Raw genomic sequence first — 144179 nt, 5'->3', positions numbered from 1 at the left:
AGAAGAGAAGAAAAGAAGAGAAGAAAGAAGAAAGAAGAGAGAGAAGAGAGAGAAGGAAGAAAGAAGAAGAAGAAAAGAAAGATAAGAGAAGAAGCAAAGAATAGAATCGAAGGAAGTAAAGAAAGGAGAAAGAAGAGAGAAAGTAAAGAAAAGAAAGAAGGGAGGAAAGAAAGGAAAGAGAGAAAGAAAGATAAGGCGAAAAGAAGAAAGAGAAGAAAGAACAGAAAAGAAAAGAGAGAAGGGAAAGAAGAAAGAACAAGAGAGAAAGAAAGAAAAGAAGGAAGAAGGAAAGAAAGAAGAAAGAAAAAAGGAAAAGAAAGAATAGAAGAAGAAGAAGGAGAAGAAGAAAGAAAGAGAAGAAAGAAAGAAGGGAAAAAGAGAAGAAAGAAGAAGAGAAGAAAGAAGAGAATGAAAAGAGAGGAGAAGAAGGAAAGTGAGAGAAAAAATAAGGAGAGTGAAGATGAGAGTGAGAAAAGAAGAAAAAAGAAAGAGAAGAAAGATGAAAAAAAGATGAAAAAAGAAGAGATAGAGGGAAAGGCTAAGCACAAAAAAGGAGAGTAATGAAAGAGAAAGCAAGGGAAGAAGAACAAGAAGAAAGAGAAGGAGAGAAGAAAGAGAAAGAAAGGAAGAGAGAAATAAGAAAGGAAAAAGAGAAAAGAAAGAAGAAGGAAGAGAAGTAAGAAAAAGAAAAGTTAAAAGGAAGAGGAGAAGAAGGGAAGAGATGTAGAAGAGAGTGAGAAAGAAAGACAGAAGGGAAAGAAGGAGAAAAATGAAAAGAAAAGAAAAGAAAGGAGAAGAAGAGAGAGAAGAGAAAAATGAAAAGAAGAAGAGAGAAAAGGAAAGAAAGTCAATGAAAACGGAGAAGAGAAGAGAGAAGAAGAAGAAAAGAAAGAAAGTAGACAGAAGAATAGAAGAGAAGAGAGAAGAAGCAAGGAAAAGAAAAAATGAGAGAAAGAAGAGGAAAGATAGAAGAAAGAGAAAAGAGAAAAGAATAGGTAAAGAAAGAGAAGAAAGAGAAGAAGGAAAAAGAAGAGAAATAGAAGAGAGAAGAGAGAGAGAAAAAGAGAAGTAAGGGAGAAAGAAAGAAAAGAGAAGAGAAAGGAAGAGAAAGAAGAAGACAGAAGAAAGAAGTAATAGACTAAAGACGAATTAGGGAAACAAGAAGGTATCGAGGGATTAAGGATAGAGAAGGGGTAATAGAATCGAAAAAGAGCGAATGATGATAGTGATAGAAGAAAAGAGAATTAGATATAAAATTTAAATGAAATGAAGACACAGATTGGCATACAGAGGAATTAATGAATTGAAAATATGTTACCGAAATATATTGGTATTGAAGTGCTAAACGAAATATATAAGGCGAAAATTGGCTGAGGAAAGGAAAAGGCAGAAAAGAGTGTAGGCGATTTGAAGCTAGATGATCGGGGTGCACAAATAAGAAAAGGGAGTCATTGAAGTGAAAAGAGAAATATTACTCGAAAAAATGAAAAATGAAGAGAGAAGTTTAGTAAGAATTTAGAATATAATGTAGAAGACAGATAGAGAAGCCATCGAAGGATGAATGTGAAGAAGAAAAAGGAGAAACATTGGAGAGGAATGAGAACGTATAGAATGTAGCTGAAAGAATAATGAAAGAGAACTGGAAAGAGCAGAATAGAAATGACAAGAAGGAAGGAATGAAAATATGGAACAGAAAGAAACCGGGTAAAGCAGATGAAAGAAGAAAGAAATAGGAGTAATAGGAGGAAGGGGAGAAAAAGAATAAGGAAGAAAAGACAGAAGAGAAAGAAGAGAAAAGGAAAGATAGAAAAGAGGTAACAAGAAAGTAGAAGAAGATAGAAGAAGAAGTGAAAAGAAAAAAGAAAAAAAGAAGAAAAGGAGCAAGAGGGAAGATAAGAAAAGAAGAAGAGAATGTAGAAAGAAGGAGAGAAGAAAATGAAGAAAGACAGAAGGAAGAGAGAAACAGGTCGGGGAGAAGATCAGAAAGGTAAAAGAAGAATTGGAGGAAAAAGAAGTAGAAAGAAAGAAAGAGAACGGTAAGAGGCAGGCGGAAAAGAGAAATAAAGAAAGTAAAGAAAAGAGTTGGATAGATGTAGGAAAGAGGGAGAAAAAAGGACTGAAAATAGAAAGGGAAGAGAAAGAAGAAAAAAAGAAGAAGAAAAGAAGAAAATGAGGAACAGAAGATAAAAGAAAAAGAAGAGGAGAAGAAGAGAAGAGAGAAGGATAGAAAAGAGAAAGCGAAAAGAGAAAGAAGATGTAAGAAAGCGAAGAATAGAGAAATAAATGTGAAAGGAAGAGAAAGAGAAAAAGATTGAAAGAAAGAGAATGAAGAAATCACGCAAGGATTATAAGATAAGTGAGAAAGGGTCTAAAAGCAAGAAGAAGAGAAAAGAGAAGAAGAAAAGAGAGGAGAAAAAACGATGAAGACAGAAGAGAATTGAAAGAAAGGGCATAACAGGAAGAAAAAGAATAGAGAAGGAAAAGAGAGAGTAGAAGAGAAGGAAGAAAGAGAAGGAGATAGAACAGAGGAAAGAAGAAGAGAAGAAAGAAAGAATGAACAATAAGAGAGAAAAAAAAAAGGATAAGAGTAAATGTCAGGAAATAAAGATAAGTAAAAAGAAGAATAGAGAAAAGGGAGGTAATAAAATAGAGAAGGGAAAAATGACGGAATAGAAAACAAGAGAGGAGAGTTAAAGAGAAGTAAGATGAATGAGTCAAGAGAGATAGAGAGGATAGAAAAATAGAGGAAGGAAAAGAAGAGAAGGTATGAGAAAAAAGAGCGAGTCAAGAAGTGAGGAGAAAGATAAGGAAGAGGAGATAGAAAGAATATTAGAGAAGAGTAAGAATGATGAAAGGAGAAAGGGAATAAAGAATAAGAGGAGAATAAAGACAAAGAATAGACAGGAAAGGAGAGAATTAGAAAGAAAAATAGTGAGAGGTAGAAAGAAGAAAGAAGAATAAGGGAAAAAGAAGAATGGCTAAAAAAGATAAAGAGAAGAAGAATAAAGAATTGTAAAAAATTAGAATAGATTGAGTCTGGACCAGAAAAGGAGAGAAAGAAAGAAAGAAAGAAGAAAAAAGAAAGAAAGAAAGAGAAAGAAAGAAAGAAGAAAGAAAAGAGAAGAGAGAAGAGAAAGAAAGAAAAGAAAGAAGAAAAGAGAAGAAAGAAAAAGAAAGAGAGAAAAGAAGGAAGAAAAGAAGAGAAAAGAAAGAAAGAAGAAAGAAAGAAAAAGAAAAGAGAAAGAAAGAAGAAGAAAAGAAAGAAAGAAGAAAGAAAGAAAAGAAAGAAAGAAGAAGAAGAAAAGAAGAGAAAGAAAGGAAAGAAAAGAAAGAGAAGAAAAAGAAAAGAAAAAGAAGAAGAAAAGAAAGAAAAGAAAGAAGAGAAAGAAGAAAGAAAGAAAGAAAAGAGAAAGAAAGAAAGAAGAAAAAGAAAGAAGAAAGAAGAAAGAAAAGAAAGAAAGAAGAGAAAGAAGAAAAGAAGAAAGAGAAAGAAGAAAAGAAAGAAAGAAAGAAAAGAGAAGAAAGAAAGAAGAAAGAAGAAGAAGAAAGAAAAGAAAGAAAGAAGAAAGAAAGAAAAGAAGAAAGAAGAAAAGAAAGAAAGAAGAAGAAAGAAAGAGAAGAAGAAGAAAGAAAGAAGAAGAAAAGAAGAAGAAAGAAAGAAAAGAAAGAAAGAAGAAAAGAAAGAAAGAAGAAGAAAGAAAGAAAGAAGAAAGAAAGAAGAGAAAGAAAGAAGAAAGAGAGAAAGAAAGAAAGAAAGAAGAAAGAAAAGAAAGAAGAAAGAAAAGAAAGAAAGAAAAGAAAGAAGAAAGAAAGAAGAAAAGAAGAAGAAGAAGAAAGAAAGAGAAAGAAAGAAGAAGAAGAGAAAGAAGAAGAGAAAGAGAAGAAAGAAGAAAGAAGAGAAAGAAGAAGAGAAAGAAAGAGAAAGAAGAGAGAAAGAAGAAAGAAGAAAGAGAAAGAAAGAGAAGAAGAAGAAAGAAGAAAGAAGAAGAGAGAAAGAAAGAAGAAGAAGAAGAGAAGAAAGAAAGAGAAAGAAGAAGAAGAGAAAGAAGAGAAGAAGAAAGAAGAGAAGAAGAGAAAGAAAGAGAAAGAGAAGAAGAGAAAGAGAAGAAGAAGAGAAAGAAGAAAGAAAGAAGAAGAAGAGAGAAAGAAAGAAGAGAAGAAAGAAAGAGAAGAGAAGAAAGAGAAGAAAGAGAAGAAGAAAGAAAGAAAGAAGAGAAAGAGAAAGAAGAAGAAAGAGAAGAGAAAGAAGAAAGAAGAGAAGAGAAGAAGAGAAAGAAAGAAGAAAGAGAAGAAGAGAAGAGAAAGAAGAGAAGAAAGAAGAGAAGAAGAAAGAGAAAGAAAGAGAAGAGAAGAAGAAAGAGAAGAGAAGAAGAAAGAAGAGAAAGAAGAGAAAGAAAGAAGAGAGAAAGAAGAAAGAAGAAGAAGAAGAAAGAGAAGAAGAGAAGAAGAGAAAGAAGAGAAGAGAAAGAAAGAAGAAAGAGAAGAGAAGAAGAGAAAGAAGAGAAGAAGAAAGAGAAGAGAAGAAGAAGAGAAAGAAGAAGAAAGAGAAGAAGAAGAGAAGAGAAGAAGAAAGAGAGAAGAAAGAAGAGAAAGAAAGAGAGAAGAAGAGAAGAAGAAAGAAAGAAGAGAAGAAAGAAGAAGAGAAGAAAAGAGAAGAAGAGAAGAGAAGAAAGAAAGAGAAAGAAGAGAAGAAAGAAGAGAAAGAGAGAGAAAGAAGAAAGAAAGAGAAGAAGAGAAAGAGAAAGAGAAAGAAGAAGAAAGAGAAGAAGAGAAGAAAGAGAAGAAGAAAGAGAAAGAAGAGAAGAGAGAAAGAAGAAGAAAGAAGAGAAGAGAAAGAAAGAAAGAGAAGAGAGAAGAAAGAAGAAGAGAAGAAAGAAGAGAAAGAGAAGAAAGAAAGAGAAGAGAAGAAGAGAAGAGAAGAGAGAAGAAAGAGAAAGAAAGAAGAGAAGAGAAGAAGAAAAGAAAGAAAGAAGAAAGAAGAAGAGAGAAAGAAGAAGAAAAGAGAAGAAGAAGAAAGAGAGAAGAAAGAGAAGAAGAGAAAGAAGAAAGAAAGAAGAGAAGAAGAGAAAGAGAAGAGAAAGAAGAAAGAGAGAAGAGAAGAAGAGAAGAAAGAAAGAGAAGAAGAAAGAAAGAGAAAGAAGAGAGAAAGAAGAAGAAGAGAAAGAAGAGAAGAGAGAAAGAAGAGAAGAAGAAAGAGAAGAGAAAGAGAAAGAAAGAAGAGAAGAGAAGAAGAAGAGAAGAAAGAAGAAGAGAAAGAAAGAGAAGAAGAAGAAGAGAAGAAAGAAAGAGAGAAGAAAGAAAGAGAAGAAAGAGAAAGAAGAAGAGAAGAGAAGAAGAAGAAAGAAAGAGAAGAGAAGAGAAAGAAGAAAGAAAGAAGAAAAGAGAAAGAGAGAAGAAGAAGAGAAAGAAGAAAGAGAGAAGAAGAAGAAAGAAGAAAGAAAGAAGAGAAGAGAAGAAGAAGAAAGAGAAGAGAAAGAAGAGAAAGAAAGAGAGAAGAAGAAGAGAAAGAGAAGAAAGAGAAGAAAGAAGAGAAGAAAGAAGAGAGAAGAAAGAAGAAGAGAAGAAGAGAAAGAAAGAAGAAGAGAAAGAAGAAAGAAGAAAGAAAGAGAAGAAGAGAAAGAGAAGAAGAGAGAAAGAAGAAAGAAGAGAAGAAAGAGAAGAAAGAGAAAGAGAAGAAAGAAGAAGAAGAAAGAAAGAGAAGAAGAAGAGAAAGAAGAGAAGAGAAGAAGAAAGAAGAGAAGAGAAGAAAGAAGAGAAGAGAGGAAAGAAAGAGAGAGAGAAAGAAAGAGAGAGAGAAAGAAAGAGAGAGAGAAAGAAAGAGAGAGAGAAAGAAAGAGAGAGAGAAAGAGAGAGAGAGAGAAAGAAAGAGAGAGAGAAAGAAAGAGAGAGAGAAAGAGAGAGAGAGAGAAAGAGAGAGAGAAAGAGAGAGAGAAAGAGAGAGAGAGAGAAAGAAAGAGAGAGAGAAAGACAGAGAGAGAGAAAGAAAGAGAGAGAGAAAGAGAGAGAGAGAGAAAGAAAGAGAGAGAGAGAAAGAAAGAGAGAGAGAGAAAGAAAGAGAGAGAGAAAGAAAGAGAGAGAGAAAGAAAGAGAGAGAGAGAAAGAGAGAGAGAAAGAAAGAGAGAGAGAAAGAAAGAGAGAGAGAAAGAAAGAGAGAGAGAAAGAAAGAGAGAGAGAAAGAAAGAGAGAGAGAAAGAAAGAGAGAGAGAAAGAAAGAGAGAAAGAGAGAAAAGTAAAGCATGATAATATATATAAAACCCACAAAACCTAACTCAAGGATATTTGACACTGTAATGTATTCTACACTGAAACATGAGAAACTTCTCGGAATAAGAAATACTTTGGAGGAAGGAATGAGCACTCAAGTTCTTAAACAAAGCACTACCCATGCACTCCCAGTTAGGACACAGCCACGCTATTTTAGAAACTATATAAAAACACATGAAGATAATCATCCTGCACTGAAAGCTTACAATCTAAAAAAAGCCAGCACTCTCTGCCTTCAAAAGTTCCAAAACAACCACACTATCACCATCAAAGAGAGAAGAAAGGCACTTGAGATGGAGTATATAAACAAAGTATTTTAAGCTTTTGGCTACCTTTGATCCAAGAAACTCAGAGCTATAAAGGTAAATGAGGGGTATCTAACAATGGTTACGTTAATGTCAGAACAGTTTAACAAACACCTTTTTAACCAGCAGTCTAAGTATAAGCAACTTCCACTGGTTATTTTTAATATTGCTCCAAAGCAGTTCACCAACTGCCCAATTCAACAAACAGTTCCAACAGCCCAGTTGAAGGGATACCTATCACTGCTGCACCACGGGCACTCATCAAACTAAAAGCTAACAGAAATCTTCACAAGAGGTTTCCACATGAGAACAGAGAGTGCACACAAAATAAAGGCCATTAGGAGCAAGAAGAGTCGATTACATCCATCCACCAAAAGTGCATTTTTTAAAGATATGTGTTCAGCTCCTGAGGAAGCAGATCCATATGAAATGCTGGAGGTGACAAATCCCTGAAAGTTGCTTGAATTCTTAGATAAGAAACGGTCAAGGTAGCAGGTGAATGCCTCCCCAGACCTGAGACCAAGACAGCTACTACTATTCTTATAGAAAATCCTCTGGTCCAAACAACTTTCTAGTTACAGCCAATGAGCAAGTGGGACATGCGTTTACTTCTTCTTGTCTCTAGTGGCAAGTTAAATTGCCCCTACAGCAAAAGGCCATCTTGAAGTTAATATTCTCACCTTTCAAGAATTGCACAGTCATGACAACTTCCTACAGAATGAAACAAGTACTGGGGCAAAGGAGAAAAATTCCAAGTACATATAAAACCAGTATCAAAGTCTGTCCAATTACACCAATGCACAAAATGATGACACCAGCCATATCCTAAGCAAGTGGGGCACAAATGCCCAGTCTTGCTGTCAAACCTCCCGGGTAAGCCTACTGTATTCCCATGGACCCGGGGTCTTCCAGTACAAATCCAGTGGCAGGAATAAAGTCAGTTTATAGAATAAGACCAAGAAGCATATTTTTAAATAATTCACAAAGATTTTCCTCATATCTTTCTCATCAGAAAAAGGTCTATTCATATTCAAAGCAAGATTTGCTTGCCTTCAATTTAGAGTCATCTTTCCTTTACAACATCCAGTTACAGCCAAATACCAAGCATTAAGAACAATCCTTCAGATCTTTATGATACGTGGAAGACTGTCATAAGTATGACAAAAGTATGAATCGATGGATTAGGTGGCCATTCCAACTTGATAAAACATTGCAAAGAAATAAAAATCTGCCTTGCTGTTACAAAATATTATAACACAACAGGTAAGCCTCTCTCAGTCAAACATATACCACTTGCGTGTCTCGACTGAGGAAATTTAAGTACTGCTCCTATGCACACAACCGGGAATCTCACTCAAAGCTCTACATGAACCAGTGTCACAATACTCTGGTTAACAAATAATTAATTCTTTTCTCCTGTAACACCAGCCAAAAACTTCTCGTCCACCCCTGCGAAAACAAAGCGCATGAAGAGGCGGCCTAGCCACGCCGGTCTCTGCCGCTCGGCAGCGCTGGTTTATGAAGCGCCTCGTTACCTGAGCGGCGCCGGCAGCCGCTGCAGGGGACGGGGCTCTTATAAAGCCCCCGGGGCCGCGCACGCTATTTCGGAGAGTCAGGCGAGGGGGCAACCGGTGGAAACCTCGTGGGCTGCCGGAGAACGGGCCGTTTCCCATGGAAGATGCTCTACCCCTTCCTCTCTCCGACACAGCGGCCCCATCCATGCAGTGCCCGCCGCAGGGGGCAACGGACCGCGGCGGAACGAGCCAGCGGGGCCGCGGCGAGGCAGGGGAGCGGGAAGGAGGCCCCATGCCGCCTCCCTCGCCTCAGCTGGAAAGGGACGGGTTGGAGCGGGGCGGTGGGGGGTGTGCACGCGGGGACCCGACGGCCGCGTCGGCCGAGGCGGGGGCGAGGAGGAGGAGCGCGGCCCGTCGGCGGGCGGCAGCCGTTACCGTGCGGGCAGGCGGGCAGCTGGGCGGGTGGCGGCGGTCGGGGCAGGGCGGAGCGGGGTGCCGGTTGCTAGGCGCCCCGCCGCTGGCGCCCGGCGGCGTTCCGGGTCCTGGGCCGACTCCCCGCAACAATAAACATCCCCCAACGCCGTGGGCATAGACACGGCGCCGGCTAGAGCGGCCGCCGGAAGTCACGACGGCGGGAGGGGAGGAAGGGGGACGCGCTAGCAGCGCATTTCCGCTTTCGTCTGCCGCCCCCTGAGGCGCTGCTGGCTGAGACCGCCAGCACCGCCCGGGGCGAGGAGGGTGAGCGGGCGGCTCTGGGCTGCCCCACTGTGGCCTAATCGGGTAGTTACCGCGCGGGCCCTTTCTTCGAGGCACTGAAGCCCGCTAGCGCCCGCCGCCTGTGGCAGTGTTGATGCTAACTCAGCGCCCCAGGTCGGGCGCAGGGAGACTTTCAGCTGTGCTAGAGCATCCGTCATGAACTGTCCGCGAGCAACCGCGTTGCTTCAGAGCTCTCTCGGGAGCTGGCAAGGCCGCGCAGTAGGCGGGGAGGGTTTGGTTTGGTTTGGTTTGGTTTGGGTTGGGTTTTTTTTGTGGCTGTGTAGCAGGAGGAAGCACCTGTCTGCAGTGGGCCCGTGGTACAATGCTTTTGCCAGCTGATCCAGGCTTTATCCCTATCCCATGGCCTGCGGTAGCACCTTTGGCAGCAAAACAGCAGGAGATCTGATCCAGTTAGTGGATCGGATGGTGTGAATGCTCATGGCACATGCCTTTTTTTTTTTTTCTGTGAGGCTACTTGCCCTTAGACCACTTGAGCTTGATACATCTTGATCCCTGGCTTGGCCGCTCTATATGGACTCTGAGCTAACTGAGCAGTCAGAGCTGGTCTTGACCCAATCCAGCAGTCCTGTGTTAGGATGGCTGCTGCTGCTGCTGCACACGCGTGTTCCCCTGTAGCAGGAATCTGGTCATTGCCTCTTCTCGTACAAATGTTTTAAGAATTGTAAATTTAAAGCATCATTGTTTGGTACTGAAGGGATAGTCCACAGGAGTAAACTGTGGTACCTTGGTATGTGAGCAGATTACTAAACCAAAGTGAAATAAAAGATATGAGCAGCTGACTGAGAAGCCTCAACTAGTCTGGCTCTCAGCATTATTATTTTTTTTAATGGTTTTAGTGTTAAAATTACTAAAGTAAAACTGCTGCTTTGCACTTTTCCAATATGCAAATTGTTTAATCTTTGCAAAGTGAGCACATGGTGCATTGTTTGACAGGAGAGAGGTGGTGATGTGAGGATTCAGTGAGCGTGGCTGGGATGACACTGTTTCTGGCCAAATTCATCACTCTCTCACCTGCCTGTAAGGTGTGGAGTCTGTGATGAACTGCCTTACACCTATACTTACCTTTTCTTTTGGAAAATCCGTTTGTTCACTTGGGAACCCAGAAACAAATGAGTGTGACTGCAGTGTGACCAATTAAGGACCCACCATCCAAAGTGAAGAATTAAACAGAGTTGTCAGGTTGACTTTAGGCTTATTAAAATATTAAAAGTGTATATGTGTGTATATATATGTATCTGTGTGTGTAGTGGAGATTATTCACATCTATTGACAGTTTTTTGAAACTGAGGTTCTGTAATTAATCTAGTTTCTTTGTGTGAAGTCTGAAGAATAGAGGGAACAGTATGACATTTAAACGTTGAAGTCTGAAGAGCTGGGATGCTTTCCTCTGCAAGCTTCAATTAAATCTTCAAAATGCTTTACTGAGTTCACTTGTCAAGAGTAGTTATTTTGGATTCTCACTTCAAATCAGCTGCAAGTACGTCAGTGACAGAGTTGCTTGCTGATGCCGGGTTTGCCTCCCTGTTGTAGGAGGGCTTCACAGCAGCGAGTGGCTTCGGTGCCTCCCCGAGGCTTCATGCAGAAACAGATCTGCCGTATGTGATGTGAGGGTGGTCAAGTAAGGCAAGCTTTTGAAAAGAGGGAATCTGAATTTAGAACAACAGTTACCACAGTTCAGTAGCTGCTCTGGAGTGCCTTAAGGCTGTTTTGTTCTCGGCTTCAGCATAAAGGCTCTGAGTCATTACAATTAACACTGCTACTGGGTGGTAGGTTGTTATGATGTCTTCTTGACAGTTCTTTTAAGGTTCTGTATAGCTGTATCACAACAGATGCTAGTGGTTGGTGGGGTTTTTGGTTTTTTTCTGAATGCTGATCACATAGGCAAGTTATGAAGAAAAGCTTTACAAACCTTGATTTTGCTTGAATTCTGACTGAGCTGCTGTGGGGTTTTTTTTTATCATGCTCATAAAAGTCCATATAAATTAAACGCAAAGTGTCTTCTAACAAATATGCATCTATTGCCTATCCGCTTGCTTGCTCTTTTCAGGATATAACTTGTTTGCTTGTTTGTTTTTTTCCTCTCCCCAGAAGGTGTTCCACAGACATGTGCCGTAATCACTGAACAGTAACATTTTTGGGTTTGATTTGGAAAAGGAGATGAACCTTGTCGTTTCAAAGTTTTGGCTGCTTTGATAAACCTGAGCATTTCCATTTTACACATGTTCTGAAGTTCACATCTTTAAACATGTATTTGCAAAATGTTAAAATCTGTGCAAGTGGTTATGATCCCACTAACATGGAATGCAAATAGGGTTCTTGGTCTCCTACCTAATTTGACAAGTAAGTTTGTCACTTGTGCCTGCAATTTTATTCCACACGTATATAGTTACAAAACTGTTGTTCCTGTCCTTACATTCTCCCCCTCCTGGTCTCCACCACTCTGTAATTCTGATTTGCCTCCCTGGCTTCCTCCACTACTATGACTGAGATGTTAAGGATTTCCTAGCTACAGGAACTGTGTCCTCATCTGCCTCTTGCTATTGCTTGTTCTAACTTACCAGATGCTGTTCTGATATCAAGCAGGGAAAGCACATACAGGCCATTTCTAGCACTGATGCTTCCTTACTATGTGATTTCATTTTCCCATGCCTTTGTTTTTCAATCCATTGTTTGGGGAGCGAAAAGGAGATGGAGCTGTGGGGAGGATGCTTCCTGTGCTTGGACCTTCTGCAGTGTGGAATTGTGGGCTGCTTGGGACCATCGGTACCGGCATGGTAAAAGCAAGGATAATCAAACATTAGGACACCACATATTTTCATTCTGTGATTATAGCAGTAAGAGTGAACAAAGATGCAGTTTCATTATGTTGTTATCACTCATCAAACTCAAGCAAGTGCTTGGTTATCTGTATTTTTCTATTTTTACAGGGCTAATTTTCTATCAGATAAGATCCAGTGCAAGGTAGACTGTGGGAAAGTGTAGTGGGGAGAGTAGAAATCTGGATGCCCCCTTGAGGCATGCCACAAGGAAGGCTAGATGAAGAGTTTTATACAGCTGCATCTTAAGTACTTAAGCAGAAGACTATTGAAGTACTTGTATTTGAAGAGTTGCATCCTGTATCTCAGGCAGTTGACAGAAATGACATTGTGTGGAATGGTCATCAGCTATATGCATGTAATACTCCAGGTTAATTATGAGACATCTCCCAAGCTGGTGGCCAGGGACCAAGCTTAAACCTGTGGCAGGAGACCTACCAGGGAAGGATTACTTCATCCCAGTGCTTACTTAATCAGGTGAAACTCAGTGTGCCTCCACACACTTCTCTGATGATAGCTCATGCCAGCACTGTTAGACTGTTACCTCCCTACCATAAGTGGTACTTCAAACAGCTCCACAATATTCAAGCATTCTGTTACATTTTGCAATAGATCTTATTTTATATATTTGTATTTATATAAAAATAAATATAGATACTCCCTAGTATAGAATTATTTATGCCATAATTCCAATGTAGTGTATATATATTACATTGTGTATGTATATATTGTGTGATATCTATAGCTGGATATATGATTTCATGTAATATATATGAAGAAAATGACAGTCAAATACCCCATAATAAAAGTCAAATGAGGTTTTACTTTAGTAAACTTTACAATAATTTAATACACATCTGTATTTTCTGCCTCTACAACTCAAAGGTACTTGCAGATTATGCCTACAGATCTTTGTTGGCAGTTAACAGGGAAACATGGTGGAAGTAGAATCAGAAGGCTGAGAGCAAGGGAAATCAAGAAGTTTACAGGAAGTTTACTGTTGGCTCCTCAGCAGTCTCCTTGTTGTGCTATGTGTGGCTGTAGCCAGTCAGTCAGGGGGGCTGGCCTTGGCTCACTTTGCTAGCCAGCTCCCTACTGCAGAAGAAGTTAGCATGCAGAAACAGCAGCACCTGCTGACTTGTCTCAAGCCTTCCCATACACTTAAGTAGGGGAATATCTCAGTTCTAGATCTTGGCATAAGTTTAACATGATGCTCCTTGACAGTGGCAAAAAAGAGATACTCCGAGGGCATATGTCAAATTTGGGTACCAGGGAACTTGTGATTTAGGTAAAAAGGGAACTGAAAAGAGATACTCCGAGGGCATATGTCAAATTTGGGTACCAGGGAACTTGTGATTTAGGTAAAAAGGGAACTGCAAAGCTTAGTAGAGTTGGGCAACAACTGAACATTCCTATCCTTATACTGAATTCAAAGAGCAAAGATCTCTGGTGATTTCAACACGCCTATGAGAACAGCTCGTAAGTTTGTGCACTAGAAGGCCTGGCACCCTAAGCCTGTACCAAGCTTACATATGAACCTTCAGCCAGTCACTTGTCAGCTCCATGCCTTTTTTTCTTCCCATCTGTATAATGATAGCAACTTCCTATAGAAAGCATTTGGTCATGAGGTGATGGCAAATGCTCCAAGGTTTGCTGTCTGCTTTGACTCTGAGTTGCCAGTGATATAAAAGGCCCTATAAAAGAACAAAACAAAATGCTATTGGTAAGGAAAAACTCTTCACATTCTGGTCTGCTTGGCCATCAACAAGCATCACAAGAACAGGATGTTGAAGCATGAGGCTGTGCTGACACTTGGATTGCTTGTCACACATCCCTGTTGGGGGAGGGAACTGCTGCTGCAGCAGCCTGGGAAGCCATCCAGTGGGACAGCTCTCTGTGTGAGCACATCCCTGGGAATGCTTGCTGCCTGTGTCTGTTCCTCCTCCCCTGCTGCTGCTGCTGCGCAGGATTTTGCAGATGTTCCTCCTAGAGAAGGCAGCTGCAGCTCTCAGCCTCCTGGTTTCCATCTCCCCGGTGGTCTGGCTCCACCCGGCTATGATGGAGCTGCTGATAGTTGCTTCCTTCCCTAGCTCATCCCTTCACAAGGACTAAGCAGTAGTAGTCAGAGGACAAGGGATTGTTCTGCACTTTTTTCTCCCCTTCCTCTTGTTTCCTGGCTGTGTAGCCATACCCTTCCCTGGTTTTCCCCCTAATGTTTTTGATCCCATTTCTTAAGCAGTGTGTAAACAACCAAGAGAAAATTTGAGTGCGCAGATAATCCATATTTACAGTTGGATACGGTCTTACAGTTTACATAGCAGCCTGGGATGTAAATAAGTGGTATTTTCATCCTTGCTTAAGAAAAATGGCCTTGTAGAATTTAAAGTGAAAGAAAGGTTTACATTGGGTTTTATTCTCATGCTTTTGTTATGATTTTTTTTTTTTTTTCTTGCAAGGAGGTTTGGGTCTCTCCATTCCCCACGCTAGGACAGTGTGGCTGTGTGCTAGCATGCACTTCATCTTGAAAACGCATTTCATCTGTTTACAAGTTTCATTTTAAGGGCAAAACCCTAAGGCAAGAAAATGCGTCATCTCAGGACTGCTGTGACCCTAGGGTATGTCCACGCTGCAGTTGGGAAATGTGATGACTGCATGTCTCGGCCTACTCAAAGTTGTTTTTTTTTTTTTATACAGTTAGCTCAAATACACCAGTGTCTGAAGTGAACTGAGGAAAAAGCAGTTACTTGCAGAACTTTACCGAGTTTAGAGTCTGTTGGCAGCAGTCCTCACAAAGGTAACTCGTATTTTTTTTTCCCTAATCTCTCCCAGGGCATAATTCGAAGGTCAGACCTATGACATCTTCTCAAGGTTGCAGAAATTCACCAAGCCATAGCACATCAGCAGCTTTTGCAGCACTAGAGACAAAAAAAACCTAGTTTCTTGTTTTGGTTGTGCCACTTCCCATTGATAAAGCATGCTGGGCTGAAGAGCATGAAGCAGTCCATGAGTGAATAGTGAGCACAAAGCTGTATTTACACTGAGGGTCTGCATTTGGCAGCAGCTTTAATATGAGAATAGTCAGTGTTACACAGCTGGCAATTCAAATCACTGGTTTTGGGGAGAAATTCTGTATAAAGGTTTTTCTGGGAGTGTGAATATGTGGAAATAACAGAATGTTTTCTTGTTTGCTGCCACAAATTTCAGTTTAACTGAAATCCAATTTCATTTCAATGTCATTAAAATTTCTTTTGAAAACTTGGCTGTTTTGGAAGACTAAATGTAATAATCTACATTCAGATATCCAGACAGCAATTAGAAATACTCCAGAATTTTACCAGATTATACCCTCCCCTTGTACACTAGATATATGCAAGCTTTGTTGTCTTTTAGACAGCTTATTACTTGCAATTAGCTAACATCTTCTGCATATTATAGTCTTCTTTTTTTTTTTTTTTTTACTGCAAATAATAATCAATGGTAATGGCAACTTAATTTTGGGAAAGATTGCCTTTTGAAAAATAGATATGATTAATTTTCAAGGAAGCATGTTTTTCCAGGCAGGCACAACTGTGGGATTACCAATAAAAATACCTCAAACAAACCTGTGCTTGTGATCCTGTCATTATATTTGGGATTCAAACCAGCTTCCCTGCAGAAGGAACCACACAGATTTTCTATGTCTGTTAATTTCTGAGGTGAGCTGGGAATTTTGACCTCAGATGCCCTTTAAGTTATCTAGCATACATCCTTCTTGTACATCTTGCATCTTGGGGGTACAACCATCACTGTGGCCTTGCTATGACCAGGACTGTGAGGCATTATGCAAGTGTCTGCAAAGTGGCTTTCCTGCTGTGCTGATGTTTCAAGCTGGCAGATTTCCATCCTAGCAAAAGGATAAGATAAGCCTAAAATGTATTTTCTGTAAGGGATGGAAAAATGCTTGCCCCTGAAGACCTTATGGACTGGAAAAACTGCTGCTGAGCAGTACAATATGAGCACCAAACCCAGAAGCCAGAGCGTGGAGTAAAGCTCTGCAAGTAAAGGGTAGTTTTAGTCTCTAACTGAACTGGAAAACAGTCATGAAGTAGTTGGGAGGAACTGGGTTTCCTTCCAAAAAAAAAAAACAAAACTAAAATCAGATGAGACTAAACTATTTTTAGAGAGTTTTTATCTTAAAGCACACAGTCCATAAGCAGGTTTTCTATGAACTTGTATCCTGTGACTGTTGCAGCATATGAAGCTTTATCCACAGCTGGCACTCCGCTCTGTAAGCTCTCGTATCTGGTCAGGGCTGAGTTCATGCTGAAACCTTTCCTTTAGTTGCAGAATTGAAAGGTATCTTCTCTACTCACTCTCTCTACGTGCGGCCTCTTTTCACTCACATGCAAATTTAAAAATAATTAGAGCAATTTAGTTATCTTTGAGACCTGTCAAATTCACTTGGAATCAGGCAATGAGTTCAAACGTTATTAGGAGGGAATGTATACAGACACTCATACAGCTGCATCTACATCCATGTAGATAGAAAAGATAAATCAAGTCAGCTTTGTTTCCACATGGAGAAGGGGTATGTTTCAGTAAATATTAAAATGTGTCACTTTGTACAGAAAAGCAAAAAGCAAACAAAGTATTTTCTTTAAACTGGATGACATAAATCCTTAAACCTATTCCACTTTCCCTTACCATATTTGCAAGTTCCTCTCAAAATCATCAATTTGTATAGTCAGACTAAACACATATCTTCTGTTTGCAAATATTTTTCTGTAAAATTGCACTCAGCAGCAGGGAAGAATGATTTCACTCGTTCTCCTGAGATACATGGACTCTTAATTCATCTAAGGAACTTGTGCTGTTGAAGCGAACTGCCAATATTGTCAGGGCTGTGCCCTTACACAAGAAACAAGTAGACCAAGGGTTTCAAGCCTCATAAATGCCTCTAGAAAATATGTTCATTATCTTCAAAATGGAGATAAAGTCACTAATTGTTTTACAGTTAGAGTAAAGCTGTTATTTACCTTTCTGTGTTGTGCTGGTTGCTTCTCTGAATTGATTGTTACTTTTTGTGTTTTCGTTTGTTGATGAACTGTGGCTCAGAGGCAAGAACAGAGGAAAGTGGAGGATGCTTCAGGAATTGTTTAGTCCCCAAGAGGCTTGCAATTCTTGACTGATAGATAAAGTGAATAGCAGCATAAGAAATAACAGTTTCTACAGCCTCCTTTTACCGTTCTGCTTACGTTGCAGCTTTTCGCACCTGGTTATGGTCGTGTTCCTCACATTGCTTGTGGGACTATGGCATTTCTCCGTTCTCTTTCTCCATGCTGTGTTTGAGGTGACAAAGGAACACTGAACATGGCTAACTCAAAAGGGTAGGAAGGATGCTGAGTGCAGTTGGTAAGCACTGCAGAGCAGGGTGGCAAAGAAGCGCATGCAAGAATTTCTGCTTTCTAGAGAGCATCTTGCTATGAGTCTCTGTTTAAGCAGACATTAGTTAACTATGGATTTAAATTGAGATTTTGAGTGATTAAATCCAATGGTTAATTTCAATTCAGTGGGTAAATTCAGTGGTTAAAGTGGTATTTGTGTATTTGCACTTAGCTTAAGGTCGGACGGCTCTATTCTGTCTCCCTTTAAGAGTATAGCAATTCCCCCCGGATTTTCCAGGTCCTGTGGTGAAGAGATCAGCACTTTCTGCAGCACTTACTGAGCCTGCTCTTGCTTCAGCAAGAGCTGTGGCTGTTCAAGGTGATGCGTGAGGCAGTAAAGTCAGTCAAGCCCTTCTGTGTCACTGTGTTTCCCAGTTGACGAGGCCCCGCTCGCAACACTGAAGTTGCAAATGGTTAGGCCAGGCTCGGAGTTCTGTTTTTAATTGTGCAGGATGGAGATAAAGCTGTGAAAAAAGTGAAATTAAACAGCTCTCCCCTTCAAAACCATTAGGACGATATAGCAGGCCCTCGCCCTTTCCCTGACGAGGGCCAAGATGTTTGCACAGCCCTCGGCTCACAGCGAGCTGCTTTAATTAAACGTAGCCCACGCATGAACCCGACTGGTGAATTTGGGTCGCCTGGAGGACGTGCTACCTCACCCAGTTATCTCTGGGGGGAAGGGGAGTATGAGAACATTATCTAGCCTGCCGGGCTGCCCGGGGCGGCCCAGCACCCGCCTGCGGGGGGTGCCCGGGGTGGGGGATCATCTCCCAGGAGGGTGCGTGGCTCCCGCGCTGCCTGTGATCGCGCCACGGGTCCCACTGCCGCCCCCCGCAATCAGTCCGGGACGGAGGGCTTAACGCTGCCCCTCTCTGGCAGTGATTCTTTTCGGCCTGAAAGTGCCCAGGTATTAAACTGAACCCGGGGACGGCATTGAAAAAACAAGTGAAGCGGAAATTTAAAGCCCCTCTGCTAATAATAACAGTATAAATAACCGAAGACGTCTTGTAAACAGTGCGGTCATAACCCTGGAACATTAAACAGCGCAGTGGGATCTGGCGCATCAGCTGCCGGCGGCCGCTGCCGGTGCAGGGGGAGCGCCCCGCAGTCCTGTTTATCTCAGCCTCATCTCCCGCAGGCGCGCTGATCTATAGAGTGGAGATAATTTAAGTTAGAAATTCCCAGCACCAAGGACCAGGGCCCGAGGGAGATCCTCCATCCGACTGTACTTCGTCAATACATCACTGTTCCCGTCCCCGCGGAGCGGCGAGAGTGGCTCCCGCAGCGCCCGGGCGCCGTGCTGCGGGGCCGGACCGTGCTCCCGCGACGAGGACAGATCTCGGCCACCCCCTCCCCCAGAGATTTGCTCCGAATCTTTATCTCCGGAGAAACAGCCCTCCCCTGGCTTGAGGCGGAGGGGCGGGCTCCCCGCAGCGCGTCGGGCGAGCGCGGCCGGAGGCCGGCGGAGGAGAGGTCCTGTCCCCCGCCGAGCTCGAGAGTCGGGAACGAACAGCACACCGCTCCATGGTCGGTGGAAAGGAAGGTTTATTCACAGCAATAGAGCAAAACCTGCTTGAAGAAAATATATCTATATATCTTTAGGGTGAATTACTTCATAGAGATGACTGTCAAAGTCAGTTTTTCTAGGCATCTACATATCTCACAGGTCTCAGACAAAAGATACGCGCGTGGTAGGTTTTGTTTGATCTCTGTCTCTTCTCTAGTAGCGCTTGAACCAGCAAGGCTGTTGTTGCAGGACACTCGACTGTACACAATTTAATAAAGTTAAATAGAGTCGGGATCTCTCAGGGTGGAGTCTTTCCTAGGGCACGTTTGGTCTCCTCTGCGCCGGGAGAGCGGCTCTCCTCGTCGCTCTGCCCGGGGCCCGGGACAGCGGCGCGGCCGCGGCGTGTCCCTGCCCACCCCGCCGCCCGCTCCCCGGTCGCGCCGGGACGCTGCTGGCCCGGCCTCCGGGGCTCAGGATGCCGTCGGGCCGCACAAGCGGTTTGTGTTCACCACTTCTTTCAGGTCACTCTCTGGTTTGCCGGCTACCATAAAAGGCCAAGTCTGTAGCCAGGAAAAGACACGGGTAGGAAAGGGGTTACATAGGGGAAAATGTACATTGCAACCCTGATTTCCCCAGCGGGTCCAGCTCGGAAACACCCCAAGGCATCGAGCTGCCACCCACCGCTTGAACTCTCCTTTGCTAGCGTTCACCGGGGCTCGGGTAGTCGCCGCTGGCTTCGGCCAGGGCCTTTGCCGTTAGCCGGCGGCTCATGCCGCTTCTGTTCCCAGCCGCGGAGGGCTGCTCCCCGGCATCCCTGGGGCCACGGGGCCCGTCTGAACCGCAGCGGCTTCGGCACCTACTCGTTCCCCTAGCACAGCCGCCGCCACCCCCCTGCCTTGACCGTGACCAACGTGGGGCCTTTGCCCCGCGGAACCTGCCTCTCACCCCTCCACCACCGCATTCTCCGGGCAGAGGCATTGCCGGGCCACCCTGCCTGGGCTCCCATGGCTTGGAGAGCAATTTTTGGGGCGTCTCTGTGAGAGGCAGGGGTTGTATTTGGATTGGGTGTTGGCCTTGTTTTACTTTATTTTTTTCCCATGTTTTTGTGCTGAGGAATTTGGTTTTAGCCAAAAAAGTATTTTCCAGGCCCTTATCAGTTAGCACAGCAGGCAACGTACTTTCCCCCAGAATCTGGAGCTCAAAAGGCAGAGGCAGAACCCAGCGAAATGTACCCATGGATCCTCTGCCATTCCTTTATCCAGTGAGGTCCGAGCATGTGGGTAAAGGCTGTATGTTTGAAAGGAGCCCAGGTGGATCTTGCCCACCCCCAGTTTATATCAGTTGCATGCATTTTTAGAGCTGGAAGCTGAGTGTTTCTGGTGGCTGGGTATGGAGATCCTGGGCTGCTGGGGAAAACTTCCTGTGGATGGTGGGAACAGCTGGAGGGATGCCATGCTGCCTAGGGAGGCTTTGTGGAGTGTGGCTGGGGCAGACACCCCTTCTTGGGAGTCCACATTGGTATACATTTCTCCTTTGCCACTTTACACATATAAGAGAAATGTCCAGGACCCAGCAAACCTGAGCAATTGAGCACAGAACCCCAAGAACTGTGTCTTAAAAAAAGCGAAGACTTGAGTGTACTAGCATGGTAGGAAACGTTAAAGTAGAGAGGAGGGATAAGAATAATTTCTGGGTCCATCCTAAGATATACTTTACCAAAATTCCTATACCCATCCGCTTACAGGTAGAAAGCTGCCATCAACCTGCTGAGGTTTCCTATGCATTTCTGGGGCAGTAAAGCCTGTCCCTGCCTATCTGTGGCTTTGTGGCCCCTGCCTGTCTCCTGAAGGTAATTGCCAGAAGCAGCATATGGGGCCTGGGAGGTTCAGCTCTCAGGGCACAGGGTAAGAGGGCAACTGGAAGCCTGCCCCTTCACAGAGTACCCCTTGGAACCCCACTGGCACCATGCTCTCTGTGAGAAGCACAGTGAAGGTTTCTTCCCGCGCTGCCCCATCTTAGCTCCTCACCCGCCTCTCCCCGTGCACACACACACACACACAGAGTGCCTGGCCCTGGCAGGCTGGGACTTACCAAGTTGACTGGGTGGATGTAGCCATTTTCGTACTTGTCATTGGCCAGGATCTGCCGCAGGTGAGCGATGTAGCTAGAGGCCAGTCTCAAGGTGTCCAGTTTGGAAAGCTTGGTGTCTGGGGGCACCCAGGGTAGGGTGGTCTTAAGCCTGGAGAAGGCTTTACTAAGGACCCTCATCCTTGCCCTCTCCCTGGCGTTGGCAGCATTTCTCTGGACCTGCTTTCCCTCCTGGCTCACTCCATTTAAAGGGCTCTTCTTGGGGGGAGCTTTTTTCCTCTTGCCCGAGGCCCCTCTCCCCTTCAGAGGGGAGCCATTCTCGCCATTGGATCCCTCCTCGTTGCTCTCGGTGGACGCCCCAAACTCTTTGTTAGTATCCATTTTCAGGCCATCGCACTCCAGCATCTCCACCTCCTGCAGATCTTCCACATCACTGAGGGACCCAGTGGACATGGTCTGGAAGATGCCAAAGGACCAACGGGAAAGGGGGGAGGGGGAAGGAGGAAGGGCAGCTCCTCAAATCTACTTCAAGACGGCAGAGGAGAGAAGGGGTGCCAGTATTTTCCTCCCCTTCCCTCCCTCCCCCAGTGCTAAGGCGCAATACCAGTCCAGAGAGGATCCCCGCCCTCCCACCCCCCAACTCTGCTTTGCCAGTGTTTGAGGGAGGGAGTGAGTGTGTGTGAGAGAGGGAGAGAGAGAGAGAAAGAGACGAGGAATTTAGTGAGGACACTAGTAATTTATCTGGGGGATAAGAGAGGCGGATCCAGCCCAGGGGAGGGGCCCTGCCCGCTGAGCACACCACATCCCCAATCACAGACCTTTGCACAGGACAGGGAATGAGGTACCCCGGCAAGCCTTTGCTGAGAGCTCGGGACTGGGATTCAAATCTTCACAACTGGAGCAAAGCAACTCCCTCTGTCTCTCCCCCGGCTATCCTCCCCCTTCCTCCTCCTCCTCCTCCTCTTCTCCTTCCCCATTTCCCTTTTCCAGCCCAGGGTTGCTCTCCCCCTTCCTGCCTCCTAGATGACCCAGGCAGCTGGTGTCATGATTCTTGATGAAAGCCAAAATGGGTCATGAGCAGAGAGTGCAGCAGATCCACCAGCCAAGCCTTCCAGGGAGCTTTGTAATGCGTGCCGTCAAAACGCTGTCCTGTAACCTAATCTGGAGGAGATTTGTGGATGATTATATTTGCAAACGCATCCTGTCCAGCTACTTGTGTATTCCAGGAAGGGAGAGCTCTGCCGCCCAGCCAGCCCTGAGGACCTTGCTGTCACAGCCCAGGGGCTGGAGGCAGGAGGAGCTGACTCCCAAAAAATCCCGGTCCCTTCTTTCTCTTTGAGTCCCCTCAGTTGCTGCCCAGTTTGCAGGTGTGGGCAGTTGAGATCCCAGTGGTTTGCTGAGCCTCACTGAGCCAAGAGAGAGCACTGTGCTGCTGGGGAGGGTCAGCGGGGCTGAGGATGAGGCAGCAAGGAAATGAAGGAAATGGGAGAGGGTTATTGGCTGGTAGAGATCATACAGGAATCCCCCCCTTTTCTTGGCATGTGGTTGCAGTGCAGATGTTGTTCTGTACTTATGAAGCATTTTGTCCACTGATTCGTGCATACTCAGAAGTCAGGGAGTTCTGTCTGAATAAAGAGGCAAGATAAGGCCCCTTCTGTGGGAGTGAGGGCATTAGGTCATACTCTGGAACCACTGAAGCCAAACATCCACAATCATTTTACCACTGGTGTGAATGAGCAGGTTGCTGTGCAGTTTGAATGACCAGACATACGAGATGTTGCTGCGGTTACAATTTTTATGCACAACTGTATTCAGTCTCCTGGCTTTTAAAAGCAGTTAATCTTGGCGTAGTTCTTCCCCTCCAGGTAAAATCTTCTCCAAAACCTGCATGTGGAGCCCAAAGAGCCTGGCAAAGGATGAATTTGCCTCCCATAGTTCCTTTACTCCTCACATGCTTCCTGAAACCTCACAGATCCTCTGGCAGCCTCGGTTTTCAACACAAGAAACTGAAGAGCTAGGCACAATCTGCACACAAGACTTTTCTGGACTCAGTGACTGACCTGATTGCAGGAGCTACTGCAATTACTCAGCGGCTTACCTGAGGATTCATATAGCTCTGGGCAAAAATGTACAGACTGAGAAGTCACCATGGCATGCACTGGCTTCAAAGTTAATCCAAGGTCACTGGAGCCACAAGAGAGCCTCTTACTGATCTGCGTGGGCATCACATTGGGCTTTCTGCATACATGAAAGAGAAAACAAACAAACAAACATAAACTGTGGAGGGCCAAAGTGGTATGTTTGCCAAGCACAATGTACTGTCTGCAGATGCATGTTTCAGTAGGAGGCAGAATGTCATCCTTTGTAATGAAGTCCTCCTGCCTCTTGATCCATCTTGGTTCCTTGGGTCACATTAGCCAGAAGAAAAAAGAAATAGGGCAGGTCTAAACTCTACACCACCTTTTCACTGTTTGGCTGGAAGATAACACCTTCCCACTCACAACAGGATAAGTGCATTAAGATATCCTATCTCCAACCCTAGGCTCTTGGGAATTCACTAACTTCTAACGTGCTATGTTAACTGTGCCCTGTTTGTGTTTTCTCTGTGTATAAACTAAACAGATTGTCAGCATACCAGACCTAATTAATGAATTAACTTTGATTTTTTTTTTCCCTTTATAAAATCCTTGTTGCAGATCCAAAATATTACTAATCACCGGTGCAGAGATTTATGAGCGTTCTTATTTTCTAGGACTGATTGTTGTTTGTGCAGGTGGAGATTTAAGTGGCCATATCCATTGCAGAGATTTACAGTCCAAGTGATTGATGTTAGAAATGAACTACAAGAATCTTACTGGAGCAAGGATGACAGAAAAACCAAGTGGAAGTCACTTTTGTCTCTTAAACATGAATGACCAGAGATCAAAATATCCCATATAGACTCATATCCTTTCTATCACTTGTTTTTATCTTTACTTGAGTAATTTCTAAAAAATTTGCTCTAAGAACAAATTACCTGGCTGCTACATGTGCATTCTGAAAATCAGGGTATGCATACATGTGTGTTATGAACCTTTAGAATTGCCACACATTTGCAGCTTTTACTGACTCACGTACATTTGTGAGTCCTCAGGGTCAGTAAAACTGATCCAGTACAGACCATGCACTTTCGGGGAGATACAAGTCACATTTGTGTCCATTTTGTGGAGATGATTGTGTGTGTGTGTGTGATGTACACTCACATCTAATATAATGTACTTTAAGTCCTTTTGCATACAGACTATTACACTGTCTTTTTAACAACATTGCTATTTTTGTCCCATTCCAAAGGGGCCATCATGGACAGACTTAAAAACTGTGTCCTCTCATCTCCAGGTAACTCCTGGTTCATTACTGTGGCATAGGGAGATACCTTACTTGTTTGTTACATGAGTTGAACGTTTCCTTTTCCAACCTTTCTGCTCCTTATGTCTCTCCTAGCAAACCCAGGGCTTGTACCCTTGCTCTGGCACACTTTCAATCCCTCTGCTCTCAAGTACCTTGCCCAGTCCTCCTGACTCTCGTTCCAAGTGGCAATTACAGTTTGAGGTATAGAACGATGGGGGTGAAGACCAGCTCAGTCTCATGGGAAGGGTAAAGCTGGCATGACTGCAGCTGTCATAGTGATGGTGTGGCCACTTCTCTACTTAAGTGGAGACTGGAACCACAGATCAACCACCAGGTTAGTAACTGGCTAGGAAAGACAGATGGAGCTAAAGTCCTTTTGGCCTTTCTGGTATTTTCACATCTTCATTCACGTTTTAAAAAGGAAGTTGACATACTGGCATGGAGAACATCAGTACAAATATGTGGGTTTTCCCTGTAGGTGACTTCCTCCTCTGCTTTGCTCTGGCTACACAGGAAAGTGCATTTCTTTTTCACTTCTAATTAAGACCCACTATGCCATAAGATCATATATGACACGCCAGGGGTTCTGGGAGCAGATTTAGGATGCCTAGTCTGAAGGGTGTGAGATGGGGGACATGTCACACTAAGGCTTATTCTGGTCTGAGAAAGATTTCCCCCTGGAAAAAAACCAACATCCCAACACTTTTTATGCCTCCAACCTTTCCTCCTCTGAGCTGGGATAACACAGTAATTTGAGAATGGCTTTGGAACTTGAGGCCAAGATTTCTGCAAGTGTCTCGTGATTTTGTGTGGCATGGCTTGTTTTTTTTTGTTTGTTTTGGGGCTTTTATTTAATGTTCTGTGTCATTTATCTAGCACCATGTTTTCACTGTGCATTGAGCAGTCACCCAAGAAGAATTTCAGATCACCCACAGCTAAGGAAAACATAATCAGTAGCTGGTTTTAAAGCTCTTCACCCAAATATAATGCAGGTGTTTTCCTGTATGTGAGAATAACTAAAGAAGTCACCCACAGGCAGCCAGCTGATCATGAATCATGTTCAGTCAGGTTTGAGAACAATCAGGAAGAGAAGTTCAACTAGATTAGTGTTTTCAAGTTGCAAGTTGCTTGTGCTCACTCTTGGTCTCCCCTGGAAACTAAGTAAAATGGTAGAAGGATTTCAGGAGCATATCTTTACATATCTTGAGTGAAATAATACTAACAATAGAGTATTATATTTGAATAATAGTAATGATAACTAATACTACTAATACTAATACTACTAATAAAATACTAATACTACAATTAATATAATAATCCTGTGTTTTTGTGATAGGATTCTGTCCTGTCCATTGAGGAAAATGGTCAAAGTTGTTCATAACAGTGAGGTAGATTTTTGGAATGACCAGGGCATGGAAGCCCTCCTGTGGCTGTGTATCTGTTTGTGGTCACCGTTGTGGTTTCAAAGGTAACAGACATTGTGATACATAACATAAAGCAATATAGAAAGTGAAAAAATAAGTTGTTACTAAGACAGTGCTAAGACAAGGCTGTCCTGAAGAACTGGCTCAAGAGGCACAGATTTGTATGTGATATCAGCGTCACTACCTTTCCCCAGCAAATCCCAGTGTCTTGCTTTTGGGAAACTGTTTTCTAGGATAGTTTATTGTGGAAAAAAAACCCCAACACACCCCAATAATATTTCTTTCTGCTCTCATTTAGAAATATCCAAAAGTTTTGCTGATACCAAGAATGGAAAAATTACAACTTTACAAAATTTAAAAGGAAATAAACTGCAGTTTCAAGAAAATTTATGTAGAAATTTATGCAGTAGCTGTAATTCCATTTTGTGTGACTTTTTAAACCTTGAAATGTTACAGACCTCAAAACACTGAAACTCTGGGAAATGGAGTTCTAAAAATTTCTTTAGAGGCTATTGAAAACATATTTTATGAAACTCAAAATATTTAATTCCAGACTTTATATTTCAGTCCTTTTTGTCACACTGATGACAACATCTGTGACATGTATAAGTAGTGCTCTTGTCCACTGCAGAGAGTACCTGACATGTAATTACTGGATGATTTCTACCACCCTGATTTACGCCATCTGGTACCTTTTCCTTTGAGTAGCTTCATAAAAATCAGCAGGAGGAAAACAGTTTGTATGAACAAGAATGGCAAAAGCTGTCTCTGTAGAAAAGAAGTTGTGGTTAAATATTCTAGTGCCTAAAAGTGATACTGACAAGAAGGCCAGTGTCCTAATCATGAAGGATGCATTAAATACTGATGTGACTCACTTCCCCCTCCTATGCCAGATCTCTGGTGAAGGTTTCTGGTGCTGCTGATTTGTTAAGCAATGTCTTGCAAAGGATCTGTCAGCTAGAAGCTGAGTGTAGCAGAAACAAGAATCATGTAAGCCGTAGAAGTTAGTGAAACAGAAATGAGACAGACAACGCTTGACACGAGCACTGAGCCAAACATTTTAATTAATTTTCACAAGCACGCAAGTGAATCTCCTTTTGCTGGATGCTTGCAGGAAGCAAGCCTAAGTGGCTGAGTCATGCTTGTTTTATAATGCACATTTATTCCCATGAAAAAGGAGACTCAGAGACAGTGAAGAGAAGTATCCATTTCCATCTCTACTCCAGAGACTATTACTATGAGGGTAGTGGAACACTGGAACAGGTTGCCCAGGGAGGTGGTTGGGGCCCCATCCCTGGAGATATTCAAAGTGGGGCTCAATAGGGCTATGGGTGGCCTGATCTAGTTGAGGATGCCCCTGCTTACTGCAGAGAGGGTTGGACTAGATGACCTTCAGAGGTCCCTTCCAACCTAGACCATTCTATGATTCTATGATTCTGCCTCCAGGATGCATCTCTGAAATATTACTAGATAACTAACACTGTAAACTGCAGACTCTTTTCTGAAATGGTCAGAAGAGAAATATGCAAAGAAGCCAATATATCTTATGCAAAATTATCACTGAGGATTAAAGTGCAGACATAACTGTTTTATTTTGAATATCTCTTTCTGTGCTGTTTCTTTGTTGGCTAATCCTTTGCGTTTTTGTGGCTTTAAGACATGATGAAATCTGTCGATAAGAAATAAGTTCTCTTTTGCCTTCCAACAATTAGCACATGGGATAAAGTTTTGGAAATTAAAAAAGATTTTTGCTTCACAGGGAAATTTGGAAAAGAAGAACACTTTGTAGGGCAGTGGCAGGAAGAATATCAACAATTGTGGTAAGTTTGTATGGTTTATGGCATGATATGCACTCATGTAGACAGTTTCTGAAATTCCTATTCATTTAAAGTGCTCATAGCTTCTGAAAGTCAAGTTCTCACAGCATCCATCATTGAATGTAGTAGGTCAGCCTATATTCTCTGCTCCCATCCAAATGAAACATCATATGCTAGGACTCAGACTCTTTGTGGGCTACTTTACACTATTACATATTGAGTTGGACACAGTTTGTGGAGTTGAACTTCCTGCACTCCATTTGTCATGTTAGATTTGCATTTTACCATCTCTACCAGGTGATCACACGAAATCTTTAAATAGAGGTGGCTAGCTGCAGTGAGGGAGCTAACTAACTGAGGGAGCTGGGATTGTTCAACCTGGAGAAGAAAAGGCTCTGGAGAGACCTAATAGCAACTTGCCAGTACCCGAAGGGGGCCTACAAGAAGGATGGGGACTCTTTACAAAGGCCTGTAGTGATAGAATGAGGGGCAATGGCTTGAAACTAGAGAAGAGTAGATTTAGATTGGATGTTAGGAACAAGTTCTTTACCATGAGGGTGGTGGAACACTGGAACAGGTTGCCCAGGGAGGTAGTTGTGGCCCCATCCCTGGAGATATTCAAGGTGAGGCTTGACAGTTCTCTTGGAACCTGATCTAGTTGAGGATGTCCATGCTTACTGCAGAGGGCTTGAACTAGATGACCTTTAGGGGTCCCTTCCAATCCAAATCATTCTGTGATTCTACAATTCTATGACATCCAAAGGAGCTGCTGCACCTAGCTGGAAGAATGTTTGGTTGCAAAATCCTGATATAATAAACGATCAAATTGTCAGTGTTCAGATATCCACATGTGCAACTACACACAGGGATTCACCCAACACAGTAGTTAGCTGCAGATGTGTTGTAGATGAGTCTTAAATAGGAATGCTAACTGGCAAGGGAAAGGAGAAAGCAGATTACACATCCTACTCAAGTGACATAGAAAGACCACAGTCACGATGCATTTCTGCTAACTCTGACAGGTCTTACACATACCTCACAAACTGTGACTCTCAGAGCTTCTGGAACGTACCCAAAGTGGGGTCATGGCCCTTTGCCACAGTGCAAGCTTCTGGTTTTATGGTGCATGTTGTAGTTCATAATGCATACAGAGAATGGTGTTGTTTTAGAAAGTGGCATTCCAAAAGCACATAATAAAAGTCTATTTAAGTAATTTGGAGGAAATAAATAGCTCTAAAAATGAACCAGAGGACAAGCAGACAGTAAATGTCTTGCTCTCTTTCCCATCGCTGCTCCTCTCTTTCCCTTTGTGTATACAGACCTGGGATGATGCTCAGACTACCCAGTATTCACTTCTTAGCCAGGAGTGGGACTAACCCAGAAGAAGGTGTGGTTAAAAGAGGTAAAGAGAGAGATGAGCCATCAGACCTTCTGCTCATCAGGACTCTTAGGCCTTGTATGCTTGTTCAGTTCAGTGAGAGGAAATAGAAAACACCTAATGACTGCTCTGAATTCATCCAAACCAGAAAGACCACGTTTTTAAAAGCTGCAGGCAATATAAGGCCCTCGTTCCAAGGAACCGCCCATTAAAGCAGCCTGGGTTTATCAAAAATAGTGTGGGACTCATCTATGTGTCTGCTTATGTTTTAAGATCAGATGGGAAGATGTCTGAAAGTGATGTGAAGAGAGAGAAGTTATCCAGAACCTCCTGATTTAAAACAGTAAGAAAGGATTTTGTGGCTAGTTGAAGGATTTTTGTTTTGATGCCTTATTTCAATCTCCAGGGCATCTCCAGCTTGTCATACCCTGTAAAATAGACCTCTGCTAGCTGAATTTTGCACTAAAATAAGGCAGGTCTGTCTTTGTCACATGGACCATTTGGATTATGTAGCAAATTCCCCAGACATTGTATACCATACCATTTACCTTATACCAAGACCTGATGGCAAAAAATGTCTTGCTGTGTACTCCGTAAGGACTGAACAAAGATGTACATGTGATCACTATGAGCTGTATTGACTGAAACTTGCAGAGTGGAAAAGATGACATACACATATGACATAGCATCCCCAAGTTTTCCCTCAGCACTGTGAGTGAATTCCTCGGAAAGGCTTTCCACAAATGCAGAATCTCACTGAGGAGCTGCTCAGCCAATCTGTTCAAGCATAGGGGCTTTAAGGGGAGTCACAATGCACACTTACATAGAGTGCTAATGCACACTGTAGGTCTGGGGCCAGCTTGGGCTTCCTGTAACAAGAACTGTATTCTGTCCTGGAGAACAAGAAATTCCAGGGAAAGTCTCTGAATTGCCCAATGCAGCATCCATAGCAATACACCATGTCATCTTTTCTCTTTTCTTTTTCCTTTCCTTTCTTTTCCTTTCCTTTCCTTTCCTTTCCTTTCCTTTCCTTTCCTTTCCTTTCCTTTCCTTTCCTTTCCTTTCCTTTCCTTTCCTTTCCTTTCCTTTCCTTTCCTTTTCCTTTCCTTTCCTTTCCTTCCCTTTCCTTTCCTTTCCCTTTCCTTTCCTTTTCCTTTTTCCTTTCCTTTCCTTTCCTTTCCTTTCCTTTCCTTTCCTTTCCTTTCCTTTCCTTTCCTTTCCTTTCCTTTCCTTTCCTTTCCTTTCCTTTCCCTCCTTACATCATGCCCTGGCTCACTGTAGTCTTTTGCCTCTCCTTGGCAGTATATAGACAGAACCCTTTTTGGGATGCAAGCTATGGGTTCTTTCTGTAGTTTTGAGTGTCACAGGAATTAGTTTCATAGCTGCTTTCTCAGTTCTATGTGTTACACAGCCTCGCTTTGACAATTTAAGGTGCAAACCAATGAAGTGCAAACTGGGCTAATATAAAAGAGACAAACTACTCTTTGATTAAGGTGCTAACCAGAGACCTGGTGGATTTTCTGCTCTGTTATGGGCTTTCTAGGTGGCCATAAAAGGGGGATTCTTTCTGTTCCAGTTTCTTAGTGGTAAAAGAGGGATGAAAACACTTCCCTGCCCTACAGAAACATTATGAGGGGCTTAGGCACTGTGGTAATGGATACCAAGGGTAGCTAAGATAAATAACCTGATAGTTAGTTGCAAGAAAATGATTGATGTTAGAATACTACAAATATGTTGAAAGCCTAAAATATCTTTGTGATGTCTCCCCATTTCTTGAAATGCCAATTAACATTTTTCACTCAGATACCTGATGTTTACGTTGGCACATTTTTATGCTCACATGTCTTACAAAATGGATACTTGCCTGACTTTGATTTTAGATGAAAGCCCTCTTCCCTCAACCTCATAGTAATTCTGAAAGATAGAAAAGTTGCTTTTATAGGAAGAAAAACAATGAGTTTTGATCCTGTTAGTGATGAGTGACAAGCCAAAAGTTTAATAAACAGACCATGAGTACCATCACTGGTAACACTATAGCACAAGTAGCAAATCACCATTGACTAAATTACTCTAAAGTCCCCAAGCTCTCAGTGAAGAAAAATAAAGTGTTACTTTGGTTTCCTGTAATCCTTCCTCAGTAAAAACATAAGATTCCCTTAGGAGAGTTAAAATCCTTTACTAGGCTTCTTTATGCTTTTTTTTGGTAACTAATTGTCTCTTCCATGAAGTGTCTTACTTCCTTGAATCATGAGTTAATGCAGATTCCCAGAGTGAAGCGGGGCTGTGGAGAAATCAGCTCTATGCCCTTCTTGTTGAGTTGTCCTGCCCCACCACAGTGGTTTCTAAGACTCTCAGTACTTACCTGTACATTATGCTTATGCCAAATGATGTGCTTTGAAGCATCTCTTCGTATGGGTGTGGGAAGCAGCCAGACAGGCTCAGCACCTGAAGCAGAATACTTTGTACCAAAAGCAGCGTGAAACTGGGTTTGTTAGGAGGAGGAGTGCAGCTTCATTTGTTTCTCAGATAGCAGAGCACACATCAGGGCAAACCTAACTGTCTCTTCTTACTGGAGGTACTGCTTTTTCCTATGGCTTTATATCAGAACTACTTTTGTTTCCCATCTTTGTATGCGACCCTTCCCCTTTTCAGTCTGCTTGCTTCACAGCAGGGTTGTAATTTTTGCAGTTTGTTCCACGTGGAGGTGTTTATCAGTCATGTGAATAGCTGATTTAACTCACACTGTCAAAGGAACTTTTCAAATGATATTTTCCACAACTGAATGGTAAAAGCACACATTCGTTAAGTTTGTAAGCTGAAGCTCCTGAGCTCCTCTGTACTCAGAAATGAATGTGCTTGTTTTTTTTAATGAATTGGTAAATGTGTTTACAAGCATAACTGTAAAGCCAGGGCTAAAAAAAAAAATACAAACCATCAAAAAAGAGGTCTTCTGATGTTACACTTAAACATAAGTGGCATGTGATGATACATATGTGAATATAGCAACTGTAACAACAGCCAAGTAATTTCTTTATTGATCTAGTTCTGAACTGTCTTAATTACAGGAAAGCTATAAAATACATATCTTGCTACTTGAAAGTCTTTGTTTTCCTTTTAAAAAAATGGATGAGGAAAATTAACTAGCTCCAGGGTATACAACCCTATGCAAGGTGTTGAAGAGGGGGGAGGGTGGCTCAGTGATGAATGACCAGTCGTTCAATTGTTTTCTTTCTTGCAGAAATCAGAGACAGAGTACAGTTTATCTTACCCTGACTTTTAGCAAGACAGATTGCCAGGCAAAACCCCCAGGTTGAAGTCATCCAACCACCAAGTAGAGTAAAGAAACTGTTGCTTTTCCCTTTCCAGGACCCATCCCCACCCCCAGTGCCTTTTAAAAAGTCTGTGGTGTTTCTTTCTGAGGTTGTAACATGAACTTTAGCTACCTTCATACAATTTTCATGCTAAACACAACCTGAAGTGATTAATTCAGGACCCAAGTCCTTTGCTGTTAGACAGGCTGAGAACAGCTCATCTCTGTGCATCCCTTGCAAATGACAGTCACTGCTGCAGAATTCCCCCTTTCACGGTTTTTAATCCTCCCCATACTTTCTTTCAGCTGCCACTGAACTTGATTTCCCCCAGTTTGAATATTTCAGGGCTTCACTATTCTACTGGCATCAGCCAAACCTCCCTTTCACTGCACAGGTGTGAACAGGGAGAATTGTGTTGCCAAGAGCATAAAATGCCTGAGTAGCAGCAAGCTAACTCCAAGGCAGGCTGGCATTTCCTTTTTCCTGGACTCCTCTTCAGTTGTATTTTTTTTTATCCCTGTCCTAGTAATTTGGAACAATACTTCTAGATGTGGCATCTTGAATTTATTCCATCTGCATGTGAGAGGCAGTGTAGATCTTAAGTGACCTTAGTCATGCCCTGAAGGTGCTTATTTCACAGTGACATCTATAAATGGATCAGTAGCTTAAGTCAGCTCCAAAGAAACTGGGCCAAAGTGCTCATTATTGAACTGCTAGATAAAATTCAGAGGAGCACAAAAGGCAGGGCAGCCAGAAAGAGTTAAAAAGGAAAGATGGATGTATTTGGAGTATCTATTACTTGCAAGTGACCGTAATGTGTTTATACAGCTCTCAACCAGGCTAGCGGATAATTAAAGGGAAGAACTGACACTAGACACTACACCACCCTATAAGCTACAGCATGGGGAAAGTCACCCAAGTGGGATTATAAGTAAACAGCAGCAGATTCCCTCCTTATTTTCTTTTGCCATGTTCAATCTCTTGCCTTTAGCAGTTAGAAGGATGCCTGACTAGTCTCAATTGCTGGGAGGGAGTTGAAGTGTACTGCTAAATTTAGTGTCCAACTGATCCTGTTGTGTTGCGGTCGACTATTTTATAAATTCTGTCTACAGCAGGACAAACACTTTTCCCAGGCTCCAGTTCAGCAGGACATACCCTCATCAGAATAAATCTGCCCCATGCTCTCTTTGTTACCTGCCGATCCTTATAACTATAGATTGGGCTTTTAGCTCCGACTTGCTTTTTGTTGAAATCAAGCATAGATTTGAGCCACGGATGATCAGCTTCTGGGTGCGTAGAGAATTCTTGGCAATGGTGTGATTTCTTGTCTGTGTTTGTGACTGGGGGAGTGATTACCTGTTCTCTGACCATGTGAAGGGTCAGAGAAGATCATCCTCCCTCTGGACTGCACAGACCACTCGGCCAATTTGTCAAGAATCCCATAGGATAAATAGCTGTCTCCCGAGACCTTTATAGTGACAAATCCAAATAAATCAGAGTCACTTTTACTGAGCACTTCAACAGACAGCTCAGATTTAATGAATCAGCCTTCAGACCCCCAAGGAAGATTTCTTTCCTGAGCCCAAGGGGAACAAACCAGTGACAAAAAATTCACTTGTGGGTTAAAACTCTGCCAATCCAATGTGTGAAATTTTGTGGTTGGTGTTACCAATACCACTAATAGTGTTTTAAAAACTGCATTGGGAATGCAGCAAAGAGCTTTCAGGATCAGCTATATGGTCAGTGTGTCCAGTGCAGGGAAAAGGAGGCTGCTATAGATCAGATGATTTTCCTCATCGCTGAGTGAGGAAGGTTTTTGCATTCCTTTATCAGTGTCCTTCTGTACACTTTTGGCTGGAACATCTCAACAATATTGCAAAGAAAAGAAAAAAAGAAAAGAGAAAAAAGAAAAAAGAAAAAAGAAAAGAGAAAAGAAAAGAAAAAAGAAAAGAAAAGAAAAAAGAAAAGAAAGGAAAAGAGAAAAGAAAAAAGAAAAGAAAAGAAAAGAAAAAATAAAAGAAAAGAAAAGAAAAGAAAAGAAAAGAAAAGAAAAGAAAAGAAAAGAAAAGAAAAGAAAAGAAAAGAAAAGAAAAGAAAAGAAAAGAAAAGAAAAGAAAAGAGAAAGAGAAAAGAGGAAGAAAAGAAAAGAAAAGAAAAGGAAAGAGAAAAGAGGAAGAAAAAAAAAAAGAAAAAAAAAAAGAAGAAAACAATAGAAATCAACTCTAAACCTCACCACTACCAAAAGTCATCACACAGATAAAACATTGCAGGTTAGTCATTGTGGGTCATTCAAACAGTTTTAAGGCTTAATGTCTTGATCCCCTCTAAAAACTTGCATCTCCATTTCCTTCCGCCCTTTGGGATCCATCCAGATGCCTACTCAAATACCTGCTGGCGCCAGAGGAAATTCTCCTGTAACAGATACCCTGTGATGCAAAACCAATATTTTGTTTCCAGGGTCATCCCTTTCACACCCCCACAGACCCTCTTGCTTCACCAACCTGCTTTTTGGTCAAGCCAAAACATGAGAAATTGTGAATCTGAAGGGTGAGATTTTGAAGCAGCTTAATAGGCTTGGTGATTGCTAACCCACACATTTCCTCTGCCTTCTCCTCCATTGTGGTAGCCTTGTCTAAAAATTTATGATGGGTTAACAGGCTGCTGGGTAGGGTACCTTTGTCACAGTTCAGCAGAGGGAGAGGAAGAGTAATTTAACCTGACACAAAATGTTTGTGATGATCAGACTGGTGGCACCTTTTCAGATAGCCTAATTCAAAGGCCTGGTAAAGCTAAGAGGCATCTTTCAGTAGCAGGGTGTAAGCAAGTGTATTAGGATCTGGATCCAGGTAAAATGGCTACTTAAAAAGCAGTTTTTGGTGTCATTCATGTGCAAACAAAAAGACAAAACTGTGTAATTTGTGTAGGTTCCTCATCATTTGTTTAGAGAATTGTGTTAGTGAAAAGGAGTGGAGCAGGATTTGGAATTTGATTAGGAAATTCTTGGTTTGACACTTTATCCTATTCTACTTTTGGATCTTATTTGTGCTCTCTGGCCATTCATACACTTTATGTAATAAACAGCAAAAAAATAAAAGAATAGAAATCAACTCTAAACCTCACCACTACCAAATGTTAATCAGCATATGGCATACATGAGAAGGAATTCTTCAGAGAGGATAAAAATAAACACTTTTTAGAGTGACATTTTAGGTGCTCATTTCATCATTTATACTTAAAATATATAACATGGGAAATACCTCCAGATGATAATCAAAGAAAACAGCTAAGATAATTTACTTGTAAAAAAATAGACAATCCAGTCTTTTATATAAGTTTAATTAAGTTAAGTGCAAGGATAAAATATCAAGGACTCTTTTTGGATTCCTATAACTGGCTTGCAACTGAATTTCTTTTAAGAAACTTTATCCTTTTACATTTTCCTCATGAGGGAAACAAACAATATAGCTGAGTTTTTTCTCCCATCAATCTTTTAAATACAATATAATATACTGAGAATGTCAGGAAGCAAATACACTTTTGTCCATGACTGAAAGAAAAGAACTCATAAAATAAATCTTAACAAAATAGATGCATGTAAGATTTTAAGACTTTGCTATAGAGTGGGCAATTTATTGCACCAGAAATTAGTCATCCAAAAGCCTGAAGAATATGCCAAAATGCTTGCTCACTTCTTAAAAAAAGTCTTCCATTCCAAGATAATATATTGCATAAAGTGCAAGAGCAACAAGAGTAAAAATGTGTTTTTTTAATGATTAAGGACTGATCTTGTTCCAATTGAGTCAATGGCAAAACTCCATGGAACTGAGCTGAATATATGGGTATAGATAAGACGATGTTTACTGTGCTCTCGCTTTTTCTGAGAGCAAAATGTAAATGAAATATATCCCTTGCACAAATTAGATTATCCCAAGTCATCTGCTGACTCCTACTTAAGAGAACACAGGGATCTCTCCACGTTCCCCAGGAGCTGCAAGCCCTTGTATCCATGCAGCCTTAAGGACACTCTAGCCAGTGTGTGAATTGGCTGTTGCACCGAAGGAATTAACGCAGTCATGGAACAAAAGTTCACGAGATTTTGCTTGTGTGTGTAAAGGAATGTAACATTTGTAAGTTCTCCCAGCCCTCCTTCAGTTGCAGCTGAATTTCTTTTAAAAGCAGCGCATGTCTTTGTGCAGAGTCATATCTGCTTTTGGCACAACCCTGAATAGGGAGAGAGCAAGGGTTTCATCCATGTACCACATTTGAACTGGGAAATGAGCAGAGGGAGTGTGAACTGCTTCATTTATGCTGCAGCTCACCCCTTGATAACTGGGTAGGCACTGGCCAAAAAGTGAAGGAGTGGAAAAAAAATAAAAGGAGTAACAGTGTTGAGTCAGGTTCTGTGAGCATTAGCCAGGTAATTCATGTGATAGAGATGGATGGAAATTGTGCCAGTGATGGAAATTATTCCTTCCAAGGAAGAAAACAGGACTTGCAGAGAAAGCACCATGTCTCTGCAAGTACTGTTTTCCCAAAGCACTTCTTTGGGAGGTAAAACTTCCAGTTTGCATGTCTTAGAGTTAAGACTCTGCAAGTCCCTCATAAGATGCTAAAGAAGAATTTTGTCAAGAGATCTCTCATTTTTGTTAATAAAACCTTTGGAAGACAAACAAATAATCTGACAAATTCTGCTTAATCACTTCAGTGGCACAAAACATTAGCCAGCTTGTGCAATGCCTTACTGGTAGAGGCAGACCTGCATGAAAAAAATAATTACCTCTGAAACAAGACGTGGGGAAGAGTGCTGTAACTGCTATAGAGCAATGTTATTAGGAAGTGTGAAGGAGTAGAAGGGAGTTGTTTGCAATAAACTGACCAAATGATTCCTATGTTCTTGGCTGTACGATTCATCAGCCCATCAGGTAAAAAGTGCAAGGCAAAGTGAATTAATCCAGTTGCCTCCTTCCCTCTCTGGCCCATTCTGGTGGGTTACAGAGCATAAAAGTGTTGGGTTTGACATTATTAGGTTATCCTGAAAATAAATCACTTTTGAAAAGGTGAATAATTGGACACAGCTTAGTGCTGACAAGCAAAAGATTGGAGGCAGAGAGAATGGTGCTGAGGGGGAGAAGTAAGGGGGGGCTGTGGTGTTGGAGATGCAAACCCATTCCAGGAGGCCACCACTATGTGAGGAGCTGTAAGTCTCATTCTGGTTTGTACTTTGGCAAACAAGTTCAGTTTTGGGTCTGATAAGGATCAAACTTCATTTATGGTTTCTGAAACTATTTTTGATCCAGCAGAGAAACGAGACATACCTTTTCATGTAATCTAAACTGTGCAAGGTATACCCCTGCCCAATAAAATTAAAAGGTAGTAAATTTTGTCCCTATAAAAGGAAATCTCCACTTTTCCCAACGTTTAACTAATCTGTGGGGTTCACTGCCGTTAAGTGGTCATCAAGATAATATATTGTGGCTGGACTCTTAAAAAGAGCTAGATAATTTTATGATTATCAGCAACATCTGTAACTATGCAAACAAAGATCATGATAATGGTAATCCAACCTCATATTTTACAGCATAGAATAAATTCCCTTGGGGACACAGGAAAGGCTGTAGAATTGACTAGTTGTCTGATAAGCGATAGGTGTCTTCTCCTGACACCTAAGAAATAGGGCACCATGAGACACATCTTACCAGACTATTTGCTTGTGTCTACTCCCACCAAAGACCATGGCAGTATTTCAAGTGCTTAATGTGAACTCAAACTTCATGTGGACACGTCTGATGGTTTGGTTCTCATAGCAGGTTGTACATTGTCATTTTTTACAAATGAAAATACGATGAGGTCAATCTGCCATTCCTGGAAAGTTTTCTGAATGTGAGTGTTGTAGTTCTGGCACTATGTTGGCATTTGAGGAATATCGGTTCACATTCTACTGCCCAGACTTTTCTGATCATAAATAAATCATTTATAGCTGCATTACCCACAGTTAAGTGTAGGAACAGGTTTCCTGTATCTCTCTGTCCTATGCATTCCATCTTAGCTCTAGATGAGGACTCATAGTAATTTTGTACAATATCTAACACAAAGACACAGCTTGCATCCTGAATTTCTTTGGAGTTTATTCACACAAAACTCCATTGCAATTAATGGGTTTAATTTTTGTCTTTGCAAGACTTTCAGAGGTATGACCAGACAGTTTGTGGCACCAATCTACTAAACATCTTCATTGCTCAGGGAATACATTATGTTTGGGGATTGAAACTGGGGGAAAAGATCCTGAAAATGCAGTTCCAAGTAGAGTAAAATTCTGTCTGCTTCCTACCTTCTAGCAGGTACTTAAGGGACATTCAGAAATCCAGCTTCCAAGAGTTCCCCTTCTAAACACCTTCATAAGTGACATGGTTCCTTACTGTGCCTGCTGGTGGTGTGGAGATGGGAACACAGGGGGCAAAATAATTGATACTATCAGGGAGCTGGATGAAACATTGACATCATCTTCTGGCCTTTTTAACATTTGAGAGCAAGTCTTTCTCATTCAGAAAACACATGACTGGAAATTTTCTACAGGAAAACACCAACAAATGAAACAGGCCACAAGCCATCAGATTTTAAGGCTCCACAAAAGATCCAAAATGAGCCCTCCCAGAAGTGAACCCTTATAAAGTAGTCCATTTTGAAGCCCTGGGCATGGTTGTTCTGCATGTCAAATCCTGTAGTGGAGGGCCTATTCAAAACATCCTCACCACTCTCTTGCCTTTGCTGCTCCTTCCTGTCCTCCACCCTGTGGTGGTGTTCTTGGTCTTAGTGCCTGCTTTCAAACCAAGAGAAAGTCATCTCTTTTACTGCTTTTTTAAAAAAACCAGACCACTCCCTAGGTCTGGTTTGGTGTTCAGCCATCAAATTGGCAGGACTGAGGGGAAGTAACCCCAATCAAGCAAGGAAGGAATCCTTTAACACTTCTCTGCTTTTAAAGAACTTATACCCTGGAAAAACACCCTCCTGTAAGATAAGAGTCTACCCAGAAAAGCCATCATCCATGAAAAGGGGATGGACCTCTTTCAGACCACACTGTTCTTCTAATAAAGCTATTCAAATTCATTATCACTGCCTGATACAATCAGTCCTATATAATTATCAGGATTTGGGGCTGTTTTCTTTTTCTTCCACTGACAAATAGTCCAAAGTAAACCAGATCACTGATAAGACAGACCCCTGGGAAGATGTTCTGCCATGCTTGATGCATGGATAGGGCTTTTTGTTCATCACTTGGGTAATTTTGTCTTGCAGCATCTGTTTATTTTCCCTCTTCTTTCATTGCCCAAGTTTGAAAGCCGCCTGAAATAGAATAGGATTTATGCTATGATCTGCAAACTCTGAACTTTTTATTTGGGAGGCTCAAGACTATAAGGACGAGAGAGAGGCCTTTGGTATCCTCTTGTCTGACCTTTGCTATGACCCAGGCCATTAGCTTTCTCTGATTTAATTCTTGTTTGGTCTATCTACTGGAAAAACATCCAGTCCTGATTTAAGAATTACGAGAGATGGAGAGAATTCACCACAGCTCTCCACGCACTGTTCTTATGGTCAGTTACCCCATCTGTTAGAAAATTTCCATTGTACTTCAGCTGAGATTTGCTGACCTTCAGTTCCCAGCCACTGGCTCTTGTCCTTGCTGCCTTGCTTTGTAACTCTAGTTTTCCATCAAGAGTCAGCTCAGAGAATGGGGTGGTAATTAGACACGTATATATCACCTAGAGATATTTTCAGTCAGGTTACCTCCTGAGCCAAAATGGGATCTCAACAGAGTCATATAAAAGCTTTCTAAGAAATAAATTCTAATTTGTTATCATTCCAAATACAAATACATTTGCTGTCATTTGAATTACAGGCATAAGATTTTTCCAATACCTGTGGAACTCCCACTAGATGCTTTTAAGGATCCCTGGGTAAATTTTTAAATGAGAAATGGCCTGTCAGCCAGAATTGCAGAGGACCCATATTTGCCATTGTTGTCAACTGAATTAAACCAAAGTATTTTATTTGGAAAGAGAATTCAGCCAGTATAAAAGGCCAAAGAAAATTTAGATAACACAGTTTTGCTGTTGCAAACTTATGAATTACAGTTGATAAATGGACTTGAGAATGGTTTCTGAAAGGTGATTTCATGATATTAGAAGAGGTTTCTGTGATGTGATGACCTCTTTCCTGAGAATGTTCTGTCAAACCCTGCAGACCCAGGGAAGCACAAAAAGATGGCAGAGCTGAATTGGGATGATAAAGCACAGCCAGGTACCCAGAATTTGCCTTTTTAATTGTTCTAACAGTATTATATAACTCTACCTATGCTAGGGGGACATCCACCAACACTAAACCACACATACTTTTCTGATCTGATTAACTATAATATTTTTGTTGTCTAGTTATTGTTCTGCTCCTTGGCCTCTGCTCTTTAGCCATGAACTTGGCTACTGACAGCCTCTTGTACACCAGTAACTCTTCTCCTGAGCCTCATCCCCTTTTATCATAAGTATACTGCCCTTTCTTTCCTGTAATCTGGGCACTGTGATTTTTCTAGCCCTCCACTGGATAATATCCTCTGTGGGAAGACTTCCTTCCTTCTGGTCTCAGATGAGGTGAAGAGAAGATCAGAATGTTTTGAGCCCGAAATGTGTCATTCTTGTAATAGAAATGGAATTGGCAATGAGAGGACTTCCCTTTAGACTTAATTCTTAAGAAATGGGAAGATCTTGACAATCTGAAAAGGGAGGGAATCCAAGATCAAAGACCAGGAGAAAGGGCAAAGTATGCATGACTGATCCCTGTATTGGTTTCCACTATAGGCACTGGTACACCTTCACTGGGAGAGGCTGGTCTGGGAACTGAAGATAGGTTTGCAAAGGACTTTGTGGTAAAGAAGGAAAAGTGGGAATATTTAAAGGGTGAAACATAACTCCTTAACATTTTATAGAACCTACCTCTTCTCCTAGTCTATTTTCCTAATTCAAAAAGACAGTGTTGCGAGGGACAAAGTGGGGACAAAAGAGCTGTCAGGGATCAGTTACCTTGCCTTGGTTGCTAGACCTATGGGGGCCTGGTGTGCAGGGTAGATAGGATGTTTTGCAACAGATGTAGGAGTAGGAATTCAGACCTCTTTACTCCCATGCATAGTTGTCTTCAGGCAGGAGGAGCTGCTTTTCACATTGCCATTCTGTGTTGCTTAGTCCTGCTAGCTCTTGAGGCCCAGACAGATTGTGAGTTGGATCAAGGAAATTTTCCCCAGTAGGTTATGCCACAAGGCAGTGAAGAATTGGCAAGCCAGTACAAAATGCCCTGTGCCATGTGTCCTATCTCAAGCAGAGCAAGAAGAGCATCTGTCCTAGGAGGGAGCTGTGCTGGGTTGATGCCAACTGAGAGTTTTCGTCTCTGAAAAATGGATTCTTGGTAGCTATTTAAGATCAGCCCAGATGGGGGACAGGAAGGGGAGAATCTGGCCCATAGGTGGACCATGCTGACACTTCCATGATTATAAACTCACTATACTGGAGCCAATTTAGCAGCATAACTGAACAGACAGACTGGCAAAAAGGGCTAAATCCGCATCCAGTTAAAGACAGCAGTAAAATGTCTTTTGTCACTTTTGAGACTCAGATATAGTCAGTCCTACCACTCTAAACACTACAGTATAGTTTGTTTCCTTCAGTGGCATTTGACAGTAGCTTGTGTTGGAGGTGGAGAATATTTAAATAAGAAGCAAATTTAAATTTAGCTAATGTGATGAAACCCTCTAGAAGTTCCAATGGGTGATGCTAGATTATTCATTGAGAAATAGTGTGCTGCTTTCCATGTGACAGGGATGCAAGAACAACTTCTTTTTGAAGTTGCATTGAGATGGTTTGGGTTGGTTTTGTCCATCATGTTGATGCAGTAGGAATTAATACTACATGGGAATGAGCAATAATTATCACTATGCTCTGCAGTTAGAATTTCCGGTGGGTTTTTTGTTTATTTAATAATTTTCTGCAATAGTTCACAGACATTGGCTCTCATTGTCCAAATATTTCATTAAGATCCAACTTTATAGCTGTTCTGTAATGTAGCTGGTCATCTGGTTGAAAACAGAAGACAGCCAATTAAATTCACAGGAAAACATTAATCTGAGCTGAGGAATTCACAGCACATGTGTGCAATCATTTCTCCTTTTACGTATGCTTTCTGTTCTTCCCCTGCTCCTGCTCCCCCAGCTTCCACCCCCCGCTTCTTGTTGCACCGGTCAAAGGAGAACGTGCCAACTCTAACAGCACTGTCCGAGGGAAAGGAAAATTAACACCAGCTTTGCTTTTGTGCATTCAGGACCTGGTCCAAGAAGGCCACTAGAGTGAATGTGAGTTTTTCTCCTGCTTTTACCAGGCCTGGGATCCGGCCCAAGCATTGTATGGCTAACACGGGTGTGAGTAAGAAGGAGGCAGAAGCCAGGGAAGGAACTGGGAAGGAGAAGAGGGGAAGCTGGACAAGCTGGGAGCTGGAGCAGATGTCTGGGACCATGAGGACATAGTCTGTTTTGGGCTGGGAGCTGAGGCTGGTCTCCTTACTCCTCTGCTGTCAGTAAACATCTGTGAACAACTACTGGAGATGTGTGTTTGTTGTCTCCTCCTTTCTGTTTCATTCAGCAAAAAGTGTCCTGGCTCTGTTATGAACTTCAGCTGAAGGAGAGGTGTGCCATGGCTATAAGGAGCTCGCACTCTTCCAGTGAGCTAAGCTGAGATCACCCTGCTTCCACTTTCTGGCATCTCAGGACAAAAAGGGAGGTCATGTTTTTCCAAGGAGGTGATTGCATCACAACCCAAACAAATCTATGCCAAAACAGCATCCAAGTGACAAAATGAAGCATTTACTACTATCCGGGAACTGATGGAAAGGATGGTGCTTGAACTCTCATGTTGAGCAAGCAGTGTGCCCAGGTGGCCAAGAAAGCCAATGGCATCCTGGCTTGTATCAAAAATGCTGTGTCCAGCAGGAGTAGGGAGGTGATTGTCCCCTGGTATTCAGTTCTGGTGAGGTCACACCTCAAGTATTGTGTCCAGTTTTGGGTACCTCAATACAAGAGAAATGTGGAGGTGCTGGAGCCAGCACAGAGGAAGGCAATGAAGCTGGGGAAGGGCCTGGAGAGTAAATCTTATAAGGAGCAAGTGAAGGAGCTGGGGCTGTTTAGTTTGGAGAAGAGGAGGCTGAGGGAAGACCTCACTGCTCTCTACAACTACCTGAAAGGACATTGTGGAGAGGCTGCTGCTGGTCTCTTCTCACAGGTAATTAGTGATAGAACAAGAGGGAATGGTCTCAAGCTGCGACTGGGTAGGTTTAGACTGGACATTAGGAGAGGTTTTTTCATGGAAAGAGTGGTCAGGCATTGGAATGTTCTGCCCAGGGAGGTGGTTGAGTCACCAACCCTGGATGTGGTGGTTTGGATGTGGTGCTTGGGGATATGGTTTAGGGGTGAATCTTGCAGAGTAGAGTTCTGGGTTGGACTTGGTGATCACTTTTCCAACGTGAATGTTTCTGTAATTCTGTGAATGATAGTTGTGCAGTGCAGGGGAGGGTAGTCTCCAGGACTGCTGCCTTAGGTGGAGCAGAAGGTGGTAACTGGATGGTAAATAAGGTGGAAGAAGATTAGGGTTAAAGTGCCTACTTAACGACAAGAAAGGTTCCATTCAATGCCCGTGCCACAATGCTTCTAAAGAACGCTGGGCCTTAGGTTTCCAAACCCACAAATCTACCACTTAAATTGATAATTGTGTATTCCCCCAGTTACTGGGGTGCCACACATGGTTCCTAGACTGGACTTTCATAAGTGCACAGGTGTCAGCAAAAATCTTGGCTTAAGAGGCATTATAAAAATGCTCCACACATTGGCAAATCAGATTTTGTCACTCTCTAGGCAGTCAGTTCTTCATCTTTTACTGTGAATAAGTTACGTTGCCAACTTCTGAGTGACAAATTTCACAGTAAGAGTCTTCAGTGCCTCTTAGAGTTAGAAGTGATCTGTACATGCATGGAAAGTTCTCTGGATGTAATGAAGTGAACAGATTTATATGTGTGTGTGTATATATATACATGTATGTATATGCCATATATAGTATTCATGAACACTGGATAAGAGATAACAGAACACCTATCCTGTCCCATCCATATGAGTCTATGTGAAATAAGGGACTGTCATAATAATTCCATCACCACATTTGTCAGTTCCCTTATTGCAGGCTATGAAGAAATAAGGTTGAATGGAGAAATACAGTATCTTATCAACACCAGAGGGAGCCTATCTGGGCTATCATCCACTTACTGGCAATGGGAGTGTGCTTTATACTAAGCCCATCCTCCAAATATTTCCTCTTTTTCTTTTTTTCCTCCCTGTCTTGTATATGTGTGTTTGTGCACAAACAGACATGCGTACCGAGTTTGTATCAATCACCACACATCCACAGCACTTATGTGCTTGTGTGTGTGTGTGTAACCCAAGTTGTGTGATGTAGTGTACTTTATGCTTTTTGTTTTGATTTGGTTATTTAATTCATAATTCAGTTGAGATCTAAGATATAAATGCTAAGTAGTTTTTTGGCTTGATGTCATACAAGGTTTTAACACAATGCTTTTGCTTATGGCCTCTGGCCAATGTGTATGCCTTGCACGTCATTTGTGGATGCTCTCAGGAAAGAATGTGCAGAATTGCATTTATTTTTTGGCATTATGAGTCGTATGAAAGCTACTTTAATGCTTATGCTGGGCCAGCTTTTAAAAGAAAATAAAAAATGTAATACTACTTGAATTTTATAAACAAGAGTTTAAACAGAGCTGGTTTATGTTATTGTTACATTTTACAACGAAGAGGCAACATACTGGCCATCAGAAGTCAAACTCATCTTTTGCTTCCAAACAAATGTCTAAGTTACAGGTATATTGAAAGCTTTTCCTACTGTTGAGCCCCATTCTTTCTGACAGCAATCACAAAGCAAGTTATGAACAGCATGCAGCTCATTTTGTTAGAAGTTTTGGTGTTGATTTCAAAGGAAGCAGGAGGAAATACAAATATGGAGGACTATTCATTCAAAATCTACATAGAATCCTCGAATCACTAAGGCTGGAAAGGACCTTTAAGATCATCAAGTCCAATCGTAACTCAACTACCATGATAGCCACACTGTGTGCTGAAGCACCACATCTACACGCTTCTTGAATGCCTCCAGGGTGGGGACTCCACCACCTCCCTGGGGTGCCTGTTCCAATGCCTCACCACTCTCTCGGTAAAAAAATTTTTTCCTAATGTCCAATCTAAACCTCCCCTGTCACAACTTAAATCCATTTCCTCTTGTCCTAAGTATGCGTTCTGCAGGCATGGGCTTCATTTTCACTCCAGCAATGTGAAATGCCTGACAGTATAAGGTTCATGTGAAAACTGCTTTTAGCAACTGCTTTTTCTACATACGAATTGAATATCCCAGCAGTTTAGACGGGAGATGGCTGGAAAGATAAAGGTCTGGGCTGCCTGGAGTGTAACACAAGGTTGATCCATTCAGTACCTGACAACGAGTGTTTAGGAGAGGAGATGTGAGTCTCAGCCTGGACACACCTTCTCCATTCTGGAAACTTCTGCATTTCAGAAACTTCTCCCAGACTGCATGGCAACTGCCGACTTGTTCCTGCAGTTTTAGTTCCTGTCACAATTGGTGGCACTATGAGTGCATTAATTGCTGAGAAACATCAGAACAGATGCTAAAAACAGGGTTAAAAGGGGCAAATATTCGACCAGTTGGCCCTCACAGCTTTGTCCTGGAAATCTCTTGAGAGGAGTAAAAGAAAAATTACTCAGGATCTTTGTGTTAAGGCTGTGTGATGTCCCTCTGTTCACAACCCAAAGTTAGCAGCACCTTCTCATCTTCAGGATTTGGCTTGCTCAAAGGAACATTGCTGTAAAATATAACAGAGAGAGGCTGCTCTAGTTTACAGCTGTCTGCAGTCTTCTTAGCAACCAGCACGCAGGACTTCTAGCGTCCCATATGTGTTTCCTCTCTCTTCCAATCCAGCCCTTGGCAGAAACTAAGGCTTAAAAGAAAAAAAAGGAATGGCTTGAAGTGATACTATTTGGAGTCAGTTTGTTCTCCCTCTAGAAGCCTAGAGAGCCCACAGGAGAAAGGGTAACAGTACCAATTTAGTCTGATGACATTGATATGATAAATACCTGTAAAACTACGAGACATTTTGAGAGCATTTTGAGAAATACAGTCACTGATGCTGTCTGAAATGAAATGTCCTTTGGACATAGGGAGTGATGAAAAGCACTGGAGCAGTATGGAGTATTTGGTTTGGAGAGGTGCAGATCATATACTGAAATATCTATTAAACATAAGCTCTCACAACAGCTTAAAAATTCTATCTATTCAATTGACTTTGAAGTGACTTTCAAGCATTCCTTAAGAAGCAAAAATGAGGCAGGGAAATATTTTGCTAAGTATAACCTTCAACAGGGCTGGGTAGCTGTACTAACTCAAGGCTATTGGTTTAGAAACAAATACTGACTTCTTTAGACTTTCCTTCAGCAGGCAAAAAAAATCAGCTAGAATAACGTCACGTATACATTAAGTCAGAGCACAATACATTTGGTTATTCCAGTGGAAGAAATTTTTTGCATAGTGTGAAAACGGCCAAGAACTCTTTTTTTTTTTCACCTTAAATCAATCCTGAATCTAGGAACTTTAGTATTGATTGCTTCAGGTGAAATATTTTTATTATAGTTGAATACTATACTATAGTCCTACAGTTGAGGACTGCTAAAAGAAATCATATGGGAATGCTTGTAATTGTGTCATTATAGAATCACAGAATCATAGATTCAGTCAGGGTTGGAAGGGACCACAAGCATCATCTAGTTCCAACCCCTCTGCCATGGGCAGGGACACCTCACACTAGATCAGGCTGGCCAGAGCCTCATCCAGCCTGGCCTTAAACACCTCCAGGGATGGGACCTCAACCACCTCCCTGGACAACCCATTCCAGGCTCTCATCACTCTCATGGGGAAGAACTTCTTCCTCACATCCAGTCTGAATCTCCCCACTTCCAGCTTTATTCCATTCCCCCTAGTCCTATCACTACCTGATATCCTAAAAAGTCCCTCCCCAGCTTTCTTGTAGGCCCCCTTCAGATACTGGAAGGCCACAAGAAGGTCACCTCGGAGCCTTCTCTTCTCCAGACTGAACAGCCCCAACTCTTTCAGTCTGTCCTCATAGGAGAGGTGCTCCAGCCCTCTGATCATCCTCATGGCCCTTCTCTGGACACGTTCCTGCATGTACATATCCCTCCTGTAATAGGGGCTCCAGAACTGGACGCAGTACTCCAGGTGGGGTCTCACCAGAGCTGAGTAGAGGGAGAGAATCACCTCCCTTGACCTGCTGGCCACACTTCTCTTGATGCAGCCCAGGATCTGGTTGGCTTTCTGGGCTGCAAGTGTACATTGACAGCTCATGTTGAGCTTCTCATGCACCAGCACCCCCAAGTCCCTCTCCTCAGGGCTGCTTTCCAGCCAGTCACTGCCCAGCCTGTGTTGGTGCTTGGGATTGCCTCTACCCAGATGCAGGACCTTGCACTTGGTCTTGTTGAACCTCATGAGGTTGGCTTGTGCCCACCTCTCCAGCCTGTCAAGGTCCCTCTGGATGGCATCCCTTCCCTCCAGCGTGTCAGCCACACCACACAGCTTGATTTCTTCAGCAAACTTGATCATCTAAGTAATTTTAATCAAAGAAGTCTGGATGAAATAAACAGCTAGACATTTGGGTGCTTCCTCTCAGTTTCCAGTCTGAGTATGCCTGACGTTTTGTAGAATTTTATTACTTTTTTTTTTTTTTTTTTTTACTGTTTGATGGTTTTACAGTTTCCTAGATTCCTTCTTACAAGGATGATCAGAGGGCTGGAGCACCTCTCCTATGAGGACAGACTGAAAGAGTTGGGGCTTATTCAGTCTGGAGAAAAGAAGGCTCTGATGTGACCTTCTTGTGGCCTTCCAGTATCTGAAGGGGGCCTACAAGAAAGCTGGGGAGGGACTTTTTAGGCTATCAGGTAGTGACAGGACTAGGGGGAATGGAGCAAAACTAGAAGTGGGTAGATTGAGATTGGATGTTAAAAAGAAGTTTTACACCATGAGGGTGGTGAGACACTGGAACAGGTTGTCCAGGGAGGTGGTAGAAGCCCCATCCCTGGAAGTTTTTAAGGCCAGGCTGGTTGTGGCTCTGGGCAACCTGATCTAGTGTGAGGTGTCCCTGTCCATGGCAGGGTTGAAACTAGATCCTTGTGGTCCCTTGCAACCCTAACAATGCTATGATTCTATGATTCTTTTGTAAGCAGCTATTGCTGCTCAGTCTTTACCTCTGCACTAACTTTTTGAAGCAAACAGCTTAAAATATTTCTACTGAGTTCAGCACTAAACATTTTGCAATGCATTTCAAGAAAAGGAGAGACTTCGGTCAAAAGCAGACTGGAGAAATCTCATCAGTGATGATTTCTAAGGACCTGTTGAATATGCAACACTGGAATGAAACAGATGTTATTGAATCTGTACTTAGGCAGAGCTATACAGCAAATGATCTCTGGATAACCCTTTGAATAATTTTCTATCGTTCTAAATTATAAATAAAGAGTTAAATTATGTAATTTTTCTTTTAAGTATCAGAATTTCTAGAGCTTGGGAGCATAACTAAAAATGTGTTTGGAGTTGCTTCATTTGCATTTTTTCTTTTCTTTTTTATTTTTTTGAATAGCTGCTGAAGAGAACTTTTCTATTGTTTTTCTATAATGATGCTGTGCCCACCTTCATTAAATCCTCTGGGACTTTGCCAAAGTATTAACCTTTGGTAATCAAACACAAATCAACAGAATTCTTGCAGTCAATAAAGCTTTGCTGTTCTTTACCAGGTACTTGCAAGATGAGCAGCATGGCAACACAGTCTGAGAAGGTCTGAAAGCCTCTCAATTCTGGATACAGAAGCAGTGCTAAACCACAGCTTTAGAGATTTTTATATGCCATAATAGCAATCAAGCACACAAACAGCCTTCAAGACCTTTTGCATGAGAGTTCAGGTCATACTAAAGCAGAGCAGGTCGGAGAGAGAGGATGTACTGACCATTAGGAAAAGGGAGTTAACAAGTGATGAAGTCAGGAATGTGCTGATGTCTTCAAGCTGAATGAGTGGGATAAAGTGTGGGAAGTCACAGCTTCGTAAAGATGAAGCCACTGTTAGGTTAATTAATTGAGGTGGGATGTCTGCACATTGTGGGGAGGAAAGGAGCTTCATTTGGTATATGTCTAAGTTTCAAGAAGCAGCTATAAAGGATTATGGAGCTAGGGGAAGGACAGAAAAAGTGTTGGGTACAGCTCAAACTGGCATGAAGCCAAAGAAACTTGTCAGATATTTGTGAAAATAGGCTGCAGCTGCTAGGGCTAAGGAGTGCTTCACTGTGTAAGCAGGATGCTGTGCCTGAGCGAGACCTCACACTGACCATCCCCACAGCTTTTGACAGGATTCTGTCTGCTGCAGGTCAGATTTCATGCATGGAGACTGTTTTTTCATAAAATCAAATGGCACACAATAGGCTTCCCATATCACAGCATCTCCCCAAAGAGATTGAGTGAGATTTCTTTTGAAGACAAGCTGTACCTGCCTGTTCCTCTCTGGTCACAGCGTATGTCTCTTCTTCCTGACTTTTGGCTCTACAGCAATATCCAGGTAAGCTGCTTCCCATTAATGGCAAAACAAATGAGTTAATTTCACCACAAGCTATGTGCCCTCGTGTCAAGAAAGAGTAGAGATGACTGATCTGTTTGATCAAGAAGCAGTGGTGATTCACCTTACACTGAAGCAATGTTACAAGGCTTGTTTGTTTATTTTTCTTTTGGTCCCATACTCTTTCTCCTTCCTCCTCTTCCCTTTTCCCTTTGTAAATATTAGTAAACTTTACACTGACAAACTGTATCCCAAAGCTTAATTTTTCTGCTAAGTCTGGGGGAAGAGAGTATTTTCAAAACTAGTTTATCTGAAAAATGTTGACTGCATAAATACATATTTCAAAATTAGCCTCTTCACAGGATTGCTCAGCTTAACCGTCCAGAATATATTACACATCATCCCCCTTCAGAAAGGATAGTGTAGTATTTTGGAGAAAAGGATAATTTTGGGAGACAAGACAAAAAAATCAACAAGATTTTGGGGCTTTTTCTTTTTTTTTGGGGGAAGGGTGTGCGTGTTCAGTTTGCATAATAATATCTGAAAAGCAAAAGACTTGCAGATGTCATAACTTTGACTTTTAACAATTTCATATTGTAATACTTTTAACTATTAATGTCCAATCTCTTACATTTATAGGTACTTCAAGATGAAAATATTATTCTGGGAAAGCTCCAATGTGTTGTCCTGGCCTCAGGTAAAAAAACACTAAAGCCCAAGTTTTGTATTTCTTGCTTTCAAAAATGCCTGATTGTTTTCAAGAGGAAATAGAAAAGGAAAGGAAGAGTTATGGGTTAATTTTATTGTTTTAATACCCTGGTTTAGTCCAAGATACTGAGATAAAGCATCATCAAAGCTTGTAAAAACTTTGGTATCTCGATGTAGCATTCATACATGTAGTGTAAGGCTGGAGACAGGAAGTGTTCATCATGGATAGCCATGCCCATCCTAAAGGTTTCCATCTTTTAGTTGTCCCTGTGAGCAATCTGATAGCTACTCATCTTGTGGAGAATGAACAAAGTGTGCTGAAGGTAAAATAAATCAAAGGACGAATTTCATTTCACCTTTCTTCAATGCTCACATTTTGCAGCTATTTATGAACAATTTATAAAATCCTAATTATAAGTCAGGAACTTTATAGACTGTAGAGATGAGTCCTGGCACTGAAGCCTCAGCTTACATGTATCATAATACCTGATTTACACCAGCCGAATGTCCTTAGTTTTGGATGAAGCTCAGATGTTTCACCTCAACCCAGTGTCTGGCCTTGAATGCTACTTTGTAATTACAATTTATAAACTTATCTAAATCTGACTAATGACATTTCCACATGCCCATCATTGAACATGTTCTTTCTCACTTTCAAACTTGCTCAAGGTGGAGGAGGGGAAAATCCAGAAGGGCTTCCCAGGTAGCCTGCCATGGGACACAGTCAGCTGAACATGGCTAGAGCTCCTCTACTCAGCTTCAGAATGGAAAAACAAAGGAGACTTGATGCTGAAGCATAAGAAGATGAAAAAAATTATTTTCTTTCTTTTTCTCTCATTTTATTTATTTAATTTCCTTTCCTTTCTTTGCTGCCATCTTTTTTTTTCTTTGTTTTCCTTTTTAAAAGGATCTAGTCTCCTTGAACTGAAGGATTGATGCTTTTTTCTCCTTTTTTTTTCCTCTCCACTCCATCATGCAAAGAGTTATTCCAAAATCACTTGGCAGCTGCAAGACAAGCTATTTCCTATCCCTCAAAATAACTTTTGTTTTGAATAGTTCCCAACTCCTTAAAAGTGCATCCACATATATGTATGTTTTGCATGGGAAAGAGAACTTACAGTAGAAATAAATACTCACAGTTAATGACTGTTAAAATCCTGCTATAATCATTGAATTTGGACCTGTTCTGTGTACAGTCCTAGGCATTGATCAGTATGGACTTGTGATATAAACTGTGCAAGCACTAAGGAAATGGGCAGTCCTAATCCCAAATTTCTGCCATCTAGACAGAAAGGGTGAGTCTGTTAGACCCCCAAGTTCAAGCAGGGAAGGAAATATTTTTCCTTGCTACAGTATGAAAGGGCCTTTTAAACACTTTTGGCTAGCAGCCACAAAAACGGAAACATCAAGGCTGACCTACACAATACAAAATAAAGTCATAGGGGGTGCAGTTTACCCAGTTTTGCTTGACAGCCTTGCTTCACTAACTAGCCAAGGGTCAGTGCATGTTGTAAAACACTTCTAGTAGCTTTCATCTGCTCATGGATTGCTTGAACACAGTTGCTGGGAAGTTTCTTCTTAGCACTGGTCAATAGTAAGCTTGGTAGCTTCATTTACACTATAGTTGTACTCATGCCCTGCTACTTCTGTGAAAATGGAGATGAATTTGTTTTTAATCTCTGAAAAAACATCAGTGAGATTACAGAAGAAGAAAATTATGTCAGTAAACTAAACTTTGGAAAAGAAAAGACATCTATTCTTGGTGAAAACCAGGCCTAAGCAAATAAGGCTGCCTTTTTGTTTGTTTGCTTTTTTTTTGTTGTTTGCTTGTTTTTAAATCTGTATATATAATTTCTAGTCTTTTCCAAAGAACAAAAGTTGTGGATAATCCTGCCAGCATTTCTGTAGTAGAAAATGTCTCCCCTCTTCAGGGCAATAGGTGGAGAGATTTGTTACTGTAGAATGATGGTATGATAAAAATATTCTGAAACTGTACATTTCTCAACCAGTTATCATCTGCTTCTTAACCTAACTCAGCTTGAAGAGTACCTGGGGATTTCCACCCTTCCCTCTCCTTCAAAGTGGAGCTGTGAGAAGCTGCTGTTGCTCTTCTTCCTCTGAGCTTGTTGCTGTCCGAGTTCTATCAACCTCTTTCCCTCTGTGAATGAAAAAGAACTTAAAAACCTCCACGGTGCTCAAGAAGAGAGGCTTCCATATGTGCACATTAAAAAAAAACAAAAAAAGCTTTATTGCTGATTTCAGAAGATCTTCAGCCTACAGGTTGTTTCTGATCAGATGCTTCCAATTCACTGATAAATAGAATGTACTCCTATAATGCAAATGCTAATGACTTGAAGCCAGTTCAAAATAAAAAGCTATAGAAGGCAGAAAGAACTCAGAAAAATAAAAGGCCAGAAAAAGAAGTAAATAATAAGCAAGTATTTGACTGTGACGTATCACTGGACTGGAAAAGTTGAACTATATAGAATCATAGAATCAGTCAGGGTTGGAAGGGACCACAAGGATCATCCAGTTCCACTCCCCCTGCCGTGGGCAGGGACACCTCACACTACATCAGGCTGGTCAGAGCCTCATCCAGCCTGGCCTTAAACACATATGATCTCTGGAGGTCTATTCCAACCTGAATTATCCCATGATCCTAAAAAGATTTAACTTTCTCATCCTGAAGGGTTGTCTCTAAAATAAAATGCCTGTTTGATGTCTTCTTTTCGCCGAAGATCTCAGAAGCCAGCATTTCTGCTCACTAACTTCTTGTCTTGCTTTCCAGCACTGCCAGTAAAAACCATTCCCCTCTCTGCACATAACTTGTGCAAGGGTTGGATACTTAAGGGAGATAACAGATTTGATGAAGAAATTCAGAAACACAAAACTGACAAATGAAATAAACAAGTTTATCGTATTTCCTGCATGGAAGCATAAAAAGGAAAGTTTCAAAGGAACAACTTTCAGGCAACAAAACATGTAAAAACAAAGTAAGACTTAAATGTAAGCTTTTAAGTTGGCTGGATGATATCTATTCTGTTCTTTAAAAGTTCTGGACTGTTTTCTTCAGTGACAGAAATCATTTAACTTTATTAATAAATTTATTGTGTTAGTTAAACAAACCCAAATATTACAAAATAGATAAAAAGACTAAAAAGAAAAATCCAACAACTTAAATCCGTCAACACCCAGCGAAGAAGCCCCAGACTATCACTCTGTCTGGGCCATTAAAGCTAACATCAAAATAAATTTGGAATTAAGCAATGCAGCTATCAAATTAAGACCAGGCCAACTATCAGCTTCCCTTCTTTGAACTCTTTTCTGGTTATGATGATTTTGCCTCCTGGAACCGCATCAAGCAGTGGTGTTGCACAACAGACACCAGGAGTGCACTCTTGATGAGCAGCATTTGGTAACTTTTCTTTCCCAGAACTGTCTTTTCAGAGCTCTATGGACTGTTATCAGAAACCATAAACCAGGTTGTATTTCAGTCCTTCTTCACTTGTGAAGTGTATCTTACAGACAGAGGACCAAGGAGATCAAATCATCAGGACACGGCATGGGAAGGCAACAGCATGTTGTGCGTGAGGGACAGGTTTAGGTCTCTAGTGAATACTTAGGATTATTTCCTATTTGGCTGCAGACATAGGATCTTTCCAGTTCCAGCTATGTTAAGGGAGATGGGATCTGCCCTTGGTGTCCCCCAGCTGCTCATTACTATTATTTTGCTAGAAGATATGCTTCTTTCAGTGCTGGATGTGTTCCTGTGTGATCTGGTATAGATGATCCTGCTCTGGCAGGGGGGTTGGTCTGGATGATTTTTTGTGGTCCCTTCCAGCCCCTAAATTTCTGTGATTCTTCTGGTGGCCCATCTTGTGTGGGGACTTCCCATGAAATGGGCTAAGTGGAACTACTGGTTTTACTTTGACTATCCTAAGTAGTTCTGGGTGAGGAGAGTTCACTGGACAGCCAGCCAGCTCCTGTGTAGGTCTGAATACTGCTAGCAGTTAAGTGATGGCAAAGACTTGGGACTGGGTTGGAACTGTCATCTCTCTAGGGAGCAGCTGAGGAATGTCTGCACTGTTATCTGTTGTGATGGGGACTTTTACTGACCCTCATATAGACCTGCAGCAATTCCACAAGAAAAAATTCAGTATTTAAAAGCACTGGGAGATTTCCCAGCCAGAGATAAATCAACAGCTAAAAAGAAATCTAGAAGACAAAACAAAAAGGAAGAAAAACTATGCAGTTCATGAACTCTATCTTTCACAGCAGTTGAGATGTCTTTAGAATATAACTTAGAGCTATGTTCAAAAAAGAGACAATGCTAGCAACTTCCTTCTTCTAGTGGACCCACCATAACTGAAGAAAAATTGGGCAGCTGTTGGCAGTCTCTCCAGTGACACCTCAAGCTTCTTTTCCCCAGGAGGCTGATGGAAGAGACTGAGTGATGGCAGTGTTCCTCAGCTAAGGGGCTTCTTGGCCTTTCTACAAAGAGCTCTCAGTGTGCTTTGTCAGACCTTCCTCCCGACGTGGAATTTCCAATGGAACAGTGTGGAAGCTATGCACCTTTAACTAGGTGGGTTCAAACATGGTTTTCTTGCTGTTGCCCATTTTGGGAAAATTCCTACTGAAGCAACACTTTGGAGAATTTTTCTCTCTTTATATCAGAACACATATGTATCTGTGACTGCTCCCTCCAAGCAGCAAAAAATATAGACACTAAACACCCGCATTCCTGAAGAAGCCAAGATGGTTTTATCTGAGTGACAAGGTCCAGGGATGATAGTACATTGCCAGGTTATGTAAGGTCCAGTTCACATATTCAATTAAAAAGAGGGCTTTTGTCAACAACTAACCATTTCATTTATCAGTCAAGATAAAAGTTAGCGAACCAGAGAGCTGACCATCATCTTCCCATTTAGAAGGCAGAATTGCATCAGACAGCTGATCTTTTCTTTCCCTACAGAAATGCTACTTTAAAATTTCCAAGATGAAATGCAGTTAAGAAGTAAATTTATCTCACCCTGATGTATTGTTGTTCTCACCATGCGTAATGTTCATTTCCTCTCTTGGAATCCTCATGTGCAGCAGCAGGTTACACAGCCTTGGCTTCTGTGAACCCATTGGCTTCACTTAGGATACACATCTTCATTTTCAACAATGTTGTCATGTTCCTTCCTAATCCAGGCCACTGTGTCTGCTTATTAACTAATAGGAGGCATTTCCTCAGAACAGTTCTTGTCTTCATTAGTATGTTTGCTGGTTTATCTCAGACCTGCCAAAATAAAGAATGCATAACAAATTTCAGAATAAAAGCCACAGACTATTTAAAACTTCATCCTTACAATGAAGAAATAATGTCTAGGTTTTTGACCTCTTCTGTTCTCTTTTGGAGGCATGGTTTGAACACGCTGAGAACTGGAACCAAAGCAATCATTAACTAATGAAGATTCAGTAACTTCAGATCATGAATGAGCTCAAAGGATTACCTTCTCCTTTGCTCTCTTGTGTCTATCTTCCCCTCCAGGTGACACGTTTCTGTTGTGACCCCCAGCAACTGCGTGAGTCAGGCTCAAATTCAACCCTTAGAAGTCCCAGTTCCAAGACCTGTGTGGATAACATAGAATCATAGAATCAGTCAGGGTTGGAAGGGACCACAAGCATCATCCAGTTCCAACCCCCCTGCCATGGGCAGGGACACCTCACACTACATCAGACTGGCCAGAGCCTCATCCAGCCTGGCCTTAAACACCTCCAGAGATGGAGCCTCAACCACCTCCCTGGACAACCCATTCCAGGCTCTCACCACTCTCATGGGGAAGAACTTCTTCCTCATGCCCAGTCTGAATCTACTCATTTCCAGCTTTGCTCCATTCCCCCCTAGTCCTGTCACTATCTGATATCCTAAAAAGTCCCTCCCCAGCTTTCTTGTAGGCCCCCTTCAGATACTGGAAGGCCACAAGAAGGTCACCTCAGAGCCTTCTCTTCTCCAGACTGAACAGCTCTAACTGTTTCAGTCTGCCCTCACAGGAGAGGTGCTCCAGCCTTCTGATCATCTTTGTGGCCCTAATGCTAGATAGCGTTTGATCTTTGGAACACTGAAGCTGCTACAGTCCCTCTATGTAGTAAAAAAAACCCACTATTGAAGTAAACTAAAAACTGTCAATGGGAAAACTGATAATAACAGGGACATATGGGGTTGAGCAAGTCCTGAGTCCTTTTCCCAAAGGCACCCATCTCATTGCCAACGGAAATGTTACCTGAGGACTTCCTACTCCAGTATGACATCAGCAGCATTCTTTGTATTTATAGTCCTGTAAATTCTGGATACACAGCCATTTATCTTTCCTGGAGCAGATTCAAACCTGGTGTAAGCTCGCTAGGCTTGCAGCTGGGTAGACTTGGCCCTTTTTCTCTTACAGAGATCCTACTCCAGAAAAGTACTTAACTCTTAAAGATGAGAATAATCTGATTATTTTTGCTGGAACCTGCACATTTGAATTTAGGTATGTATTAGACTTAAAGGGCCCCAACGAGGATGTGATCATTCGGTTTACTCTTACTGATAGATAAAACCAGAATTATTCCTACTTTGCATTCGGCTTTGAATGCAAACATTTTCCTTCTGCTTCACACTGATACTAGCACACAAGAGCAGCTAGATGTCTCACTAGAACAAACTCAGAAAAACTTTTTGTTTCCCAGCTATGATCAGTTAGAGACTTTTGTTGCTAACTGTATTTCCCCCCCAATTCACAGCTTCAAGTTTCAGAATATTTTAGAACAAAAGAGTTACAGAGAGAGCTTCTTGGACAACATCAAAAATAAGCAGTGCTGCTCTGAGTAAAAATACATAGGGGAAAAAAAAAAACCCTGTCATCATTTGGATTGTTTGATTGCTTCATTGCTTCAGTCCATTTCATACAGAGTGTAACACGAGGCAGTGAAAATCTTTCTGAAGAGAGAGCAGTTACTATTTTATATGAAGCTCCACACACACATTGATTATTTTCAGAATGTTACAAAAAGAGAACTGCCATTTGCCATCTTTTTTTCTTTTTTTGACCACAATTAGTATTGCATCAGGTTTTAAACAATGGGTGCAACTACATTTCTTCTTTATAAGCTAGTCAGCTTGCTCTTATCGACCTTTAAGAAATAAATACAAGAGCATTAAACAACCTAACAACCTTGAGAAGTGGTTTCACCTCCAGAGTCACACTTTAGGGTGGATAATGAGTAAAGAGCTTATCAGAATCTTTGTAACACACAAGAAACATTCTCCAGAATACCTATAAAATTCGTTAGAGACTAATGACCTTCACTGAAGCCTGATAAGACAGAAGCTGGGGAAAGAGTTGAAAAAAACCATGATCCATCAGAGTCGTGGAAATCAAGGGTTGGAGTAAAAGAGTACTGAGTATATAGATAGGAAACATTTTTATTTGGAAAAAATAGTGGAAAAAAAAAACCCAAATTTTCTCCCAAGGTACAGAAAAAAGTCAGTTCTTCATGCTGCAAACATCTGAGGTGAAAGTTTCAGCACTCAATTTTATAGTCTGTAGGCTGCAGCTGTGTTGCTAAGTAAAAGTGGGTCAGGAACCCAAGCAGTATGTGTAGACTTGCGTCTGCTCTGTACTGGGCTCTCTTGCTTTGTAGCAGACTGGCCACATCCACATGACATAAAACTTTCCTATGACCCTAAAACACAAATCTCCTCTTCTATATGCTTTTTAAAGTTCCGATGTCCAAAATATTGTGATGGCCACCTAAGTAGTGCTTCAGAGCATGAAAGGGAGGGCAGTCCCTGAAGTGAAGACCTGATGTAACTGTACCATGACACAGCCCATGAGAAAGCTTACTGTAGCAGTCTAAAACAAAAATTAGAGATTCAGCAAGCAATTAATCTGTGTGGATGACCAGAGACCTGCCCTGCCCTCACCTCCCACCCACTGATTAATTCATAGCCTACTCATTCTTTCAGAGATGTCTCATGGCTGAGAGGCCTGCAATAAACTATAAGTCTGGATCTGTAACTGTGTAAATAAGAAAGAAGCCTCATGGGTATTTTTGTAGGGTAATGAAGTCACAGTAGAAAGGGAACATTTGCATTCATCCATTCAGCCAGTGTGGACAAGACTGAGATTGCATTGAATGTCACCTTTTTGCAATGAACATTAGATGAGGATCTACATGTTTGGCAGAGGGTCAAGGCTGGTGGTGAGATTACATAACCTATAAAACTTCCTTAAAATAAGGGAACGGAGGTGGTTCATAGGTCTTGGCCTGTCCCTCCTTAAAAGAATTCACTATCTCCCTGTAATGTCAATGGAATAAGAAAGATTTATTAACATTGGTGAAAGAAGTGCATGTCGGGAAGTGGATGGGAATGCTAGGAATGAAAGCTTAGAATTGTAAAATGCATTGAAAATGTAGAAAGTGCAAAGCCATCATTCAAAGAATAAAGTAGTAGTATACATATCTATGGGTATACATATCTATGTATATACAAAATAAACATAAAAAACGCCTAATTAATTGGATTTAAGAGGACAAACTGCAAAATCTAGTTTTAAATTAAGAAGAAAATCCATCTTGAAATCATTAGTAGTTATATGAGCTGCCATATTTTATAGGGAATTATCAGCTGTGCTAAATAGATGGCATTGCCCTGTATGCTTTGGGGTCTCACAGCTTCAGAGATACATTTGGCTTACAAATTACTCTTTGCCACTGTAAGAATTATTTTAGCTGGCATTAATGAAAGCTGTTCTTATTGCATGCTATCTCTAGAACTGCCTTTTTTGTAACAATGCCCAACTTCATAAGAGAAGTAGTGAACACCCAAGGCTGGCACCATTAAGAAGTGATGAAATTACACAGAACTGAGATTTCAAAGTCAAGTGTGGATCATAACATTGGAAAACTGAAACTAAACAAACCCTCACCTAATCAAGGTTTTAATTACAACCAATTGCTCCTGCTTTTTCCTGTTTTTCTATCAGTGCTGCTGACTAGACACAAAGGTACAGTGACTTCCCTCTGAGACTCAATGTCCATCAGCACTCTTACTAGTGTCAGTCTAAATGATGATATTTATTTTCTCAGCTTTCCATTTTCTATACAGAGAGTGAGCGAGCTCTTCAGGTATTAATGAATTTCTTAACTTCTAAAGTTATTTTTTCCCCCTAAGTAAAGGCTTTTCTGCAAAAAATATAAATTCTGAGAAGCAGTCATCTGTTGAAATAGGAAGGGTCATTACCACATTATACAGCATGGTGACATCAAGAAATGTCAAGCTTGTGTAAAAGATGCTTTAGCTGCATGTACACCAAATCAAAATGAGCTGGAACTACCACAGAAGCCAGCAGGCCTGTCCCATTCTGCCCCTGCTGCTTGCTAAGGAAAAAAAAAAAAAAAAAAAGTTAAAAAGTTTTTATGAGGTTTCTGTTGCATCTTTTGTACAAAAGGTATAGATGTTCTTGGGGCATGAAGATGCAGAACAAGACTATTTTTGTTTCAGCTGTGATCTCAGCTAATATTGACTCATACTATTAAAATGAACATAAACCAAAGGTCTCTGCTCTCTTAGGAGCCAAATATGTATATGCCTGAGTACAATGGGAGTTCAAAATATACTCTTGTGCAAGTTAGGCCCACATTCATTAAATGAAAAGGAACACTTATGCTGCCAGGTTTCACAGTCACAATTAAATGTTCAAACAGCTTCCAGTGGAAATCCAGCATGCCTTTCTGAGGATGTGAAGTAAGCAGTGCTTGCCCCAGTGTGTTGCAAAGGTAAGCAGTTAAAGCATGTCTTTGGGGTTTGAATTATTTCTGAGCTGCTTCCTTTTGTGGTTTAAGCTTTTCCCCCCAATTTCAAAAGCCCCAAATGGAACAGATTTAGGTTGCCTCTCCTCTCCCCTTTCTCCCAGTAAGGAAAGCAAATTAGGCAGGAGGAGAAAAGAGAGTTAAAATTACAAATGAACAGTCTTGAATTGATTTGGAAGTAAAAAGGTAAGTTTAACAAAATATGAAAGGTATTTGAGTAAACGGAAGGTTACAAAGGTGTAAGGAAAAAGGGTAAATAAAAATATATATAAAACCAGATACAGCTGGCAAAGGATTCGCTGGATGTGAGATGGAGTCTCTTTAGATGCAGTTCCTTAGGAGTCTCGAACAACATGGACCAGACCCAACCACATGGCTAAAAGCAGGAGCATGTCAGCAAGCCAAGGGACAGGAAATGGCCCTCCCTTTTAGAGGGTTGTGGACAGCAAGTGAGAGCGAAATAGACCTTGACCTGGGGACCCCTCCCCCTGGGAGGGGGCCAGGTCTCTCTGCCCACCTGGGTCAGGTTTCTTTGTCCACCTGAATCTAGGTTCTTTTCAGTCCACCCCCCTCCTGGGCTGGGCTTAACCTAGCACACTTCTTAACAAAGAAGATATCTGTTATACAGTAAAGACTGTATCCAGTAAGTGCAAAGGTGCCTTTTATGAGGTCTGTGATCCAGTGGCATTTTTTTAAGGGAAAAATAAAACATGAATCAGAATTCTTGACTACCATCATTTGAAGAGGTGATCAATTTTTATGCAGTAAAGTTCACTTACTATGTCATGTGCTATTTCATTTATTTAATCAATCTGAGAACAGCTAATCGGCTAAGTTAGTGCTTTTAACATAATTTCTTGCTATTACATTAGGAAAGATATTGCCTCACGGGTTTCATATTCCTTAGGTTACTCAGGTTTTCGTTTGGAAAACGTGTTTTCTGATGTTCCAACTTTGTTAAGTTGAAGTAAGTTCCTTGTGTGAATCCCTATCTAGTAACACAAATGGTGAGAATCTTTTGACTAGAAGAAAGAAAATTTATTCCTGATGGGTTTAGATAATTATTGCTTTAAATAGATTAAATATGACCTTTGTAATGTTTTAGTTATCAGGAAATTGACACTGCAGTTTTTGAATCTGCTTCATGTCCAGATGTCTAGAAAAATCTTCATCCTCCTAAAACATCCTGGCCCTGTGCATGCAGATAGCAAAGGGCCAGGACCCAGCTTCTGTGTTCAACGTGTTTATCCCACACTGTGGCAGCTCCCCTGACACCTGCAGTAAGGGTTGCAAAACCCTGTTCAAATGAGATTTTTGGACATTTTATGGCCACTAATTAGTTTGATCCTCTTGTCTTTTATTGTTTTCAATTTTCAATAGTTACTATTATGCTCATTTCACTCCCAAAACCTGTGTTCTGGGAATTATGTTTGCATTTGAAGGCTTTCAAAAAACTTCCAGAACCCTAAACTCTTACTTCCTTCATGTCACAGGCTGGGTACGGTGACTTCGTAACAATCCAGCTTGTTTCCAGGCTTGAGGGTGTGAGGATGAAAAATGCTTTACTAGAAGATAACCTGTTGTTCCCCAATACCTCTGGTATTCATTCAAGATGACAGAAAGATCCAAACAAGCTTCAAACTCATTTATTCTTGCTCATTGGAGCAGACTTCTCAGGATTTGCAAAGATGATCTGTGAATATGATTGTGTTAAGAATATTTGAGGCTCAAAAACACTGGGAGAACCAAGGACATGCTTTTTACAGTATCACAGTATATCAGAGGTTGGAAGAGACCTCAAGAGATCATCAGATCCAACACCCCTGCCAGAGCAGGATCACTTAGGGTAGTCCACACAGGAACGCATCCAGGTGGGTTTTGAAAGCCTCCAGAGAAGGAGACTCCACAACCCCCCTGGACAGCCTGTTCCAGTGCTCTCTCACCCTCACTGTAGAGAAGTTTCTCCTCATGTTGAGGTGAAATCTTCTATGTTCTAGTTTGAACCCACTGTTCCTTGTCTTATCACTGTGAACCACCGAAAAGAGCCTGGCCCCCTCCACTTAACACCCACCCCTCAGATATTTATAGACATTGATCAGATCCCCTCTCAGTCTTCTCCAGACTAAACAGCCCCAGGGCTCTCAGTCTGCCTTCATAGGGGAGATGCTCAAGTCCCCTAATCATCCTCATGGCTCTCTGTTGGATTCTTTCCAGCAGGTCTCTGTCTCTCTTGAACTGGGGAGCCCAAAACTGGACACAGTATTCCAGGTGTGATCTCAGCAGGGCAGAATAGAGAGGACAGGTTGGCCTATGCTGAATGCTTTTCAGGACCCCTTTGTATCGGGTGTTGCAGATCCTTTAGCTGGCTACAAGAGAACAATTATATTACCTAGAGCAGTACAACTCCATACAATCACACTATTTGAACCCCCTGAGAGTATGTTTAACCACAATAGAATGTTTTTGGTTTTTTGTTTTGTTTTGTTTTGTTTTTAGCTGAGTTTTAGAAGTTGTAACTGTACAGCTTGCAATTCTAGTCACCTCCAGGGTATCTCTGCATTGAATGCACAGGGAGAAAAGCTCCTTAGCTTTTTAAATTTTCTGTATCTTTTATAAAGCAAGTTTTAAACACTAAACAGATATTGAGATTCTTTTATAAGTAAGAAATTCAGTGGTCTTAAGAGTAGAGCCAAATGGCTCACTGAATCCTGATATGTATGTACATCACTCCCTGCAACACTCCGCTCTTGCAGCATGGCTGCTTGGTCCAGCCTGTGAAAAGTGTAATGCTTAGGAACAGTGAAGTCTGGATTGCAGATTGTTTTGGTGCTTGTTGCAGAAAGTGTGAGGTAATGATCTAATAGAAGAAATCTGCTCTAAAAAGTTATCTCTAAAAAGGCATTTCCTAGCCTCTGTCCTTTGAAGGGCATGCCCTTACCTGAGCCTAATATCATGCATGCCCGGTTATGTGAGAACTTATTGGTAAGGCCAACTCAAATGTCAGACCAAAAGTATAATATTTTTGAAAAATGTACCCATATCTTGGTCTAGAAATTTTCTATTAACCCATTCCTGGGAGCAATTGCAACCAGGATATTGACAGCAGAGGTTTGATTGAGGTCCCAGAAACATGTATAGGTTTCTGGCAGTTCTTTGCAGTAGGTAATGAACTACCCTCTCCTCTGTCACATGTACTCACCCACATTTATATTTAGGTGCAGCACAGACAATATCAAGGCAAGTAATTTCAAATTAAGACTCTCAGTCTTTTCTGGCTCTATAGCCTAAGTTCCAAAGCAAAATGTACAGAACACCCACGTAACCCATGGCTTTTAGATCTCAAAGTAAATGTTTTCACATAATCATGGATTGCATCCAAGCAAATGTCTGTAAGATGACATTTCTGGAAGCTTTTGCATCTTTACATTATATTTAGTTTACACAATATACTGTACAACTGGAAAAAATGGCCATATGAGCCAGACCAACAGTTGACCTCTTATAGAGTGCCTTTGAGAACAGGCTATTTCTTTACCCTCCTCTATGCTAACACCTTTTACATCAGACAATTTCCAAATCAGGAATTTCTTTGAAGTTTCTGGTCTTTCTTCCATAGTTTACTTTTCAAAACATCACAAGGCCAGTGGAATTCTTGTATTCATATGCTGGGGGCCCCCATGCAACCCAGCCTGGATCTGAGTTTCCCTCTCTTTTTTACATCCACCTTATTTTCCTCTCTCTGAGGCAGTCCTGCTCTAGTCTGAGTCATTGGGAGTCCCCAGAGTTTCTGGGTGGAGTTGAAATTTGGATCTCCTGGCCCTAACATCACACATCCTTTGCCCTGGAGGCATCGTCCATTGTGTTTCTCAACAGAGCTCAGTACAGCCATCATGCTGGAGCACCTTCACTGTAAGGGGAGAGGGGCTGTTTGTCCCTGTAAAGGCCCCCAATTCTACATGAAATTGATCCAAAACCATTTAGGGGAAGGGAACTAACACATTTCTACTGGAAATGTATCAAAGGGCAAAATCCAGCACCTTCTATCATCTGGCTTTCTAATGCTATACATGCTGTTTCCAGGGCTTCTGTCAAAAGAGGCAATGAGCTGTGCTCTCTGTGGGAACTGCTGTGAGGAGGGCATGACAGGGGAGAATAATCTGCTTTTGAGTGCTTTCAAATATCCCTTGGAGCCTGATCCAAAGCCCACTGCAAGCACTGACAGTTCTGCTGGAGGGACTTAATATTCTTTGGATCAGGCATTAGCTTATTCACACATCAGCAAAACCTTTTTTTTTCTGTCACTAGTTTTACAGAAACTGCTGTGCTGCTATCTGGGAACAAGGATGGGAAATATCTCCATCTCACAAGCATAGGTGAAGGGGTGTTTTTTACTCTTTTATTTTAACATACTGTGAAATTCAAAGATGCCAGAAGAGCCAGTTGTTCCTCTGATCAGCTATCTGAAAGTGCAATGATTTTCAGTTTTCCTTTGTTTGCTTATTTGCTTGTTTTTCCATTCAGTACTCCCTAGTTGCACAAGACAAGCTGCCTCTCTGATGGGAACTGTAACTTCTTTTGGACAAAGGAAGAAAAACAACAAGAAGTAGAAAAGATGGGTGAGACAGCAATTAGCAGATATGAGAAGGTGAGTGACAAGTAATTAGCCTTCTAAGAAATAATTTAGCTGTAGTGCTTCTCAAATTAAGATGCTGAGTTGCTGAATGCAAAGTACATGCTTTTAAAATTGGTGTCTACGTGAGACTTTCACATATGTCACCTTCCTTTTTTATAGAATCATAGAATCAGTCAGGGTTGGAAGGGACCACAAGGATCATCCAGTTCCACTCCCCCTGCCATGGGCAGGGACACCTCACACTACATCAGGCTGGCCAGAGCCTCATCCAGCCTGGCTGCAAACACCTCCAGGGATGGGGCCTCAACCACCTCCCTGCACAACCCATTCCAGGCTCTCACCACTCTCATGGGGAAGAACTTCTTCCTCACATCCAGTCTGAATCTCCCCACTTCCAGCTTTATTCCATTCCCCCTAGTCCTATCACTACCTGATATCCTAAAAAGTCCCTCCTCAGCTTTCTTGTAGGCCCCCTTGTAGGCTGCAAACTGATACTTTCAGTATAAGTCCTTATTTGTCTTGTGTCTGTTTGTTACCGGACTCAGCTACTCATACCATACTCAGAGTGAGTTGTGGTCCCAGGAAGCAAGGTGTCAGTCATGCACATCCCTGTCTGAGACACAATGGCACAGAGTCCCTAATGCCAGCTAATCCAGATGCATAACCCTGAGCATATGCTCAAGTATTTTATGCTCAGTTATGAGCTTTGGACAGGGGTGGCTTAAGGAAGATCAATGCTTTCTGCAATGTAGAAGTGTAGTCTGGATGCTAAAGGCATCCAGGCCTCACCTGGTGTAATGCTGTGGTGTGGGCATAGAAATCTCTGACACTCTTGTGCAGTTAAGTAGATAGGTACAAACAATACTGAAATGCACCCCTCTGTTTCCAGCAGGACCAATCAGAGGTGAACACTTGTACTGCTTCTTTACATGCTCCAGCTGTGCAGATAAAGAAGCTTCGGGAGTGGCCAAGAGAAAGACTTGTGGTGTGAAGTGGGTTCATCAGTGTCCCATAAGAGACAAAGTCAGGCGTCAGCCTTCTCCTCAGGAACAGCACAATGCAATTTATTTTCTTTACTTAGATAACTGTTTCCATGAAACTTGAAGGATTTTTTTTTTAAGTTTTGTTTGGTTTGTTTTGTTTTGCTTTTAATTGGTGGAGCTGTTTTTGTCCAGTCAAGTTTTTTAAAAAGTGATCAAGGCGCTGAACAGGTAAGGGCAAGGAGCTGGGCAGAGGCACACACAATTGCAAATGCACATACACAGAAAAGCAATGCGTGGTATGATGTTGAAAACCTTTTCTTTTTAGAAAGGCTGGCCAAAAAATGGACTTCAGTGTCCATGCTTAAAGCCTAGCATTACTCCCAGCAAATAAGCTCACTCCAGCAAGGAGGCTAGATTAAAACAATAATTACGCCATTTCCCTTCCAGTAAACATGCAAATTAAAATTTTGTTTAAAGAAGCAAAGCCAGCACGTCTTTCAAAGAGAACACCACTGAGATGCAATGCTAGTGACACTGGTCTTAGTCAAGACAGAGCTTTTAAGAAGATGGAGTATATATAAACTGCTCTATAAACTGATAAAGCTGTATGATTTTACGCACCATGACTGCTCTTTGCTACATCCCAGGAATCAGAGGGGAGAACGCGAAGCTTCTCTCCAAGCTATTTGTCACTGTAAGCGAACGTTTAACAGGAAAGTAAAATAGTTAACAACCTTTAAAATAGGCTTAAAAATTTTAAAGTAATGGGTGTTTTGAAAAACTTCAGGAGTAGGTTCTTTATGGGAAACTAAAAAAAAAAAAAAAAAGTATTTGGAGTACAGTCAAAATATTATGAGCAGTGCTCTGCAGTAATGACACATAGCAGCAGTATTTGTAACCAAAAGAACAATGTGATAAATTTTAATCGCAAGGGACCAGGCTTTGTGGGAAGTGCCTAATACACAGACATCCTTTATAGGTTTCCAGTTATGACCTATGTCTGAAAGACATTTTAATGATAACTAAGGAAAGTAGATGGATTGTCTTCCCAGAGTGTTGAAGGTCCTGTTTGTTGTCATCCGCAGCTTCTATAAAGACCAGAGATTTTCAAAGGTACTCTTCTGTCCTGCTATCAGCTTGCAATACCATAAGGATGGGACTATCTCAGATAAAACATGCCAGAGACATGTACTTCTCAGGATTTCCTGTGGGAGTCTGACCAAAAGAAGGCAATATTAATAAATATAAATTCTGGAACATTATTATCACCAGGACCGTGTTGTGTAGTTTACCCTTGAATTCTTATAACCCCTCTGGTTTTCTCAGGCAGTTCAAGCATTGAACTGCAACTGGTCAGAGTGTTAGACCTCCTCACTGGGACAATTGTTTTCAATTACATTAAAGGCTCAAAGACTTTGATAGACATGCCAAAGCAAGGAGTTGAGCTTGCTGAATGTTTTAACTCTTTGAACTCATGTGGGATCTGGGAGTCCCCCTTCTCTTGAACCTTGAAAATGCTTGAAAAATAGATGCAATCTGGAAACAGACTGGTGCCAAAATATGTAATAGTCCTCCCTTTGGGGATGCTGTTGCCTTTTTTATTTTCATTTTCTTTCATAACAAACATACAGTTTTTCTTGAGGAGGATGAATTAGGCTGGAGAATGAAGTACCAGGCAACCATAAGCTTTGTGAAATATCTAAAGTGAATTCACCTATGTTTTCAATCTTCAGAGTTATCTTTTGTTTCTATGTTCCTCATTAAGGGTAGAGAAGTGAAAATATCAGTGCTTGGCAGCTGGATTACTACTCCTACAAGGAAAAAGAAAGCGAGAAAACAAATCCTTACAAAATTCTGATCTTGTGGGATTTTTTGGCCATAACCTAGTACACTGTGTAGCACAGCATGTGATACCATTCTGCCCACTGGAATCTCCAGGGCATCTTTGAGTCCTGTTTTTCAGAAATTGTGCTAAAACATTCCCATTACACAAGTGTTTGGGCACTCTCTGTCTCTACAGACTATCAGTCTGGTTGTTTCAGAAATTCAGGTGAATGTTAGTTCTGTAACAGTCCTGCCTTATACTGTGCTCTTATTAATGCACTGACAGTGACAGTACTGTGATCTTGAGTGCTTCAAGATGGTTTCCACCAACTCCTGCTGTGTCCACTTCCTTTCTAATGCAGAACCAATCACAAAAGGCAAATAACAATAAGTAGTTCACATCAAGTCATACTAACTCAGTGGAACAGTAGCTTCTAGACAGGAAATATGGTTTAAAAGACAGATATGAGTGGGTGGATCACACTCTAGTGTTGTATCTCAGATTTGTTGAGAATATTTTTCTTCATAATTTACTAGAAAAGAGCTGATTAAATCTCTGCACAAGCATATTTGCAATGGACTTTGTCCTGCTCATTCCAAATGGAAAACTAGAGCCTGCCTTTCAAGACTATGTGGTATTTCTTGCTGTTCAGATTAGAGTGTGCTATTCTTTTTGACAGCAGAAAGCAACTAAAAGCTTAGCTCTAAATAAATATAATACACATAAATGCTTTCAGAGAGGAGCTTTCATGATTTTTGCTTTCACAAAGATCCTATGAACTCTATAAAACATAAACAATACCTCATAATGAAACACTGTTATTTCAAAGTTGACATCACATCTGACTCAAAGCGTGACTTTTGATTAGGATTAAATTTAGTTTATTTAAAGGTTTTAGTATAACTCCTTCATTATCTATTACACAAGATATACATAACAAACATAACATTTATCTTACAACTAAAAATGCTGATAAGTATAATTTGGAGAGTTAAGAAATGTCTTTCTTTCCTAAATCCTTTGTATTATACATTTGAGAGCATTTTGTGTGTTGAAAGGCCACTGTCATACACACTAAGATGATCAACTCTCTTGTATGTATGGGGGTTTGTACGATGTAGAGAGTGAAAAACAATGTAAAATAAAAATCACATCCATCTGCCTAAGAATCAGCAAATCAGGACAAGAGAAACATATTTTTGCATTGACTAGTTTTCAGAACGGCTTGGGAATGTTCAGCTCAGAGTGCTGAGAACACTGTTGGAGTTCCATGAAAAAACAAACTTGTCTTCAAGTACCCTGGTGGTAAAAGGGTGCAAATCCCAAACATCAATTTTTGGTTAGAGCTCAGTCCAGCCAGTAGCTCTGGCTATCTTATTAAAGTCCTGCCTATATTCATGCCTGGATTTACTCTGCAAGTTAGAAGTTTTGTGGTGGGCAAAATTGGTCTTTCATAACTCATGTTAAAGATGAATCTTTACACAATAAGGAGCTCAAAATAAGCCAGGACCAGGACTGTATTCCTGGGTTTCTTCTATGCTTCTTAAACTTACTATGGAATCCTAGCTTTGTCAAAATATAAAAATAGAGATACAAACTGAGTAAAGACCAGGAAGCTTACTCTCAAAATTGGGATTGTATAATCCCTGCACCCCAGAATGAATCACTTTCAGGCATGCAGTGACTGTGAAGATTTCCAAGTTATGTAACTACCCAAGATTTTCCATAAATATCTAGAATCAGTTTTTGTACTCATCTCAGGAAATCTCACGTCATCTAATTACTCAATTGTTATGTTCACCAAATAAGAGTATCTAATGTGTTTGCTATAGTTTCTGCTGCTGAATTACTCATAAATCCTTGCAATTAAATGAGAATTATATTAGAAGTCAACGCTTTCAAGCAATATGTAAAATGTTTACTTCTCTGACCTTTAGTTTGGACAGACTACAATTATAACTTGTTAAATCCAGGATTGCTTAAAAAAAATCATTCAAATTATTCCTCCCAAGAAAGAGCCTAACTGTACCTAAATTTCTTATTGATTGCTCAGAAGGGAAGAAAGGCTCCAAAATTTGTTGCCCAGATGCATCTAATGGCTGGTTTTAATTATTTTCTACTTGTTACATCTTTAATATAGAGAAAGAAGGGCAGAATCACAGAATCATAGAATCAGTCAGGGTTGGAAGGGACCACAAGGATCATCTAGTTCCAACCCCCCTGCCATGGGCAGGGACACCTCACACTACATCAGGCTGGCCAGAGCCTCATCCAGCCTGGCTGCAAACACCTCCAGGGATGGGGCCTCAACCACCTCCCTGGACAACCCATTCCAGGCTCTCACCACTCTCATGGGGAAGAACTTCTTCCTCACATCCAGTCTGAATTTCCCCACTTCCATTCCCCCTAGTCCTATCACTACCTGATATCCTAAAAAGTCCCTCCCCAGCTTTCTTGTAGGCCCCCTTCAGATACTGGAAGGCCACAATAAGGTCACCTCAGAGCCTTCTCTTCTCCAGACTGAACAGCCATGAAACTTAACAAATAGCCTCAAGCAGTCCCATTTGCCATTAAATTCCCTTGGTTTTGAGGGCATCACCATCCTGTAGGCAAACACGGGCTAGCTTGGCACACAGTTCTTATGCTTGTGGGTTAGATCTAAGGTGGCTTTTTGTCTATGCTCAAATAAACTACTTGTTTTTATTTTCTCTACATACTAAAATATAAGCAAAAAATATACCTTCAAGATATAAAAAGGAAAAAAAAAATACAACTCATATTCAACTGCTCCCAGCAATCCACAGATCTCTATTTCTATCCCCTTTTTTGTAACACTGAAAAGTGGAATCAGACAATGAGGAGTTAAAAGTAGTGGTGCAGATGCAGCTGAGTCATGTTATACTACAAGGACCAGCTGATGGGCATAAAAGAGGATTAGAAAAAGGAAAGGGAAATAAATGAAATTGGATTGAGTGCTTACAGGGAGAGTCTGGGTTCTTGTTTAGGGGAGCTGTTGTTTAGGCTTTTGTAAGGACTTCAGATAACAGAGAGAGTTTGGATTTGTTTGTTGGCTGCTCTCTGTACTAATTTTTTAAATTGTTTTTAAATTCCAGAAATCTCTAATAGCTAGACTATGAAGGTGCATTGGCAGATGTATACTTAGGTAAGAATGAAGAGAAATCTTTATAGATAGGATTTTCTGGGTCATAGGTAGGATTGATAGTGGGGTTGTCTAATGTAAAAAGACTGTACTAGTATTACAGAATCATTTTGATGGGAAGAGACCTTTAGGATTATCAAGTTGAACCATTAACCCAGCACTACCAAGTCACCACTAAATGATGTCACTCAGCACTAAATTTATATGTCTTTTAAATACTTTCACGGATGATGACACCACCAGTTCTCTGAGCAGCCTATTCCAGTCCCTCACAATGCTTTCAGTGAAGAAAGTTTTCTTAATATCTAATTCCCCTGGTGTAAAAACCTCCCCTGGTGCAAAAGTGTGTCCTTTACCAGAAGAATAGTCAGGACATAAAATGGAAGATGTCATGGGTAGCTCCCCAGAGTTGTATTTGAAGAAATTTCCAACCTTTATTCCCAATTCTGTGTGCTTTCTTATGCTATGGAGAACCTGGCAGCAGTGGTAGCACCAGAAGTTTTAACACCTCTTCAGATACCTTTCTGCCCTTGAACTTTTAGGGAATAAACTTAGTGAGCAGTTGAATTAAATAATCCCTGTGTTGTCTTCTTTCCCGTGGGAGGGAAGAAGCAGGCCACAAGCACTGAGCTGTGTATCTTTGTTTAATTTTGGTATGGATGAAGGGTAGATATGAGGATGAAGTTAACATTAATAAATATGCTTTCAGGGTTCTGCTCATCACAAGTGTACTATACTCATTTTCCCACGTATTAGCTGGCTTGATTAAATGCAGGGCTTTTAATTTACTGCAGTTTAATGGTGATGCTCTTGACCTGCTTTGGTACAAGTTAGCTCAGGCACTGATAGCTGCTCACCAAGAGACTAGTCATGGCTTCTGTATATGTGTTTCTTCTCAAGTGGGCTTTGCAGCTCATACCAAGCTTTATGCTATTGCAGATATTTACTCAATTACCATCCCTATACTAGAATGAGGTAACAGAGAGTGCTGCCTTGCCTGAGAAGCATGTTTCTCTTAACCTGATTCTTGGTTTGTGGATCTAACTAAACTTTCTGGCTGGAGTGAGCTAGAGTTGCCTTCTACCTAAAAGTAGTAGAGTGTTGGTATCAGCATATGGTGTTCTTGCTCATCCTGCTGTCCCTCAGCTTTAAAGTCTGACTGTCCTTTTTTTTTTTTTCCAGATCAGATCTCAAAAACTGCCAAGCAAACCAAATTCCAGGCCAGGATGCGTTTTTGCTCTTGCCCTATGTCTCTCATCACAGAGACGAAGCATTCTCTCTGTTCTCACTGAGGTTAATCTCACCTTCAAACCAGGATTCATAATATTTAATCTCTTAGACAGTCACTGCATCTGCACTGTTGACTGCCAGGAGTGCAAAGCCACTCCTTGTCATTGGGACAGCAGGGAACGCTAAGAGCGTTCAACTCCCTGACCTCCCCAACACGGAAGCTTGGAGTGCTTTCTGCTATACTGATTTCCAAGTAATACCTGGGATATAGGGAGAGGGGTAACTAGCTGGATCAGGCCTGCATAAATGGCCAGGAACAGCTGCAACAACAGCTTGGACTTGTGTGTGCAGGGAAGGTCCTTGGCATTGATTTTCTAATATAGATATGGCCATGTAATTGAGGCCAGAGGCTGCAGAGTCCTCATGCATTTTTGTCTGTACAGCTCTTGTATTCCTTACCCCTGCATAAGTGTGTCACTCAGGGCAAGCAAATTCAGCATAAAGAAGGCTGACTTGCTTTAGCTTCTCTCTTGCAGCAGAAGCAGTGTCTGCTGCTACATAGTTTTTAATTCTGAATTTATGGATGCTGTCTTTGGCAGGGTCACAGAGATTGAAGGGACTGAGACAGATCAAACATCTGCAGGCAGCTACCTGCTTTTGACAGGCTGATATGAACAGTTACAGCTGACTGATGCTCTGAACTCCTGTGCATTGGCTTTATTACACAGTTTGTGAGAGGTGAGAGTAATGAGCCTGTGTTTCAAATCCATCTGGAGTTTATATCCAAATTCCCTCTTACTCTGATAACTCGGTATTTATTACAGCCCTAGCAGACCTCCTGTTCTCTGGCTTCTTCCTGAAAGACCATGAGACTATGTAATGGTGCTGGCAGGGGAATATTCTTTTCCTCTACCTCTGTTACTCTTCACCCTTTTTTACCTCACTCTTTGGGACTGCACTTACCATTTTCCCACAGGACAGCATTTAATTATTCCTTGACTGACCTTCTGCCTTGTCCCAACAACTTTGCCCTTGAGGTCGTTTCACCAATTCATTATTCTTGGTGGAGGAGAAAAATGTTTGTCTTAATACCTAAGTTTCTCTCCCTATTATTGCAGAGTTGATTTAGAGTTATTTACCACCACCTTTTAAACAGCAGGTAGCAAAGTGTTCCCTGAAAATAATGGCTTGAGAAGCCCTTCACCACTCTGTGCTTAGAAACTGCCTTTCATATCCAGAAATAGTTTAAACATTATTTATTTTTTTTTCCAGAGGCCTAAATATTGTATTGGGTCGTTCAGCATTTTAATCTTTGCATTGCGTCAGTTGCTTTAAAAGCAGTATGGTAGTAGCCCCAATTAAGATCTCTGCTCTCTACAGGAGAACAACAATGCTTTGTGAGACAACACATTTTTAAAGGTTCAAACAACCTGCTAGTCACCCAGAGAGATTACTGATGTTTATAATACTCTGCTGAAATGCTAGTCCATGCTATAAAAAAATTTGTTAACAGGGTATTAAAGAAGAAAATAAGTAGCCCTGAGTATAGAAATCATTTTAATCATTTCCACATGAGCGCTTCTCTGTAAAATCAGAATCACCTTCCTTTCTCAAATGCTCTCCTCTTGTTCACTGGCTTTGAGTTTGGGGGAAGCTACGCTGGTTTGGTGTTACAGAAGCCCATTAACCCTTCATAACACACTTGCAAAATAAACATGTAACATGAGGTATGACCAAAGCAAACCACCTGCAATGTTAATGTCTTTTGTGTGCAGTCTGTTTTGTTCACTGCTAGTGTTCCTCTGCTGTTGCCCAGTGCCTGCTGGAATGGCATCAGCTCTTTTTAAGGGAATTTTCTTTTGAACTTTGCCCATTTGTGCGCCTTTCCTTTTACAAATATATCACTCATCCAAAGTTTTAAGGCAATATTTGTAAAAGGTCTTCAAAATAATGATGAATGACTGAAATGAGCATTAATAAATAAATAAATTCAGTAACTATTCATCAAGATTACAAACTAGAAGTATATTTCCTCCAGCTAATATGTGAAACGCTTCACCCTGGCATAGATAAATCATTAATCAGCCAAAGGGTTACTTAGGGCTTCCAGTTTCTGTTACCAAAGGGTTGTTTTCTGGAGAAGTAAGTATGCAGAGATTTTTTTTGTTTCTTAAATGATAGTAATTGACTCTGTAATTTAATGTAGTAGCAGAAAAAGTATGGGTTTTTTGCATCCCAGTGAAATGGGGTCTGAAACTCTTTTTGCACAATATTCTCTCTCTTTTGCTGAGGAACAAAAGACCCAGGAAAAGAAAGGAAGGAAGATTTCTCTCCAGTGTAGACCTATGATCTGTAAGAAAAAAACCCTTTCTGTGAGCAAGTAAAGGGGTGGAGATTCACACTAAAATAAACAACACAATGGGGCCTGTGTTGAATGTCCTGACAAGGCTGTGGGCATTGGCTTCAAAGTGTTTCATCCTGAGTATCCAGTGTCTCCCAGAAGGACGTGCAGTAGGAGGAAATGCGAGGTTAAGAATTCAGTGAAATTGGACAGATAGTCAGAAGGCTTGGGTGGATGGTCTGAAATTCATTATGAGAGTGTAGCACAAGGGTCACCACAAACATCTTATAAACACCAGTGAACTTTTTTGCAGTCCAGAGCTGCAGGAGTGAGTGTGGTGAGTCATGAGATGTCTCCTCCTCTGTGCATACATACTGAGGGGGAGAAAGAGGCAGATAATGATGGTTGCTCTCTGAAGTGGTTAGAAACGTAGGTTCCTAATCCATTTTCAAACGTCTCCAAACTGTCTGGCATGTGAGATCTGACTTTCCAAATATCGTGAGGTTTTTTAAATCATGCCTCCTATCAGTCAGGATCATGAATACCTTTCAAGCTGAACTATCAAGTCTCCTCAGATTTCTACCTAGTTCTTGGTAATTTAGCAAAATTGCACTTTTATGCATACATACACTGGTAGTTGTTTAGCAATTAAAAATGAGGGAACACATGAATATAGTGAAAACCTGGAGTGGAAGAAGGGTCATAGGTTGATGGCATAAAAATCAGTCAGTAAATTCTTTGATTACCCTGTCCTATTCTGTTCAGAAGGATTTGCAGAGTTATTTGAAAAAAAATGAATGAAGTACCTTAAGCTCTGACATTGAGGTTACTCAGTACTGCAAGCAGAAGTCATCTCAAGTAACAATTTTTGTGCAAAACCTGGATCTAGCATACACAATGTTTTGATTCTGAACACCTGCCTCAGCTTCCTTTCAAAGGGTTTTGGAGTGTTTTGGCTTCCTCTTGCTATTGTATGTGATGTTTTTAATTTTCAGAAGTGTGTTACAAGTTAGAAAAGGTAATTCTGCCTCAATCTTGTGGTGGCATAGGAAATACCAACAACAACAACAATAAAGCCCAACACTCCCTCCCCCACTCCCCCCCAAAAAACCCCAACCCAAACCAAACAAAAAACCCCAAACCAACCACTCATCCAACAAAAAAAAAAAAGTATCTTAAATCTATGAAACGACTGTTCTGTACTCTGTTGCATATAAGCTTCAGATCACCTGAAATTCGGTCTTGAAGGTACTTTGCACAACAGTAATTCTGCTGAATACAGTGGGACAGTTTATCTATGAATATACTGTAGATTGTTAAGTGTGTGCATAAATGTTTGTAGGACCTAGGTCTAATACCAGAAAGTTCTTTTACAGCCACAAACCTGAAAAATTGCAGTGGAAAATAACTTCATATCATGTTTGTTCCGATCTGAATTGCATGTCACTTAGATTGCTCTTGCAGCAATCTGGTGATTTTTTTTGTCATCTTGTACAGAATTTTCATCTGAAAGTTCAGTTTTGCAAGTAGAAGATGTGGGAGCTAAGATGATATATTGAGGCATATAAGTAATCAGGAAAAAATGCAGTTCAGCCCATGTATTCTTTGGAAATATGTATAAATATTTACAAATTATAGAGTTAAATCCAACTCATTTTGTAAATGAAGGGATATTCTGCTTTTTTTTAAATGGGAAACATCAAAATCCAGGAAGCATGGGAGAACAAGACATGAAATCTTTTCCAAGGGACATTCATAAACTCTCATAAAATCAAACATCATGCAGACTTCAACCTTTCTCCTATTTTCATTGTGTGCACGCCTACGCATCTGTGCGTTTGTGGAAGTAACTTTCATACAAGAATTTTTTTTTCTCTTTTTTTCATTTACCAATTACTTTGTAAACAACTTAAAGAGATTGGTGAGGGACTGCTCTGTAAAAATGATAGCACATCTGCAGCACAGGCAGTTAAAGTCAACAATTAATTAATTGTTAAGGGTTCTGTTCATCCAAACGTTTGGCTCTGTATTTACTGTATGATTCATGGCTTGTGATCCCTGGTTTCCAGAGAACTCGAAGTCTGGTCCTCCATTTCAACCCTTCCCCTGCTCCCTATTTCACCCTTCCCTGCCCACACCAAGCTGTAAATAGGTGAAGCTGTGTTTCTTATAGGGTAAGAGCAAACAGCCCACCCATACATCACGCAGACCCACTGAGCATGTTCGACAGAGACAGGCAATACTCTGCTAAGGCTGACGAGACAGAGCCCTCTTTGCCTGATGTCATTAATTCACTGATAGGAGAATATTTACAAAACAAACAAGACACACATGGAAGCACATGCAATCATCTTTTGTGTAGCTGGATTTCAGTAGATTAGACTCTAAGCCCTGGGTGTAAAACAGTGGCTGCTGGTTTCAGAAAACAGATTTTATATCAACCTGTGTGAAGTTGTGCAGTGCTGTGTGGTCAAGGGAGGGTCTGGCAGTCTGGGAGGCACTTTGTGTCCCAGTTTGATTCTGAGCCTCCAGATAACAAATGTCATAGTGATTTGCTCCAGTTGCCTCCCAGGGAAAGATCTACTATCTTCCAATGTATATAAGATAAAGACAGATCATTACATTTACAATGAAAGAAATTTATGATAGACATCGACCAAAATCTGTAGTTCTTGGGTAAATCCTTAAGGGAAACTGTTCCTTAAATAAAGAGTGCCAAAAAACTGCAACAGCAATAGCTACAGTTAAAATATTTTTTACTCATTAGTATTTTTATTATTGCTAACTTGCAAAGCTCCCTTGGAATATAACAGTTGAACATTAGAAGTGTCTAACCAAACAACAAGTGCCTATCACTGGATAAAGACATCACTGAAAGAAAAAATTAAAAAAAAACCCAAAAAACCATAAACAAGCCTTGAACAAATAAGAAATAATCAATGTGTGATGATAAAGGGAACCAAAACATCTGGAATCTCTGCCAGAAAGCTTCTACAGATGTGTTCTGATGTATGATAAGAAGAAATAACATTTCAGAGTTGCAGGCCTTCTGTGAGGTTCCTACCTTCCACTGTGGTTAAGTCACAGGGAAGAGCAGCCAGCTTTGCTCCCACTGTAGATTTCAACAACCCTCCTGTTGAACTGATCAGATTTTTCAGGGGTTATTTCTGGTATGTGGGACAGAATGTGATTAAGATTCAAGAATGAAATGCCAGAGGGAAAACTTTGCTATTTGATGCTTCCTTGAGGCACTCATTTCACTTCTGCATCCAGGCTGTTTCTAAAAGCAGATATATAATGGAGCCCAAACTTTGCCTGAGTAATCCAGTTTAGATATCACTGATGAGGAGAGACTAATTGCTTTGGTGTGTCTTCTTCCTCCTGAATTTCTACTTATCCCTTCCAAAAAGGGTAGAACCATACTGGAAAGATTGATTAAAAGTATTTTGTAGAGAGAAAAATTCTCACTCTTTTTCCAGACGTATTTTTTCAGTTTCAGCTTGCAATTTACAATTATTTGCCAGATGGCAAACTTCAATAATGTGTACATCCACAGGTAACGTCCATCTGCCATTAATCCAGGCATTCTACTGGATTTGTCCATGAATTAATAACAGCACCATCAGAAGACATGAGCTAAATTAAAAATTTAATTACTTCAGAATTAGGTGGCAGGTTGGTAGATGAGGATTCACTGCAATGGTCTTTTAAAAAACAGATCTGAAAATAAGTGAGACATCTTTTTGGAGTCATGAGATTTTAGTAAAGCCAAATGTGGATGCTCTACATTTTCCACTGTATCTGCATGGTTTTTCTTATGGCAGGACACACAAGAAGTCACTTTAAAATAAAAAAAAAAAATACCTGGCTAGCTGCTGCAAAGATCATTTGTCAAGAGAAGAATGCTGTGGAGGGAAACTCTGACCTCTAAACCTGCAACAACAACAAAAGCCAGTGTTTTAAAAAGTTATTTTGAAGCCTAAATAAACCTTGACAGACTCCCCTTAAACTTCTTTTACAGTGATTAATTTCCAACTAGGGAAATAATGACTCTGAGAGAAAATGAAAATATTTCCATCTTCTTTCTCTCCAACACTGCATTATAAGATCATTTGACCTACTAGATAGAGTGGAAAATCACTATCAGTCTTGCTGTTATTAGATGGATCAGGTTTCACACCTCTCTTCCTCTGTTTTCCTTTGCTTCCCCTGTATCAGCATGTCACCTTCCCAGCTTCCTCCCTTTCAGTTTGTCTGGAGAAGGCAGAGCCCTTGGTGCTTGCATTGACTGGCAGGACAGGGTAGATGTCCTTTTTGTGGGATGATTGTGAGAGGCAATCAGAGATTATTCATGGAAGGCTGCAAGAAAAAGAAACCACTTTACCCAAGATAGTAAGTGGACACGATTATAGGGGCTCACCTTTGAGCTGTTTATATTCCCTCTCCCTGTGGGGAAGAGTGGTCCATTTCCAGAATCACAGCCATTTGTCCCATCACTTACTCTCCCCGTTTCCCCACAGATCTCTTCTTACAGGTTTGACTAGATACTGCAAAAGCCAAAGGAATCTTCAAGAGGGTTTTTGATCACACAACACCCATACATATACTTTAGGCTCAGATTTATTTGGAGGGTAAATAAATTAGTCACTGGCTCCACATATTCCTTTTTACTGACTGCTGGTACCCTTAGATATGATGAGTATCCACTGTGTTCCATAGCAAGACTGCCTCCCTCCTCTTGAGCCGACCTCTACAAAGCGAGGGGAAGAGGATCAGGGTGCAGCAGCTGGAGAGAAAGGCAGGGACATCCTGTTGCTTATTATACGCCTCACTAAAATGAAGTCTTCTTCAGGAGGGAACCCACACTATATTTCCTAGAGTGGCTACAACCATTGCTCCAACAAATGTGCACAGCCTGTGTATGTATCCTATTTCTTGGCTTCAGAGACAGCAGGAGACAGAGTATCTTCAACTGCAAATATATGTTTGATCCTTGCAGTTTCCAACAGAATTAGCCAATTCAAACAAGATGAAGAGCAATTAAAAAAATATCTATCTCAGATCACTTTGTCAAAAAGGCATAGAGAAAACATCAGTTAATCCCACAGAACATCCTCCAACCTTTCCTTGGAAGGACATGAAATGTAAGTTGCTCATAATTCATTGCTTTAGTAAAGGTGGTTGTAAACTAATGTGTGTCACTGCCCTGAGGATTTACCTCACCAGACCTCTGAAGGAAGGAATTATTTGGTTTTGTATGAATCAGAAGATAAGCTGTTGTAGATTCCTCCAAAGTCAGAAGATAATGGTGGTCAATAGATACTAACTGCACCATATATTCATCCCTCCACCCCTCCACAGCACAACTACCATCCAACTGAGTTCGTGTGTTGATAAGTACACAGAAAAATAAATATTCTTCTGTTACAGAATCCTTCCACAGGGTGAGGTGCCAAGTTTCTTTCACAGCTAACAACTGAAGCAAATCCTCTCAAATGTTCATTTCTTCCCAAACTCAGGTCATTAAGGTAGGGTACAATTTATGAAATCTTATATTGGAGGATTTTTTTATTAGGCTCCAATTTAACAATGTTCCTAGGTGTTGTCATTCAATATGTGAGTGTTAAAATTGCATGTTTCTGGCTCGTTAAAATTATTTACATGTGATTTTCTATAGGTTATAATGGGACATTTACTATATTTCTGTTTGTCTTGACATGATTTTTAGCTAAAAGAGCAATCTTAGCAATTTGAAAAATAGAGGAAAGTTTTGTGGGGTTTACTGTGCAGTAGACCTTAGGAGTTCAAAGGGATAACTACACACAGAAATGTGAACAACCAAAGCCTTCATTACTGAGAAGAACTTCTTGTTTTAGCTGCATGGATTGCAGCCTAATTACACACCATAGTCCAAAGATGCCAAATATGTTAAATAAAAACTGGATTAAATTATATATTTATACTTTCCTAATATATATCAATATATGTTAAAAACGAGCTCCTAATTTTGTCAGTCTTCAGCCAACAGCTTCTGATGATTTGGCTGCACATTGCATAATTATACACACATGAAGAGTTAGTGAACTTAATAAGACTGAATAAATATTTATTTAGAATTGCAAATAGTCCCCAACACAAGTTTTTGTAGCCTACTATCCAGACTAAGTCCAGAGCAAAGATGTTGAAGAGGACCTTGTTTTTATCTCTCAGTCTGTGCTCACTCCTCTCACTTTGGGAATCCCAAAAGCTGTTTCAGAAACAAAAATATTATCTTTTCTTTTGACTTCTTATAGATTGCAGGTGGTAGCCCTGTCTAGGATCTGACCTGACCTCCATAAGCAGCAAAAGACATAATCCTTTCTGCCACCAGCTGTCAATCCACCAGCTTTCAGTATTTGGTATCTTGAATGAATATGACCTTCTAATACTTTGCATGAACCAACACTGCAAGAGCCTCTCATCCTCAAAGCTTTCCAATTCTCATTCACAAGAATAAACAGTTGTTTTCTTAGTGAGTTTTCCCCTTTTCTCTGGAAGGGACCAGAGCTTCTGTAGGAGAATTGGCCAGCAGCTACTGCTTTTCTAAAGGACCCTCTCAATGTACTTTGGTTTTGCCCTGATAAGGATTAACTAGGAATAGAACTGTTTTACCCAAACCAAATTACTCCAGAGTCACCTGGGATAACATTGCACCATAACACAGGAAATTCCCTGGCAATACTGTGCCTTAGTGGGGGTTTCAAGATGAGAGAGATGAATGAGGGCAGGGTGGTCCTGCCAGACTCTACAGCAAATCTGAGAGGAAAAGAAGAAGTTTCCTTTGCGATAAGGAAATCAGAGCATGCCTACTACAACTTATCACTCTGCCTAATTAGAGACGGAAACGAGAGATGGTCAAACCAGAAGGAGCAAAGTGTATGATGAAATATTCAGACACGGATGCTGAGCTGGCAGAAACCAGCATAGATCCACTGGAGGAAACTAGATAATTTATATCAGGCCTGGATGCAGAATTAGAATGGACTATGCAGAGTTGAGATTTACTATTGAAAATTGGCAGTTTTGTGGGGCAGGGAAAGAAGGCATGCCAAGTAATTTGCAGAAGAAGATTGTGCTTTGAGCAGAGCCAAACTACACACATGTTGTGTAGTTTCAGATGTGCCAAATTCTGGAGCTCTACATCTCCCATTTGTACATGTCAAAATGCAGCAACGATGCTTTTTCTTGATCAGCCACTTACCTGTTGAAAGCATTTATCCTCACCATGCTTGTTGAGTTCATTGTCTTCACACCTCAAAACCTGACTTCTTGGTAAAAGAATTAATTATGTCATAGAACCACATAGCAAGATGGATGTACTTATTTGGTAAGATGATGATTCTTCTTCTGGGCCCAATGTACCAAATAATTTCTTTAGTGAAGATGTCACACTCAGGTACAAGCCCAGCTTTGTTCATGAGTTGTTAACACGGCCATAACAGCCGCTGGAAGCACCTGGTGCAGAAGAGTAAGAGCAGCCATCTCTCATGCATGTATGTTGTCATTGTGTGCTTATTGAAATAATCTTTGTTGCTCATTTAAAAAAATGTTTTCTTGGGAGCAGTAATAAATATTTTTCATTAGATTGTTAACAAGATGCTTCTCTACCTGGAGGAAACAGACAAGTTCTCAAACACAGATTGTCTTCAGCAGTGCTGAAGATACATTTTTGAGTCAGAGTATCACAGTATATCGGAGGTTGGAAGGGACCTCAAGAGATCATCAGGTCCAACACCCCTGCCAGAGCAGGATCACTTAGGGTAGTCCACACAGGAACACATCCAGGTGGGTTTTGAAAGTCTCCAGAGAAGGAGACTCCACAACCCCCCTGGGCAGCCTGTTCTAGTGCTCTCTCACCCTCACTGTAAAGAAGTTTCTCCTCATGTTGAGGTGAAATCTTCTATGTTCTAGTTTAAACCCATTGTTCCTTGTCTTATCACTGTGAACCACCAAAAAGAGCCTGGCCCCTCCACTTGATACCCACTTCTCAGATATTTATACACTTTGATGAGATCCCCTCTCAGTCTTCTCTTCAGACTAAACAGCCCCAGGGCTCTCAGTCTCTCTTCATAGAGGAGATGCTCAAGTCCCCTAATCACCCTTGTGGCTCTCTGTTGGATTCTCTCCAGCAGTCCTCTGTCTCTCTTGAACTGAGGAGCCGAAAACAGGACACAGTATTCCAGGTGTGGTCTCAACAGGGCAGAATCAGACACGTGAGTCTCCAAGCTGCCATACAGGATGAGAGTTACTACCTTGTATTCTGAGAGTGAAAACCTGCTTCCCACTTTCCCTCTTCACTCCATATCGCTCTTCCAATTTGTTCTGCTTCTGTGTTTACTCCCCCACTACCTATTCTTTGCAGCCAGCTGGCATCCCCTGTCTACCTTTTTTTCATGTATGTGCACAAGCCACACTGAAAGAAAAGTGGGATTTCCCATAGGGTACTATACCTAAAAGCCATACTCCAACATTTGCAGTCTGCAAAATATTTTCTATCCAGGACCAGAATGTAGTTTCTCTTCCTGTCTCTTTCCTATGTAGCTTGGATTTCAGAGAGGGACCTTGCTGCATCTTCAGACCTGTATCTGTAGAAGCAGGTGAGAAAGTACCATTCCTTTTAGCAGTCAGTTTGGCACAAGTCTCTTGCAAGGACTTGTGCAGTCTGTGTGCTGTGGTTTTTGGAAAACTGTTCAATGTTTTGTTGTATTATTACTACTATTAACACTATTACAGGAATTTTGCATTGCATCCAAGGACTTCAGAGAGAAATGAGGCTTGTGGTTTGGTTTTCCTTTCCAGTAGGCATTGCGTAGATTAAAATCAAAAAGGCTGTTGCAGATTCAAAATACTGTTAACTCCTTCATCTACTCAGTAACAAGAGGAATTGCATGAATCAGTAACAAAGCAAATTACTTATTTATCAATTAAAATTGCCTTTCTGATCAGTTGTATTGGGATATGTAAGAATTTTGGTATGAATGAGAGTGAAGACATATTTAATGAAACAGTGCAGCCAGCTTCATGTGTCTATAGTGCTACTAAAATTACCTAATGAGACTGTGTTTTAAAAAAAAAAAATCAAACCCTCTAACTTTATTTTCTTCCATTTCCTTATAATTTAAAATGAAACTTAATGGTGATGGAAGGGTTGAGGTCCAATCAAACAGTGACGTCTTGTGCTAGCAAGGCCACAATTCCAGACTGGAGCTGAAGGTGTTCATTTGGCACATCACTGCCCTCTCAGACAGGGCGACTAAAGTCCTGAAGCACAAGACAAAACAGGAGTCGAAAGTGTAGCATTGCAGTGTCTCCTGACAAACCCCTATGTTTAGGAGAGGAGAATGCATGCCAAGGGGAAAGATGGGAGAATGAATAGAGAACAGGATGGGACTCCCTTCCACTACTAGGGGCAGTGAAGGGGAAAGCAGAAGCAGCATACTTAGAAGAAGAAGAATAAAAAGCCAGGAGATGTTACACAGAGGCATAAAGTTAAGAATGGGCCAGATTAAACACAGGGAAACTGGGACCTCTGACGTCATCAGGGCTTAAGAAGAAGTCCATTACCCTGGCTGCACTGTCCTTCACAGAGGGGTGGGCCTACAGTCTTCAGCATGTTCTTCTCCTCCAAAGCAGCTCCTCTGGCAAGGCCTTTATTTATTATTTTCTAAAACCATAAGGAACCTGAACTGTATCATATCTACTTGCTAATTTAACCACACTAAGTTCACAGAAAGGATTTTGTATGAGGGACATGACCTGGCTAGTTAGCACCACATGTTGTAAGATACAGAAAAGGATCTTTCATACTTCAGAAGTCTTGTTTCTCAATTGCCAGACTCTTACTTTTTAACTTCTTTGCCATTTTGAATGGATTTCAAAACAAATCAACAGACACATAGAGTCTTTGGTTATTTTTGGCCAGGGTTGGATAAATGAATAGTCCAGAAAGTTTCTGACATTGTGCCAAATGTCTATGTGTCTAAAGTTTTAAGAGTCATGTTTTCCAGGAAACCTTGAAGTTTGCCGAGATTTATGCTTTTGATATTGTCATCCATTACTGTATTCAAAGGAGTTGTCTGCATAAAGGTTGATAGAGGGCAGTCAAACCTTTTGCACTGAACAAATTATATCATTAGATGTCTGCCTGTGGGTCAACTTGTTCTCAAGCCCCAAAAACTAAACACAGCTGAGATCTAAATCCCCTGACAAATGAAGGCTGTGAGCAAGGATCATGAATAACATATGGCAAATGGAATTTCCAAACACCGCACTGCCATACAATATACACCTGATAAATGGTTGTCTACAGTGATGCTGTTGAAAAAGGCTCTTGATGCAAGCCTCATGCATGGCACTAAAACATTTACAGAATTTTACAAGACATTTCAAAACCAGCAAGGTGTTTATCCAAATGTGTTGTCCAGTCCTCCCTTCTCCAACTAATGATAGTATCATTGTTTTCTTTTATGTGGGAACAAAGACAGGTAACAGTTTGAACTGTCATGCCTGAAGCCAGTGGAGCAAGAAGTGTTCAAACAAGAACAAAAGGCAGAAAAATAGTAAGGAAGAGAAAGAAAATGAGAAGATGAAGAAAAGGACAGCAAAACGTTACTTAAGATTACAGAATCACAGAATTGTCAGAGTTGGAAGGGACCTCACAGATCATCTAGTTCCAAGCCCCCTGCCATGGGCAGGGACAACCTCCACTAGATCAGGTTGCCCAGAGCCACATTCAGCCTGGCCTTAAAAACCTGCAGGGATGGGGCCCCAACCACCTCTCTGGGCAAACTGTTCTGGTGTCTCACCACCCTTATGGTGAAGAACTTCCTAACATCTAATCTAAATTTACCCTCCTCTAGCCTGGATACATTCCCCTTAGTCCTACAATTACCTGACACTCTAAAAAGTCCCTCATCAGCTTTCTTGTAGGCCCCCTTCAGATACTGGAAGGCCACAAGAAGGTCACCTTGGAGCCTTCTCTTCTCCAGACTGAACAGCCCCAACTCTTTCAAGGTCTGTCCTCATAGGAGAGGTGCTCCAGCCCTCTAATCATCCTCATGGCCCTTCTCTGGACATGTTCCAGCATGTCCATATCCCTCTTGTAATAGGGGCTCCAGAACTGGATGCAGTACTTCAGGTGGGGTCTCACCTGAGCAGAGTCAGGGGGGAGAATCACCTCCTTCAACCTGTTGGCCACACTTCTCTTGATGCAGCCCAGGATCTGGTTGGCTTTCTGGGCTGCAAGTGCACATTGACAGCTCATGTTGAGCTTCTCATCCACCAGCACCTCCAAGTCCTTTTCTTCAGGGCTGCTTTCCAGCCAGTCACTGCCCAGCCTGTATTTGTGCTTGGATTGCCCTGACCCAGATGCAGGACCTTGCACTTGGTCTTGTTGAACTTCATGAGATTGGCTTGGGCCCCCCTCTCCATCCTGTCAGGGTCCCTCTGGATGTCATCCCTTCCCTCCAGTGTGTCAGCCACACCACACACCTTGTTGTATATTGCTGTACTTAGCTGTACTTGTAGCCACAAAGAATTAAAGATTACATAGAATTGTCCTAGAGAAACATTTTTTTCCAGTTAAATAAAATTGTGAACACAAACCCCTCTTTCACTGGTCATCTAAAAATCAGACAATTGTGGAGCAAACCTGAAGATGGACAGCACGAGAGCAACTTGTTTTAGTGAAACAGTGTGGGATGCTGCATCTAGCCCCATGCTGGGCAGCATCATGGCCCCAAAATCAAAATGTGCCAAAGAGAGTTTGGCCAGGACCCTAGCGCGTCACTCATAAAGTGCCAAGGAAGTCTTTGGACCAGAAGTGGGTTTATATATGAGTTAAAATTAATAGTATGGGCTGTTCTTTTAATTTGGTTTGTTGGGGCTTTTCTGGGTTTTTGTTGTTATTGTTTGGGGGAGGGGGGGGGGGGATGTGTGTATTTGTTTTAGTTTGGTAATGATTTCTGAAATTGTTAGTATCTTTGGCTTCCTTTGCAAATTTATGTCCCTGACCAGTAAGTCAGAACTCCCCCTCAGAGTAACCTATTAAGCTCTCTCCAGTGTAAATACATACACACACACATATATATATATGAGCAGAAATATGTGTGGTTTTTTACTGCTGGCATTAAAGGTGCTCCTTACCTTTAATGAGGACTTGACAAATAATAGTAATTGTAGTAGTAGTAATAATAATAACAATGGCTATAATAATAATAATATTTTAATTACTGTTATTATTACAATAACAATAAAATAGTAATAGTAATAGTTACGCAAACAGGTTGTTTTCAGAAAAGTGTCCAGAAAAGCTGATTATTTTTCATTGAATTAAAGTGATTTTTTTAAACAAAGAAAATTTAGGATAATTGGGATATTCCATTTTCAAAATTCTGTATTTTCAGCATTTTATTTGGAAACAGTTTAATTTCAAATGGGAACTAGAAATAATAATTAGAAAATAATTAAATAATGCCAGGGAGTAAAAGTAGCCTATACATCTACTGATTTGTTTTTCAGATGCAAATGTTTTTCAGTGTTTCATTACAATCATAAAAGTGGAAAGTAGGAATTAATTTCATATAGATTCCAAATTACCATTCTTTTCTTAATTGTATTAATTCCCCTGTAAGTCAAAATCTCATTTTTTCAACAGAACAAAGAAACAGATGAATTTAGTTCTAAGCTTAATCCAGTTTACTTCATAACCCTATCAACAGTTGCAGAAGCACAAATGAGAAAGTGGCACAAGACATAAGTGGAAGGGAAAGGGAGAAGAATAATTTTTCCTGAAGCCAAAATTGCTACCAAGAATGTGGGAAAAGGAACCACATATCCATGAGTCTCCTAAGCCAACAAGAACTGGCCACTTAGCTAAGGTTAATGGGTTAAAATAGCAGTCATACAAGAATCACCATCACTGCGAGACCAAAGTTACAAGTAAGTCTGGCTGTTAGGTGTCAAGTTCAACTCTCACAGATTGCCCAGTGTGGTCTGAGAGCCAAATTTTCAGATGTTCATCCACACACAGAATAATGCACATGTCACTCAGGGTCTGTGCTTGCTCAGACAACACCTCCATTAAGGCTTCAGAAGAGATTTTCCTACTTAGAGGTCATGTGGAGTCTGTAGTCAGATGAGTGTGTAGTTCAGGGCATGGCTAAGCACAGCACCATTCACAAAAGGCAATATGTTAAGAAGGTAACAGTTAAAGATTCACTAATTGCATGAACTTTAGTCTAATAATGATCTTACTGCACCTATTTGCTTTTACATCTTGAACTAAAATGTGTGGTTGTGGAAGTCAGAATTGCATGGGGTAAATCCTACAGTCTGCATTATGTAGGAAGTCAGATTAGATGATTGTAACACTTCCTTCATGACAGAAAAATTCATGACACTATTAGATGTTTTGTTAAATTGGAGTCTGAGTGATAAGCAAAATTAATAGATTTCTGTATTTCTCTGGGTGGTCCATCCATAACATGGGAATATTTGTGTTTCTGTGCTCTGATCTGCTTGTTCATGCAATATATATGTGTGTGCATGGACTTAATGCTGGCAAATAAACAACCTTATTCTCAGACTGACTTCTTAAAAGATTCATAGAAGATTGAAGGGATATGGATTTTGTGCACAAAAGTAATTCTTAATTAAAATCAGCCATTCTAGACAAAAGAGCAGCACTTTGCATTCCAGTGAGGCCATTTACATTATAAACTTTTGCAAAATTGGTTTCTAAATGTTGCTTATAGTTGCAAAGAAGCTTAAGCATTGAACATCTCTGCATGTTTCTTTTTAGCCTGTTCCTGGCTCTATACCATCACATTTTCTTTGCAGGAAACATCTATGCTAAACATCACTGTCAATTCCGAGACAAGAGACACATTCAAAAGCACATGGAAGCTTTTTTTTCTCTTTTTTTCTTTTTTCTTTTTTTTTTTTTTTTTGTTACCATAAGTTGCCTGCAGAGGGTCCATTCATTCTGTTTGCTTGTTCCACTGTGTAATAGCTCAACTCAAGTATCAACAAGATAAGCTTTTAAAAGCAGAATATTTCCAGCTGTTGCGGTCAGGCAGCAGCAGCAGGTTCCTATCTGAGGACAGCAGAGCAGCCCAGTGCACCCGCAGCGATGGCAGTGAGGAGGGGAAGCATGTGTTCTCTGTACACAGTAGCGAAGGCTCCAATAGACAGCAATTAGCACCAGCAGAATGAAGATGAACGGTCATATACATAACCTTAATAAAAATGTCACAGAAGAGAAATCTCACACCATATGGATCCGTGCTGAACTTTTCTTTTTTGTTGTTGTTGTTTTTTTTGTTTTAAAGCAGCAAGACAGCTCCATCGTTTTTTATAGTCTTTTGCATTTATTTTGCTCTCTAGTTGTTTTTGCTGTTTTCTTCTTTCATAAGCAATATGGGACTCCTGTTTCTTGCAGTAACAAAGGAAAAGTACATTTTAGTTTCTGTGTTTTGCTATACCTACTCAGACTCAGGATTCCATCAAAACTGTCTGTCAGTGGGTCCATGTCCCAGTGAAGGCTAGTGACAAGCGAAGTCCCTCAGGGCTCAGTCCTGGGACCAGTCTTGTTCAACATCTTTTTCGGTGACATGGACAGTGGCATCGAGTGCACCCTCATCAAGCTTGTTGATGACACCAAGCTGTGTGGTGCAGCAGATACGCTGGAGGGAAAGGATGCCATCCAGAGGGACCTTGACAGGCTGGAGAGGTGGGCACAAGCCAGCCTCATGAGGTTCAACAAGACCAAGTGCAAGGTCCTGCATCTGGGTCAAGGCAATCCCAAGCACCAACACAGGCTGGGCAGTGACTGGCTGGAAAGCAGCCCTGAGGAGAGGAACTTGGGGGTGCTAGCAGACAAGAAGCTCAACATGAGCTGTCAATGTGCACTTGCATCCCAGAAAGCCAACCAGATCCTGGGCTGCATCAAGAGAAGTGTGGCCAGCAGGTCAAGGGATATGATTCTCCCCCTCTACTCAACTCTGGTGAGACCCCACCTGGAGCCCCTGCGTCCAGGTCTGGAGCCCCTATTACAAGAGGGATATGGACATGCTGGAACATGTCCAGAAAAGGGCCACAAGGATGATTAGAGGGCTGGAGCACCTCTCTTATGAGGACAGACTGAAAGAGTTCGGGCTGTTCAGTCTGGAGAAGAGAAGGCTCCGAGGTGACCTTCTTGTGGCCTTCCAGTATCTGAAGGGGGCCTACAAGAAAGCTGGGGAGGGACTTTTTAGGCTATCAGGTTGTGATAGGTCTAAGGGGAATGGAACAAAGCTGGAAGTGGGGAGATTCAGACTGGACGTGAGGAAGAAGTTCTTCCCTATGAGAGTGGTGAGAGCCTGGAATGGGTTGTCCAGGGAGGTGGTTGAGGCCCCATCCCTGGAGGTGTTTAAGGCCAGGCTGGATGAGGCTCTGGCCAGCCTGATCTAGTGTGAAGGTGTCCCTGCCCATGGCAGAGGGGTTGGAACTACATGATGCTTGTGGTCCCTTCCAACCCTGACTGATTCTATGATTCTATGATCTTCCACTCAGCCTCAGCAGCCTGAGTAGGTTACTTGGATATCAGTAGATGCCATTTCCATTCAACTTTTGGAAAGAGCTGCACTAGAGTTTGCAAGACTTATTCCTGTCAAATAAACATTACGTGAAAGGAAATATTGCTTCTTCTCAGGTTTGTTACTTGTGTTATGGACATGGCAAAGAATATAAATTTCATCATTAGGAACATCGTTGCTAGACACAATACTTTCAAAATAATTTTGGTAAAAAGGGTCTGAAATAAGAAGCTGCTTTAATGTCATCTTGGTAATATAACTTCCATTTTCCAACCTTGAGATAAAATTCAAAGATCAAAAGGTAAAAGTATAAAGGGATGCTGGATCAGGAAGAAAATCTTTCCCCAGAGGGTCATATTACAGTTGTGTGATTATTTTTTTCACTTTCTTTCTTCATCTTTCACTAATCAAAAGAAAACAAAAGAGGTGCTTCACAAGCTCCACCACAGGTCTGAAAACAATGTTTTAGTCCTTTCTGCTTTTTCTTTACCCCCAGTAATAAGACTCCTGCCTTTAGAATGTAGCCATGAATTTTGTTGATTCCTTTAACAGAAGATAGGTCTAGAGAGGACCTCCTGAGGTCTTCTAATCATCCCCCTGGATTGGCTATTCATAGCTGGAAATCTTTGTGTGAAGGTCTTCAGTGAAGAAGATTCCACCATCTCCATCTTTCTCCAGGCAAATAAAGCTGACTGATATCCCATTTCTAAAACTAGAAAGTTATTAAAATGTTAAGGGATATCAGTCTCTCATTTTGCAGGTGAGGCTCATTTATTTTTGTTACATGAATGTGGTGAACAGTTCACAGAATCACAGAATAAACCAAGTTGGAAGAGACCTCCAAGATCATCAAATCCAACTGATCACCCAGCCATAACTAATCAACTAGACCATGGCACAGCTTTGAGATATCCTCTTGCATTTGTGCAGATATTTGTTGTCATGCCTTCCTCTGTCTTCTCTAGGTCAAACAAAATCTTTTCATGCCATCTCCACATCCTCTGCATCCCTACTGATGTCTTCTAGATTTCTGATTATTCCACTTCCTCTTCTCTGGACTCCACTTGATTTGTAGCCTTCTTGGAGTATGTTACCCAGAAGTGGACACCATATGCTAGCTCAGACTGTATCAGGTAGAGTAGGAAGACTATTTTACCTGTCTTGCAGACTGGATTTCTGCAGTTACATCACAAATTTTTCCAACAGACAAGAACCAACTTGCTGTCTCCTAGCTCTACTGGTTCTCCATGAAGGAATGGAAGTGCCCAGTAAAAGGACAGGCCATGACTTGAAGACAGGACGGAGAAGCTCTGGAAAATTGCAACCATTTTACACCTGATTCAGTCCTTCTAATATTTAAATTATATTAGCTCTTTTACTACCTGGAGCATTCCCATTGAAGTCAATGATCATGCTCATGTGTACAAAATTTGGTTCCATAACTAATGATTGAAAGACTGGGGCCAAGCTCTTTCAGAGAAAACAATGAAAAAATCCAAGTGGGAGTCTGGAATCCTCTTGCCTCTTATGTCACCCTTTCCTTTTAATTTGATGTAGTGTTTCTAAGGACAAGGACATGAATGGACAAGGAGGCCCCAGTACAGTCCCTGGAAAATTTTGTGCGGGAAAGCAAATCTACCAAATCTTTATTTAGAGAATGAAAACATTATTACCTCAAGAAGCAAAGCAGAGCATATATAAAGCAGAAATACCTGCAGGAACACAAGTGTGGACAAATGCTAGTATGGAATCTCATCTTGCCCTCAGTCTCCTTAGTTTAGCTTTAGTGATGACAGCAGTCCACTTACAGCACGCTCTAAGCCATGACTATCTTCTTTCACTTGTGCTCACTTGTGGTCATACTGCCATATACCTCTCTAACCAGAAGGGAAAGGGATGCATGCTTACAAATATTGACTTTGACAATTTTAAATGGAGTGAATAATGAATCAGTTAAGGCTCAAAAGCCATAGAAGTCTCTCTCCCTTCCCCAGACCCTTACTGCACACTCCCTCTGTGATCTGAACATTAAGTCATAGGGACTATTGACTTAACATGATTCAGGGGTGGCTGGTTTGCATCAATATTTCTAAAATCCCTCTTATTATCTTGCATATGTCAAAGTTTGATAAGAAGGAAGAAGGATGAAGCTATTTATAATTCAGAATGACTCTTACCAAAAGGTATTTAAAACCAAATCACAGTAAGTCAGAGTTTGCTTTTAAATCAGCTTAAACAAAAGACACAGTTTGAAAACAATTATTACATCTGACAAAATTAACTTTGACCTTGCAATCTTATAAATGCCAACACAGCTTTTCTTCCAGTGTCAGTATACGTGTGTCTCTGTGTGTACTTTCAACAGTGCAGCAATTTCACAGCAAAGAGCCATACTGAAGTTTAACTCCCAAGGAAAGAATTATGCTTTGCTGCTCGGGAGATCTCCTTGAGCGGATGTGCTATTTCATTGCTCCGTCATGCTGGAAATCCATCTGGACAGACAAGTCTAATTAATTATCCATTATTCACATTATTTCTGGTAAGAAGACATTGTCTTCCAGCCCAGACTTTTGGTCATCCTTACTCCTCAGCTCACAGAGGAAGGTCTTTTTAGGCTTCTTCCTAATTTCTCTGAGTCTTCATAAAAACAAACAAACAAACAAAACAACAACAACAAACCAAACAGCAAGCAAAACAAAAAAAAAAAAAAAAACAACCAACCAAATAAAACCCCACAAAACTCCACAAGAAAAACAGATGAAAATATAAACTTCCTACTAACTTGGGAAAGGAGATTGTAATGCTTTGATAAACACAGAAAAGATGTGCTGGTGAATGTGCCAATCTTCCAATCTTCTAAGCTAGGAGGCAATCCCCTTCTCCCCTGTGTTTACAGTCCAGCCATTAACTCCTTGCCAGCTGGCACCTGTACTTTCCTTGTCTTGTCAAGACCATTCACAGATATTCCCGATGGGAGAAATTTGCATGTCTCCCATCTAGAAGGATGTCCTTTCTGCAGTCTGAGCAGATCCAGCAGCCTAGTCTGCATCTTGGCTGAGCCAGCAGGTGGGACCAGAGCCTTCCTAAGGTCCCTTCCTTTCTAACTGATCCTGTGGCATCCCCATGATATCCTCTGCCATGGAGCTGTCATCAGGCAGGAGAGCTGAGAAAACTGCTGAGGTGTCTTTTGGGCATTGTGACCTGGGGATCCTCCTGGCCATCTCCTTCAGCTGACTGATTTGCAGTGTCCTAAGCAGGCACATGCTGCCTCATTGATCTCTCTGTTGGGATATTACTTTTCTGAACCAATGTTTTGGTCATTCCTGCCACACAGGCTTCAGTTCTTACCACTGCCTTGACTGATAGAGGCTGGAAAAATTGTTCAGCTTTGGCTTGCTAGGATGAAGATCTGTAAAGATGTTCCACAAAGTTACCTAGTCCATAGCAGTTTTCTCTCACTGAGTTACTACTTTTTCCAGCCAACAGACAGCAAAATCAGGTAACCTGCTGACATTCCAGAGACCTGCTTGGAGTCTGGAGAACCAGATGACACACATTTTACTTTCTGTAGTTTTGTGCAGCTGTTTATGTGTTACTGGATCAGTTCTAAGTTGAAGGACTGGCTTCATGTCCAAACAGCTTGTTTCCCAGTTGGATCATAGAATCAGTCAGAGTTGGAAGGGACTACAAGCATCATCTAGTTCCAACCCCTCACACTACATCAGGCTGGCCAGAGCCTCATCCAGCCTGGCCTTAAACACCTCCAGGGATGGGGCCTCAACCACCTCCCTGGGCAACCCATTCCAGGCTCTCACCACTCTCATGGGGAAGAACTTCTTCCTCACGTCCAGTCTGAATCTCCCCACTTCCAGCTTTATTCCATTCTCTCTAGTCCTGTCACTACCTGTTATCCCAAAAGGTCCCTCCCCAGCTTTCTTGCAGGCCCCTTTCACACACTGGAAGGCCACAATAAGGTCACCTCAGAGACTTCTCCAGACTGAACAGCCCCAACTCTTTCAGTCTGTCCTCGTAGGAGAGGTGCTCCAGCCTTCTGATCATCCTGGTGGCCCTTTTCTGGACACATTCCAGCACGTCCATATCCCTCTTGTAATAGGGGCTCCAGAACTGGACGCAGGGGCTCCAGAGCTGGGATGGCAAGGTGTGAACAAGATCAGCCCCATCCCTGTAGTCTCTCATCTACATTTCAGTTTTTCATGGTAAGGAGATCTGGGATGACAAGCTAGAGGGGCACAAAAGTGAAATCCTTAGCAGAGAAGCTGGAGCCCCGATCCCTGGCCCTGCAGTGGTGATGTCCCAGCACACAGGGCATGAGAAATTCCAGAAGATATAAGTGAAGTATCTTGGTTTGCTCTTCTTCAATGACTTGAAGACACGGAATATGTCATCAGTAAGTTTGCAGATGACACCAAGTTAGGTGGGGCTGTTGATATGCACGAGGGTAGGGAGGCTCTACAGAGGAACTTGGACAGATTGGGTTGATGGGCCAATGTTAATGGGATGAGCTTCAACAAGGCCGAGTGCCAGGTCCTGTACTTGGGTCACAACAACCCGAAGCAGTGCAGCAGGACTGGGGAAGTGTGGCTGGAAAGCTGTCTGGCAGAAAGGCACCTGAGGGTTCTAATCGACAAGCAGCTGAATATGAGCAAGCAGTGTGCCCAGGTGGCCAAGAAAGCCAATGGCATCCTGGCTTGTACCAAAAATGCTGTGTCCAGAAGGAGTAGGGAGGTGATTGTCCCCTGGTATTCAGTTCTGGTGAGGTCACACCTCAAGTATTGTGTCCAGTTTTGGGCATGTCAATACAAGAGAAATGTGGAGGTGCTGGAACCAGTGCAGAGGAGGGAAACAAAGCCAGTGAAAGGCCTGGGAAATAAGTCTTATTAAGAGTGACTGAAGGAGCTGGGGCTGTTTAGTTGGAGAAAGAGGAGGCTGAGGGGAGACCTCAGTGCTTTCTACAACTACCTGAAAGGACATTGTGGAGAGGCTGCTGCTGGTCTCTTCTCACAGGTAATTAGTGATAGAACAAAAGACAATGGATTCAAGCTGCAACTGGGTAGGTTTAGACTGGACATTAAGAAAAAAATTTTCATGGAAAAAGTGATCAGGCATTGGAATGTGCTGCCCAGGGAGGTGGTTGAGTCATGTCCAGCCCTGGATGTGTTTAAAGGTGGTTTGGATGTGGTGATGGGAATATGGTTTAGGGGTGAACCTTATAGAGTAGGGTTATGGGTAGGACTTGGTGATCCTGAGGGTCTTTTCCAACCTGAATGTTTCTGTGATTCTGTGATTCTTACTGCTGTAAATAGCTCTTGCTGCTGAGCTTCTGCTACAGATACTCAACTTCCTCTCTTTCTCCTTCTCATCATGATCATCGTAGCCAGACTCAAGCCAATCATTTTTTCCCCCCCCACAGGCTGTTAGAAAATTCTGCATGATCAATGGAACATCATGTTCCCCTGATGTGCTTTCAGACAGAATGAAAAGATTGAATGTGTTCTCTCAGTGGTTTTTTAGTGAAGTAACTTAAATTCACTTTTCTCTTTTGAAGAGGAAGCCACCACCCACCTTCTTAGACTTTTACACATATTCCCTCTTTTCACACTAAGGGATACTATGCATCTTGCCAGCTGAGCTGTCTACCATCTGTCCCCAGCCATCTTTTCCATTCTGCTCATAACATTTTCAAGTGTATTCCTTGATCACCACATCCTCACCCCAACCCTGGACATGCTGGTGAGATTACAGCAGGTGTCTGGACATACTTTGTGCATTGCTGGCAAGAGAAAGTTAAAACGTCCCAACTCCATTAGTCTGAGAACACTTATTTTTTAATATGGCATGCAATTCATGCAATCCATGAGACAAATTGCCAGCTTTGGTTTGTAATTGCTTTAAAATCTGCCCTTTTACAAATGTTGCTTTAGTCCTGCTGGCAGTTGTATTCCTGACTTTTTAGCTTTCTTGTACATTTTAGAAAAATAAAATGTGGGGGCTATTTTTGAAGTTTATTCATAATTTTAAAGATGAGCCTATTAATTACAATTTGCTTTGTGTGCAAAGCTACATTTATCTGTGTAGTGATGGTCACTTTTTAATGCTTTTGTTGAAATGTAGTAATCCTTTTGGCTCTATTTATCTTCAGAAGAAAGCTCCAGAATATGGACCTTATTCTTTTTTTTTTTTTTTTTTAAAAAAACGTCACCTTTATGTCACTAAAATTGATTTTGAGAACCTGAACCAAGTGTGATGGCTTGCCTTCCATAGCCTGGAGACCATGTAAAACTATATCTGTGTTGTGTGAGCTGCTTCATTCATCTCTGCCTTCATTTTGACTTGCTCATTTGGTATTTATTTACGTGCTATAGGCCAGACTCTCTCCTGTGCCAGAGCTCTGCTCAGTGTAGTTTGGAGATGGGTCATAAGGAAGTCATTATAGCTCTCTCTAGTTTTGTGAGAGCTCCTGGCTTCCGCATGATTTCTCCTGGTTGCCAGGCAGTCCTGTGTTAGACCTCAAGCGAGGCTCTTAATGGTGCATTAACTTCAGTGTAGCTTAAGGATATGCCAAAACTGTGGCACGCGCCTCTTTTCCTGACATATGCAACTGTTAATAAAAGGGCCCTGATTTTGTAAAGATCCTGGCAGCTAAGTTTTCTGAGCCTTCGTGTTACTCGATGCAGTAAAATATAGACTATTTTTAATGAAGATACTTACTCTAAATAAGTCTCTGGAGACTTTCAAGACCCACCTGGATGCATTCCTGTGCAGACTACCCTAAGTCTGCTTTGACAGGGGGGTTGTACCCGATGATCCCTAGAGGTCCCTTACAACCTCTAATATACTGTGATACTGTGATACTGTGATACTGTGATTCAGAATTATATGCAGCCGTCTGTGATGGAAAATAGTTCATAACTCTGTTCAGTGCTTAGTGTGACTGAGCTGGAATCTTTCAGGAACTTTTGTTACATAAATATCACTTGTAAAGAAATGGTACTGGAAAGCCTTTCCCAAGATAAAAAGATTAAAAAGTTATGGCAGGATGACAGAGCACTGGAACAGGCTGCCCAGGGGAGTTGTGGAGTCTCCTTCTCTGGAGGCTTTCCAAACCCACCTGGATGTATTCCTGTGTGGACTACCCTAAGTGATCCTGCTCTGGCAGGAGGGTTGGACCAGATGATCTCTTGAGGTCCCTTCCAACCTCTGATATACTGTGATACTGTGATGGATACCACTGCTGGAAAGCCTTTTTGTCTCCTTTGTGCTTGGTAGTGAGCACTAATGCCCAGGCTTTTCCTATACAACTGTGGGACATGAGAAGAGTCTGGAGGACAACAGCCATATCCTGAGATCGTCCCACCCACTTCAAGTACTTCAGAGAGGTGCCTGGTCACCACAGGCTCCTTCTGTAGCTGGAGAAAAAACATATCTCCAGAGGGTAATTGACCACTTGAAGTCATCACTTACTTTAAAGAGAGTTGAAAACACTTGGATCCTAACACAGGCTGCTGTGGGGTATCTCATGCTAAGTGACTGGGTTTTTAACTACCTTTGCTTCTGAATGCACTGAGTATTCTTACAAAGAGATAATCTTTCTCCTTTGACTTCCCTTGTGAATTAACATAAATGTTTATTGTCTTGAATGCTTATTGTCCCACAAATATTAAATTATTCTTACAACAGTCCTCTTGAGTAACAGAAGCTAATGGACAGATAGGGAACCTAAGCCCCAAGGGAATCACAGAATGAAACCCATAAATTTCCACTCATCTTCAGAGCCTAGTGTGAAATAACTGAGTCTTATTTTTTCTGTCATCTTTTTTTTTCCTTCTTTCTGTAACAATGGAATTCCCATTGACTGAAATTTTCAGCTCACTTGTAGCTAGATCTGTGGTGTCTCCTAAGGCAGAAGCCGCATGCTACCACAAAATCTGTGTGTCCTGGTTTTGAGACACAAGCTCAACGAATTCTATTTACAAATATATACAAAAGGCATTCAGGTAAAAGGGCCTATCAGGCCAAACCCTTCCAGAGCCTTTCAGAAACCCTCACCCCACTCAGCCTCAGCAGGCCCAAGAGCAGGCCCAAACTGCACCCCCACTAAACTCAGGCCTACCACAGGCTTCACCAGGCTCTGTGGCATAGCTCAAAGTCCCTGCCAGCCAAGGCCAAGAGAAAAGATCTTTCCCACAGAGCATAAAGATAAGGTGCACATGTGTCTCGACTGGAGAGCAGAGAGAGAGATGTTTGGCTGTGCACATACAGGGAAACAGAATAGAATAACAGATTACAATATCCTGGGACGAATTGCCTGTCCCCCTGGGACTCTCTCTAGCCTCTGGAGGGCTTTTCTCTGTGGTTATGCCAAGTAACTCTTGATTTCCCTTAACCTACAATGCTGTGTGAAGCTAATATCTCAGGGGTACTGTTTCTCAGTCAAATATAGACAACCAAGGGACTGGAAAGTTACTGAGTAATGGGGTAATTGATCTGCATAAAGATAGACAGATGACAGTATCACAGCACATTGGAGGCTGGAAGGGACCTCCAGAGATCACTGAGTCCAACCCCCCTGCCAAGGCAGGATCACTTAGGGTACACTGCATAGGAATGCATCCAGCTGGATTTTGAAAATCTTCGGAGGCAGAGACTCCACAACCTCTCTGGGCAGCCTGTTCCATGCTGTCACCCTCACTGCAAAGAAGTTTCTCCTCACGTTGAGGTGAAACCTTCTATGTCCAAGATTGTATCCATTGTTCCTTGTCTTATTACAGTATACACACATACACAGATGCACATGTAGCATTTGCCCACCAGTTTCATTTACTCAGAAAGCCTTGCTAAAACACTGCCATATGTTTAGCAACCTGTTACAAGCACAAGTGAACCTAGCTGGTTTCATGGACCACCTTACGTCCAGCATTTTTTTTACTTTCTGGTGCTTGATACAGGTTTGCAACAATTTTGCAAATCTTTTTATAAAGTTTAAGTAGGGAGACATTCCGGCTTCATATTGCAAAACCTCTGAAATACCACGCTGAGGCCCATGTTGTTTGATGAGTGTATGCCTTTTGGAGACTTCCTTCACTGTTTATAGTTGAGCTGTTTGTGCTAACAGAGGCATAGACAGATAGACAGAACTTTTTTGGTTTTATTTTCCTTGTGGACGTCTATTAGCAGAGAATGAGATAAGAGCCTTGCCAGTGCATTTCAGAAATATTTGTGTAAGGCAGTATGATAGTAAACCTCAATTCCCTTGGGTTTCATCCCAGCTGCTGAAGTCCCCTTCTGCTGGCTGTTTCCCTCCTGCTAGACACATTCCTTTCTCAAGTACATGCCTACCTCCTCTCAGTTTTATTCTGTGCACCTGCCCAGTCCGGATCCCTCAGGCCTTCCTTTCTCTTCCGACTCGCTTTGCTTAAATAGTCCTTGCATACTGTGTGAGCTCCCTGGTCCCCCCACCTCCCCAAACAATTTTCTGTCCTTTGAGTCTCAATCTACCTTTCCAAGATCCTTGTCCAGTTTTTCTGTGACAGTGAGAGCCTGAGACACTGAGTTCCACCTGCAGCTCAGATCACATTGGGCATGGAGTAGCATTGCTGGGCTAATTCCTGGTATTGCTGTCTTGGAACTTTACATCAGATCAGCAATGCAGATCTTGTGTTGTTCCACTTTATTTTAGCTATCCAACCTGCATCCCTATTACTATAGTCAAAGAAGAGAATTGTGCTCCTCTCAGCTGAACTATGGCAAGCAAACAATCCAATCCCTCAACTCAGTACAAGCAGTCGTGACTTACCCTCTCAGAGAGCCAAGCCAGGTACATTTTACTTTGGTGACAACACTTGTCATAGAAACTTAAGTGAAGAGAACCAAATCCAAAAGTGTTTTGCAGACTTAGCTTTCCTGAAGGAGGCACTTGTACCCAACTCCTGTCACAGAAAATGTGCCAATCTCCATCAGTACTTCATTGTTGTTTATACCAGTCCTGCCTGGCTGTGTGATCCAGCAGGTACCATTAATATTTTTGAAGAACTGGGAGAGAAACACATTTGTTGCCTGGGGTGGCTCCTAGATTGTAAATCATATGGTAACCCCACATAAATGCCTTGCAGAGCTTTTAATGAAATGTATCCCATAGGTGAAAGCCAACAGCAATATTAGAAATGGTGTTTATTTTATAGCCTAGAAACTGCATTTTAAATGGTAGTATAGGTTTATATGACAGTTCTATTAAATATAAAATAGACCCATTACAAAGAAAGCCCTTTACTTCTGCTTTTATCTGTGTCTAAATGGCATGCCCAGCTCTGCAATTCCTCAAATTAGACATTTTTAGAACTTTATTTATGTTACAGCCATAACAAACTAGCAACTAGAAAACTATAATGGGCACAAACGGCTAATAAAAGTGAGATTGTTGAAAAATACTTCTTAACAGCAATTTACAAAGGATCCTGATAAAAAAAAACCTGAGGCTGCATTTCCCTGGAAGTTTGCCACTGCTGCAATCACAGCCATTTGGCAACAGGTACTCCCCCTCTTCCATCTTTTGTGACCATTTCCCTTGGAGTGTGCTGAAGGCCAAGTACTCTGAGATTATTTCCCCACTCTGCCATTAGTCAGCTGGTGCCTACTGATCCAGAGACACCCCTAGAGAGTACCCTTTTTTTCCCATTCCACCAGGTGACCTGAAAGAGGAGGCATCTCAATGACTTTGTCACTTGCTCAGTGAGGAGCAAGACAGAATCTGTCCCAGACATGCAGCAAATGCCCTGTTTTATACTGAAACCTGCATCACTTCTCCAATGATCTGTTTCCACAAGCTGGCTAAGATAACAGGTCAGACTTCTTATTTATAGACTGGAAACTCTTTTGCCCCACAATCAGTACCAGCTCCCCAGGCAAAAGACTGGGACTAAAACTCACTTTTTCTGCAGAAGTTTTGGGGTATTTTGGCAATGTCCATGTAGCTGTTCAAGTTATGTCAGGGGGAAACTTCTTTCCACCTGTGGCAGTTTAGGCTGGGTGCCCCCTGCCACTGCTGCATGAGATACACCTCTGGTGTCCCAGGTACTCGCCCACTAGGGGTGGACACAGGAAACGGCGTATTTCTACCCAGAAATCCTGCGCCCTATAAAGCCATCTGCAGAGTCATCCTCTTCCTCTTTCTTCCCTCTGCTCCCATGGGAGATGTCCTCTCTTATCGGGTAATGCCGGGGGGGTATCTCAGGCCTCTTAGGCCTGGCTAGGCCTAATGCCAGGAGGAGAATGGAGGGGGGGGGTGGGCAGTCTCAGACCTGGCCAGCCTGAGACTTGCCTAGCAGTGGGAGGGGGGGGGGGGGAAGGAAGAGCCCTGAGAGATTGGGTAGACCCTCAGGTGGGAGGAAGGGAGGATTGGGAAGCTTTTGGGAATTCTGTGAAGGGGTTCTATATGCTTTAGGATGTTCTTTTCCACTATGATTTGTAGTTTGTAGTTTCTGTAGCTTCACCAATTTGCTTTTCCATTTAAACTTTTCCATCACTCTCCAATCCGTTTGCGTGTGTTATTCTTTTGTCCCTTTCGGGGCAAGAGATGTTCTGGCTGGCCTCAAACCAGCACACCACCTGAGGAACAGAGGTGTTCTTCCAGACATGCACTTGTCTACAGCAGATCTACTCACTAGCCAAGGAAGGTAAGAGCAAGGCAGCATATTTAAGTAAGGGTGAAAGTACTTGGTCTGATCTAACTGCATGTAGTGATGAATATCCTTGAATATAAATTGATGTCCCAACCCATTTGGTATTGTATATGCATAAGGAGGAAAAGTTCTTGCTAATGATTTTTTATAATCCATGAACAAAAACCCACCACCACCAAAAAATTTTACAAAAAATTCAAAAGTTTTTAGAAGAATCACTAGAGGCTTAAAACACTCTACAGTGCGCTGAAATGAAGATGGTCATACTGAGGGGAAAACTACACGTAAATACCTCATGGTGTCACTTAAGACTGGAAGTTGAGCGTTGGTGACACTACCTTAGGCTCACAGAGTGAGAGGAGCACTGAAGCTCCATGCAAAATAAGATTTAAAACAATGTGGGGTACCATTTACCCAGCTTCCTCTAGTGCCAGAAGCACTAGAAATAGCATCCATGTGCCAGGAATCTTAACCCAGCTCCCTCCTGACCAAACTCATAGCTTTCCTTAGTCTTACACTCTAACTCATCCATCATGCTTGCTCCTAATTTACTTTGCAATGAAGGTTATACATTATGTCCTTACAAATTCTTTTTTTTACCCCAAGCAGATTCAGCTGTACAGCCTGAACTGTCCAAGACTGCTGTTAAGTACAAAATAGAACATATAGATGTAGAAGAAGAGCTTTAATAATACAGGTACACATGCAGGGACACATGCAGGTGCTGGTATAAATGCAAGTGATATCTATTTGGTATACTGTGAGGCTGAGTGGTTGATGGGATTTTCAAAACCTTAATTTATTGCAGCTTTGTGGCCTTCAGCATAAGGATTTAGCCTTCAGGTACACCACAGTTGGCTTTTGCACTAAAAATGAGGAAAAAAAAATTGACAAAACCGAGGAAAAAATTAATCTATTAAACTCCAAACAAAATTATGGCAGCAAAAGTGGCAGGAACTACAGAGGCAGCATCTCTTTAGAGCTGGGCTAATCACAAAGTGCAAATTAGCCTGGCCCATGGGTATCAGGGCTTTCACTGTAAATGCAGACAAACTTTTCTTCTAGCCTTGTTTGTGTTCTGAGAGAGATGAGGAAAATAATACAAGTATTTCCCCTAAAAATTTTTAGCAAACATGAATATTGGTGTAGTTTCACAGCCCATCAACTGATCCAGGGACACAGGACCTTAGTTTGTTTGAACATATCCTATGAGAATAAGGAACATGGAAAGAGTAAGCAAAATCTGGGTTGCTTTATTTTCAGGGGTAGTCAATAAGAATACTTGTATGAGCAAGACAAGTAAGATCTGACACCAAGAAAATACATTTGGCAATTTCCTGTAAACTGGAAAGTCAGTAGCAGCAATTGAGAAATCATAAACATATTTTTAAGTCCTGTTGAGGATTGCCTTTAACCACATCTCCCCACCCCTTTCTCTCTCCCTTCTTCCAGACTTTTATCCCAAGTACTTAATTGTGAGTAAAATATTTGTACTGGGAAGACATCAAAGGCACTGATTTTAGAAATTCAATTTTATATAACACAAGACCTCTGAACTTTAGAGAAAGTTCATTTCATCAACTATCACTAATCATCTGTGAGTCTGGTGCTCTACCAACTAAAACACATTATGAATAATAGATTTTCCCCACTTCTGAAGTGTAAGAATAATTGCAAATGTGAATGCAAGCAATGATAATGTTTTGCATGATTCTATTTTCTAAATTGACAGCAGAGTGCAGAAATAAACTGACACTTCTGCTTTAAAAAACGGGCAGCCTGCAAAGCCAAAGTGTAAAAGAAGTGTACTCAGTGAAGGGCATTTATTTTGCACATCTGTTCTAGCTATTATTTCTTTGAATCTTCCTCCTCCACTGCTCTTCGTCTTTGATGTCTCCTTCACATTACAGCATTAGAAAGTGCCGAGCCCCCACTAGCAGAGAAGAAAGGCTCTCTGTTCTTACCTTTCTGGCAGCAAGGATGTTAACAGTTTAGGGAATGAGCCTTTGGTGTGATTACATTTTCAACTTTACCTGACGCACCCTGATTAGAAGATGAGAAGCTGAGATGTGTTGTGTTTTCTCCAGTGATGAAGAGCAGCCACTAAGTGACTGGGGAAGATGAACTTGGAAACATCCATCCCTGACAGAGGAGAGCTTTCCTCTTCCTTTTCCAGCAGAAGAAGATAGAATCAAGAATCATAGAATCAAGAAGGTTGGAAGAGACCTCAAAGATCATCAAGTCCAACCTGTCACCCCAAACCTCATGACTATCTAATCCATGGCACCAAGTGCCACATCCAATCCCCTCTTGAACACCTCCAGGGATGGCGACTCCACCACCTCCCTGGGCAGCACATTCCAATGGCCAACCACTCTCTCTGTGAAGAACTTTCTCCTCACCTCCAGCCTAAACCTTCCCTGGAGCAGCTTGAGACTGTGTCCTCTTGTTCTGGTGCTGGTTGCCTGGGAGAAGAGACCAAACCCCTCCTGGTTACAACCTCCCTTCAGGTAGTTGTAGACAGCAATGAGGTCTCCCCTGAGCTCCCTCAGCCTCTCCTCATAGGGCTTGTGCTCAAGGCCTCTCACCAGCCTCGTTGCCCTTCTCTGGACATGCTCCAGCAATTCAATATCTTTCCTAAACTGAGGGGCCCAGAACTGGACACAGGACTCAAGGTGTGGCCTAAGCAGTGCTGTGTACAGGGGTACAATGACCTCCCTGCTCCTGCTGGCCACACTACTTCTGATGCAGGCCAGGATGCCATTGGCTCTCTTGGCCACCTGGGCACACACCTTTTGTCAAGACAATGCATACTACAAAACATGATTTTTCACTGGCTGATAAAATTGCTTTTAGGACAAGAGTAGCCAGGGCAAATAATCTCTCAAAATGGAGGATCTTTGAGGTGTCTTCCAACCAGATGTATTCCATGATTCTGTGAAAATAGGTAGAATGGGGACCAGCAAAAGCTATTTGAAAATAATAGGTCCATACACTTTATATAATGAAAGGACAGTAATAGAAGACATCTGAAAAAGGAAGAGTAGCAATTTAAAATACAACTTTGATCAGATGTTGGAGTTAAATTTTCTATGTGTAAAGAGTAATCTCTTTCTTGGGTGATGGAAATAAGAAAAATCAATAGTGTAAGAAAGAAAGTGAGTCAATACTGCATAAAGGAGCATATTACTCAATTCTCATCTGTGACAAGCTGGTTTTCAAATGAAAATCAAATGACAGCTGCTCCCAGAGATGTAAAAACATAATTCACAGCAAAACCAAAGGAACATTCATCTACCTCCTGGAGACAGTCCATTGTATAGCAGAAATTAATGACAAAACTAGGTACTTGTCATTCCATGTGAAGATGGCGAACTCATTTCTGCAACAACTGGAATTGTATTGGTCACCAACTGCTGTTTCTGTCATATACTTTTCCAGATATCTCTATTTGTAGGAATCAGTGTTTTATCATTAACATCCACCAGAATAAATTTCCTCTGATGGAGAAACCACAGGAAGAAAATTGTTCTCTACATTCATCTCCCAAGTCAGAATCCTGTTTGCCTGATCAGTTTTGGAGTACATGCTTGCCTATATTTTACAAATCCAGACATCTATGATATAAAATCACAGTTCAAAGTAAGAGACACGAGTGTGAGATTTTCTATTAACATTTCTGACTTTTGTTGTGTAATGCTTTTCCATTCTGAAGGTATACTTGTAGTGCACACGTGAGTATTTGCAATGTTTTTTAGTTTGTGGAAAATGAAAATATGGATAAAACTACACAGACAAGTTATTCATATTTGGCTATATGTTCATGTTTCAAAATTGCCTTTTGCAGATTCCTCAATAGCCTTCTTCCCTATGGATCTTCAAGAGATTTTTAGCCTCATGTTAAAATTCAAATCTTACACTGGTAATAAAAACACCTTAAAAGATTTAGGTTGCATTTATTTAAGCACCGTGAGCTTGAATATATACCAGAACATTTTCACAGAATCTCAGAATCTTAAAGGCTGGAAGGGACCTGGAGTGATCATCCAGTCCAACCCCTCTGCCAAAGCATGATCACATATACCAGGTCATACAGGAACTCACCCAGGCCAGTCTTGAATATCTCCAGAGAGAGAGAGAGACTCCACAACCCCCTGGGCAGCCTGATCCACTGTTCTGTCACCCTCACAGTGAAATAATTCTTCCTTCTGTTTCCATGGAACTTCCTATGCCTCAACTTCCACCCACTGCCCCTTTTCCTATCATTGGGCATCACTGAGAAGAGCCTGGCTCCATCCTCTTGGCACTCACTTTTTACATATTTATTGACACAAATGAGGTCACCCCTCAGTCTCCTCTTCTCCAAGCTAAATAGCCCCAGCTCCCTCAGTCTGTCCTCATAAGGAAGATGTTCTACTCCACTATTTCTGTGGGTCTGCACTGGACTCTCAAGCAGTTCCCTGTCCCTCTTGAATTGAGTGGCCCAGAACTGGATACAATATTCCAGATGTGGCCTCACCAGGTCAGAGTAGAGAGGGAAGAGAACCTCTCTTGACCTACTAACCACAGCCCTTCTAATACAACCCAGGATGCCATTGACCTTCTTGGCCATAAGAGAACACTGTGGCTCATGGTCAACCTTCCATCCACTAGTGCCCCCAGGTCCTTTTCCCTTTCACTGCTCTCCAGCAGGTCAGTCCCCAACCTGTACTCATCCATGGGGTTGTTCTTTCCTAGGTGCAAGACTCTACATTTGTCCTTGTTGAACTTCATTAAATTTCTCCCTGCCCAGCTCTCCAGCCTGTCCAAGTCCCACTGAACAGCAGCACAACCCTCTGGTGTGTCAGCCACTCCACTGATGGTGTCATCAGCAAACTTGCTGATTTTGTGTCTGAAATTTTTGAGGAAAGAGTTGGTTGTCTCCTTTGAATTGGTTAAAAAAGAATAGAGAAAATTCTATCAGTTTACTTTTTCTTTACTACAAAATACAGTAAAAAATATTTCTCTGTCACTTGCAGATCATGTGAGTTATCCTATCTTGCACTTCAGAACAGCCTCCAGTCACATTATTTTTAGAAACTAAGAACAGAATAAGAAGAATATTATCATATGTATATACCAATTTAGACAAACTCTCCTCCTCTTTTTAATTTTTTTGAAAAGTTAGACATGTAGATCTTAAGTTAAGCATTAAGAGGATTGAGGATTAATCCAGGCCATTGTCAGACCACTTAAAAAAAAAAAAAAAAAAAGAGCAGACAGGAGTGGCTTTTATTTGTGATACTTAAAGAGGATACCAGTGTAAGTGATACAGAGTGAAAACAGTCAGTAAGCATCAAGGTAGCTCTAAGATCTTCCTTCTTCAGAAAATGCACTTGTTTTGAAAATGTGCAAACGTATTGTGTTGGTACAGTCAACTAAATTCTTCCGTAGGAGATCATGGATTGTTTAAGGTAAAAAAGAAGTTATCAGAAAAAGAAGAAAAAAACATATTAGAAAGAACAGATCTCTTGACTTGGAGCATACTTATGCAGCTCTTTTGAGTAAAAGTACTGTTTCTTAACTCCTAGATTGTGCCAAATAGGCACATTGGTCTTATGGACACCATAACATGATGAAATCACAAAGGCTATTCTATGAGTATGGTGCTATAGTGCACTTCAAGCCTGGCCTTTTAGGGCTGCATGATTAATTCTCAAAACCCACTTGTGTAAAGTATTTGGCTTTTTCACAGGAGCATGAATAAGCTTTCTTGCAGGTGTCTGGTAAAAGTCTTTTTCTGGAGGCACAGATGATGTTTGTGGGGTTTTTTTTTGTTTGTTTGGTTTGGTGTTTGTTGTTGTTGTTTTTTGTTTGGTTTTTTTTTTTTTAATTCCAGCAGGTTTCTGCTGCTTATAGCTGAAGCACATAATGCAGCATTATTTGGCAGGATATGATTTGAGGATCAAGAGAGTGGTTGTTGGCTCTTGCTTCCATGTGCTTCAACTCTGTCAAAGCTCTTGCAACAATTTGTCGTTTGCAGAATCCAGCCAGGTGCTCCATGGACATGCCTACAGGGTAAATGTGTCACTGGCTGAGGCTCACAGCCTGACTGACTTTGCAGCACTTCCAACATCTCCTCCTTACTGTTCCATTTTTTCGCTAATGGGTAAAAAACAAAAAATAATAAAGCCTTGCTAACTCACTGAGGAATCTAATAAAGATCTGAACTGTTACCACTCCTCCCAAAAGATGCAAACTAAACCACCCATTGATCTGGGAGGAACTCTTTAGAAAGCCAAAACCAAACGCAAATGCAACAAATCATGGAAACATCTGCAAATGACTTCAGCTAAAATACATGATGGGAGGGTTTTCTGCATCCCAGATAGCCGAGAATTCAACTTGCACCAAAAGCAAGGATTGCTCTGGGGTGAAGACCACCTCCTCTGTTTCAGTGACGTGAAGCATCAGGGGTTTAGGACTCATCCATTAAGGTGTCATTTTCAGTGCATGCAGAAAGACCTTGCTATTCTTTGGGTCTCTGAGTAATATGCTCTCAATACTGAGTGGCTGCTTTCCATAAGAGTATTTTTAGAGCTGCAGAAAAAAGTATTGAAATTAAAATGGCTGCATACTGAGAAAGATTATATTCCAATAATCACTTCAAAGAGAATGGGGGTGGGGTGGTAAAGCATGTTTCTAATTTTTATACAAAAACAAAGGAAGTAATTTCTTTCAAGGTTTTATATTTGTTTTTCAAAATTGCACAGTGCTCAACTTTTAAAATAATAATCACTCTTGACAGCCATTTAATAATTGTTAGTGATCTATAGCTTTATTATAAAGTACTCCTCTAATGATGTATTTCCTTTACCCTAAGGGCCAAGTACAAAGCAGGGAAATTATCTCGGTGATACTTTTAATAACTTCCTGTGGGATTGCAAACTCTGGCTGAAGCTGTCTTTGCAAAAGAGTTAATCATGTAATTTCACAGATTAGACAACACAGGGTTACTAATGAGAAACTTCAGTTCAGTGATAAACTCCTTTTTTTTTTTTCCAAGAATATTTTGAGAGGCCTGTAACCTTTGGCTGACACCCAACGAGGCTATTAGTTTAACCATGGGATGCACTACCAAATGTACAAGAGTCAGCAGAACTTTTCCTTCTGAAAATTGCTCATAACCTTCTGTGAAGAAAGCCTTCAAAAACCCAGAAGGGATAGATGGAAGGGAAAAATCAGGCAAGAAGGGGCTGACTTATCAGCTTCCGATAATCGGCACGGTTTCAGCTTCCAGTTTCTTTTCAACAACGTCCGCTCACTATAGCAACCCCGGATCCCATTTAAATGTCATGCTGCCCTCTGTTCTATAAACATGTATCATCCATCACTAAATATTTAGATCTGAATTGTTGGAGCTGAGTTCTGTGCCAGGGGTAAGGGGATTAATTCCTTTCAAGGCCCTCACATGATGGATTTTTCACTGAAAGTAAACATCCGAGAAGAGCTCACACTACGGCCATAAAATATATAAATAAAGTTTAAAGTTTAATTAAGTCAACATTATTTAAAGTGGTTGTCATATTTTATGGTGAACTCTTTGTGTTTATTTTGTATGACTCCTCATAAATAGTCTCTCCCCTTCAGACAAAAGGCACAGCTGGGTTAAAGTCAAGGGTCCCATCCGTGGTACAGGAAGGAGGATCTCCTGGGCTCGGGAGATCCAAAACATGCCGTATCAGGCCTTCTGCTATCTCATGTCTTCCTAATGAGCTGAGATGTTGTGCAGGCACAGGAAAAGCATGGTCGAGTTTGCCACAGATGTGACACAGGGAAGTCCTTTGAGTGGCTATCTGGGCTCGGTGGAAGGAGGGCCGCACCCTGACCAGTCCAAAGGGAACTGATGCTGGGCAGGCAGGCGGAGGGGAAGGAAACAGGGCTTAGAAGGGACAGGTTGAGAGGGGCAGTCTCCTCTGCCTACACCAGCAGAGGGCTGCACCAAGTACTGGTAGAGTGCTGATATTGCTGCTAGTCCTCTCCTATTCTTCTGTTCCCTAAACATGTCCCTCAACCTGGTAAGGTGTGCGTTTGAGAGGTAAATAATAGGATGCCATTCTGCAGCCTAATCCTTTGGAAAAGCAAAGGTAATTTTAAAGGTGAAAGAAAATCAGTGGAGAAATTCATCAAAGTGATTGCTGATCAATGCTTTCCTGTAGGATGTCTTGTAATGCCTTGATAAACACTTCTGGACAATTAGCTAAGCACCCAAGCGAGAAAGGGTGAACCAAATGCTACAGCTTCAGGTCTAACCTGGGGAAAAATTGCATTCAATTGCATTCAACTTCTGCATTCCCTCACCTGCCCTGGGCAGATCCTGCCTACACTTTCTGCCTTCCCCTCCCCATCTGTACATCTGTAGTAACAAACAGTGGGGCTTGTTATTAAGGTGAACACAAAACTGTCAAGAGATGCTCATATTCTTGAGGAATGTGTGCTGTATGAGACTGAGGTCTCTTTTTTTAGTCTTTTGTCCTGGGATTTTCTATGTCTGCAAAAGGGGAGTAGAAGTGGTTTGGGGACACCAGAGCTCAAAGACAGGACTAGAAGCAGAGGTATTAGGTGTGATAGGATTTTGTCACTAATCTCCTACATGACTGACAACAAGTCATTTGGTATTTATGTTTTTTACCAATAAAACTGGAGCCACATCATTTCATCTAGTTCAATCTTTTTCAGCCATGAAGTTCCTGCAGCAGGGCTGGTCATTATGTATACAGTGCTGACACCAAATAATTCCAGTCTCTGAAATAGTCACCCATTGCTGCTGTTGTGCTGCAAACACTGAAGTAGGAAAAGATCACATTCCCAGGTTGATTCCAGTTATTCCTCTCTGAAGAGCTTTTTCTGCAAACATGTTAGAAATGCTCACTCACACCTTAGCTATTTATGAAGTAAATATGAATGTGTAAACATACATGTCTCTATGTACATTCACTGATTCATTCAGGCTTTACTGATTCTCAAATACCCTATGTTAAATCTATGAGCATGGACAAGTTCACTCAAATTTGGAAGCATAGGTCATGCAATCAGTTCATGAGGAGAAATGCAAGACATGCTTTATCCAGACAGGGCACATGCAGAAACACACACCAGACTGAACTGAAGTTACCAGATAGTACAGTCACTTTTTAGCAAATGAAGCCACAAACAGCCATATGATGAAAGATCCTTCTGCTTTCATTCTGTATCAGTACTGATTAGCTGTCCCAAAATCCTCAGCATTAGGTAACATGATCATACTGAAGGTGGAATTTAGTGAGGTCTTAATCTACATGACAGGTTAAAAGCTATGAGAGTTTCTAAGGCTTTATGTGGTATAAATGGAGTGCAAGCTAATATTATTTGATAAGATAGGAAGAGGCCCAGATGAAGGGAAAGCACTTCCCTACAGTCTCTGGACTCTGGTTAGAAGTGAAACTGTTAAAACTAATAAGACGTTAAAAAAATAGAAAAAAATAAAAAAAAGAAAGGAAAAAGAGAGAGAGAAAGGAAGAGAGGAAGGAAGGAAGGAAGGAAGGAAGGAAGGAAGGAAGGAAGGAAGGAAGGAAGGAAGGAAGGAAGGAAGGAAGGAAGGAAGGAAGGAAGGAAGGAAGGAAGGAAGGAAGGAAGGAAGGAAGGAAGGAAAGGAGGGAGGGAGGGAGGAAGGAAGGAAAGGAGGGAGGGAGGGAGGAATGAAGGAAGGGAGGGAGGGAGGAATGAAGGAAGGGAGGGAGGGAGGAAAGGAAGGAAGGAAGGAAGGAAGGAAGGAAGGAAGGAAGGAAGGAAGGAAGGAAGGAAGGAAGGAAGGAAGGAAGGAAGGAAGGAAGGAAGGAAGGAAGGGAGGGAGGGAGGGAGGGATGAAGGAAGGAAGGAAGGAAGGAAGGAAGGAAGGAAGGAAGGAAGGAAGGAAGGAAGGAAGGAAGGAAGGAAGGAAGGAAGGAAGGAAGGAAGGAAGGAAGGAAGGAAGGAAGGAAGGAAGGAAGGAAGGAAGGAAGGAAGGAAGGAAGGAAGGAAGGAAGGAAGGAAGGAAGGAAGGAAAAGAAAGAAAGAAAGAAAGAAAGAAAGAAAGAAAGAAAGAAAGAAAGAAAGAAAGAAAGAAAGAAAGAAAGAAAGAAAGAGAAAGAAAGAAAGAGAAAGAAAGAAAGAAAGAAAGAGAAAGGAAGAAGGAAGGAAGAAAGAAAGAAAGAAAGAAAGAGAAAGGAAGAAGGAAGGAAGGAAGGAAATGGTTTTCAACATATTAAAAAAAAACATCTCTATCAGTCCAGGGGAAGAGAACAGTTTTTAAAAAATAGGGGAAAATTTTAATTTGAACTTCATTTACAAGTAGTAAGGAGTTGTCAGAAAATGGTTAAGCGGTGACTCTTAAGGGGTTAATGGTGGTCAAAAGTCACCAGCGCTACTTTTATTGGTATGGAATGGAATTCAGCCTGTGCAAAGGGCTATCTCCAAGCTTGTTCATCTTGTAAGCCCTGTCCCCTCTGTTTCTAAGCCAACAAAACTACTCACAGGGTCCAAAATATCCTTTTTGATTTAGGGTCACTTCCTGATGTGGGGATGGACTTAGCTCCCAACTTCCTGGCTACACTTCTGACAAGTTGTGTTCATTGGTGGACAAGGAACAATGGGTTCAAACTTGAACATAGAAGATTGCACCTCAACATGAGGAGAAACTTCTTTACAGTGAGGGTGACAGAGCACTGGAACAGGCTGCCCAGGGCGGGTCATAGAGTCTCCTTCTCCGGAGACATTCAAAACCCACCTGGATGAATTCCTGTGTGGACTACCCTAGGTGATCCTGCTTTGGTAGGGGATTTGGACTCAATGATCTCAGGAAGTCCCTTCCAATCTCTAATGTTCTGTGATTCTGTGATTTTGTGATACTCTACCATGCTGCCTTCCAAAGGGCAGCCAGATAAGTCATCCATAACACACACTGTTAGTGCTAACTTCCCCCATCTAAGTTGTCATCTGCTTTGGCATCTGCTGTTGGTCTTACATGTATGCAGGAAAAAGATTGTTGCTTAGTTTGTATTCATAAGTACCTCGAAAATTGAGTGCTTAATGATGTATCAGTTCTATTTCTGAAATACTAGAGCTGGAAAACAAATCTAAAGTTATTGCTATAGACAAAAATATACACTTTCAAAGTAAAACCAAAACCAAGTGCTATTTCACCAAAATTTTTATGGGGGTGAGTGCAATTTATATATAACAAACAAACAAACAAATATCCAATCTCATGACCATTTCTGATGAGTCAGAAGTTTACCCACTAATTTCCTGTCAGGCATTGGATAAGCCAGTGCCTAGTTCAATCAAGAATAACAGCATCTGTTACAAGGACAGTCTCCTGGAAGGAAAGAAGAGTTCAAGTAATTACTTTTTCTGACAGGAACACAAAGCTACCAGATGGGGAAGTGATGATTAGGCAGTCTTTTTGCCCAATTAAAACTGAATTTTTAGAATTGTGTAAAATAGCTCCAGTGAGGGAGACTGATGACGGCTTATTCCAGTCAAGGAATTCATCATGGACTGGAAGAGAAAGGAGTATATTCGGGAAAGCATAAATATGAACACTAATCCTCAGTTTGCCCTAAGTTCTTGATGGCTGTGCTGTGGACATTTGCTTTCTTTTTTTCCTTGACCAGAAATGTGATTATTGTCAAACACGCTCTATATATTTGTACAGAAATGTTTAGTTTTGACAAATCAACAGTTTTTGGCAAAAGAAAAACAAAGCAAAAAAGCATTTTCGTTGGGAAATTCTTCAGCAGTAAATGCTCATAGAATTGCCTTTAAACAGCCAAATCATTCCCACAAGTACGAAAATGAAGTTTCAGCTACTTTAATGGAATATCAAGCATGTGTATATCAAGGGGTAGAATTTGGCTCTTGGAATAAAAGGCATTGAGCTCTTTTTAAAGACAAACTGATTTAGCAGTTATGTAAGTTTTTGCAGTTTCCCTGTTTTGTCTATGCAAGATTCTCATCTTATAAAATGGCATGAGTATATGAAACATTTACATATTTGGCTTTTATAGCAGCGTGCAACTGTCTAACAAGCCAGCTGAGAACATCTTAGTTAATTGATGTTTACCAGAACAGTTATCCCTCAGTTGTAATCTTTTTATTCCAATAGAAAATTATTATGATTCTCTGCTTTTGTGCCAAGGGAATTCCAGTGATTTCAGTAAAGTTACCCTGGCACATAACTTATAACAGCGAAGTAATAAATCTGATTCTGTGGAAGAAATTCTAGTCCATTGAACTCAGGGGGAATTTTGCAATTGATTTCAAGGTAGAAACTTTTTCACTGTAGCTCTATAAAATAATGTTTCTTGGTTATTTTTTTTTCTTTTTTTCAAAGTATTTGAAGAGGGATTTCAGGTACTTTCAAAGGTGACCAAGAAAAGGGGGACATCATCAATAGTGTGACCAGCAGGACTAGGGAAGCAATTGTCTCCCTGTTCTCAACCCTGGCAAGGCCACAGCTTGAGCACTAGGTTGAGTTTTGGGACCCTCACTACAAGACAGACATGGATGTGCTGGAGTGGATCCAGAGAAGGGCCACAAATCTGGTGAAGGGGATGGAGAACAGGTGTTATGAGGAGTGGTTGAGGGAACTGGGGTTGTTTAGCTTGGAGAAAAGGAGGTTGAGGGGACACCTTTTCACTCTCTTAAACTACCTGAAAAGGAGGTTGTAGTGAAGTGGGGGTTCTCCAAGGTAACAAGTTATAGGACAAGAGGAAATGGCCTCAAGTTGCACCAAGGGAGGTTTAGGTTGGATATTGGAATAAGCTTCTTCACTTAAAGGGTTCCTAGACACTGGAAGAGGCTCCCTAAGGAGGGGCTGAATCACCACCCCTGAAGGTGTTTAAAAGTGGCAGAGGTGTGATGAGAGATACAGTTTAGCAGCAGCCTTGGTAGAATTAGCTAATGGATGGACTTTATGATCTTAAAGATCTTTTCCAACTGAAGCAATTCTATGACTCTGTGACTCTGTAATAACTTTTCTTTACGTGGCTGTAAAATAAAAGTAATATCTCAGTTATGGAGACTAGATATGCAGAGTAGAATTACTGCTTTTTTTCTCCATATACAGAAACAGCAGAGAACTTTTAATCCCAGGTTTTGCTTTCGTTCTCCCTGGTAAATACACTTTGGGCTACAAATACTTCTGGAGAAATAATTCAGCAAGGTATAAACAAGGTAGCTTGAGCATAAGCCTTTCCAAGGCGTCCTGAAGTTAAGATTTGGTATAGCTGACCCACATATTTCTTCAAGAGGAGTGTGAAAATAAACAGTGAGGTGAAGTGTTTGGGTTTAACTTGTTTTTTGGCAAACAACCTGGCCCCGATTCATGTCTCACTTAATTGTGTAAGTGCTATAAGCAATAAAGTCAGATCTCATCATCTGGAAATAATAGAAGAATGAAAAAAAATACTCTGGAAATTATAGTGGGGTCTTGACCATGGGAACGCAAGCTTGCAGTTTAGTGGTTGAAGTGTTTCTGGTAGGGTCTGGCCTTCTCTAAGGTAGTGGCAGGAGACCCACTTTGAACTCATCTGTTGTTGACTATCTGTGACCAGACACATACACAGGGGATAAGAGCAGGGAAGACTTCATGGATTAAGAGCTCATTGAACAAGCTTACCAAAAGGGCCCACTAGGGATCCTGCCTTAAAAAAAAGAGACCCAAATAGCTTTGATACAGTTCAACAATACAATGAAAGTTGTGGGAGGACAAGGTTACTTTCCACAAATACACTAAGGAGGAAGAGAGGAAGAAGTACGAGGAAGAGAGGAAGAAGTACTAGGAAGAGAAGACGTTTAAACAGATGGGAAATATTGTCACAAAGAGAAATGGTTATTAACAGTCCAGGAATTAATTAGGCTTCGAAGCAGAACGTGATTTCTGGGTCAGGTTTCCATGAAGACAGCAGATAAAAACAGGAAAGTTCAAGGTGGAGCCTGGTAAGATTGTGCACTGACTGCAGGATATGGGACTTGTGAAAACTGGGAGTTCTTTGTGGCACAAGACTATCCTTTTAGTCTCAAATTCCTCTGCTCTAAATCAGCAGTAATTCTTCTGAGGATCCAGTTTCACAGAGCGGGTAATAAGGAAGAGTGTATCATCTCCTTCCCTTTTAAAAAATCACTTTAGTGGCTTCGGTCTGATATCTGGGTAGCCTCAGAAAACCTGTCTGCCACCAGAGGGGTGAGCAATTCCTAAGGAAACAGGTATGTCCCACCCACATGCAAGCTCCAATGCTCTCTGTATCTGGGATGCCTCATATAAAAAGTGTTGACAGCTCCAGAAGGGATTTTACAAGAGATTGCCATTCATATTCCACAAGGACCAAAAGATCCACATGGGAATATTTAATATAAACAGAAATAGTTTCCCACATCTTTGTTTAGAGAATAGCCTGAGGATTTCTAAACTTTAGGATCATATTCATTGCAGAGGAATGGTTTCACTTATAGTTGTATAAATCTTTCCTTTACTTAAATGATGGGGGGGTTTGCATGTATCTGAATATTTAAATGCAAATTTCAGGTAATCAGCCTGCCATGTGTTGTACAGATAAATCTCACCTCATCTAGTTTTACTTTACAGGGAAAGATCTGATCTACAAGGACATTAGCTGCCCAATATTATAATGCAGGACATGCCAGACTTCCAGGAAACACAGTGGGTTGGTTTTTTAATTAAAAAAAGAAAAAGAAAAAAAGAACTCCAATTCCCTGAGATTTCAAGATTGAACTTGCAAAGAAATACATGCCTAAGTAGTAAGAGCCCCAGTCTTCAGCTTGGTTGGTCTCCTAATCACAGTGATCAGGCTGTGGAGCTAAATGCTCTTGAAAGCTTAGCCTTAATGTTAAATGTCTAAGAAGGAACTGTTAGATATTGAGATATGTGCATGCTCTGAAGCATCCAAAAGACCAAAATATCAAAACAGATATTTTAAATGCCTTTTTGGTCTACTTAACACTATTAAACATTTGTTACTTCCTTAATAAAGCCTGCTTCTCTATCTGCTAGTCACAATCTGATATAGCTCATGCAACTTCCCTTGGCATTAACAAATGTAGGGGAGAGGAGGAAAAGCTATCTTTTTGTTCAGAGATAATGATATAGTACTGCTGAATTCTGGCATTCATGCATCAGACACACAGAGGACTATGAGACTGGACTATCTTTATTTCCTTCCATTTGCCTGCAGATTTGTGAGTTTTTAGTGCTCCTATGTGCCAGCTCTTCTCCACAGCAACGTGGGCTTGACTGCACCAGAAATGAACAGTAACTGGATAGTGGAGTGCTGCCCATTAGCTACTCATGAATCATTTCCTCACTCACACATATCTGTATTCTGAGTTTTTATTTTCCTATCTATGCACTCTGGATAGGTTTAAGCAATGCTGACTCTCTCTCCTGGCATATTGATTGAACATTTGTGTCCTGTTGTGTTCTAGGAAACAAAAGGGATGGATGAAAACTAGAGGTCATAAGTCACTGCAAAAAACTGTGCCTGTACTTTCACATCTACAGTTAATCCTTCTTAAGATAATAACCGATACCTGGAGTTAACAGCAGGAAATTTTGCTAAAATTTCCATCCCTTGAGTTCTGAAGAGTGTCTGAACTCAGGGAAAATTTCAAATAAAATTGAGACATCATAACCTTAACAGCTGTATGTGCCCTGTGGGTTTTTTTAACATGTAGTGTTCCTCATATCCATTTATCACAGTTTCAAGAAATTAATAATGGCAAAGATTGTGCTAAAACTGATACTTCCAAAGTGGGTAGTGTGCATGGTATCATCCAGTTTAAGAGAGAAAGTCAGAAGCAGGGAAAGAGCCAAGCACTCTTCTGCTTTGACCTCATGAGAAAAATTAAGGGGGATAATGTTCCAAAATAAAATTTCAAAGGCTGAGGGAGAAGGTTCTTTTACATGCTTGTTGACTGCTACATTTTTCTTTCTGGAAATTAACACTAATGCACTGCTACTGGGCTCAAGTCTTCAATGTGAGGAGGAAGGGAGCGAGGTGTTAAGGCACAAAGATCCTCTTCCATTTGCCAGGTAAACTACAGAAGATAGACCAGTGTCTTCCTTCACCAGAGCAGCCGTTGAAGAGAACTAAATTTAAGTAGGTTACTTCTACTTAACATTAAACAGTAGCTCATTCTATACAAACAAGACATCACTTTTTGTAAAAAAAGATGAAGAGGACCAGAAATTCTTTCTTGAGTTTTCATACAAAGGATACATTGATCTGATTTATTAATTTCCTGGAACGCATGCAATACAGAATAATATGGTTCTGTGGTTTCTTGTAGGAACTAAAAACCCCGAAGACAAACGAGTAATCTAAGTCTATCCAGTTAGCTATTAAGACTTGTTATATAATGTCAGAAGTGGGGGGAAAGAGTTAACTTCCAATTCATTAATATTTACTTTTTCAGTAATCAAGTGCGGTACTAGAGACAAAGGCAAAAAGCCAAAATACAAGAAAGTGCTCACCAAAGAGGTTACTTTATAAATCTTGGTCAGTGTCAGAAATAACTCGTGTCAAACATCCTTTGTGAAGTGAATCACAGCAAATATATTCTTGTGTGGTATTTGTTTCATCATCTGAAATAGTGGCTCAATTACAGTTTGCAATTATTCCTCTGTGTATTCAGGACTTCTCTCTCTTGATCATGTGCTTGACGAAAGTTTTCATATCTGGACTTAGCTAATTGGTTTTATGCTTCCTTTCTGAAGCCTCCTTATTCTCCTCTCTGGACTCTCAACTTTTACTTCAAGCACACAATATTTATGCTGTGCCCTAAAGGACAGTGCCCCTTAAAAACATATTCATAAAAGTTAGTGCAATCCTCAAGTGTACCAAGTTCAAAAGAAAAACAGTCTGGAAATGAGCTTTGGGATGAATGCTTTAGAGTCATTATCTTATGTACACTGGCAGTCTCTAATGAGACATATGTATTTTAATTGTGTTGTGGAGAGGCTATAAATTTCCCCCAGAGCCCATATCCAAGTTGTTTTTATAATGAAGATAAAGTAACACACATACCAAAAATCTTTTGAATGCACTATAGCTTCTTCCAAAAAGATAAAGAGGGCCTATATCCTATTTATGTCACTACATCAGTAGTTGCATAACAGAGCTTACACCAAATAGGACAGAGGGCAAGAGTCAGTCTATAATAATTTAATATGGTATGATTCTTTAGATTTTTCTTTTAATCACATGATAATGATTTTCAGCTTAGTTCATACCAGTGCTAGAAAAGAAGAAAAAAAACAGGATTGCAAATGATTATTCTACAGAATCTTTATATGGGATTATGCTGTGTTTGATGCTTCCTCCAGGGAAGAAAATCTTCTAATATTGCATGTCTAAGTCACTCCTGTGTCAGATTTCTACATCTTTGGACAGAGAATTCCGAAGATTTTTTTATTCCTCTATCAATACCCAAATTCTAAATAAATTAGTACAAGCATGTCTTTCAGACATAAAAATAAATTGTGCAATAGACTCATTTGATCATACCAATGAGCCCTCTGTGTCCCTCTGCTAGAGTAGTGCATTTATTTCTCCTGCAGATTTAAGCAACTTTTTCTGCTGTGGTTCTGTTTATTAAATTGTGCTGGAGAGAATCTCCAAAGTTCCAGCTGATTGGGACATCTTTCACAAGTACTGACTAGTATTTATAATGAAAGTGGCTTTGAAAATCATACTTCAACAGATATCTAAGCATTCATATTTTAGGGAAAAGTAGGACATATAACCTGGAAGTAGGCGATAGGGGAATGTTGCAAAAATGCCATGTTCTGGAAGAATCTGCTTTTGACTCTTTTCCTCTGATGTGCTTCTCTCACTCAAGTTGGATACTTGAGAACTGTGATCTAAATACAGGACAGTGAGTGATCATACTTGTATTTTAATTCTATCTTCAACTTAAACTCTCTATGCATTTTTAGGAAAAGCTATCTCACACTGATATCTCCAAAAGCCCTTCTGAAATTTCTCACAGTGTCTCTAATATCAGCTCAAGAGTCTGAAGCTGCTACCATTGTAGATGCTGTTCAGAGCGCAAGGTCTCAAATGAGAGATGTGAGACCTGTCCACAGAAGCGACTCTAATATATCTTTTTCCCCACTTTTGAAATATTTTTCAATTTTTTTTCACCCCCCAAAAATGAATCCTTTCATATACTTTCTGCCATCTGAAGGCAAAATATTTTCATTGATAAACAGCAATTTGTTTAAAAAGAGATTCAGAAAAATAATCTCCATCTGAAAGATTTTTTTTAATTGAAAACAAGATTTAGCAAGATCCCTTCCAAACTCTGTAGACAGTATGATAATTATATTCATCATATAACTGCTTAATTTTCTGTTCCACAGATTACATATACATTGTGGTAAAACATTACTGAAACCTAAACCGAGAGATAATTAAATCATTATGCATAGGGATAAATGAAAACTGATCAGGAAAGACTACAGCCTTTTGTTCATTTTGGTGTGATTCTTCATTGCCTAATACCTTGTGGAGACTTTTATAGACATGTATAAGGAATATGAAACTGAAGAATGCAATCATGACCCATGTACTTCATATTAAACTTCAGTAAAAATAAAATAATATACATTAGAAGAATATACATTCTGGTCGGTGCAACGTATTAGTCTTCACATTGCAATGCTTAAATGAAATTTTATGGCCTTAATTTTACAGGAAGTTAGGCTAGACTATGCAATTACTTTTTCAGCCCTTAAAAAGCTAGCAACCATGGAGTAAATGACTGCTTTGGGTTCAAGTTAATGGAGAATGAAGTTCTTCTGCAGCTGGAAAGGGTAGGAATTTGCAGGAAATACAGTACAGTATACACCAGAAAAGGAATGGAGTGTTTCAAATAAAAAGTTGTGTGACTTGTTGCTAATTCCAAGGAAAGAGGTTACAGCTTGCAGATGAGGCACGGGCTGTAAACTATTCAGGATGACTTTCACTGCTCAGAGGGTATAATTAAAAGTATGAAGCAAACTGCCAAAATCTACAATAGAAATGAATTGTGTACATCGGGTCAAAAGGGAGCTGGACTCATTTCTGGAAGAAGAGACAGTGCACAGCTGTTAGCTTGAGTTTTTAAGGGTGAAGATGATCAGTTACTATATGAACTGATTGGTATTTCCTGGGCATGTTCTGTCAGGATTTAAAGTCTTCTCCTGGACCTTCATGTATCATTGGTTCTTTCTGGCAGTTGCATTCATCTAAGAGCAAATGCCTTCCACTGAGTGGAAAAGTATATTGTAGAGTAAAGTTACTGTATTTAACAGAGAAAGTACTTTGGTGCAAAGGAATTTTCTTGGTTTTCACAGAATGGTTTGGGTTGGAAGAGGCCTCAAAGATCATCTGATTCCAACTCTCCTGCCATGGGCAGGGACATCTTCCGCTATATTAGGTCACTCAAAGCCCCATCTAACCTGGATTTGAACACTTCTGGGGTGGAGGTATCCACAACTTCTCTTGGCAACAGTTCCAGAGTTTTACCACTCTCATAATGAAGTCTTTCTTCCCGATATCTAATCTAAATCTACCCTCTTTCAGTTTAAAACCATTACCCCTCAGCCTATCACTACACTCCCTGGTTACAAGGCCCTCTTCATCTTTCCTGCAGGCTCTCTTTAAGTACAGATGGCCACTATAAAGTTTCCCCAGAGCATTCTCTTCTCCAGGCTGAGCAGCCCCAACACTTTCAGCCTGTCCTCATCAGAGAGGTGCTCCAGTTTGCTGATCATCTTTGTGACCTTGCTGTGGACCCACATGTCCTGAAGGATCAAACCCCAAAATGTGCCCCAGCCCAGACTGTGAGATAAGCACTTGCGAATGTGCTAACCTGGACAGTTCCTGGGGTCCAGATGGTCAAGGCAAATGTATAGCAGTGTGATTAACATTGTAAGCACCTGTGAATACTTCCTGGGGTCCAGATAAACATGTTTGATTAACTTTGTCAAACAGCTGTGTACTGTGTGTGCTACTGGCCATGTTTAGATACACCCCATCCCATAGGTCCAGTTATCAGGGTCCTGTGTTACCAAAGCACATTCATTGTCTTGGGAGAGTATTTAAACCAAACGAGAAGTCAGGCAACTTGCCTTGTCCTCACCCAGACAGCAACAAGAGCCAAATGTTGCCAGAGTAGTAATGGAAGGGCCTGTACCAGCAGGCCAGGTATGCCCGGGCCTTGTTCTTACTACAAAGAGACAAGAGCTAAATGCTGCCTGAGTAGCAGCTGAAGAACTGCAACGACTACACCCAGGCCTTGCACCTGGACCAAGGCAGAAAGGGGAAAAGAGCCAAGAGAACTGAACCCCAGAAGAGGCTACAGCCTGGCAACAGAGCACACAAGAGACAGGCTCCCTAGCCCGCTCCGAGCCAAGGACTGCTTGAATTATAGCCACAGCATCTGGGAAGATACTGATACAGAGGAGCAAGTCACAGAATCACAGAACACAGAATCACAGAATCACAGAATCACAGAATCACAGAATCACAGATCAACCAGGTTGGAAAAGACCTCTGAGATCACCAAGTCCAACCTATCACCCAACACCATCTAATCAACTAAACCATGGCACTAAGTTCCTTGTCCAGTCTTATTTTAAACACTTCCAGGGATGGTGACTCCACCACCTCCCTGGGCAGCCCATTCCAATGGCTAATCACTCTTTCTGTGAAGAATTTCTTCCTAACATCCAGCCTAAACCTCCCCCAGTGCAGCTTGAGACTGTGTCCTCTCGTTCTGTCACTGGTTGCCAATCCCCCACCTGGCTACAGCCTCCCTTCAGGTAGTTGTAGACAGCAATAAGGTCTGCCCTGAGCCTCCTCTTCTCCAAGCTAAACAACCCCAGCTCCCTCAGCCGCTCCTCATAGGACTTGTGCTCCAGACCCCTCACCAGCTTTGTTGCCCTTCTCTGGACATGGTTCAAGTACCTCAATATTCTTCTTAAATTGAGGAGCCCAGAACTGGACACAGTACTCAAGGTGTGGCCTCACCAGTGCCGAGTACAGGGGCAGAATGACTTCCCTGCTCCTGCTGGCGACACTATTTTTGATACAGGCCAGGATGCCATTGGCCTTCTTGGCCACCTGGCCCAAGTACATGAGTACCTGGCTAATCTGCCATGGAATCCCATTTGTGGGATCCCACAGATCACAGCACCTGTATTTCCAATTTGAATTGCTGTATTGGAAATGTTAGATCTGTGCTTAAATCATTTAAATAGTTGTCTTCGTACGCGGAATGTAATACCCACAACTGAATAACAGAACCTGTGAATAAGACTTATAAGTTACAGCGGTGTTTGAAAACACCACTGCCCAAGATATTAAATTATAAAATATATAAAAACATACATTTTTATTACCCCACTCAAGCAGTCCACATCTTTCTTATTCTGGGGTCCTCAGAGCTGATTACAGTGCTCCAGGTGAGATCTCATGAGATTGGAGTAAATGGGGAGAATTGCCTCCCTTGACTTGCTGCCTGTGCTTCTTGTGATGCAACCCAGGATGCAATTGGCTTTCTGGCTTACAAGTACACATCGCTGGCTCGTATTCATATTTTCATCCACCAAAACTCTCAAGTCCTTCTATTCAGGGTTGCTCTCAATCAACTCATCACTCAACTTGTATTCACACTTGGGTTTGACTCAATCCATGTGCAGAACCTTGCATTTGGTCTTGTCAGGTTTCATGACGTTGTCACAGGCCCACCTCTCAAATCCGGGTGGCATGCCTTTCTTCCAGTGTGTCTACTGCACCACATGGTTTTGCCATGACATAATCCAGGTCAAAGAAACAAACAAACAAACAATAAAGAATCTGTAGCTAACTCCATCATTTGGAATCTTGTCTCCTCTTTAATCATGTTATATTGCTTAGATCCAGTAGCATTTTTTCCAATTGCATAAACACCCTCTATGGAAATAATACCCAAATAATTGCATACACCTTTTGAGTATCATTGACTCTACATTCTCTGTTGTGTAATGTACTATGTAAAAACTCAGAACAAGGGAAAAGGTGACAGGGCTGGGAATAATCTGAACAAATAATACTGCACCTGTCCATGAATCCCACCTGAATAATTCATCCAGCTAAGCCTACAAACATACTATCATCTGAAATGGATAGAGGCAGATGTAGGTAAAACTGAAGGGCTTTCGAAAATCTGAGTCTTACAAGCTTCTTGGTTGCTGCAATCCCCTCAATCATATAATACTACTCAGACATTTCACCATCTGTAAGAGAAGGGATTACTACTTCTGCAACAAGTAAGAAATCACTAGAACAACTGATGTGACTTTGAGGAGTGGGTTTCCACACTGCTGGCACAGAAAACATGCTCTGAAGGAGGTGAGCTAGGGTGAGGGGAAATTACAAGCATTCAGATTTATTGGAGTAATTCTTGAAGCCCTCTGTATTAATGTGAAAGGTTGAAGACTAGGGAACCTTTCCCTAAGCTCCTATTTATTTGGGGCTTTAAATGACTGCTGCACCCTTTCAGCAGGTTCTCCTCATGAAATTATCATAAGCAGGAGTCATGCAGGAGTCTGCAAGGCTGGATTCCACTCTTTCCACTCTCTGTAACATAATGCAGCAATCCATATTCACAGTACCAAACCAGGGAGGCTGAGTGTGAAAGATGAAGTTTTTTTGGGATCTGGAGAAGTTACTCAGGCATTGTTTGCAATCAAATATGAAACCTGCTTACAGCAGAGCAGCAGCACAAAGAAAGTCCAAGGCTTTTTCTTCTCTCAGGAGCACTGTAGTTCCAGTGCAAAGAGGTAATAGCTACTTCTGGCTTAGTCTCAAATTTATAAGACCCTGGGAAAAGAAAAGTAGCATGCAGAGGCAGCTCCTGTGGCTAATCCTGGCATCATTCAATCACATTATTTGAAACCTATTACTCAGAGGATTTTGTAAAATGTAGGTCATATTAGCATTCTACCTATATATGGAAAAGGACCGTTGATAACCAGTTCTGCTCCTAGGCATTTTTTTAAAAAAAATTTTTTCAACATAGTCTTGAGTCACCCTCATCAGACGTAGGACCAACAGAAATAGAAACAGAAATTCTCACTGAAATAGATCCAGGGAAGTTGTCATAACCTCAATCTTTTCTCTACTCCCAAGTTTTCCTAGGCGCCGCGTAAATACAGCAGGAGATTGTCCATCCCTCAAAGGGGTTTTAATCTAAATATTATCAGAGATTTAATAGCAGTTCAAATGTTACAAAATTTTCCAGCTTTGCATACTACATGCATTACTAGTGGTACAGCTTTATTTAGAGTAACTTGAAGTTGCACAGGTGAAGAAGCCTATGGGGCTGGGAGGGGTCCACAGCCACTGAATGCTCTGGAGAATAGATTTTTAAGGGACATCCTGATGTATGTGATGTGCTTTTGTTCCTCTTTTTAATGTCTGCATACCAGCTCTTTCTATATGCTCTTATTGACTGGAAGAAGTCACCTAAAGAGGCAAACAACACAAATTACAAATTGGTGAATGACTGACTTGGGACTGTTACTGCTGAGCAGGCCTGCCCTGGCTTTTACTGAGCATAGCTGGCTTGAGTCAATCAGCTTTCCTGTCCTTGTCCTACTTCCAGAATTAATACCAGTAAAGATGACACCAAGCTATATAGGCATTTCCCTGATTTTCATTTATCACTCTTCAAGTGTTTTGTAGACCCCTCGTGAAAGAGGTGAAATCTGTCTGGCACACTTTGCACTGACTTGAACAGAATTGGGATCTGTTTCACATTGCTGGGATTTTAAGGGGTTTTTTTCTTTGTTTGTATATTATTTGTGCCCAATATTTCCTCTTCATAGTGTATTTATGGAACATCTTAAGAGAAAATTATGCTTCAGTATGAATCTTTCAATAAGCTTTGGTGATTTCTTCTTTTGAGGAAATTGAGCAAGCCTCTCTTCTGCAGTGAATTTACTGAATCAAAGAACACAAAACCAGAAAACCTGTAAAAAAGATGCTAAATTACTGCAAACAGATTGAATGTTTCACTGGTCTTGCTCCCATTTCGGCTCCAAGCACTTTGACAAATCCTGTGACTTAAACACCTGGCCCACTGCCTCAGTTGATGAGAGACGTTTTGTGTCAGGCCTCCAGGTTTTAAAATATGTTTGTGTCATTACCAGTTGGTTTTGGTGATTCATTGATCATACATAGGAAAAGATCCCAAGTCCTCTAATACTTTAGAAAAATTTGCAGTGAGATATTTCTCTAGATGTGATTTATGTTCCTAAGTAATGGGAATATAGGTACTATTTTATGGAGCTGATATTATGTGATAGTAGAGCTTCACTTACAAAGACTAAATCAGTTCTAACTTAGAAGTGCATGATTTTGGTACTCCAACATTTAAGTTTTCATTCTCTCAAAGCAGGATTTTAGGATATTTTATTTTTTAACAAATCTTCCTTGGTTATTTTGTCCCATAGTGCTAGTATATGGACAATGCAAAGAGGTGGAATGATTCTGAAAAGGCAGTCCTGAGGCCATAGTCTGGAAGATGTAAAGGAGGATGCTCATCTACCTTTGCTTCTGAAAGACTGATGCCATTCTTCTTTAAATTTACAGAGGTATCTTTACTTGTCCATTTTAACTATAGTCAGGGCTCCTATATTCCTACCTGTGATTTCCTGGTCTAGAAACCAGGTACAGAGCAACATACTTTTCCCAGGAGATATCTGCTCTGCGGGTAGAGTACACGTGCACTAAATGTGAGGCTTTCAAAGTACAACAGACTTTGCACTTAAGTGTAAATGAGCTGTATAGCTCAAATGCAATTAAACTGATACTACTGGGAGCTTTTGGAGCCACAGGGAGCACTAATGCAGATAATCTGCTCTTGCACTGCCAAGGAGGCCCAGGGCTCTGAAGCATGGAGCAGTTATGTAGGAGGCAGTGCAGATCTGCAGGAATCCTGAACAAGTCTAAAATCTCCTACTATGCTTCCTAGGTAGCATTTCTGAGTGGTAAAACAGTTTTCATGGTGATCTTGGCCTCTGCAGTGCTCAGAGCCTCCTTGTTGGGCCGAAGGTTTTGGATAGCTTTGGGTCTGTGCCTTGGCTCCTCACTTCCTGCTGTGCAAGTGGGATCCTCAGGTTTCTGATCCTATAGGACAAAGTCTGTTGAAATTCATGGTAGCTTCCCAGTTGTTTCTCTGGGGTGGGGATTAGGCTGGTTGCCTTTGGCATGGGAGTTTGTACTTTTGTCGAGAGCACAGGAAGGTTGCTGGAGAGACTGGAGCTAATGAACGTTGTTCTATGTTTCTTCCACATGATTGCTGGCAGATGTGACCTATGACAAACCCTTGAAATATGGCTGTGCAGGCAGAGATGGGATAGATCCAAGGGTAAAAAGCCTGTGCTGTGACAGATTGCGTGAGTTCAGATGTATCTCTCGCTCATCTCGTGTTTGCCATTGCTCGCTCAGAGGAAACTAGAACTGTTGAAAAAGATGGCTGAGCAGGGCTCATTTCCTTACTCCTGAAAGAAACCTATGGAGTGGGGAAACACATGCTTAGTCCAAACACTGAGGCTTTCCTAACAATATGGATCATTTGAGACTGAGGAACAGAGCTGAAATGACAGAGATAGTTTGTGCCAGAAGTACATTTTTTGTGAATGCTGAAATCCTGACATTCCTGGCTAGCCCAGTATAAATATGGCCACCCAAGCGCTGTGGCATTATTGGAGTTCAGCTGCCGGAGAGTTGTTACGTGGTTTCTTTGGCAGCCTAGTGATTCCATGAACTGACCCAAAACCATGGCAGTGGCCTCTGTGGCTGCTGTGTGTGGACCAGTATTACAAAAAACCCCAAACATGCCCTGACCCTGAGGAATGCCAGGGACCTGCACATCCCTGCTGGCATGTGGCTCACTAATGACTCTTGAAGGCGAGCAAATGCAAGCACCCTGTACCGGAGGTGGCCTCTCTCCTTCCTGCCTGCATGGATGTAGCAAAACCCAACCTGGGAACTGATTTTCCCTGTCCTCTTAAAACACAAACAGTTTCTCACAACTGTAACCGGAGGAAGAGGCAGCACATTTATATTAAGCTTGCACTTGGCTGAGTGTGTTTATGCTTTATTCCTGAAAACTGCACTGGGCACATTACTAGCATGGGACAAAGTTCAGCTTGTATGAGGCAAAGAGGGCTGTAGGGGAAGATGATCTGGAGGTCAATACTGACCTCCTGCAGTCTGTTGTAATCTGGTTCCACCCAAAGGAAATAATTTACTCTACTCAATTCATTTTATAAGCCCCAAAGAGAAGGTTTTACTTTGCTGGGACTACACAGAGGAGGACACAATGCGCCACAACAAAGAAAATGTCATAAATTTTCTTTCAGCTTCAAGGCAGGAGTTTTCAAGACAGAAAAGAGGAAGTGTTTTCTCTAGGAAGCTATGGCAAAGTAAAATGCCAACACTCCTCTTTGAAATGAGAAGAAAAAATAAGAAATGCAGTGGAGACTGAGTACAGGGAGCTCATGTGCCCTAGCCCTTATTCAGATGCCTGCCCAAGCTTCTCACACAGCTCAGCAGCTTTTAGTTTCTCCAGCCATAAAACAGGAGTGAAATCCCCACTGGTTTATGGTTAGTGGGTTGCACTATTGCACTGCCAAACCCTGGGGTTTTATAAAATCACAGCAGTGTAGAAACACAGGAGTGAAGGAAACAGGGAATTTCACTGTCTCAGCCTGCTGAGCAGGAAAAATTTATTTAGGGTCAAGATGATGAAGATGAAAGGAGCAGGGTGTCCTTGAGACTAAACCACTATAGGAATCAAAAAAAAAAAAAAAAATTAACCCTAGTTTAAGTGTTAGCACTGCAGTGTGCTGTTCAGAGCCACCCACCTTTGCACACAGGGCTTACTCTTGTGAATTGCTTGGGCACAAATGAAATCTGTTACTCAGCCAGTGTTTACCTGGGGCAGGGGGTAGGTAATGCCCCATGTTATAGCCTCCACAGGCAAGAGGGAATGCTGGTGGAGAGCTAAGGTGTCACTTCATGTGTGTTCATTCTCACAGCTCCCCTGTTTGGAGCAGGACCAGCCTTTCTGACCTCCAACTACCTTAGTCCAATTCCACAGCACTTTCTGTTTGTTTAATACTGTTCATCAGCCTTGAGATAACATGGATGTTGCAGGAGAGAGAAAAGGGCTAGCTCAGGGCTGGCCTCACAGCTCTCTAGCTCCAAATGAACTGCAGCTCAGGGGTACTTCAGACAGGCCAGATCCCTGTGGGTGGGTCAAGATTCAACTGCAGGTTGCTTTTGGAGGTCTGAGATGCCTGCTCATCACCTAACCAGTAGCAAGGCCTATCCTAATTAGATTGTCTTGGGGCTGTACTGGCCACTGAAATCTCAATCAGTGTAAAAAATGCTCTTCTGCTCAAAAGAAATGAAAACAAGGATGTCAGAAATATCACATGGATGCACATATGCATGCACATATGTAAAGATATGTATAAACTTTCCCTTTGAGGGTCGTGTTAGAGATGGAAAGGTTTATAGGCCTTGGAATGGAGCAGTGCCATCGGGCAAGAGGAAAATAGGAAAGTGCAGCAGCTGCAAATCTTCATACAACATCTCACTTAAAATGTCATGTGTGCTACTTGGTTTAAATTGTCACCCCTCCAGCAACCACAAACAATGCAGAAACAGCAGATGTGTTTTCTATTTAGAATTAAACAGTTTATCTCAACCACTGTCATTGTTACAGAAGGAAAATAAATAAATATCCATGTTAATGTAAACTTCAAAAGGTACTTTTTGGCATGAATGGCTATTCTGAATCCAGATTTCACTGAGAAAACTAAGATTTGACCACAGATTTTTTTTTTCCCTTTCCCCCAATAGGAATGCTGGCAGCTCAGCATGTAGTAAAACTTAGACTGGTCAAAAAGATTTTTTGGCCAGATATAACATCCAATAACTCACGTCATTTAGACTTACTAGTCCAGAAAATTAAAGTAAACATCATAAATGTCTTTTGTTATTAAACTTTCTACTCAAACATTTTGTTTAACTCTTTCTTAATGGAGAGTAAGATGACATTCCAGGCATATATTTACCTACATGGCAATCCTAGACTCACCTCATTCAGGTTTAAAGATTTGCCACAGTCTCAGCCTAGGCAAGCATGCACCAAGAAAAACTGTAAGTGATGTGAACGTGTTCTCTGGAGAAGTTAAGCTGATGATGAATTTGACCTTTAGAGGTCAAGGTCAGTTTATAGTACAACTCTTAGTTTTATGAGTCTGTTGTTTTGTACTTTGTAGGGGCAGGCAGCATCTTAAGCAAGAATGACCATATGAATATTATTGGATATATTTTTATTTTTTAAGCAGAGATGGTATTTCTAAAGGGTGTTGTTGAATAATGTGATTGGAATAGACCTTGGGAAAATGTGGCATTTTTTAATGAAAAGTAAGTGTACAGCTTCATTTAGTCATTGATGGCCTTTTACATCAATGCTTACATTTCAGATACAAAAATAAAGCAGAACTCTGTCTACTTGAGAGGATATTTTGACTAAATGAAATTTGTTTCCACAGCCAAGGAAGCTTCCAAAGCTGAATATCACTGTGTTCTTCTTTGTGTGTGACATGGCCTTCACCAATACCTTTCTGGCTTTTGATTTGCAGCCAGTTCACCAGCCAGCTTTTTTTCAAGGTTTTATATTTTTACAAAGAGGGTTTTTTTGTTTTAGGCAAACAAACACAGATGTTCCTCTTATTATTCCTGCCTGAAATGGGCAAAGTAAGGGTACATGTGACCTGCAATAAGATGTAAATCTTTAACCACCAGTAGTTACCTTTTGGTCTTGTAACATGCTCAGTTCAATGCTTGTTTCTCCACAATGGTCCCGGTTCTGCAACTGCACAACATCTCCATAGGCAACACGGAATCAGACCAGAAGAACTTCATGGATGACACCAATCTGGGGGGGAGTGGAGATGTGCTGGAAGGTAGAAAGACACTTCAAAGAGGCCTGGATAGTCTGGCTCGATGGACTGAGGCCAATGGTAGAAGGTGCAACAAGGCCAAGTGCAGGGTCCTATGCCTTGGCCATAACAACCCCATGCAGTGCTACAGACTGGGGGATGAGTGGCTGGAGAGCAGCCTGGCAGAGAGGAACCTGGAGGTGCTGTTGACAGCTGGCTCAACATGAGCCAGAATTGTGCCCAGCTGGCATGGAAGGCCAATGGCATCTTGGCTTCTATCAGGAATAGTGTGGCCAGCAGGACTAGGGATGGAATTCTGCTCCTGTACTCAGCACTGGTGAGGCCTCACCTCAAGTACTGTGTGTGGTTCTGGGCCTCTCCTCATTTCAAGAAGGATATTGAGGTATTGGAGCAGGTCCAAGAGGAGAGCAATGAGACTGGGGAAGGGACTGGAGAGAAAGTCTTATAAAGATAGGTTGAGGGAGTTGAGAATGTTTAGCCTGGAGAAGAGGAGACTTGGGGGGGACCTTATCACACTCTACAACTACCTGAAGGGAAGTTGTGGTAACGTGGGGGTCAGGCTCTTCTCCCAGGCAACTTGTGACAAGACGAGAAGTCTTGGTCTGAAGCTGTGCCAGGGAAGGTTTAGGTTGGATGTTAGGAAGCAATTCCTCATGGAAAGGATAATTAGACACTGTAATGGACTGCCCAGGAAGGTTGCTGTTGCTGGAAGCGTTTAAGAAAAGATTAGATGTGGCACTTAGTGACATGCTCTAGTCAGTGTGGTGGTGTTAGGTCATAGGCTGGACTTGATGATCTCAGAGGTCTATTCCAGCCTCAATAATTCTGTGATTCTGTGACTTCCAAGAATCACAAAGTGGTAGGGGCAGGAGGGGACCCCATGCAGTCCAAAACTAATACCACTTTTCCGAATGTGGTATTGCACCTAACCAGTTTTTTTTCCAGAGAAGGAATTCCAGATCAACATTCATAAATAATCCCTTGAGCAAACAATTTTAATGTGCAATAACAATATCTACAAGTGAAATACACAGAAATAGCCATGTGTATTTGTGCCAAGCTAATTTTCAAGTGTAAATGACCCCTTAGAGATCACATATTTATTCAGAAGGGAAATACATTCCTTTATTACAAGATTGAACATGCATAATTGTAATACAAATAGAATGGACAGAATTCTGTGACTAAATGGGAATGAAGAGCTTAATGAAGTGTATCACTGAACAACAAAAGCCACAAAGTATCAAAGCAAATGGGTTATATATTTGCATACATAAACTGTTCTTCTGAATTATAGCTTTTTTTCCTGATACATATTAATATTATTCTGCCTCCCAGTCTTCAGTTACTGCCCAAAGCACAGTGAAAGCAAACTGCAGAAGTTACAACTCAAATGGCAATTTGTTTAGTTTTGAAATGCTTCTGCACAATTTAAAATTGATTTGTAGTAGCCTGGACATTTGGGCAGATGAATTTGAAGCCAGTATAATCTTCTTATTACTTGCCTTTTTTTTTTTTTTTTTTTTTTCCAGATAGCCTTATTTGAAACAGTTTTAGGCCGTCACTCTTCAGGGATCTTGAGGTCAGACCAGTAAACCTTCCAAAGCAGTAAGAAGTTCATACCAAAACAACGCTATCAGATAGGAAAAGTAAATGCTAATGTTATCTACATGTCAGAGAGCATGGATAAGTTCTTACAGCATTGCTGTGGCAAAATGGATTGCCTTCCTTTCTACGGAAATCATGTTATTGCTATTAATCTCGACAGAAACAAAACCAGATTCTGACTCAACTATTTCTGTTTAATAATGTTAAAAAAAGAAGAACGCCCAACTTTTAAGGACTAGAGAAATACTAAAAGCAAATAATCAGATTTGGTTCTTCTCATTTTGTGAACTTTCTAGGAAAACCTAATTATTTCCTGAGGCTCTTCTGTTTTGAGAACATGATTTGACTTGATGATTTTCAACGTCTTTTCCAACCTAAACAATTCTATGGTTCTATTTTCCTGCCTGCTTCATTGAATTCAGCCATTATTTATGCCTCATATAGAATTTATTTAAAGTATTTAAGCTGTGTTGACAACATTTATTCTGACAGAGATCGTGCCAAAGTCTACTGTCTTGATTCAATGAATAACTCTCTGATTCCTTTTTTCAAGATTGATACAATCAAATATGCAGTGTACTTGATTACTCTCTGATCTCATGTAAGACATCTAACGCTGCCTTTCAGTGAACATGGATTGTAGCAAATTGATTTGGCAGAAAAAATCACAACCATAAAGTTGTCCTAACTTAATCTCAAATTAATTCAGTTTTATCTAAATGTCTACACAAGCAAAATAATTGGTAGTAAATTTGTAGCTCCAGGCAGTACTCCCTCTGTCTCAACACAGGGCATATGCCTTTTTGCAGGTCAATTATGTTCTGTTGAAACCATGCCAAATAGGTATAAGTATCTTGAGTGATGAGACTACATTATTCTATTTCAGTCTTTATTTATAATTTTTTTAATAATTTTACATACATTTTAGAAGAGATGGGATTATTAGGATTCCTGAAAGTTCTTCTCTAAATCTTTTCTTTCCATTTACTGATTCTTTTAAAGTAAGGGCAGGAACTGCATCATCACTGTAATGCTATTTCTCAGGATCACAAGGTGAAACCTTTGCTTTCCACCAGGGACAACAGTTTCAATGGCCTCATATCAATACAAAAAATAACTACTTAAAATTCTGCTCTCTTTAGAATTTTGCACCCTGACCCATCCCTGGTTTCCACCCTCAGTATGTCACTTTTAGGGACACTTAGGAAACCTTTCCTCACAGGGATGACATTGGCCATTGAAGTCCTTGCCAGTCTTTCATAACCACAGGAGTTTTGCTCAGGAAAAGGAATCTGTCTTAGACTGCAAATCCTGCCCAGCCAAGCCAGAGAAAGTGGAGCCCTGTGCACCTCTGAGCAGTGGGAATGAAACAGGGTAGCAGGTGTTCAGCAGCAGCAACCACAACTTCAGAGTATAGTGAGCATTTATTCCCTTCTCCTAAAAAAACCCCAAATAACAGAGAACATAATTTGGTTCTGGATTCCTTTACCAACAATTTAAAGTAAATTAATCCAAACATCTCCAGAGTTCTAGTTCCTCAGCTGATGACAGGAAACAAAAGGATCATGACCTTCTCTAACAACTTGCTCTTATCACAGTAAAATTACTGTGTTTGCAATGGAGGAAAATGTTCTTATTGAGAAAAGAGAAGACAAAATAACTTGGAGGAATTTAATTTAGCAAAGAGGAGGAAAGAAAACAGGACTTCAAAGAGTAACATTCAAAAAAGTTCATTGTGGGAGGTAAAAGCTAGGAATGATGCATATGATGATGCTACTTGCCACTCTAAGAATGATTATGTACAGTTATCAAACTGTTTGGTTATCAAATTATCCAATTGTTTGGTTGTCAAATGACAAAATTAATTAAACTCCAGTGTGGCACAGGGATACTGCACGGACTGTTATCTTTTGTGACTTTGGCAGCTCAAGGTCCTTAAGAAACCCAAGACAACTCCTACATTTTCCTAAGAAGTTCTTTCACTAAGCAGACTTTATTTTCACTGCTTAGGTTAAAAATAAAAGAGCTATAATTGAGATTAAACTCTCTCAGAACAAAAGTTAAGCTATGCTTGAATTTCTTTCAAAATAAGGATGGAAAGGGAAGGAAGCTCTAGCTGTGAACAGCAAAGAAAGCTGCTCAGATGTAGATCAGGAAATGAAAGAGCTGCCTTGGCTTTCTAGTGACTGCTGCAAGACTGGGGGCTTCTGTGACACTAACTGCTGGTAGTTTGCTGTGGGCTTTTCTCACTGATTTGTCATTCCCAAATCTTTCAGGATATCTTCTGGCTGCTGTACTTGATATATACTTACAGATGAAGTTACATTTAAGAGATGACAACAGCAGTATATATAACTACTGCAGAAGTAGATCTTTGTTTTACTCAGATTACTATATGGTGTGACTACGTTTTAGTTCCTCAGCACTTGGCAATGCATCTTCACTACAGGAAACATTAGCCACAGCCATATCAGTCATGAGAGATCAGGATCAGTGTTAGGATGATGGGTTTTATCTCTAGTTTACACAGGGAGGTTTGTTTCAAGCTGAATTTAGACGTACATGCAACTAATGAGCATGACAACAGAATGAAACATACAGACTGGCTGGCTGGCCTGACTGGAACTTTTTCTGTAACAAAATCAGTATCTGTAACTGGTTTTGTGCTCTATGTGGTTCAAACTTTTATGTCTTCTGTTGTCAACAATCCCATCCAGGGCATGACCATGATCCTCAGCATATTTTTGTTGAAGTATTGTGCAACAAACCATGGCTTACAAGGGGTACAACCGAGAACCAAGTCTAAGTATAGATTCTTGCAGTGCCTTCTCTGGAATATTTTCCTGTTCTGAAAATGCTGCCTGTTCCCATCTTTAACATAAAGATGCTCTCATCAAAGCCAATAAAACCTTGGAAAAGCAAAAAAAGTGTTAATTCTCATCTTGATTACCTCTTAGCTTTAAGTCGGAGCACTACAGCTAGGGTAAAAAGCCTGTTCAGTGTCCTGGCTTCAGAGCTTACTGGAACTTGTTCAGCTTTCTAAAAGCTCAAGGAAAAATACAATTTCATTGCAAATTAGACCATTGAGGGACACAGAAATGATAAGATAAATTTCTGACTTTGAATTTGGAATACTTATCTTCCACACCTCTACCAATTTCCATATGTTATTATTAATTTCCCCATTCCTTTATATACATAATAGTGAACATTAGGTAGCATCATTAACTATAAGATAATGAAATCAATGAAGTTTTATACTCTGCACACAGATATCTGTGTAAGAATGACTTATTATTTCTTGTGTATATGAAATACAAATCATCTTTCCTTCTGGGTAAAGCAGTTGGGGACTCAAGAGTACAGAGCTCATTGAATTGGAATGGAAAATGAAAAGGAAGGGGAAAGAGGCCAGAGAAAGTAGTCCATTGCTGTTTTGTCGCAATGGCAGCAGACATCTCACAGGAAATATCTCTGGCCAAGGTGGAGAGGGGTGGTCCGCCCTCTACTTCTCCGACCCTAGACAGTGTTGAAGACCTGTCTGCAGGGTGTTACAGCCAAAGAACATGCTGCTCAAAAAAGTCTGAGACACTGGAGCTAAGCAGTGAATCACAAAGTACTACTGTATCTGCACTAGGCAGCAATCCTCCAGATTTGGTGCTGTCTTTGAGGAGACTGATATGATGCATATGGGCAGCAAACAAACTGCTTTCAAACTCCTTACTGCAGCCAGCACTGCAAACTTCACTACTCTTTCAGTTCACCACAATTTCTTCACTGCAGCCTCCCTTCTGATTCAATCAGATACCATATGCTAACCAAGCAAAGAATTTCCACTTATCACTTACTAATACAGTCAATGTTAGACATAACAGTTGGCCAGATACAGATAGCTGCTTCCAACAAAACTCAACCACAGGCTTTGCCCCACACTTAGAAAGAGGAGGATTCTTTAGTACTGTAGCAGGGCCAAACTAAGTCTGTGTTTGGTTTTTAAAAAGAAAGGAAACTTATGCAGATGTAGAATTTTGGGAGACCAGATGGACTATATCTGGAAGTGTTTATAATTTTTAATATTTTGAAACCAGATGTTGATGCACAGACATTGCAGCCATAGGAAGCTGTGTTAGAAGGACACTTTCTAACCTTTGTTAAGAAATTACATTGTTTTGATCCAGTTAAGATCAACTATTAGCACAGAACTGGCTAACCACTGCTGTAAGCCGTTAAAAAAATAGGAAACAGATGCTCAGTAGAAAGAAAGCTATCAGCCAGAGCATTCCTGATCTTTTTATAAAATGTAAACTTAAATACTTTATGTGTCCTTTAATGAACTGCTATGGAACAACTTTAGTAGTCAAAACATTTCACAAGATTACACAAATGCAATTTGTCATTTATTAATATTTCCACAGAAGTGGTGTCCCTGGGAAAATGGCACAGAGGTGGCACATGCCAGGTGATAAATGTAAAGCGTTTCTGTGACAAGAACTCAATGCAGATCTGATACTCATAAGACTGATGACATTTTGATTGCAAAGAAACAACAGCTTTCATCCCTCAAATTGACTGCGGGTGTGGGGGAAGGAACAGCCATATCTACATTATGTGGCAACATCTATAAATATTAACAAGTATATGATAATTGATCATATTTACAGGCAGGACAACCACAAAAGTGCTCAGAAACTGTGAATGGAGCAGAGCTTTTGCTGTTGAAGCCTTCTCTGTTGTTACATTGAACGCGTAACGCTTCACTTTTCTTTTTTTCACTGTCTTGCAAAGCTGAGCAATCTGATCCTGTCTGATTTTCCTAGAAGAACGGTGATGGGTGGCAGGCCCATGCTAGTGCAGTGCCTGCCACCCTCCTCAGAGATGTGATTTCTGTGTCAGAGAAAGAATGGAACTGAGCCAAGACCCTGCGGTAAGTAAATTGTATGAATTCTCCACATCTTGCTTTCTTTCTATCAAATGAGGATAATAATGCTTCCTATTTCCTGCTACTTTGTTGCTTTAGTACAGACCATTAATGACAATCACACTTTGAAATTCAGTGGAGCCAAAACAGCACCCTTTCCTTCAAATCACATTATACAGATTGACTTGCTACTTCAAGCAAATTGGACAGCTGGATCCTACCCACATGGGGAGAACACAAGCAAGTTAAAAAAATGGAAAGACATCTTGAATGCATTTCTTAATGCACTCTGGAAACTGAGGCAGAATGATACTTCCTTATAGTTGGAGTCTTTTGTGAAATACTTCTGGAGAAGCACTCAAATTGCTTCCTGTCCTGCTCACTTTGTGCTCTTGCAGGTCAGGGAACAGTTGCTGGCAATGGGACCACCTAAATGACATGGGGGCAAGGTAGACTCAACAGTTATAGACATGACTGAACATATTATGAAGTGATTTAAGATAGATTTAGATTAAATGTTAATAGAAGGAAGTTCAGAATAAGATTATTTGTGCTTTTTTTTTTCTCCTGGGCCATGTAGGCTAAACTCAGTTACTATAGCCCTTGGCTGTTTGTACCTTAGATAAGTAGTCCCAAGGTAATTCAAGCCCTCCACCCTACAGCATAACTATGGGATGAACTGATCATGAATGTAAGCTACGCATAATGGAGGGGCTCTCAGAGCTTCTTCGTTGTGCCTCATCCTGGTTGATTCACATCTTTAAAAACGCAGTTTCTCAAACAGAGCAGCAGTAGTTTGTGAAAACATTGGATTCAACTGCTGCACCAACAAAACAACACTCCTCAAGCTCTTCTCCCCGTTTAGCATGGCCTCTAGTGTTTAGCATATGAATCAGCACAACCACAAACTGGATTCTTTTTTTCCTTTGTCTTTTCCCAAGATTAGATGCAATTTTCACATGGGGTAAATGAAGAGACTAACTCCTTTGTGTGTATTTTAGCAACCAAATAGTTTAGTCTTTTGTTCACAAACAAGCTGCTGCTTCTCTTCTTCTCATCCTTGTTTTTGGAGGTTGTCCCACCTTTCAGCTCATGCTAACCAGAGCTATATTACATCTGGCACTGTCCCTGTGATTGCTCAGGCAGCTGGAACAAGTTAGATTGCATTGTTTCCTATGACTTCCCCTTGTATATCAGTTGCCATTGCTCCACCTCTCCTGGAGCACTTTTCCATCTATGTTCTCTCCTTCTGTTCTCAGCAAACTGCCAGAAGTTTTCACCATTTCTTCTTTTCCACTGCAATGCACATAGGGGGCCAAATACACAAAAGCAGACATTAAGGAAATTATAGTACAGCTTCTGGACAAAAGCAATACTGATGACAATAAATGTTACTGTACTACTGCATTTGGGATGGTCCCTGTTAGATATGGGCACTTCTCTTTCCTAAGGGAGGACAACAGAAGATGTTTTTCACTTATTCTTTTTTTTTTTTTTTCCAGTTTACACATCTGAAGCCTTCCAAACAGTGGCCTAAACCCCAGCTCCACTGTTCCTGCGAAGCAGTGGTGATATTAAGAGGAAGATTTTTGGCAGGTGATAACTTTGAGAGGGAAAGCCCACCAAGGTCCTGTTCCTTGTATGAAATATTAATTGTCTCAAGAGTGCTGATGTGAAGCTATATCCCTGTAAATCCAGCCTGGGTATACCACTTTTCCTGTCCTCTCTGAGAGCTGTGAATGAATGAGACAACTTATTCAGTTTCTGTGATGAAATACGTGTCTTCATATTTCTTTTGTGCCATCATATGAAGCTCCTTCCCTGCTAGGTGTGCCTGCTGGCCAGACGTGGGCCCCAGTCCAGAAGTACTTTACATCGGCTACTGCCATAGTTCAAGTTATTGTTGTCCTGTGGTGCTTATCTAAAATCTATTTTATCAGCCCAGATCATACCTCTAGATTATGGCTGGGGCTACCAGGAAGAATGGGGTTTTTTTTCTGTCAACCCTGTGAGCTGTGGACTGAAGGATGTATTTCCTATCTGTGATCATTCATGGTTACAAAAGAAAGAAGCCATTGCATGTAATGTAGCATGGGTAACATGGAAGGTGTATACACATTTAATAAAGTACAGATACACCCTAGCCATTCATTTCTGGTCCAGATTCGGATTACTATTGTTTATTTGTTAAGTGCCAACAATGTGCTCAGAGCTGCAGAAGACTCAAAAGGAAGACAATTGCAGCCCTCAAGAACTTTCCCCAAAAGTCAGAGGACAGTTTAGATCAGGTGTTCCAGTTCAGGCTTGTCCCAATTATGAAGTGGTGCTGAAAAAATCCAGATGCTTAATAAATAATTTTTGCATTTTTCTTGTAAAAGTGCAACATTTATTGTAAATGACCAATTTTTCTAATGAATATTTTGGAAGTGGTGTCCATGTGGAGTAACTATAAATGGCAATAAATTGTGCAGAGGTTGCCTGATATTTCTGGAGGCTAAAGAGAATGGAAACTCTTGGCCAAGATGATGAAAAACTTTCAGACAAGCCAGGGAGTGAGTGCCGACATGGTGTAATCTTAGGCATCCATTAAAGGTTTCAGGCTGCATTATCTGTGCAAGTGCTGGACATCCAAGGAATGAGGCACCAGAGCCTGTTACAGCAAATAAATGTTAAGGCTGTGAGAACAGCAAAAGTCATGTGTTGATATACACTGGGAATTGAGAAAGAGGTTAACTTCCTGTTGAGTATGGTCAGGCTTTGGCACTCAGTTCTTTGTCCAAAGCTTGTCAGTTCTGTGTACTTCATTGCTCATGTAGGAGGTGAAATCCACAGTGATGGAAAAGTATCACACATATATATGTGCAAGTTTTACCTTCCTCTAAACTTGCAGCTTTGTTCCTGTGGGATTCTGTGCCTCAAACACCTTGCATTTAATATGGAAAGCATTCACAGTAGTCGACAGGAGGTGCACATTTACGAGATGTGTAATCTGCTTCAACCAGAAGAAAAGCCCTAGGTATTCTAGCTTCAAACATGTATTCCTCATTACTACTCCTGCAACAAATAAATACAGCTGATACATGTAGCACGATCTGAAGCCTAAGGAAAATTGCTGCTGATTTTCATGCCTTTAAGATCAGCATCACCAGCTAGAGAATTACCTAAATTTTAAATAAGAATTATTATTAATTCCCCAAATCCATCACTATTTTGTACATGGCAGGGGAGAAAGCAAACACTTGTTCTTGGTGATTTTATTCTGAGCTTTTTGTGAATGTTTTGTTCCACTTATTTTTGCCCCCATATTCCCTTCTTTCCTAATTCCCTCAGACCAGTCACCTCTGACATTGCATTAACATAACGAAGTTCTGGGTGGAAAAACTGCATTCCATTGCAGATGTCTCTAGCCTGAAGCAGGGTGAGCAACACACCTGTGTGCTAGACCCACGGCATTGTTTAGCACTGATAATAAATGAGTGGACGTGATTTGCTCAAGGAATGTGTACAGCTACAGGCAAATACTGTAAACTATTCAAAAGCCTTTCCACCAGGACAGATCCTCCTGTCTTTACTCAGACAAAATTCCCACCACTTTGCTGTCTAAACACAACCTTATTTGCAGTTCAGGTTTATCGTAGGCGGTCGGAAGAGAGAGGAGATGGGGAGAGGTGTTGCTAGTGCTGCTGTTCCGAGAATCTGCTCTAAGGTGGAGATAAAGAGTGGAATGACCCCTGGTGCTTTGATTGGGAATTACTGGCCTTCAGTTTAGCACCGAATGACACTGGAACCGGCATCGCAGGCAGGCACAGGGGCTGCAGGCACAGGGGCTGCAGACACGGGCAAAACAGACGTGCTTTCATATCCCTGTCTTCCACGCTTTGATTTGGAAGAGTATTTTTAAAAGCTAAATTTGAAGGTGCGTGAATTTCTGCTGATTTCCAGCGCATATCAGGGCCACTTTTAAGGAGCAGGTTATGCTACTGCTTCCTTTAATGCCTTCCTCCTCCAGGAAAGGGATCTGATTGCTGTCTACCCTGTTGTAAATGTTGGTGCCACGTATGGCCTGTGATAGCCTACTCAGTTTTCAGCTACAAACACCATTGTATGCCTCCCAAGTTCCCCACTGCATTTGGGCTTTTCTCTGTATATCATCATGTTAACGTCTTCATTCAGCTGATGAATGCTTGAAGCATGACCTCCCACCACCAGCAGCTAGACCAGCTAGGCTGCCTGTGCTCAGGTCTCCAAAACCCTCTTGTAACCAAAACATGAATGTGAACCAGCCTCGGAGGCCCAGGCACCTTATCACTTGCCGCTTTCCCCACATCATCCCCGGGAGATGAGCGTGCAGGAGCCCAACGTCAGGAGATGGCGGTGTCTCCCCGCTGACTGCTGCCCGGCAGCCTCCAGCTGCGCCTCAGCTCAGCTAGCAGCCAGAGCAAACACATCTGTGGCAGTATGAACCACAGCCACAGTGAGCTTTCATCTTGTTCTCCCCTTAAACATGCTCAGCTGTGTATTTATACAACCTGTGCTTGATAAGCTGGCACTGGGGAAGAAACTTGGTGTGGGAAGGATGGGGAGCAATTAGTTGGACCAGCCTGGGGCACTTGCTGCACAACAGGGCATTGCTTCCTCTTCTCCAGCCTTCAGGTGACTGTTCACCCTGCTGTCACCATCTACAGGATGGGCATCAGGAATGGTTGCTCCAGCACAAGGACTTCCAGTTCTCTGATCCTTGCTTTTACCAGCCAGCTGGGTCAGGACCTACACAGAGCCAAAATAAGGCTCAAATGCCTCCTGAGCTCTCTTCTGGTGATGCTGGTCTCCCTGAGATATCGATTGTCAGATCAAAGTAGATAGCTTTGGAAATTCCCTTTATCTGGTGAGGTGAGGACAGCTGTTGCTTCTGCACAGGGCACAGAGAAATGAGAAGCTGGTGCAAGGCAGGTGGGCACACTTGCTACAGTAAAAGGCAACTGGTTATAAATACTATATATAACCAAACAGATGCTTGAGCAGCTGAAGCTTCACATTTCCACCCAAACCTTCCCATAGGTCAGGTATTGAGAATCACAGCTTCATGAGTTACAGCAATATCTGCTTGGGATCAGCCTATATGAAAAAAGGGGAGATGTGGATAAATAGCATACTGAAAATATTCATGGCTTTCATTACTACAGGAAAACAATCACATGGCTGTTCACCTGTCACCCGTAATAGTTTATCTCTGCTACCAGGAAAAATAAGTCATGTTTTTCTGGAGGGATTCATCGTGAGGCAAAAAGGGATAGTGATATTCTCACTCTCAGCACCAGCCAGGAGAAGAACTGCTTTCCGGCAGCACAGCAGTTCAGGAACAGCTCATACCTTGAGCACTGTCACAGTAGCAATTGTGTGGATCTCAAACCCTGATCTCTACAAGCCCCCACCCACGTCTCAGCTCTGCTCTGTTCTTCTCCCATCCCAGGTTCACCCTTGGAGCTCTTTGTGCACCTAGTTCAGTTTGACAGTGAGGAGGAGGTCATGCTTCTCAACCTCTTCTTTCCTAGCGTCTCTCCTCCCTCAGCTGGCCCCATGTCACATTTCCTCCTCTGCACCCCCACCAGGTCCCAGAGGACTTTCAGAGTGAAGGTGAGGGAGAGTCCCTGGGAGTCTCTCGTTTCTCTTTCCTGTAACGACAAAAATAAGTTTCTGCAAAGGTCTTTCCTTCCTTCCTGAAATTATTTTTCAAAAGCAGAAAAACTATCTCTGGATGTATCTATTTTTTTTATTAGTTCCTTTTCCTTCCCCAGACTTTGCAGGACTCTTCCCCAGACAGTTCAAATCACATCTGAGAAAGGGAACTGGCATTTTCTAACAAACATTAGCAATGTGCCTATCTGAGACTTCCAACAACCCTGGCAGTGAAGGGACATGTTAGTTAATGCCTCCATTAATGTTCTTTCGGTATATGAGATGGTGAAGCATTTCACAAAATCCTGTGCTGGAGCATTATGTTATTAAAATCAATTCTACTTCCAAAATGAAAACCTGTAATCTGCTTGCCATTTGCCTCAATCTGTTTGTGACAGAGGCTGAGCAGTGGTGAGGCCAAAGGATCTACAAACCTGTAAAACATTCATTCAGGTCTTGTATAGATGTCTTTCTATTGAGGCAGTTGTTATATCCTACAATTACAAATTCTATCCTGTGTTTCAGAACATTTAGATTTCTACTAACACCAGTAAGCTTCAGTCAGTGCACAGAATAAAATGGACAATGGAAAAACATGACAATAACTGTGTGCCATGGATTGAGTTGAACCTGCTGGTGTTATTCATACCATGCTGCAGTCATGCCAGCTGCAAAAATGAAAGTGCTAACTGGAGCAAAGTATTGTTGTGGATTGTGGAATTAGCTAATGGGATATTTAGATGGCCTTCATGTCTGTGTGGGGTCCTGCAGTGTGATAAGAGATGTGAGAAAGGATGGGAGTAAAAGATAATAAAGTGCTGCATCCTTGAAGCAGATAGGAAAGGCAACTGGGGAGAAGAGCACCTGCTAAAATAAAGATAAAAGAGTGGGCTTCAGCGGGGTATGCTCTGGGAACATGGAACCGTACCATTCACGAATGCCTTAATAAATAGCCACCAGCTCCACAGACCTTGGCCACTTGGCCCACCCTGGGGCCATGGTCCCTGCTTGCAACTGGCCTGTTAGTTTGTAGTCTAGCTCACCGTGGTGGAACCACTTTATTTTTCACAGTTCTCACAGC

General features: G+C 41.3%; 1 protein-coding gene across 1 annotated transcript; it reads right to left on the bottom strand.

The window, feature by feature from the left end:
* Positions 1–19076: 19076 nt before the first annotated feature.
* TCF21 (transcription factor 21) lies at positions 19077–21147 on the bottom strand. The gene is made up of 2 exons (XM_054399179.1): positions 20698–21147; positions 19077–19166 (listed from the first exon to the last, which is right to left on the bottom strand). Exons 1-2 carry the CDS (start codon positions 21145–21147, stop codon positions 19077–19079), a joined length of 540 nt encoding a protein of 179 aa, XP_054255154.1.
* Between the last annotated feature and the right edge of the window lie 123032 nt (positions 21148–144179).

The sequence above is a fragment of the Indicator indicator genome, chromosome 2 (assembly GCF_027791375.1).
Source record: "Indicator indicator isolate 239-I01 chromosome 2, UM_Iind_1.1, whole genome shotgun sequence".
NCBI lineage: Eukaryota > Metazoa > Chordata > Aves > Piciformes > Indicatoridae > Indicator > Indicator indicator.
Note: the sequence above shows the minus strand (reverse complement) of the source record. Positions and strands in the feature narration are given on the sequence as shown.

Bases quoted from the DNA above. Each gene is read 5' to 3' on its own strand.
- TCF21 (XM_054399179.1), bottom strand. From the start codon at position 21,147: ATGTCCACTGGGTCCCTCAGTGATGTGGAAGATCTGCAGGAGGTGGAG. The intron at 19,167-20,697 runs GTAAGTCCCAGC...TCCTGGCTACAG, and splicing joins ACATCCACCCAGTCAACTTG to ACTTGGCCTTTTATGGTAGC.